Consider the following 142,306-nt stretch of genomic DNA (forward strand, 5'->3'; position numbering starts at 1 on the left):
GACTTCATCTTGGGATGTCAGTATTTTTCCAAAGACCAGTCTGGGAACCAAGCTTTGAAACAAAGGGTTCCTGCCATATACTAAAGCTATATAAGGCAGGGAGTGATATTATCGATTCTTCTTCACTCCCCACACAAGGAGACTCCTGGAAAGACCCGAGGAACAAAGACTGAACCGGGGGATGTTCTGAACCCAGGCTAAAGGAATTTCTAGCCTGTGTATGGAACACCTGGGACTCCAAGCTGTAAAGCAAGTGCAGTTTGCCCCTTAAGAATCTGCTGCCTGCTTGTATCATCTCTAGAGTGAGAATCTGCAAATTCATATCCAATCTATTTAGTATATTAAACTTAGTTTGCGTTTTTTGTTTATTTGCTTGGTAATCTGCTTTGATCTGTTTGCTATCCCTTATTATCACTTAAAATCTATCTTTTGTAGTTAATAAACTTATTTTTGTTTCAATCTAAACCAGTGAGCTTTGACTGGAGTGCTTGGGGAGAATCTCTGCTTAGTTACCACAAGTGTGCATTGTTCTCTTCACATTGAGGGAGAGGCGGACTGGGTACTAAACCTGTGTGGTGGCCAGATTTGACCAGGGCAGGCCGGTACTGTTCTGGGGTCGTAGGCTGGGAAGCTGGTGGTTAGAGAGCCTGTGTGTAACTGCAGCTGGGTGTGTCCCAACCTGTGTGAATGCTGGTGAAAGTGCAGGCTGGAGGGCTTTGCAGCTTGTCACAGCAGCACAGTGTGAGAGGGAGCCCAGGCTGGTAGATCAGGGGGCTCAGTGATTATCCATAACCAATATTATCAACACTGTTATACAACTGCAACAAATCTTATACCAAGTATATCATGTAAGGTGTCAATGGAAAAGTTACAATCTGTCAACTATGATTATCCTGGTCAAATCCATGTATCATCATTGTATCTGAAGTTATGGATATTGGCCATGTATTTGTACCTCAAATATGTTTGTTCTTGGGGTGACACCCATAAGGTAGTTTTACAGACACTCTTGCCAGCCCCGTGTTGATGAACCATTTAAGTGTTGATAGGCCATGCAGAAGAATCAACTCTTCAGATAGCCTTTATTGAAGATACCCCAGGCAGCAAGGAGCCAATGGCTACCTCTGTGATTCAGCAAAACATATAAGGACAATGTGATGTGGACATGTGACCTCAGACTCCATCTTTGTCAGTACCTTTCCATGCACAGGGGCCATGGGTTTTGCTTGGGACAGTACATTTCCATGCACATGGCAAAGGATATAAAAGAACCTGAGACATCTCCACTTTGCCTCTTCCCTGCTCCACTTCTCTGGACTGTGGATTTACATCTAAAAGGAGTACTTTGAACAATGGACTGAGGACCTTCCAATCTTTTGGAAGTTCCCAGAAAGACATTTTCCAACCAGCAGTTTATTCCATCACTGCTACAAACCTGATATAAGGACTTTGCAACCATTTCATAGAATCATAGAATCATAGAATAACAGAGTTGGAAGGGACCTCTGGAGGCCATCTAGTCCAACCCCCTTCCCAGAGCAGGACCAATCCCAACTAAATCATCCCAGCCAGGGCTTTGTCAAGCCTGACCTTAAAAACTTCTAAGGAAGGGGATTCCACCACCTCCCTAGGTAATGCATTCCAGTGTTTCACTACCCTCCTAGTGAAAAAGTTTTTCCTAATGTAACCCTTCTGCCCGTCAGAGTTGGCAGCAACAAGGGCCGGGTTCAATATCTAGGGGATCCATTCCAATAACACAATGCAAACCGGCTCGAACCCCCACCCAGTGACCTGGGACAAATATATACCACCACCGCTGGGCGCCTCCAAGAGGCAATACTTCCCCTCTCGCAAGCACATAGCCTGAGTGTAGCAAAAGCCTTTTAATAACAGAGAGAAACAATGTGGCATTATGTTGGGGAAACACCACCAACAGGATTCATAACACAACCCATGAGCAAAAAAAACCCACCCCAGGCAAATTGGGGCATGCCCTTTTCCCTTTGGTTCTTGAGTCCAGCAACCCCAAATCACCCAAAGTCCCAAAAGTCCAATGCCCCAAAAGTCTCTGTCCCTGGTCAGGGCAGCCCCAGAGTTCGAAAGTTTATCTGCGGAGCTTTACCTCCCAACCTGGGTGGAAATGGGACGGGGATAAGAGGCACCTTACATGATCTGAAGCTGACCGCCCCATAGCTCCATAGCGGCGCTCCGCTCCGCCAGCCGCCCCACAAACTCCTTCGCTCCGCTGCGCTCCGCCAGCCGCCCCATGAACTCCTTCGCTCAGCTGCGCTCCGCTCCGCCAGCCGCCCCACGAACTCCTTCGCTCCGCTGCGCTCCGCTCCACCAGCTGCCCCACGAACTCCTTCGCTCAGCTCCACGACCCACAAGCAGCTCCTGCCATCCACACACTGCTCCGCGTTGAACTGCTTCACCAGCCGTGCCGCAAACTGCTCCACAATATATCTTCAGGCTCCCCCACTACTTAACACAACACTCAGTGATTTCAGCTCTTAGGTGAATTCAGCTTGTAGTAGGGGAGCCCCAGTGCTGGTGCACTGTCAGCCCAAAGTGAGCTCAGCAGCCTATAACTAGACTTCTAATGAAATCAAAATTAGCTCTGATATTCCACAGTGGAGAGAGGAGGAAGTGCAATTAGCATGGAAGGCCCTCACCAAGGGGCCCATGCCACCAAGTATTAATACTTGTCCCCAGCCTCTCTCTATTCACACAGTTTTGGAACCCATGACCCTTGCCTAGCGAGTGCTACTTAGTTGATGGTGAATCCCTCCATCATAACAAAAGGCCACGTACAGTTCCAAGCACAGTTCCCATAATCAGGGTAATAACAATTTATTCTTCCTGCCCCAATAACAGAGACGCTGGGGATCCCACAGCAGCCAAAGTGACCATTTGAGCAGCTATGGTCTCATTCTAGGCGTGGTGGGTGTGCCTATGCAAATGACATCGGCCCCTGAAGTTCTTTTCCACAACTTGCCACACCTCACCACCAGATGTCAGGGTGGAGCTCATCCTGACACTGCTTACACTAATATCCAACCTAAATCTCCCCCACTGCAACTTGAGACCATTACTCCTTGTCCTGTCATCTGCTAACACTGAGAACAGTCTAGATCCATCCTCTTTGATAGCTGCTTTCAACTACCTGAAAGGGGGTTCCAAAGAGGATGGCTCTAGACTGTTCTCAATGGTAGCAGATGACAGAACGAGGAGTAATGGTCTCAAGTTGCAGTGAGGGAGGTTTAGATTGGATATTAGGAAAAACTTTTTCACTAAGAGGGTGGTGAAACACTGGAATACGTTACCTAGGGAGGTGGTAGAATCTCCTTCCTTAGAGGTTTTTAAGGTCAGGCTTGACAAAGCCCTGGCTGGGATGATTTAACTGGGAATTGGTCCTGCTTCGAGCAGGGGGTTGGACTAGATGACCTTCAGGGGTCCCTTCCAACCCTGATATTCTGTGATTCTGTGATTCTTTGGATCCACCTTTCAGGTAGTTAAAAGCAGCTATCAAATCGCCCCTCATTCTTCTCTTCCGTAGACTAAACAATCCCAGTTCCCTCAGCCTCTCCTCATAAGTCATGTGTTCCAGACCCCTAATCATTTTTGTTCCCCTTCGCTGGACTCTCTCCAATTTATCCACATCCTTCTTGTAGTGTGGACACAGTACTCCAGATGAGGCCTCACCAGTGTCGAATAGAGGGGAACGATCATGTCCCTCGATCTGCTGGCAATGCCCCTACTTATACACCCCAAAATGCCATTGGCCTTCTTGGCAACAAGGGCACACTGTTGACTCATATCCAGCTTCTCGTCCACTGTCACCCCTAGGTCCTTCTCTGCAGAACTGCTGCCGAGCCATTCGGTCCCTAGTCTGTAGCGGTGCATTGGATTCTTCCGTCCTAACTGCAGGACTCTGCACTTGTCCCTGTTGAACCTCATCAGATTTCTTTTGGCCCAATCCTCCAATTTGTCTAGGTCCCTCTGTATCCTATCCCTACCCTCCAGTGTATCTACCGCTCCTCCCAGTTTAGTGTCATCCGCAAACTTGCTGAGGGTGCAATCCACACCATCCTCCAGATCGTTAATGAAGATACTGAACAAAACCGGCCCCAGGACCGACTCTTGGGGCACTCCGCTAGATACCGGCTGCCAACTAGACATGGAGCCATTGATCACTACCCGTTGAGCCTGACAATCTAGCCAACTTTCTACCCACCTTGTAGTGCATCCATCCAGCCCATACTTCTTTAATTTGCTGACAAGAATACTGTGGGAGACCGTATCAAAAGCTTTGCTAAAGTCGAGGAATAACACGTCCACTGCTTTCCCTTCATCCACAGAGCCAGTTATCTCATCATAGAAGATTAGATTAGTCAGGCATGACTTACCCTTGGTGAATCCATGCTGACTGTTCCTGATCACTTTCCTCTCGTCTAAGTGCTTCAGAATTGAGTCCTTGAGGACCTGATCCATGATTTTTCCGGGGACTGAGGTGAGGCTGACTGGCCTGTAGTTCCCAGGATCCTCCTTCTTCCCTTTTTTAAAGATGGGCACTACATTAGCCTTTTTCCAGTCTTCTGGGACTTCCCCCGATCGCCACGAGTTTTCAAAGATAATGGCCAATGGCTCTGCAATCACATCCGCCAACTCCTTTAGCACTCTCGGATGCAACTCGTCCGGCCCCATGGACTTGTGCACGTCCAGCTTTTCTAAATAGTCCTGAACCACTTCTTTCTCCACAGAGGGCTGGCCATCTCCTCCCCATGCTGTGCTGCCCAGTACAGTAGTCTGAGAGCTGACCTTGTTCGTGAAGACAGAGGCAAAAAAAAGCATTTGAGTACATTAGCTTTTTCCACATCCTCTGTCACTAGGTTGCCTCCCTCATTCAGTAAGGGGCCCACACTTTCCTTGGCTTTCTTCTTATTGCCAACATACCTGAAGAAACCTTTCTTGTTACTCTTAACATCCCTCGCTAGCTGCAACTCCAGGTGTGATTTAGCTTTCCTGATTTCATTCTTACATGCCTGAGCAATATTTATATAATCATCTCTGGTCATTTGTCCAATCTTCCACTTCTTGTAAGCCTCTTTTTTGTGTTTAAGATCAGCAAGGATTTCACTGTGAAGCCAAGCTGGTCGCCTGCCATATTTACTATTCTTTCTACACATCGGGATGGTTTGTCCCTGTAACCTCAAGAAGGATTCTTTAAAATACAGCCAGCTCTCCTGGACTCCTTTCCCCCTCATGTTATTCTCCTAGGGGATCTTGCCCATCAGTTCCCTGAGGGAGTCAAAGTCTGCTTTTCTGAAGTCCAGGGTCCGTATTCTGCTGCTTTCCTTTCTTCCTTGTGTCAGGATCCTGAACTCGACCATCTCACGGTCACTGCCTCCCAGGTTCCCATCCACTTTTGCATTTGTATGTATATGACTTTTAACTATTTGGAACTCCATTGTTTTCTTTTATTAATAAATTCTTAGTTAGTTTACTAACAATTGGCTGGCAGTGTGGTATTTGGGTAAGAACTGAAAGATATATTAATCTGGGGATAAGTGTCTGATCCTTTGGGATTAGTAGAACCTTATGTATGATGAACTGGGTTTTCAGTAAACTCTCACTGTAGAAGACCAATTTGTCTGGATGGGAATTAAGGGCTGGAATGCCTAAGGGGGACTGCGTTTGGCTTCCTGTTAACCAGTGTGGTACTGCAGAAGCTCTTTTGTTACCGGTCTGGAGAATCTAATTGTAATAAACCACCAGTTTTGGGGGGGCGTCTGCCCTATTTCTTGCAGTCTGCCTGGAGGTGGCATTGTCAGTGGTGATCCATTCTAGGCACCTGGTCACAACTTGTCTGAACTTTGTTTTAAGAAATTAACTTCTGGCATGTTCCAAGACCATTCACACTCCCTATGGACAGTCTGGATAATTTCTATAACTGTACATATATAAAATCCAGATGGAGAGAGGTGGGATTTTTGTCACCTGTGCTTTGTTGTCAATTCTCTTTTCTTAATCTCCACCCAATCTAAGTCTGAAGAACCTCAAGCCAGGGTGTTCCTTAGAATTTAATAAAGTATCATAGTCTGTTCTAGAGACACCGTCTCTGCTGGAGAGAAGAGGAAACTTCATCTGACAACTGGACTTTGTCTCTGATCCACTTTTCTAGCCAGATCTCAGATAGGCCAAGAACTGCCTGCTGGAGGAAAGAGCCATAATTCTAACCTGAATCTGACAATAATCAACACTTGCTCACTTACCACTGCGTCAGGCAAGGAGCACCTTTCTCACCCACCCACCCACCGTTCCCTTTTTCTATCTTCTCTCTGTTCCTTTAGGCTTGAAGCGTCTCTTGTGGGGGCACCCTATTGAAGGGTGCGTGTGCGGGAATTATTTCCCTGGCTCAGATAGAACCATCTCCTCTCTTACTAAATCCTCTCTCCCACATCTGACTTGTCACTAGGGCTTATAAAATGCTTGTAAAGAGCCCCTGCAAGCGTGTGGCACCTCACCCCTGCAGCGCCTCCTGCTGGTCATTGGGAATTAGCTCTTTTCCAGCATGGACCACTCTCTGCAGACCAGTGATCCGCCACAGCTCTGGCCCCGTGTCCCTCACAGACCCCGGTGCCCCTTTCTCTGGGGTGCTGCCCCCTGGCAGTACCCCCACACTCTGCCTCTGGGTCTCCCCTTCCTGGGGAACCCCCAACCCACTATCTCCACCTTGCTACTGCCAGTCATCACCAAGCCCCCGCGCCCTGGGGCAGACTGCCGTGTAAAGGCCACTCATCATAAGCAAGGGGGCTCGGACCTGTTGCCTTCCTCTGCCTCCTAGTACCTCTATGGGCCTTGGACCAGGCCCTACAGCCTGGGGAGTTGCCAGCCTAGAGCGCCCCCGCTCAACCTGCTCCTTCCCCAGCACAGCACCACCCTCAGTACCCAGCCAGCCAGCCAGCCAGGCCCTACTCTCTCCCAGCCTTTTTATACAGGCCAGCTGGGGCCTGATTGAGACGTGGCCCAGCTGCGGCTGCTTCCCCAATCAGCCCTCCCCAGCCACAGCCCTCTCCAGGGCTATTTTAGGAGTGGGGTAGCCACCCTGCTACAGCCCCTCCCCCCCACCTTTTTGAATGACTTGTTTGCTCCAGCTAACAGGTATTTTCAAGCCCCTTCCTGGGGGAAGGTGTCCCCTGCTCCCCCTTTCACAGAGCTGCATGTGAACACTGTGCTAGCAACATAATCAGCGTGTTTTTCAGGAACAAGCTATAACCGTCTCCAACAAAAGTGCAGCTTAACAGAATTCTTGTCTAGTGTGCAGCCTGTGACTTTGGTTGCAGTGGGGAGAGAGGATTATTGTTTAAATATGAAAACAAACAAATAGATTCCCCAGCCGCTCACTCCTCTTCTCTTTTGCTTTATCTGCATTCAGAGCCGGCTCCAGGATTTTTGCAGCCCCAAGCAAAAAACCAAACCAAACCTCCTGGAATGCTGCCCCAAGCATGTGCTTGGTTTGCTGGTGCCTAGAGCCGGTCCTGTCTGCATTCAAGAGTTTAGGCTTTGCGGCCGCTGTCACACACCCAGCAAGTCACAGCTCCCCCATGTCCTCACAGGGCCGTGCTACCCCCGCTGCAGAGGTGTTCACACTGGCAGAAATCAGGGCCTGCAGGAAAGCTAGTCTCCTGGCAACCTAAGGAGCACAGCTGGGCTGTAGTAGGCTGCCTGATGGGCTACCCCACCTGGTTGGCTGGAAGAGGCAGCAGACTGGCTCTTCAGCCCAGCAGCAGTGTGGGAGCGGTTCCTGCTCGTTCCCAGACTTATCCTGCCTTACTTCACTGTGGGCAGCCTAGTCCTGACCCTAGGCCCTGATATCTGACTGACCAGTAGCCATGACCACCCAGAAGTGACCCGTACGGGGGGCATGTGGGCTCAAGTGCCCTTCCAGCTTACTGCTCAGCCTGTCGAGGGAGAGGGAGAGGGGCTCTGTCCTTCTCCGGCTGTGCCTGCCCCCCAGCATGCTCTGCCCCTGTCCCTAGCAGCCAGCCAGGGCAGGGAGCAGAAGGGGTGGGACCAGCCACTTCTCATGCCTAGGGTGACCAGACAGCAAGTGAGAAAAATCGGGATGGGGGTGGGGGGTGATAGGAGCCTATATAAGAGAGAGCCCCAAATATTGGCACTGTCCCTGCAAAATGGGGACATCTGGTCACCCTGCTCACGCAGGACGCTCCATGTCGCTGCTCTGTGCAGCGCGGCAGCTGCCTGAGAGAGCCCGGCGGGAGAGGCTGCGACGGCGGCCCCCCCAACCGGGTCTGGCTGCCTGGGACAGGGGCCGAGCGAGCTGGGCTCCCCCGGGCATGCTCAGCCCATCCCTGGCAGCCACGCCTGGGCAGGGAGTGGGCCGCCACAGCAGCCTCTCCCGCCGGGCTCTCTCGGCAGCTGCCGCGCTGCACAGAGCAGCGACATGGAGCGTCCGGCTTCAGCCGAACGAGAAGCGGCTCCGCCCCACTCCGAGCCAGGGACCGGGGCTGAACATGCCCTCCGCCCGCCTTGCTCCTGGGCTGATGCTGTCTCCTGCTCCGTCACATGCTGTCTTTACAGGGACTGATGCTCACAGACCTCCTGTCTGAGTGCGGCCCAAACCAGGACCTCTGTAGTCCCCTCCCTTATGAGTGCTGTGCTGCGAGAAGGCAGCTGGGAGGGGCAGCGCCATCATGTGCCTGAAATTGGAACATTCACAAGCCGCCTTTTAAAATATTTTTAATTTTTAAGGTTTCAGAGTAACAGCCGTGTAGTCTGTATTCGCAAAAAGAAAAGGAGGACTTGTGGCACCCCTTAGAGAAATTGGTTAGTCTCTAAGGTGCCACAAGTACTCCTTTTAATTTTTAAAGCCACAGGAGCATAAAACAGGGCCGGAGGTTGCGAGCATTACTCTGTGTATTGATGTCATGGTTCTATGCTGCTGCCCGTCACCGCTGTATCTGAGCACCTTCCACACACGATCAATAGCAAAGTCCCTGGTGGGTTTCATGGCGTCTCTGACATTTCTCCCTTTTTGGGGTAAAACCTCTGGGCGGGGGTGTTAGATTTTATTAATTTCCTTTTCTGGGTGGGGGCTGGGGGCAGCATGCGGGGCCAGTGCTGTGAGTGCTGGTCTTACGGTGCAAGGGGCTTTCTGAAGGAGAAGATTTTACAGCGTTAGCTGAAGCTGGTCAGACTCGGGATTCTCCGGGGCTCCTCTCCGAGCGTGTGCCACAGCCGGGTCCCCGCCGCTGAGACGCTTTATCCCCAGCGCTCACAGGCCTGGCCATCTGCCTTGTCCCCGGGGAGCGCAGCTCTCATGGGGGAGCCTTGATTAGGCTCAAAACCTTAGACTGCTCTTGGGAGCTCACTGGGTGCCGGTGAAGGGATTTGCGCGTGAGCCTTCTACGCTCCTGGGGGCCGAGAGCAGAGCTGGTGGGCGCCACGTTCTGCCCAGCTGGAGCAGGAGCCCAGCAAGCCAGCCTGCAGGGCGCGGCAGCAGGGTCACTGTAGCCGCCCCACACCGGAGAGGAAGGGAGGGAAAAAAGTTTCCTAGTGAGCTAGAGAGGAAAGACGGCATTGTGAGAGACTGATGATAACCTCTGTCTTCACGAACAAGGTCAGCTCCCAGACTGCTGCGCTGGGCAGCACAGCATGGGGAGGAGGTGGCCAGCCCTCTGTGGAGATAGAGGTGGTTAGGGACTATTTAGAAAAGCTGGACGTGCACAAGTCCATGGGGCCGGACGAGTTGCATCCGAGAGTGCTGAAGGAATTGGCGGCTGTGATTGCAGAGCCATTGGCCATGATCTTTGAAAACTCGTGGCGAACGGGGGAAGTCCCGGATGACTGGAAAAAGGCTAATGTAGTGCCAATCTTTAAAAAAGGGAAGAAGGAGGATCCTGGGAACTACAGGCCAGTCAGCCTCACCTCAGTCCCCGGAAAAATCATGGAGCAGGTCCTCAAAGAATCAATCCTGAAGCACTTACATGAGAGGAAAGTGATCAGGAACAGCCAGCATGGATTCACCAAGGGAAGGTCATGCCTGACTAATCTAATCGCCTTCTATGATGAGATTACTGGTTCTGTGGATGAAGGGAAAGCAGTGGACGTATTGTTTCTTGACTTTAGCAAAGCTTTTGACACGGTCTCCCACAGTATTCTTGTCAGCAAGTTAAAGAAGTATGGGCTGGATGAATGCACTATAAGGTGGGTAGAAAGTTGGCTAGATTGTCGGGCTCAACGGGTAGTGATCAATGGCTCCATGTCTAGTTGGCAGCCGGTGTCAAGTGGAGTGCCCCAGGGGTCGGTCCTGGGGCCGGTTTTGTTCAATATCTTCATTAACGATCTGGAGGATGGTGTGGATTGCACTCTCAGCAAGTTTGCAGATGATACTAAACTGGGAGGAGTGGTAGATACGCTGGAGGGCAGGGATAGGATACAGAGGGACCTAGACAAATTGGAGGATTGGGCCAAAAGAAATCTGATGAGGTTCAACAAGGATAAGTGCAGGGTCCTACACTTAGGACGGAAGAATCCCATGCACGGCTACAGACTAGGGACCGAATGGCTCGGCAGCAGTTCTGCAGAAAAGGACCTAGGGGTTACAGTGGACGAGAAGCTGGATATGAGTCAGCAGTGTGCCCTTGTTGCCAAGAAGGCCAATGGCATTTTGGGATGTATAAGTAGGGGCATAGCCAGCAGATCGAGGGATGTGATCATCCCCCTCTATTCGACATTGGTGAGGCCTCATCTGGAGTACTGTGTCCAGTTTTGGGCCCCACACTACAAGAAGGATGTGGATAAATTGGAGAGAGTCCAGCGGAGGGCAACAAAAATTATTAGGGGTCTGGAACATATGACTTATGAGAACAGGCTGAGGGAACTGGGATTGTTTAGTCTGCAGAAGAGAAGAATGAGGGGGGATTTGATAGCTGCTTTCAACTACCTGAGAGGTGGTTCCAGAGAGGATGGTTCTAGACTATTCTCGGTGGTAGAAGAGGACAGGACAAGGAGTAATGGTCTCAAGTTGCAGTGGGGGAGGTTTATGTTGGATATTAGGAAAACTTTTTCACTCGGAGGGTGGTGAAACACTGGAATGCGTTACCTAGGGAGGCGGTGGAACCTCCTTGTTTAGAAGTTTTTAAGGTCAGGCTTGACAAAGCCCTGGCTGGGATGATTTAATTTGGGATTGCTCCTGCTTTGAGCAGAGGGTTGGACTAGATGACCTCCTGAGGTCCCTTCGAACTCTGATATTCTATGATTCTATGATTCTATAACCTGCTATCCAAACATCCTGCATCCATGCCCCCCCATCCCCTCCGCCATCCACACAGGAAAGAGTAGATATCTATATTGGGTCATATTCACCAGTATGTTCCCGGCACGGTTCTGCCAATGCCCAGCAGCTGTGAACCTAGGTTACCAGGCAGGTTGAGCTCATGTTTTGGCTGTTTGTGGCATCACTAGAAGGGTGCAAAGCAGCCAGAGCACACTGCTAACACTGGGCCAGACTGTGTACAAACAACCACGTGTGAAACTATGAAAGAATAAGAGATTCTCGGACAATAACCGGAGAGTGACAGGGTGCTTGTTGCAGAGGGCCAGTGTCTCAACTGCAGAGCCTAACATACACTGCTAATGATACAACAGATCCTCGACTCTTTGTCCTGTGGGTGGAGAGCTGCTGACTTTGTATTTCTCCACTAAGGGGTGTGTAGCCAAGTGCCATCCAAGGGTGCTCCCCACATGGCCAGGGGTGGCCCCCCAGGCACCCTGCCTCAATTTCCCTCTGTGTCCCAAAATAATGCACGTACACCCAGAGTCTTTAAAATAATACCACTGAGCTCCCCTTTTCCCAGTCCCAGGCCTTTGCAGGAACTGTGGTCTGGGTTTTTCTGTACCTTGATCTCCCAGACACAGATTTTTCCCCAGGACCAGCGGCCTCTCTCCCAGTGGCTGCTTCCAGGCCTCCTTCCGCTTTTCCCTGGACACATGGAATGAGTAACTCCGTCCTCTAGCCTTAAAGGGCCAGACCCCCATTACAGGCTGCATTGCTGGAGAGTTTTTGTGGGGCAGGAGAAAGCTGATCCAGTGGTCAGTGCAAATTCCCTTCTCTGGCTTCAGCGTCCTCAATATTGGCTGTTTGTCAAAATCTGAACATACCTCCAGTAACCCCACCCCCCACTATTAGCTACGGAGTGTTTGACAGCCGCTAAAAACCGATGCCGAGCAAAGGCTTGAGTTGAGACCAAGTATTAGGATCTAGATATTCAGGCCTGTCTGCAAAGGCCTGTACTCTAAGCATTTAGGTATCTTCTTATCACTTGGCTAGTTCTAGAGGTATAAAAGAAAGAATCAAAATCACTGTCGGCCGGTGTAAGGGCCTTCTCTCACTGTGACAGTCTGAGGCCCTGTGCTTAGGCTAAGGCCTCTGGCTAAGCAACAGAGGCAGCCATAAGCTGGGAAGCGACGGGTCACATCCTCACATCCCAAACTAGTCCCATTGAAATCAGGTGCTATTGGGCTGTTAGGATACAATCCTGTCCTGATCGTGCCTATCACCTCCAGAGAAAGGGAAGTGCCTAGAAGATGTAAAAGGAAACTTAGTTTGGTAGCATCCTGTCTGGCAAGAACTCACTTATCCATAGCTGGGATGGGAAATCCTCACTTCTGTATTGTTTTCTCATTATAGTTCCCACTTTGCTATTGTTTGTCTGTGTAATCTCTGTCTATTTCTGGGATTGTTTCTGTCTGCTGTGTAATTAATTTTGCTGGGTGTAAACTAATTAAGGTGGTGGGATCTAATTGGTTAAATAATCATGTTACAATTGGTTAGTTAAATTTCAGGGAAATGATTGGTTAAGGTATAGCAAAGCAGAACTCAAGTTTTACTATGTAGTCCGCAGTCAATCAGGAAGGGGGGGGGGAATGGGAATCATGTTTGGCTAAAGGGGGAAATGGGAACAGGGACACAGGTAAGGCTCTGTGGGGTCAGAGCTGGGAACGGGGACACTAAGGAAGGAATCTGGACTCATGCTTGCTGGAAATTAACCCCAATAAACATTGGATTGTTTGCACCTTTGGACTTCAGGGATTGCTGCTCTCCATTCATGCGAGAAGGACCAGGGAAGTGAGAGGGTGAAGGAATAAGCCTCCTAAAACCAAGGATTCTGGAACCTTTGTAGAAGTGGTGGGGGTGGGGGGCCCACCAGTGCCAGCCGGGGAGGCTGGGGGTCATGCCCCCCACTTTTTAGAAAGGGTGTAATTTGGGGGATAGGGGAGAATGTTGCCCCCCCCAAACTGCAAGCCTTGGGCAGGAGCAGGGCAGCACCTCCGCTGTGGAGTGTAGGCCCTACCGGTGCCACTTCGCACCTGCCCAAGGCTTGCAGTTTGGGGGGCAACATGGCCCCCGGGTTCCGGCACGATTGGTTGAGACCCTTTTGGTTTCTATCTCTCTAGCTTTGTGAGGTGTCAGACAAACTTGCTGCCATGCTGTGGGATACGTCACAAACCTGAAACCCCAGGGGCGTGTCTCTGCACTGAGCACGGTCAGTGCAAAGGAGGAGATGGGGTGCTGCTTACGGACAACAGCCTGGCCTCATCTCATCTATCGATCTTACTTGCTTGAAAACTCCTGGCTGCAGTCCCAGGACTCTATGTCCTGCGAAAGGCAAGCTGTTTGCAGGTCTCTGATGTGGAAAGAGCAGAGAAAACATGTGCATTGTTTGGGGTGGGTTTCTGGCTCAGGACTGGAGCCAGGCCTTTTGGTTTCTTGATCAGGGGTCAGGGAAAACGATCTTTGCTCCTTTCTGCAGAGGGCGATGCTGTACGAGTGTCTGGCAGAAGCTCTGCCTGGGTCTGCCTGGGTGATGCTGTTCCCCTGTTCACACCACAGAACGTGTCGTGTAGTCAGCAGAGCTGGAGTGAGCAGATGCAATTTTTATTTGGCGGTGTCCCTCCGTAGAGCAGATTGCCCCCCGCAGAGGTAGCTGCTGTCCCCTTGCCACGGGGCTGGCGGAGGAGGCGTCCCGAAGCTCCTTGTGTCAAAGCACCAGAGAGGTAATAGACAGAGGAGTCCTGCACTGTGGGTTCACCTCTCTTTTATATCACTGATCTGAGCTGAGGTGCTGAGGGGAGAAGGAGCTGGGAGCCCGTTCAGATCCAGAGTGGGGAGCTGTGAGGACCAAGAATGGTTTCTGGCCCCAGCAACAGATGAAGAAAATGGGTAAGGGGAGTGGGCCAGATAACGGGGTTTCCCCAGCCTATGGGAATGCTGGGTTCAGGAGTGGTATCTCTTGAGCAGCGGGCAGATTGTGGCTGCCTGCAGCAGCAGAAGCCATGCACCATCCAAGATGATACAGTAATGTTGCAACCAGCTTTAGCTTGGAAAATGTGTTAGGCCTAAAAATTCCCAGATGTGGGCAAATTCAATGGGCTATTCAGTTGTATCAGAGGTTGCATGACAAGATCCTTTGCATTGGAAAAATCTCCAGTGCGGGAGAAGACAGCATGGAGTCCACTCCTGGCAGCACAGCATCCACACCCAGCAGGGAGAAGGACCTGTATCTGGAGCTACGTTTCAGAACAATATATTGCCAAGGTAGAGTGGACTATAAAGAGAAGTGGAGCAAACCCCTAAGTGATCCTTCACCAGAGGAGACAAGGAAAACCAGCACCTTGGATTCTGTGAGCATCCTGACAAAAAGCTAGTCAGCCATTGCTGGGAAAGGAATACTGGAGAGGAAAGTGCCTCGAACAATGTCTGTAGCTTGTTAAGTTAGGTCTTAGCTATTAGAAAGCGTATTATTACTTCTGTTTGTTCATCACCCTTCCTATCTTTACACCTTACACTTGATATCACTTAAATCTATGACTTTTGTTTACTAAACTTGTTTTACCTTTATTATAAACCAGGTCAGTGCTGTGATTAAAGTGAGTGTTTGTCAAACCCCAGTGAAATTAATGAGCTGCGTGTATTGACTCTTTAAAAGAGCAATGAACTTAATAACTTGTGTGTGTTCCGGGAGAGGACTGGACACTACAGAGAGACAGTTCAGAGGCCCGTCTAGTAAAGGGTGCCTACTATAGGAATAATGGACTGAGTGGATTATTCCGATAGCTCTTCTAACGCTAGCCGCTGAAGATCCTCCACAAGGATGTGGGATCAGCAGGAGAGAGAGATGTAACGTCACTGTAGTTTGAACAGCGCTACAATAAATCCCACAAGGATTCACACTCTGAACCCCAAAACTATGAGATCCATATTGAATCTGCAATAATCAGAACTTCTATCAGTTAACTGGGTGGGCACCCTGAAAACTATCGTGATGGAGTCAACGAAAAAAGAAAACACTTATCGTTTAATGAATATTCAATGTAGTACAAAATACAACATATGTGGTGGTCTCTCGTGTCCTTCCAGGACATCAGGTTCAGCAAAACTCAGACCTCTGAAAACCAGGAAATACAGATAAATCCCATGCAACCATAACTCTGCCCCTTGGTGCTGGCAATAGCCATGGGAACGATCTGCCTGCTACTCCTGGTGAAGGAATTTGTTTGTTTTCTGAAATGTCAAATTTTGATTAGCTCTGGCATAAAGCAACACATTTCATTGTAAGATATACCTAACACACAATCTGACAATGGTCTGAAAGCATAAAGTAGGATTTTATTTCATAATTTCTGCTGCTAAAAGACTTTGCATTCCTTACTGCAAGAGAATGACATGTTTACAGTAGGATAGAAACACCTCTGAGCAACTCAGAGAGAAGATGTGAGTAATCATTTTAGCACAATGGTAGGGGCTGATCCTGGGGCAGGGTTCTGCCTTTGCCCCCTCAGACTGTGCAAAGGGCCCATGCTGCGAGTGGAGCAATTGTCAGTGGCTCAGCTGGAAGCCCCCTGATGAGGACCTGGAGACAGTGCAGTGAGCTGCCAGCCTTGGGCCCTGACAGGAAGAGGAGGTGGAGATGCCGGGCGAGAGCCCTGGTTTTACTTTGCCCCTTTCAGACAGTGAGCACCACGGGGGATTCTGGCCAAGACCGGCACAGGGCTCAAAGGGAGGAGCTCCTGGTGCCCATTCTGACCCTGTTCACGGATATAATCCTACAGAACCATACAGCATGAGAACAAGCAGACTGGGCAGTCACTGCAGGACCGTGAGATGGGTCTAGCCTGCTCTGTATGGTACTGACAGGGCCCCGGGCTACCCTGAGTCTCAGGGATGGATACTCAGCTGGAATCCTCTACCCCAGACCCAGAAGAAAGGGAAGATTTTCTCCCCATTGAAAGAAGCCTGTGGGAAAGTGAAGATCGGGGCCAGATCATCAGCATAATTAAATGCCACCAACCCCCCTTCATAGTCCAGAGAGACCCGGATCCTGCTGGGTTCTCTACTCAAGGACAGGTGGGTGACAGGGGAGGTTTGAGCCCGATAGTCTCTGGCATTGCCCCATTTCTGCATCACCCAGACCCCATTCTCGGGGGTAAAGCCAACCTCTTCCTTCCTCAGCACAGACTGTCTAGCTACCCCCACAGCCCAGTCTCCGGCTACTCCTCCCTCCACCTTCACCTGCCAGGAATGTTTCCCCCAGGTGAAGCCCTCAGAGCCCAGCACACTCAGCAAATAATCAAATCTCTCCGGTTTGTAAGGCAACATCTGGCTCTCGGGGCCCCGGCTCATGGTTCTTCGATCATCAGACAGGACGAGCTCAGGATGTGCCGTGTCTGGATCCAGAGTCACATTCGCTGGGGAGAGACAGAATCAGAGCGTTATCGGCACACATGGGTCAATGACAGAGCGAAAGGATCGGCTGGGCCAGACCTGAGCCTCAGAATCTTCCCCCCTGCACTCACCTACTTCGGAACAATACTGTGTAACATATATGTATGCCAGTCGGTGCTGCTCTTTATACAGCTAACTATCGACACAGAGAGAGAGATAACATGGCAAAAATACTTCACTAACGCAGCGTTAAGATGCCTGGTGAGACCTTGCACCCCTCAAGAAAGTCAGTTCAGCAAAACTGAATCTTGTGAATGCCGGGAGATAGCGAGTTCAGGTAAACACCTTCGCAACCTTAACTCTGCCCTCTGGAGCTGGCAATGGCCTCTGGGAATTATCTGCATGCACTGCAGCTGTAATCCCTGTGGTAGGTGTTGCTGTACTGAAGGGTGGAGGAATAAATTGAACCATCTTGGAAGATCTGTGAGTGGGATAGGAGGTGATCTGGGCGTCTGTGGCCCTCTGCGCGTTTGTGTGTGTGTGTCCCCCTCTCTCCCCGGCCCCTGTGTGGGGTTTTAAGGCTGCACAGCTCCCTGCCTCACCCCGGGATATCCCCAGCAAGCCAGACTGTCTAAACAGGCCAGGGCCTGCGCTTTGCTTTCTCTCTGAAGACAACGAGCAGTGTATTGCCCACAGCTATATGTTTCCACACAGCTCCTTCTAAGCAACCACGTTTCTTCTTTTAGGTAAAAGCATGACAGAGAATAAATATTAAAACAATAAAGCTCGAAAGCTGACCTGAGATTTCCCCGTCCCCCCAAATCCAATCTACAGCTCTAGAAGGTTTTAGTCCTTCAAACCCCACATCTGGGTATTCTCCGGGGTTAGAAGTTTAGATCCAGAACCAGAGCAATGGCTGGGCAGATCAGCCATATGTTTATCCAACTCTGGCCTTTGATCTTTGCCTTCTGTAACAGGTAATCAACAGAAAAAACCCTCCCCTCAGAGCTTAACTTCAAAAAGCTGGGTTTTTGCATTGACCAGAGGTAAGTAATTTGCATTAACCTCACCCTAGGGACTCCCCAGGAAATCCACTTAATATTTATTGTCCCAAAAGTCCATACTTGTCTGGCACATTTTCAATACAGCCTTTTGAACCGCCACGTCTTACATCCATCACATCTCCTCACTAGAGAGGTTATACACAATCCTGGCCCACAGCAGTACATACAGTTAGTACAATAAGATCTTTCAGTGATATTGCAGGAAATTGCCCTATCTACAGAGCCCTATCCAGCTACAGTGGAAGCTCTCCACCTCCAGAGTCTCTTGGCTCCTCTGTCCACACGTGCTCAGTATAATCCCCTTAGTTTATGAGCAATACTATCTGTCCAATAATGTTCTGAATGTTGCTCCCCCCAGAGGCCTAGTGGGTGCCGTTCACTCTCTGCGTGTTATCCTCCAGTCAGTGAGACCCTTGTGGCAGGATCAGAGCCAGGGCTTGATCCCCAGGTCTGGGCAAAACCACGGTGGTAGAATATGTCAACTTTTAAAAACTATGGTTTTTTTAGGGAGTTGGGGGGTTGAGAGGAGATTGTATCCCAGGAACCCCTTAGTCAAATGATCTCAGATTTGGATCACTGACCCTAGCCAGTGCCCCCTGAGGCACATCAAATTTCAAGGCAATCCATGTAACCATGACAATTTTAGAGCACTTAAAAGAATGAAGCTTTTCACAGAAAGCTGGTTGGTACCTTAACTTGACCAGACCTGGCAGCTCAGTATCATTTGTACAGTCCCCAGCAGATCCCGGTGGTTGGGTTGGGCCCTGTATGCATTACTCCAGTTCAGATATTAAATTGCAAGAAATAGTTTGATTCTGAAGTCACGCCTACATTATACACTTGGGACATCTCAATTTTTCTTGAAAAGATAAATATAGTTTTACCTGAATGAACTACTCCAGAGTCCTGTGTTTGGGGTGGGAAGAAATATGCAAATATATTTAAATGTTACCTTTCTTTAGGGTTGAGATACAAGTCTCTTCGCTTGGGTCACTCACAGCCCCATCCGCACACACAGCCGAAACCCGGACTCTGTAGGGTGTCTCAGGACTCAGTCCATCAATGCTATAGAATTCGGTTCTCTTTTCTGTCCTTCGTTGCAGCCATTTGTCTTTCCCCTCCTGACTTGTATCTCCTGCCTCCTCTTTATATTCCACCTTATACTCCCTTATTCTGACTCCATCTCCAATGACACTTGGACTCTCCCAGGTGAGGGCGATGGCAGATGAATCTACAATAACTGTTACGTGCTTCCCAGGCGGGCTGGTAGGAGGGAGAGTCTTCACAGGATTACTCACATCGCTGCTCTCGCTGAGCCCTGGTTTGCTCACTGCAGCGTATCGGAACTGGTACTCGGTGTTTGCACGTAGCCCTGTTACTGTGAATGTCTCTTGCGTGTTATTTACATTCACAGTCGTCCAGTTCTCCTGTCCTACAATTCTGTACTCTGCCCGATAGCCGCATATCTCAGCCCTTCCATAGGCTGCTGGGTTAAACTTGAGCTGCACACGGTCATGTTTGATTCCATCAATCAGGGGAGGAAGAGGCTTTGATGGAGCCTCAAAGTTGGTGCTGATCAGCTCTCCCTCCTCATACAGGTAAATGGAAGTGCCTGGATTGTCCTTGTCTGGAACAGAGGACACAATGAACTGAATCTTCCCGTTAGATTTGTTGACACTGACAAAACGTGAAAGGGACTTTGCAGATTTTCGAGCTTTTCTATTAATTTCTTGTTCCTCAAACCACATTTTGGATTTTGGTTTCTCAGCGACAGAACTGGCTGCTGCAGGATCATGAGTTTCCTTTATATACTGGGTCTGAAGCCACTGTTTTAAATCTGATAAATATGGCTCCTCTTCATGCAGTGAGGTGAATGTAAAGGAGACAATGAAGTCAAGCTCAGGGTTGAGTACTATTTCATCTAGTTCACTCTGAGAGGACACCACTTTTACATTGCTTAGGATCCTAAGGTAGGAATTCACATAATTCATCTCTTTCTCCTTTGTATCCAGAAATTCACTGAGGCTCTGGGTATTGAACGGTGACTGGTTTTTACATGACAAAATATCCACCAGGCCCCCTTCCTCTTTTCCACCTCCACGGATTAATGGTAAGAGTCCTGCTAGCTGTTTCTGGAAAGTCTGTCTGTGTTGCTTACACAGATCTCTGAACTGCTGGATTTTCAGCTTGATTTCGGGGAAGCTTGTGGCGATCGGACTCTTCACCATGTCATTGCATCGCATGTTTACTTCTGCCAGTTCCTCCAGAGCAGTCTGAGCATCAGAAATCAGTGAAAAGCTGATCTCACGCACCAGCCGAGCAGCTCTGGAATCCAGCTTGGTCAGCGGGTACAGCCAGACTCTCACTGGTACGGCCTTCTCCCCCTGGGCACCCAGCAGCTTGGGGAGGGTGGAATATGTTTGCATGGCATCTTCGAAATTAGTTGGATTTCTCTCAAGAGCAAAATCACCATGGAACTTGCAGTTAAATTTTGCAGCGTTTAATTTTTCACTTTCATCCATTTTGACAGCTCCTTCCCCTTCTATGGAAAACATGGGTATCTTTTTAATTGCAATCTGGAGCTTTCCCTCTATCTCACGTACATTCTCAGAAGAAGAAACTTCCCGATCAAACACGAAGAAAGCCTGAGCCCCGTACAGCACAGCCGTGACCACATGGGTGGCCGTGCCTTGGTCAAATACAGCAGGATAAGAGACATTCTCTGGTCCTAAATGGTTCATAGTTAGTTGCTCAAAGTTTGTTGTGGCAGAGTACTGGAGAGTAATTCGGGCCTGTTGTTTGGATTTTTTGGTGTCATTTAAGTATTTGGCAGATCCACTTACTTCAACCAGCCCCCCCAGGAAACTGGCCTTCAGCGAGGCTGTGACATTGAGGGCATTGGCCTTCTCTTCAATGGTGTCGGATGCGATGATCTCAAATTCAGTCTTGGGTTGTGGTTTTGTGTTTACATCCTTGCGAAGCTGTTCCAGGCCCCACAGCGTGATCCCTGGAATAGTAGAGACAGACACATGGTAACGTAACTGATAGATGCACAGGACACAGAATCTATCCATCCTTTAATTGTGTCTCATTTCTGAGATTGAAAAATAACGAGTGAAGGACATCAAGTAAACTGACCTGGTAACATACAAACGTGCCAAGTCAAGGCTGAACTACACGGCTAACAAACTTCCCTTGCCCCCGGCTTCTTACAGGACTTTGGAAGATGTGATCTTTTCTGTTTTTTTTTCATATATCCCTCTCCAGAATGACTGAGTTCACTCCCCCCTCAGGAGTACACTGTCCCAGGAAGCAAGTGCTATATTTATGATTGAAATGTCACTTCTATTAGAAAAGGAGGACTTGTGGCACCTTAGAGACTAACCAATTTATTTAAGCATAAGCTTTCATGAGCTACAGGGATGCATCTGATGAAGTGAGCTGTAGCTCACGAAAGCTTATGCTCAAATAAATTGGTTAGTCTCTAAGGTGCCACAAGTCCTCCTTTTCTTTTTGCGGATACAGACTAACACGGCTGCTACTCTGACTTCTATTAGAAATGATCTGATCAATTGGATAATTGGTCTGAAATCAACAAGATGAAATTCAATAAAGACAAGTGCAAAGTACTACACTTAGGAAGGAAAAATCAAGTGCACCGCTACAAAATGGGGAATAACTGGCTAGGCAGTAGTACTGCGGAAAAGGACCTGGGGATTATAGCGGATCACAAATTGAATATGAGACAACCATGGGATGCAGTTGTGCAAAAGGCTAATATAATTCTGGGGTGGGAGGTAGTTGTCCTGCTCTTCTCAGCACTGGAAAGGCCTGAGCTGGAGTACTGTGTCCAGTTTGGGGCGCCACACTGCAAGAAAAATCTGGACAAACTAGAAGGGTGAGGGAAGAGCAACAAAACTGATAAAGGGTTTAGAAAACCTGCCCTATAGAAGATAGATTAGAAACAGTGGGTATGTTTACTCTTAAGAGAAGAAGACTGAGAGCAGAGCTGATAACGGTTTTCAAATCTGTTAAGGGCTGTTGACAGTGAGGACAGTGATCAATTGTTCTCCATGTCCGCTGAAGGGAGGCCAAAAAGTAATTGGCTTTATCTGCAGCAAGGGAGGTTTAAGTTAGATATTAGGAAAACTTTCTAATTGTAAGGATAATTAAGCACTGGAATAGACTTCCAAGGGAGGTTGTGGAATCCCCATCTGTGATAAATAAAGTGGGGGTAGCTCCCTTTGATGGACACCCAGCCAGTCAGTTAGCTGTAAAATCCCTCTTGATAGCTGTTCTTTACTTGCTTTACCTGTAAAGGGTTAAAAGTCCCCCAAATAAAGAAAAAAAAAGTGGGCACCTGACTGTTGCCGGCACCCAGTGCCGAGAGGCTGAACAACAGCTTGAGTTGGTTCGTTACCCGGTGTGCTACACCCAATAATCACAACGGGGTGGAGAAACAGAAAAGTTTATTTGCAGCTGCAAAAAGGTACAGGGAGAATAAAATCTCAAATCCTGCACAACAGAGCAGGAAGTTACACAGGCTTTTATACATCCTTTTTCCCAGCACACTTATCCAATAGCAAGCTGCCCCAAGTATCCATATAGCCAGCCAATCCAGTTCCCAGCTAGTTCCCTGATTCTCTGTATCATTTGTTAAACTATACATAAAGCTGCTTTATTCAGCATTGTTCTTCCATATCTCCCCTGTGTGGCCTTGCTTAGTTTCAGGCAGTCTGACTCTGCAACATACTGTTGCAGATTCTCAGCATAACTGCTGTGTGTGCCTCCAGGCAGGGGGGCCAAGGACACTTGGGCCTAGTACGCAGAGCTGCTGCGAGTGCCTCCAGGCAGGAGTGGGGGCCAAGGACACCTGGGCCTAGTGCGAGGGGGCTTCATCGACACTCGTGGTCTTCCATCCCCTCGAGTTACCTAGTGGCCATGCCCCAGTGTTCCCAACAACTCCCCCCTTTGAGAACACTCAACAGCCTTGGCTCTGAGTTTTCTCACTTGGGCTACTTATTTCTTTACAATATGACTTTGCATAAGCACTTTGTGATAGCCCTGAAGAGAATGACTTATTAACTTTTGCAAAAGGGCCCTGACACATGATACTGCACAGCATAATACCAGTAATACAAGCAATACAGGAAAGAGAATTTTCAATAGCAGGCTAAATAAACCACCAAGCCAAGACGACAAACCCCAGCCTGAAAACAAGGTTTGCAACCAATCGTTTTCTGGGGCAGTATAGGCAACCTGTGCTCCGGCTCGGGCATGGGCCTCAGCCTGTACCACCTTTTTATAGATTTCATAACTGCTATCATTTACATATACACAACATCGGGGCCTGACGAGGGCACAAACCCCTCCTTGGGATGCCAAGAGATAGTCCAAAGCCAGCCTGTTTTGGAGGGAAAACGTCCTGAGCTGCTGAACCTCTTTATTTAATGTTTTTACTGCTGACCCTAAATCACTAACCGAGTCCTCTAACTCTAAGGCCACTTTCTCAAATACCATCTGTAGCCTTACAGTATAGCGGCCTATGCCTGCCATGGCTGGCCCGGTAAACAGTGGCGCTATTCCCAGTACAGAGCACCCTACCAGCTTCTCGGTTGTGAGGGGATTCTTCATATTGCCCTCTAATGCCGTAGTCAGTCGCCGCAGGGTCTTTTCTCGTGACTCAACAGAGGTGTCTCGGGCATTTTTAATCTTTCCTTTGGGCAGTATGGCAGTTATGGAAAGATGAGGAACTCCATGAGCTATATAACAGCTACCTGTCCAGTTGGCTGGCAGCACCTTGTAAGCCTTTCGGCCACATACAAAATAGTGACTTTGTAGGGCCCAGTAAGGACTGTTTCTTAAGGGGATTCCTGGGATATTTAAGGCTGCTTTGGCTGCTTTTTTAAACAATTTGGGAAGGCTAGAACTTTTTAAAATTGGGAAAGAAAGTTTGCCTTTGTCTGTTGTTCTCTGGGCTGGAGGGACAGAGCAGCCATTCTGTAAGCAGCTAAGCCAGGTATGATTATAAGCAGTGATGAGCTGCCAAAATCTTAACAACCTGTTCCCTGAGGGATGTGCCTCAGTATGTATTTTTTGTACCAACAGGGTTATCATAGGTCTGTATTTTCCTGGGAGGAATTTTTAAATTTTAAAAATTCCTCCCGGATGGCGATTTAAGAACAAAAAGGCCTGACCTGTCTGGGAAAATAGGGATGTATGTTAACCCTGCCGAAAGTTCTTTTTTAAAAAGATGGGCCTGACCTAGAAATTACCTCCGTTTCACACGTGTGGGTCCTCGCCACGCCCTGGGCATGTGCTAGGGTGACCAGATGTCCCAATTTTATAGGGACAGTCCTGGTTTTGGGGTCTTTTTCTTATATAGGCTCCTATTACCCCCCAACCCCTGTCCTGATTTTTCACACTTGCTGTCTGGTCACCCTAGGGTGTGCACAAGTGTGGGTCCCAGCTGCTCCCTTCCCCACTCATTGAAGCAGGTGTGCAGGGTTACTGCCCTGGGAACTGCAGGGCACCAGTGGACATGGGGACAGCTGCAGACAGGGGCGTGGGGCAGGGCTAGCTGGAGGCAGGGGGGCCAGGCTGGCTGTGGGCAGGGCAGGGGCAGGGGGTACAGAGCTGGCTGGAGACAGGAGGGTGCGGGGCTGGCTGTGGGCAGGGCAGGCGGTGCGGAGCTGGCTGGAGACAGGAGGGTGCAGGGTTGTCTGGAGGCAAGGGGGTGCAGGGCTGGCTGGAGACAGGGACAGGCTGCGGGCAGGGCAGGGGGTGCAGGTAGCAGGGCCTGGCTGCGGGCAGGGCAGGGGGTGTGGGGGTGGCTGGAGACAGGGGCTGGCTGCAGGCAGGGGGTACAGCAGGGCTGGCTGGAGACAGGGGCTGGCTGCAGGCAGGGCAGGGGGTGCGTGCGGCAGGGGTTGGCTGGATACAGGGCAGAGGGTGCGGCAGGGGCTGGCTGCAGGCAGGGCAGGGGGTGTGGGGGTGGCTGGAGACGGGCTGGCTGTGGGCAGGGGGTGCGGCAGGGACTGGCTGGGGACAGGGGCTGGCTGCGGGCAGGGCAGGGGGTGCGGGGGTGGCTGGAGGCAGGGCGGGGCTGGCTGCAGGCAGGGCAGGGCGTGCAGGGGTGGCTGGAGACGGGCTGGCTGCGAGCAGGGCAGGGGCTGGCTGCAGGCAGGGGGTGGCTGCAGGCAGGGACAGGCTGTGGGCAGGGCAGGGGGTGCAGGTGGCAGGGGCTGGCTGCGGGCAGGGCAGGGGGTGTGGGGGTGGCTGGAGACAGGGGCTGGCTGCAGGCAGGGGGTACGGCAGGGACTGACTGGAGGTAGGGGCTGGCTGCAGGCAGGGTAGGGGGGTGCAGGGACTGACTGGAGACAGGGGCTGGCTGCGGGCAGGGCAGGGAGTGCAGGGGTGGCTGGAGACGGGCTGGCTGCGGGCAGGGCAGGCGGTGCGGGCGGCGGGGCTGGCTGGAGGCAGGGGGTGCAGGGGTGGCTGCAGGCAGGGCAGGGGCTGGCTGCGGGAGTGTGGGGGTGGCTGGAGACAGGGGCTGGCTGCAGGCAGGGGGTACGGCAGGGACTGACTGGAGGTAGGGACTGGCTGGAGACAGGGGCAGGCTGCAGGCAGGGGGTGCGGGGGTGGCTGGAGACAGGGGCTGGCTGCAGGCAGGGCAGGGGATGGCTGGAGAGGCTGGAGACGGGCTGGCTGCAGGCTGGAGACGGGCTGGCTGCAGGCAGGGGGTATGGCAGGGACTGACTGGAGGTAGGGACTGGCTGCAGGCAGGGCGGGGGGTGCAGGGGTGGCGGGAGATGGGCTGGCTGCGGGCAGGGCAGGGGGTGCATGTGGCAGGGGCTGGCTGCAGGCAGGGTAGGGGGGTGGCTGGAGGCAGGGCAGGGGCTGGCTGCAGGCAGGGGGTGCGGGGCTGGCTGCAGGCAGGGCGGGGGCCGGCTGCGGGCAGGGTGGTGGGGGCTCGCGGGGAGAGCAGCAGGACGCAGCCCAGGCCCAGCAGAGCAGCCGGGGACCCCCCACGCAGCAGCGGGAGCCCCAGGGCCGGGGGAGCAGCAGCACCAGGGCTCGTGCCCAGGGCCAGGGGGCAGCCCACGTGGCTCCCGCAGCAGCGCCCCCGGTGGCCGGAGGAGGAATCACATCACTTCCCGGCCGGAGCCCAGCAAAGCCCCCTGCAGGGAAGCGGGTTAACAGCCGGTTCTAAAACTGCTTCAGAATTTAACACCCGGTTTGCGCGAACCGGCGCGAATTCAGCTCACCCCAGATTATAAGTCATCGGATCATGCCTAGAATGACTTATCTGAACTCCAATGTGTAAACAGATCAGAGTGTTTAGCCAGATGCGATTAGGGTTATTTATTTTATTTCTTATTGGCTTGTGGACTCCTCTGTCATAACCCCAGATGCTTTTGTTTGCTTGTAACCTTTAAGCTAAACCCACAAGAAAGCTATTTTGGGTGCTTGATTTTTGGAATTGCTCTTTTAAAATCTAGCAGAAGCCTAAATTCCAGATGAATTTTCTTTCTTTTTATTTTTAATAAAATTTCCTTTTTTAAGAACAGAATTGGAGTTTTGGTGTGCTAAGAGGTTTATGCATGTTGTTTGATTAGCTGGTAGCCACAGCTAATTTCCTTTGTTTTCTTTCTCAGCTGTTCCCAGACTGTTTCTCAGCTGGGGTGAAAGGGCTTGAGGGCACCCCATAGGGAGGAATTCCCAAGTGTTCCTTCCTAGGTTCAAAGGGCTTGGGTGTTTTTTGCATTTGGTTGGTGGCAGCATTTACCAAGCCAAGGTCAGAGAGAAGCTGTAACCTTGGGAGTTTAAAACAAGCCTGGAGTGGCCAGTATTAATTTTTAAAATCCTTGCGTGCCCCACTCTGCACTCGGAGTGACAGAGTTGGGATTCAGCCTTGAGAAACTAAATGAATTCTTTGCATCGGTCTGCACTGTTGAGGATGTGAGGGAGATTCCCAAACCTCAGCCATTCTTTTTAGGTGACAGATCTGAAGAACTGTCCCAAATTGAGGTGTCATTAGAGGAGGTTTTGGAACAAATTGATAAACTAAACAGTAATAAATCTCCAGGACCTGATGGTATTCACCCAAGAGTTCTGAAGGAACTCAAATGTGAAATTGCAGGACTACTAACTGTAGTCTGTAACCTATCATTTAAATCAGCTTCTGTACCAAATGACTGGAGGAGAGCTAATGTGTTGCCAGTTTTTAAAAAGGGCTCCAGAGGTGACCCTGGTAACTACAGGCCAATAAATGTCACTTCAGTATTGGGCAAATTGGTTGGAACTATCGTAAAGAACAAAATTGTCAGACGCATAGATGAACATAATTTGTTGGGAAATAGTTAACATGGTTTTTGTAAAGAGAAATCATGCCTCACCAATCTACTAGAATTCTCTGAGGGGGTCAACAAGCATGTGGACAGGGGGATCCAGTGGATATAGTGTACTTAGATTTTCAGAAAGCCTTTGACAAGATCCCTCACCAAAGGCTCTTAAGCAAAATAAGCAGTTATGGGATAAGAGGGAAGGTTCTCTCATGGATTGGTAACTGGTTAAAAGATAGGAAACAAAGGGTAGGAATAAATGGTCAGTTTTCCGAATGGAGAGAGGTAAATAGTGGTGTCCCCCAGGGATCTGTACTGGGCCCAGTCCTATTTAACATATTCATAAACAATCTGAAAAAAGGGGTAAACAGTGTGGTGGCAAAATTTGCAGATGATACAAAACTACTCAAGATAGTTAAGTCCCAGGCAGACTGCGAAGAGCTACAAAAGGATCTCTCAAAACAGGGTGACTGGGCAACAAAACGGCAGATGAAATTTAAAGTTGATAAATGCAAAATAATGCACATTGGAAAACATAATCCCAACTCTACGTATGAAATGAAGGGGTCTAAATTAGCTGTTACCACTCAAGAAAGAGATCTTGGAGTCAGTGTGGATAGTTCTCTGAAAACATCCACTTAATGTGCAGCGGCAGTCAAAAAAGCTAACAGAATGCTGGGAAGAATTAAGAAAGGGATAGATAATAAGACAGAAAATATCCTATTGCCTCTATATAAATCTATGGTTCGCCCACACCTTGAATACTGCGTGCAGATGCGGTCACCCTATCTCAAAAAGATATATTGGAATTGGAAAAGGTTCAGAAAAGGGCAACAAAAATGATTAGGGGTATAGAATGGCTTCCGTATGAGAGAGATTAATAAGACTGGGACTTTTCAGCTTGGAAAAGAGGCAACTAAGGGGGAATATGACAGAAGTCTATAAAATCATGAGAGGTATAGAGAAAGTAAATAAAGAAGTGTTATTTACTCCTTCTCATAATACAAGAACAAGGGGTCATCAAATGAAATTAATAGGTAGCAGGTGTAAAACAAACACAAGAAAGAATTTTTTCACGCAATGCATTGTCAACCTCTGGAACTCCTTGCCAGAGGGTGTTGTGAAGGCCAATCCTATGATGGGGTTCAAAAGGGAGCTAGATAGATTCATGGAAGATAGGTCCATCAGTGACTATTAGCCAGGATGTGCAGAAAATGGTGTCCCTAGCCTCTGTTTGCCAGAAGTTGGGATTGGGGGACAGGGGATGGATCACTCGATGATAACCTGTCTGTTCATTCCCTTTGGGGGACCTGCCGTTGGCCACTGTCAGAGGACAGGATACTGGGCTTGATGGACCTTTGGTCTGACCCAGTATGGCCGGTCTTATGTTCTTGATACCATCATTGTAGGTTTTAAAGAACAGGTTAGACAAATACCTCTCAGAGATGGCCTTGGTGCACTTATTCCTGCCTCAATGCAGGTAGCTGGACTAGGTGTCCCCTTAAGGGCCCTTCCAGCCCTAAATTTCTATGATTCAGTGATGTCTGGTGGCGTGAGTTCCTCATGCTAATTATGTTGCTTTAAAATGTATTTCCTTTATTGAGTTTAAACTAGTTGTATTTTAATTTTGAGTATCCCCTTGTTATTTTTCTATGAGAGAGTAAATAGGTACTTCTTATTTACCTTCTCTAGCCCATTCCTATTTACCTTCTCTAGCCCATTCATTCTTCTGTATCCCTGTTTCACCTCCACCTTATTCTTGTCTCTATATGAAATATTTTGTTTTGTCTTTTCCTGTGAAATTCTCCCCAGGTTTCTAGTCATTTTTATCATCACTGTCCGAACTGCCTCGATTTCTGTGATACCCTCTTTGTGATGGGATGGCCAGCACGGAGCACACATTCCAGGGGAGCGTGGCCCGTTGATTTATATAATGCCATTGGAATAGGTCTGGTGGCATTTTCCATGCCGTTTCTCGGGCACCCGAGCACCCTGTTCACGGCTTGGCCTGCCACTGGACACAGAGTGGGTGTTTTCACTGAGCTGTCCACAGCGATGCCAGGCCTTTTCCGGGGTGGGGACAGTTCATATGGGTCACAGTGATGCGTGTGAATAGCTGAAGTGTTTCCTTCTAATGAGTCCCCTCATCCCCCGAAGATCTGTGTGTAGAGAGGACCCTTCTCACCGGGACCTCACCCCTCCCATTGGAAATGCGGGGATGAGCCAGCTCGGGGGCACTGTCCCCCTTTCCTAGGCCGACTGCCGTGCGGGTGGGGCTGCAGAGATATCGCAGTGGCAGGGGAGCGGATGGGAAGTTTCTCCTAGTGCAGCCAGTGCTGTAAGGAGGGTCAGCAGGACAGTACCCGGGCAGGTTTGGATGCCCTTTGTTTTTTCCCCAACTCAAATCCCAAACCCAAATGTTCCTAAAAGAAACAGGTGCCAAATGCTTCTTTTTTCTGAAACACTAAGTTGGGCTCCGGGCTCCCCCCTGGGTGACAATTACCTGGGATGAGGGAGTCACTGCGGCAGTCGTACAGCATCCCCAGCTGGAAAGGGCGGCCCAGAGCCGGCATCGCAATGGTGTCATCTGATCCGGCCATTGTTGCACACCCAGACGCTCTCTCCTCTGTCTGACCTGCAAGAAAGAACTGGGGTTACACTTAAGTTTCTGGGGAGCAGATTTAGAATCGAGTCACTGGCTTCAGTCTTCAAAGCTTTTTCCGAACATTGCCTTGGTTGTAAAAGAAAGATGGATCTTCTAGTCTCCACAGGGGACAGGAGAGGAAGAAAGTCACTCAGAGATTTACCTCTCCCTTTTCTTGCCTCAGATTATGAATTCTAAATTTTACATTTCAAAGGAATTGTTCCTATTAGGAAGAATGGGAAATAGTTATAATTTGATGCAATTTAGAGAGATGTAAGCCACAAAGCAAAACAACTGTTGTATTTTGCTGCTCTCATGAAAGATCCCAGACGTATTGAAAGAACGCTGTGACATGCCAGCGAGCTGGATATCTTGATAGGGGGCTAAATTGCAGCCAGGGAGCCATAAATACCTGCTGCCCAATGGTTAAGAAGAGAGGCGACAGCTCTTACTTAACGCAAGCCAGAGCATGCCTCTGAAGCAGGGGTGAGCAAACTATGGCCCGCAGGTCAAGCCGTTTTAAGCTGGCCCATGAGCTCCCGCTGGGGAGCAGGGTCTGGGGCTTGCTCTGCTCTGGCGCTCCAGCCGGGGTGCTGGGTTGGGGCTGCTCGAGCTCCCGGAAGCAGCCACATGGCCCCGCTCCGACAGCCGGGGGCCGCTCCACGCATATGAGCCAGAGAAGGGACATCCCCTTCCCTCACCACAACCCCAATTTTGTGTGCATTCATGGCCCGCTATAGAATTTGTATTCCCCGATGTGGCCCTCAGGCCAAAAAGTTTGCCCACTCCTGCTTTAAAGTCTAAATAAAACCGTACACCTTGCAGGCCTTGCACCTTGGAATAGAGCGGGAACATCTGCCAATAGATATAGCATAAGGAAATCTCCCTCTCCGAGACCATTCCCAGAAGAGAGTTAAAGGGAACGGCTCCATTTCATGTCTCTTACCGACACTTACAGAACCGCAAGCCACCCACCAACTGTCTTCCTGTTACACGTTTATCCCAGAATCCATCACACCAGCCTCCTCTTGATATGTGCCCACAGAGGGTTGTTTTAAAGTTTAAACTCAGCGAATGTATGAACTCAGGCCTTGTCCACATGGGGGTACGTTGGCACTGAGTTGACGCACACTAGTAGCTGTGCACTACGTAAGCCATACTCCTAGCATGCGCATGGGACAGCTGTGCCCTCTTTCCAAAATGCCGTACCCCACAATTGTAGCTGAGAGATTTCAAATGATTTAGGAAATTATTTGTCTAGTATTAGGAATTGTCAACTGATATTTATTGAGCAGGATGAAAATGTGATTGTTAGCTTATATATGAGTAAGTCTGTGAGTCTTTCATGGAGGTCCTGGAAGTCACAGAGTCCATGACTTTCCAGGACCTCCATGACTTCTGCAGCTGCGGCGGCTGGTGCAGCTGACCCTAGGGCTGCCCCAGCACCTGGGTGAGCCCGGGGCCAGCCACTCCGGCCACTGCTTCGGCGGCCCCAGACAACTGATCCCGGGCCCTGCCACGGAGCAGCAGTCCAGGAGCAGCAGCGGTGGGGCCCCGGGCCACCCCCCGCCTGGAGGAGCAGCAGCGGCGGTGGGGCTACTGGCCGCCACCCCCCAGGAGCAGCAGTGACTGCCGGAGCACCCCCCCAGCAGCAGCCTCCCCTGGAGCACCCGTCCTCCCCCAGCACCTAAGATTTAGTGAGGGGCATTTTTAGTAAAGTCACGGACAGATCACAGGCTGTGACTTTTTTTTATTGCCCTTGACTGGTCTGTGGCCTTTACCATGACGAAATCATAGCCTTATATATGAGCATTCAGGGAAGTATAATTAGTTGGTATTATTAAGCTGTGGTTTGTTTCGGGAACAATAGGACATAGGGCTGGAAGGAACCTCCTGGGTTGAGTCCAGTCCTCTGATACCGTAGGCAGCCCCGTCATATCGTCCCGTTCCTAAACTTACCAAGCTCCTTCTTAAAACTAGTCCGTCTGCCCCCACTATTCCTATTGGACGTCTGTTCCACAGCCTCAACCTCACTTCCACTTCGTTTCGGGGGCCGTTCATAGCGCTGATTTTGACAAATAAATCTCTGTTTTAGTTTGCGTCCTGGTTCCCTCAGGGATGCTCCTCTGGTTGAGGTCTATCCTGACAGGTGTCATCAGCTGAGACTGATGACGTTAAGTACCCCCACTCCCCACCTATGTGCAAAAAATTGTTGGTATCACAGCAATTTTCAAGGCAGTTGAGTGTGAAGGGGGATTTTAGACTGCTACACAGGAGGAGAGTTTCAACCTTAACTGTCGTGGAGCTACTGCCCCACTAAAATCTAGGTTCAAATGCTGCCCCCTTTGCCATGTGTTACGGGGTCCAGACACCCCAAGGGCAGAACAGGGGGTCCGAACCCCTAAGAACAGGCAATGGACTCAAAGGATTGTGTACAATGCTATTGTGTATAATAATGTTGAGTGAGCTCTTTTCTGAAAGCCTGTGATGTTCTCAACTTACTGATCACTGTGCGAGATGGATCCAGACTGTGGTTAGGGATTTATGTATCGTGTATGTAGAGTCTGGAGCTGGGTTCCTAAAGCTTCACCTCCCGCTCCCAGCAGGGTGGTGGCCAGCCAGGCAGGGAGGAGCTGCCTCCCCAGCCAGACAAGACTAACTCCCAGCACCTTGCATTGTACAACCCAGGAGAGACAAATGATGGGTCTCTAGTGTGCAAACGGTGTGGAGTGTGTCCCAAAGTGAACTGGGGGGCTGGTTTCAAGCCTTTGGGGTGAGGAACTAGAGGGGAAAAGGTCTGGCAGTGAAGAACTCGGGGTAGGTGGATTTGGGGACGCTTGGGACTGGAAAGGCTGGTGGGGTCACCCTGCAGGGATAACGAGGCTGCTGGAAGCCAGGGTGAGACCTTTCTGCCTGTGGGCTGGATGCTGGTGCCAGGGCTCCGAGCCAGAGCCACACAGGATTAAGGGACCCACGGTCACAGGGCAGGTGGTGACAGACCCCCTCACTGCTCTGGGGGATCCCCAGAATGTCACACTGCGATATCAGAATGCTTCACATCTCGGCGCGCGCTGTGTCTTGTCACTATTCCCTGTATAACATCAATACAGATTAACCCTCTCTTTGCCACCCTCTCAGCTGCAGCCCGTGGCCAGACTCATCCCACACTGGCACTGCGGCTGGTGCAGCGGGGTGGCTCGTACGCTCAGGGGTGCCTTAACTTGTGTCCTGCCTCAGTGATTCCTCTGGGCCATTGCAGAGATGTAAGAATGCCCCTGCCATGTCTCCTCCAGCCCCTGGCGCACCCCAGAACACCCCGATACCCCTCTGTGCTGGGGTCTTGGAGAGGGGGCCTAGGGGCTCTCTGAGGTGGGGGTTGTCATAAATATAAAGGGAAGGGTAAACCCCTTTAAAATCCCTCCTGGCCAGAGGAAAAATCCTCTTACCTGTAAAGGGTTAAGAAGCTAAAGGTAACCTCGCTGGCACCTGACCAAAATGACCAATGAGGAGACAAGATACTTTCAAAAGCTGGGAGGAGGGAGAGAAACAAGGGGTCTGTGTCTGTGGGTAGGCTGCTTTGGCCAGGGATAGACCAGGAATGGAGTCTTAGAACGTTTAGTAAGTAATCTAGCTAGGTACATGTTAGATTATGATTTCTTTAAATGGCTGAGAAAAGAATTGTGCTGAATAGAATAACTATTTCTGTCGGTGTATCTTTTTTGTAACTTAAGGTTTTGCCTAGAGGGATTCTCTATGTTTTGAATCTAATTATCCTGTAAGGTATCTATCATCCTGATTTTACAGAGGTGATTCCTTTACTTCTATTTCCTTCTATTTCTATTAAAAGTCTTCTTGTAAGAAAACTGAATGCTTTTTCATTGTTCTCAGATCCAAGGGTTTGGGTCTGTGGTCACCTAAGCAAATTGGTGAGGATTTTTACCAAACCTTTCCCAGGAAGTGGGGTGCAAGGGTTGGGAGGATTTTGGGGGGAAAGACGTGTCCAAACTACGTTTCCCAGTAAACCCAGTTAGAATTTGGTGCTGGCAGTGGATATTCCAAGGACAAAGGATAAAATTAATTTGTACCTTGGGGAAGTTTTAACCTAAGCTGGTAAAAGTAAGCTTAGGAGGTTTTCATGCAGGTCCCCACATCTGTACCCTAGAGTTCAGAGTGGGGGAGGAACCTTGACAGGGCTATTATCCAAGGGGCTGTATCAATATCTTCTACTGTATCAAAATCTCCAACTTCCCTGCTTTCACCTCATTCCCCTCCTGTCTATCACAAATGCTGCTGCTAAAGTCACTCCCTCTCCAAGCGCATTCTGTCCTCCTCACTTCCCCTCACTGACTTCTGGCCTGTTACCACGTTCAATCCAACTTCTGTGGGCCTGAGCCCCATTGCCCTGCACCTTGTCACCTACGCCAGCGCAAAATGGATGTAAAGCATTGCCCAGCAGGAACGAAAGTGCTTCACACCCCAAAGTACACTGGTGTAATTCACTTCACAAGGGGCCCGGTGACAGGAAATCAGAGTCACTGAGCAGAGTCCAGCCTGTTACATGCGTCATCTCCCTGTATCCTGCTTCCTTGGTTTCATCTCTCGCTCTCTCTCTGTGGCTCTGGCTCTTTGGGACCTCTCACTGCCCAGTCCTACGTTTCAGCTTCTCCCCAGACAGCTCCTCTGGATCTCATCCCCAGACCATGGACAAATCCTGCTGCTCCTGCCTCCACAATGTCTGTAAGAGCCAACCTTTCCTCTCCAGCCTGACCGCTAAACCTCTTGTCCTCCTGGATCATCTCCAACGTGAATTACTGCAACCTCCCCCTCTCTGGCCTCCCGGATACCCACATCACAGCTCCCCAATGCAAGACGCTGCTGCGAAAATAATCTTCCCAGCCTGTCATTCTGACCAGACGACTCCCTCTTTCGATCTCCCCACTGGCTCTTCCCTACTTCACTGCACGTGGTTCAAACTTCTTGTCCTCACCTCCACAGCCCTGCATAATGCCAGCCCTGTCCGCATCCCTGACTTAGTCCTTTATCACATCACCCACCATCCCCTCTGCAGCACCAGGAATGCCATGCTCAGTGCCCATTCATCTGCTTCTGCCAAACCAGCTTTGTGCCTGGTGATACCCTCCACTCTGGGAATGCCCTGTCCAGCGAGCTCACCGAGTCCTCACCCGGTCCCCACGTTTCCCTCCAGGATTCCCACCAGGAGCCAGTGAACAACATCGATCATTATTAAATCTTTTAAAAAATAAAACTAAGCTGCTTGTGGCAGGGACTCTGTGTGTGTGCGTACATACACAGATGTCTTATGTGTTTGTGCAGCACCTAAAACAGTGAGGCCTCGATTCTGATAAAAGATAAATAATAAAAAGTTCAGAGTAAGTCCCCAGGATGTGCAGGTGTCTGTGCGGCTGTAACCTTCCCCCTCCCTCCCCACGGTTGGGTACCCGTATTCCTCACGTCATTCTCAGCTCAGCCTGGATCTATCTGAGGTGGGACCATGTTGTTCTATTTCTAGCCCAAGATTTCCAGAAGGGATCAGTCACTGTGGGTGCCTCAGTTTTCAGGTGCCCAACTGGAGACCCTTCAAGGGGCCTGATTTCCAGGGGTGGGTGCTCAGCACATTCTGAGAGTCAGGCGCCTCTGAGCTGTGTCAAGCCAGGCCCCCGACTCCACGAGTCACTTTTGACAACCTTGGCCATAGTGTGAAGTGCCCAGAATGTTGGGGCTGTAAAAACACCCACTGCTGTTAACAAACCACGGAGGAGAATTTTCAATGCTTTCACAACTGTTACAAGCCCCTCTTTCAAACTCACACACAACACGGTACCTTGGTGCTGTTAATTCAGCTCGGAGACCCAACGTGTATTCTTCCTTCACGGGCTGCTGGTCCCTGCGGCCTGCATGCCGTCCACCGGAGCTGTGGGGCTTTCACAGAAAAGTGGAACTTTTACATGGTTTCCTCTATTTATAATCCAGTTTCGGATTCTATCTTACACAATTAAACTGTTTTCCATTGCACTTTCTATATGGGGTCAAGCCCAGGGCCTTTAGGAATTGCTTGGTCAGTGAACTCCATTTACAGGAAAACAGCTTGGAGCTTTGCATGGTGACAGGTTTCAGAGTGGTAGCCGTGTTAGTCTCTATCAGCAAAAACAACGAGGAGTCCTTGTGGCACCTTCGAGACTAACAAATTTATTTAGGCATCAGCTTTTTAGCTCACGAAAGCTTATGCCCAAATAAATTGGTTAGTCTCGAAGGTGCCACAAGGACTCCTCGTTGTTTTAGCTTGGAGCTGGTTTACCAGAGTTGTCTTCTCAGATCAGTTCTCAGAAAACAAGAACCCAGGAGACAACCTGGCAAGCGCAGCTCTGTTCCTGGTTACTCAGGGTGGCGAGTTGTATGGGCCCCTGGTGCCTGAGCTCCAGCAAATTCAGGGCCCGGGAGTCCGGCTCCACCAATGTTCGGGACCACGCCTCTTCCCTGGCTCGGCCTGCAGCCCCTGCACCCCCTCCCCAGAGCATCCCCCAGCCCTGTCTACTGCCCCAGTGCCTCCCCCACCCCCACCTGCCGTCCCTGCGCCCCACCTGCACCCCAACCCCCTGTCCCAGCCCGGAGCCAGCACCCAGCACCCAAACTCCCTCCCAGAGTCTGCACCCCAAACCCCCTCCTGCACCCAAACTCCCTCCCAGAGCCTGCACCCCACACCCGCTCCTGCACCCCAACCCCCTGCCCCAGCCCAGAGCCTGCAACCAGCACCCAAACTCCCTCCCAGAGCTTTAAGCTGGTTTGGGGGGCGGGACTTGGATCCATTCTGGGCACCACCAAAAATTATACAAACCGGCCGCTCCTATGGGCCCTCTGAGCACCCAGCTTCACCTATCCCTCAAGGTGACCCTCTGGGCATTGCCTTGTCAGAGCCTGACTCTTACGTCTGCTGTACATGGTGGAGAGGTGTGCTCGGTACACAGTGACGTGAGAGTGTCTGAGGCTATGGAGACCCACAGCGATGTTGCATTTGAAGCTTATTCTCTTCTTCATGGGCCACATTGCCTCCTTTGTTCTCTTTTCGGGTGTATGAGACAAGTACAGGGGCTGGGCCTGTTGAATGGACACCCATCTGTCAGCTTCTCGCAGTCACCTCCAAGTCAGCTACCGAATGCATGATACAACCTCCCGGAGCTCATCTGCAAAGACCCGAGCTTGTCAACATTTAAGGACTTTTAAAAACTCCATTCCTGCTGTGCTACTTACAGTGAATTGAGGGGATTGCATGTAAGTCGCCCACTGCTGTTCCTCTTCTCCCGGCCTCACTCTGCTTGTCTGTCCTTAGACTGGGAGCACCTTGGAACAAGGACCATCCGCGTCACAGCACATCCTACCTCTGATCCAGTGCTTCTATCAGGAGATCTCGAAGCGCCCTACCAAGGAGAGGAGTATCCCTGAGGCCTGGAGGGGTGAGGTGGCTTGCCCAGGGTCATCCACCAGCAAACCGGGGAACGGAATCCAGGCCTCCTGAGTCCCAGTCTAGTGCTTTATCCACTAGGCCATGTTGCCTCCCACTAATTCTTGAGTGATTGGAGGCACCCAGCCCCGCAGTGGGTGCCACTGTCAATGAGTTGTAATGAACCTTATCCCTATATAATTAACTTCAACCTCCTCACTGAAAGAATCCTACCAAACCCTGTAACTAACCGTTAGAAAGGGGAATTGGGGGTGTGGGGTGAGGAGAAGTGAGGAAGTTGGTTAAAAAAGCTTCATTGCTTAATAAACGGCCTTTATGCTGAGCCTGAGGATTTGAACGTCGATATCAAACAGCAGGGAAATTAAAACCCTTAGACTCCCCGCAGCAGCGCTGTGTGACGCCTCAGTACTTCAGGCCTCTCCAGGAGCCTCCAACCCCAAGGGTGCGAAGCCGGATTCTTCCCCCTGCCCGAGTGGGACCCACCATAGGTCCCTGGATCCTTCCTGCCCCTTGGGCGGATGGTAAATCTCCGGCCTTAGCGTGCGGGTCTCCTGGGACTGTTCCCCGCACACCCCAGGCACCCGCCTTTCCCCTTCCCTGGCCTCCGGGCCTCACCCGCTTCACTTAACCCCCCGTCCTGACCCGATTGCTCGGGCTCGGGGCCAAAGGCACCTGCCCTCACCCAGCTCCTCGGGCTGAGGGAGCTGGGATTGTTTAGCCTGCAGAAGAGAAGAATGAGGGGGGATTTGATGGCTGCTTTCAACTACCTGAAAGGGGGTTCAAAGAGGATGGCTCTAGACTGTTCTCAATGGTAGCAGATGACAGAACGAGGAGTAATGGTCTCAAGTTGCAGTGGGGGAGGTTTAGGTTGGATATTAGGAAAAACTTTTTCACTAAGAGGGTGGTGAAACACTGGAATGCGTTGCCTAGGGAGGTGGTGGAATCTCCTTCCTTGGAAGTTTTTAAGGTCAGGCTTGACAAAGCCCTGGGTGGGATGATTTAACTGGGATTTAACTGGGAATTGGTCCTGAGAGCAGAGCTGGTGGGCGCCACATTCTGCCCAGCTGGAGCAGGAGCCCAGCAAGCCAGCCTGCAGGGCGCGGCAGCAGGGTCACTGTAGCCGCCCCACACCGGAGAGGAAGGGAGGGAAAAAAGTTTCCTAGTGAGCTAGAGAGGAAAGACGGCATTGTGAGAGACTGATGATAACCTCTGTCTTCACGAACAAGGTCAGCTCCCAGACTGCTGCGCTGGGCAGCACAGCATGGGGAGGAGGTGGCCAGCCCTCTGTGGAGAAAGAGGTGGTTCGGGACTATTTAGAAAAGCTGGACGTGCACAAGTCCATGGGGCCGGACACATTGCATCCGAGAGTGCTAAAGGAATTGGCGGTTGTGATTGCAGAGCCATTGCCCATGATCTTTGAAAACTCGTGGCGAACAGGGGACATCCCGGAAGACTGGAAAAAGGCTAATGTAGTGCCCATCTTTAAAAAAGGGAAGAAGGAGGATCCTGGGAACTACAGGCCAGTCAGCCTCACCTCAGTCCCCGGAAAAATCATGGAGCAGGTCCTCAAGGAATCAATCCTGAAGCACTTACATGAGAGGAAAGTAATTAGGAACAGTCAGCATGGATTCACCAAGGGAAGATCATGCCTGACTAATCTAATCGCCTTCTATGATGAGATTACTGGTTCTGTGGATGAAGGGAAACCAGTGGATGTATTGTTTCTTGACTTGAGCAAAGCTTTTGATACGGTCTCCCACAGTATTCTTGTCAGCAAGTTAAAGAAGTACGGGCTGGATGAATGCACTATAAGGTGGGTAGAAAGTTGGCTAGATTGTCGGGCTCAACGGGTAGTGATCAATGGCTCCATGTCTAGTTGGCAGCCGGTGTCAAGTGGAGTGCCCCAGGGGTCAGTCCTGGGGCCGGTTTTGTTCAAGATCTTCATAAATGATCTGGAGGATGGTGTGGATTGCACTCTCAGCAAATTTGCAGATGATACTAAACTGGGAGGAGTGGTAAATACGCTGGAGGGCAGGGATAGGATACAGAGGGACCTAGACAAATTGGAGGATTGGGCCAAAAGAAATCTGATGAGGTTCAACAAGGATAAGTGCAGGGTCCTACACTTAGGACGGAAGAATCCCATGCACTGCTACAGACTAGGGACCGAATGGCTTGGCAGCAGTTCTGCAGAAAAGGACCTAGGGGTTACAGTGGACGAGAAGCTGGATATGAGTCAGCAGTGTGCCCTTGTTGCCAAAAAGGCCAATGGCATTTTGGGATGTATAAGTAGGGGCATAGCCAGCAGATCGAGGGACGTGATCGTTCCCCTCTATTTGACATTGGTGAGGCCTCATCTGGAGTACTGTGTCCAGTTTTGGGCCCCACACTACAAGAAGGATGTGGATAAATTGGAGAGAGTCCAGCGGAGGGCAACAAAAATTATTAGGGGTCTGGAACACATGACTTATGAGAAGAGGCTGAGGGAACTGGGATTGTTTAGTCTGCAGAAGAGAAGAATGAGGGGGGATTTGATAGCTGCTTTCAACTACCTGAGAGGTGGTTCCAGAGAGGATGGTTCTAGACTATTCTCAGTGGTAGAAGAGGACAGGACAAGGAGTAATGGTCTCAAGTTGCAGTGGGGGAGGTTTAGGTTGGATATTAGGAAAAACTTTTTCACTCGGAGGGTGGTGAAACACTGGAATGCGTTACCTAGGGAGGTGGTAGAATCTCCTTGTTTAGAAGTTTTTAAGGTCAGGCTTGACAAAGCCCTGGCTGGGATGATTTAATTGGGGATTGGTCCTGCTTTGAGCAGAGGGTTGGACTAGATGACCTCCTGAGGTCCCTTCCAACCCTGATATTCTATGATTCTATGATTCTATAACCTGGTATCCAAACATCCTGCATCCATGCCCCCCCATCCCCTCCGCCATCCACACAGGAAAGAGTAGATGTCTATATTGGGTCATATTCGCCAGTATGTTCCCGGCACGGTTCTGCCAATGCCCAGCAGCTGTGAACCTAGGTTACCGGGCAGGTTGAGCTCATGTTTTGGCTGTTTGTGGCATCACTAGAAGGGTGCAGAGCAGCCAGAGCACACTGCTAACACTGGGCCAGACTGTGTACAAACAACCACGTGTGAAACTATGAAAGAATAAGAGATTCTCGGACAATAACCGGAGAGTGACAGGGTGCTTGTTGCAGAGGGCCAGTGTCTCAACTGCAGAGCCTAACATACACTGCTAATGATACAACAGATCCTCGACTCTTTGTCCTGTGGGTGGAGAGCTGCTGATTTTGTATTTCTCCACTAAGGGGTGTGTAGCCAAGTGCCATCCAAGGGTGCTCCCCACATGGCCAGGGGTGGCCCCCCAGGCACCCTGCCTCAATTTCCCTCTGTGTCCCAAAATAATTCACGTACACCCAGAGTCTTTAAAACAATACCACTGAGCTCCCCTTTTCATTTCAGAGATTGCACAGCCCCTGCTCCCACCCCAACGTGGGGCACGTGTGTTCCCAGTCCAGGCCCCCCCAGCTTCTAGACTCTCCCCTCCGGCTCAGGTGTTTCACAGCTCTCCTTGCTGGGGCCTTGTGTTCTGCATTCAGTCCTGGCCTCCCCAGCCTTTGCTCACCCCTCACGTCGAGGATCTCAGCCCTCCCTGGGACTGTGGCTTTAAGTTCTTGCCTCCCCGGCCCATAACTCGCTCCTCAAGTATAGGGGTTGCCCAGTGCTCCTTGCTGAGGCTCTGTGCTGGGTGACTTCTCTCCCCCAGCAGCTGGCTCGGCAGCTCTCTCTGACTGCGCTTGGAGCTAAGCAGGCCATTGCTCCGGTTATAAACTGGCCAGTTCTGCTTTTCTGAGGTTTGTCCCCCGTGCGGTACAGAGACAAAGCCAGAGGTGGTTTTGTCTGGGACCAGACAGGGGATGCCATTGTGAAGATCACACCGCCCCACCCCTGCTGCCATGACCTTACCTGCTCAGTGCGGGCGAGGTCACACCGGCTGGGGTGGGGCAGCGAGCTCTTCAAAATGGTGCCCCCATGCGGTGTGATGGTGAGTGCGAGGTCATGCCAGCGGGGGCGGGGTCACCCAGGCGGGGGTGGGCACACACCGTTCCCAGAACTACTGGAATGTCGGGTATTCCCAGAATGTGAGAGGCCCCCCCACTTGGAGCTTCCTTTTGAGTCTCCCGCCCCAATCACCTGACCACTCCTTGACCCTTCCCAGCTGTGTCCAATTACCCCAAACACCTGTCTGGGGCAGCTGGGAGAGGGGGAGCTTTGCCCCACCCACTCTACAGGGTTCGTGGTCCCAGGCCTTTGCAGGAACTGTGCTCTGGGTTTTTCTGTACCTTGATCTCCCAGACACAGATTTTTCCCCAGGACCAGCGGCCTCTCTCCCAGTGGCTGCTTCCAGGCCTCCTTCCGCTTTTCCCTGGACACATGGAATGAGTAACTCCGTCCTCTAGCCTTAAAGGGCCAGACCCCCATTACAGGCTGCATTGCTGGAGAGTCTTTGTGGGGCAGGAGAAAGCTGATCCAGTGGTCAGTGCAAATTCCCTTCTCTGGCTTCAGCGTCCTCAATATTGGCTGTTTGTCAAAATCTGAACATACCTCTAGTAACCCCACCCCCACTATTAGCTACGGAGTGTTTGACAGCCGCTAAAAACCGATGCCGAGCAAAGGCTTGAGTTGAGACCAAGTATTAGGATCTAGATATTCAGGCCTGTCTGCAAAGGCCTGTACTCTAAGCATTTAGGTGTCTTCTTATCACTTGGCTAGTTCTAGAGGTATAAAAGAAAGAATCAAAATCACTGTCGGCCGGTGTAAGGGCCTTCTCTCACTGTGACAGTCTGAGGCCCTGTGCTTAGGCTAAGGCCTTTGGCTAAGCAGCAGAGGCAGCCATAAGCTGGGAAGCGACCGGTCACATCCTCACATCCCAAACTAGTCCCATTGAAATCAGGTGCTATTGGGCTGTTAGGATACAATCCTGTCCTGATAGTGCCTATCACCTCCAGAGAAAGGGAAGTGCCTAGAAGATGTAAAAGGAAACTTAGTTTGGTAGCATCCTGTCTGGCAAGAACTCACTTATCCATAGCTGGGATGGGAAATCCTCACTTCTGTATTGTTTTCTCATTATAGTTCCCACTTTGCTATTGTTTGTCTGTGTAATCTCTGTCTATTTCTGGGATTGTTCCTGTCTGCTGTGTAATTAATTTTGCTGGGTGTAAACTAATTAAGGTGGTGGGATCTAATTGGTTAAATAATCATGTTACAATTGGTTAGTTAAATTTCAGGGAAATGATTGGTTAAGGTATAGCAAAGCAGAACTCAAGTTTTACTATATAGTCCGCAGTCAATCAGGAAGGGGGGGGGCGGAATGGGAATCATGTTTGGCTAAAGCGGGAAATGGGAACAGGGACACAGGTAAGGCTCTGTGGGGTCAGAGCTGGGAACGGGGACACTAAGGAAGGAAACTGGACTCATGCTTGCTGGAAATTCACCCCAATAAACATTGGATTGTTTGCACCTTTGGACTTCAGGGATTGCTGCTCTCCATTCATGCGAGAAGGACCAGGGAAGTGAGAGGGTGAAGGAATAAGCCTCCTAAAACCAAGGATTCTGGAACCTTTGTAGAAGTGGTGGGGGTGGGGGGCCCACCAGTGCCAGCCGGGGAGGCTGGGGGTCATGCCCCCCACTTTTTAGAAAGGGTGTAATTTGGGGGATAGGGGAGAATGTTGCCCCCCCCAAACTGCAAGCCTTGGGCAGGAGCAGGGCAGCACCTCCGCTGTGGAGTGTAGGCCCTACCGGTGCCACTTCGCACCTGCCCAAGGCTTGCAGTTTGGGGGGCAACATGGCCCCCCGGGTTCCGGCACGATTGGTTGAGACCCTTTTGGTTTCTATCTCTCTAGCTTTGTGAGGTGTCAGACAAACTTGCTGCCATGCTGTGGGATACGTCACAAACCTGAAACCCCAGGGGCGTGTCTCTGCACTGAGCACGGTCAGTGCAAAGGAGGAGATGGGGTGCTGCTTATGGACAACAGCCTGGCCTCATCTCATCTATCGATCTTACTTGCTTGAAAACTCCTGGCTGCAGTCCCAGGACTCTATGTCCTGCGAAAGGCAAGCTGTTTGCAGGTCTCTGATGTGGAAAGAGCAGAGAAAACATGTGCATTGTTTGGGGTGGGTTTCTGGCTCAGGACTGGAGCCAGGCCTTTTAGTTTCTTGATCAGGGGTCAGGGAAAACGATCTTTGCTCCTTTCTGCAGAGGGCGATGCTGTACGAGTGTCTGGCAGAAGCTCTGCTTGGGTCTGCCTGGGTGATGCTGTTCCCCTGTTCACACCACAGAACGTGTCGTGTAGTCAGCAGAGCTGGAGTGAGCAGATGCAATTTTTATTTGGCGGTGTCCCTCCGTAGAGCAGATTGCCCCCCGCAGAGGTAGCTGCTGTCCCCTTGCCACGGGGCTGGCGGAGGAGGCGTCCCGAAGCTCCTTGTGTCAAAGCACCAGAGAGGTAATAGACAGAGGAGTCCTGCACTGTGGGTTCACCTCTCTTTTATATCACTGATCTGAGCTGAGGTGCTGAGGGGAGAAGGAGCTGGGAGCCCGTTCAGATCCAGAGTGGGGAGCTGTGAGGACCAAGAATGGTTTCTGGCCCCAGCAACAGATGAAGAAAATGGGCAAGGGGAGTGGGCCAGATAACGGGGTTTCCCCAGCCTATGGGAATGCTGGGTTCAGGAGTGGTATCTCTTGAGCAGCGGGCAGATTGTGGCTGCCTGCAGCAGCAGAAGCCATGCACCATCCAAGATGATACAGTAATGTTGCAACCAGCTTTAGCTTGGAAAATGTGTTAGGCCTAAAAATTCCCAGATGTGGGCAAATTCAATGGGCTATTCAGTTGTATCAGAGGTTGCATGACAAGATCCTTTGCATTGGAAAAATCTCCAGTGCGGGAGAAGACAGCATGGAGTCCACTCCTGGCAGCACAGCATCCACACCCAGCAGGGAGAAGGACCTGTATCTGGAGCTACGTTTCAGAACAATATATTGCCAAGGTAGAGTGGACTATAAAGAGAAGTGGAGCAAACCCCTAAGTAACCCTTCACCAGAGGAGACAAGGAAAACCAGCACCTTGGATTCTGTGAGCATCCTGACAAAAAGCTAGTCAGCCATTGCTGGGAAAGGAATACTGGAGAGGAAAGTGCCTCGAACAATGTCTGTAGCTTGTTAAGTTAGGTCTTAGCTATTAGAAAGCGTATTATTACTTCTGTTTGTTCATCACCCTTCCTATCTTTACACCTTACACTTGATATCACTTAAATCTATGACTTTTGTTTACTAAACTTGTTTTACCTTTATTATAAACCAGGTCAGTGCTGTGATTAAAGTGAGTGTTTGTCAAACCCCAGTGAAATTAATGAGCTGCGTGTATTGACTCTTTAAAAGAGCAATGAACTTAATTACTTGTGTGTGTTCCGGGAGAGGACTGGACACTACAGAGAGACAGTTCAGAGGCCCGTCTAGTAAAGGGTGCCTACTATAGGAATAATGGACTGAGTGGATTATTCCGATAGCTCTTCTAACGCTAGCCGCTGAAGATCCTCCACAAGGATGTGGGATCAGCAGGAGAGAGAGATGTAACGTCACTGTAGTTTGAACAGCGCTACAATAAATCCCACAAGGATTCACACTCTGACCCCCAAAACTATGAGATCCATATTGAATCTGCAATAATCAGAACTTCTATCAGTTAACTGGGTGGGCACCCTGAAAACTATCATGATGGAGTCAACGAAAAAAGAAAACACTTATCGTTTAATGAATATTCAATGTAGTACAAAATACAACATATGTGGTGGTCTCTCGTGTCCTTCCAGGACATCAGGTTCAGCAAACCTCAGACCTCTGAAAACCAGGAAATACAGATAAAGCCCATGCAACCATAACTCTGCCCCTTGGTGCTGGCAATAGCCATGGGAACGATCTGCCTGCTACTCCTGGTGAAGGAATTTGTTTGTTTTCTGAAATGTCAAATTTTGATTAGCTCTGGCATAAAGCAACACATTTCATTGTAAGATATACCTAACACACAATCTGACAATGGTCTGAAAGCATAAAGTAGGATTTTATTTCATAATTTCTGCTGCTAAAAGACTTTGCATTCCTTACTGCAAGAGAATGACATGTTTACAGTAGGATAGAAACACCTCTGAGCAACTCAGAGAGAAGATGTGAGTAATCATTTTAGCACAATGGTAGGGGCTGATCCTGGGGCAGGGTTCTGCCTTTGCCCCCTCAGACTGTGCAAAGGGCCCATGCTGCGAGTGGAGCAATTGTCCATGGCTCAGTTGGAAGCCCCCTGATGAGGACCTGGAGACAGTGCAGTGAGCTGCCAGCCTTGGGCCCTGACAGGAAGAGGGGGTGGAGATGCCGGGCGAGAGCCCTGGTTTTACTTTGCCCCTTTCAGACGGTGAGCACCACGGGGGATTCTGGCCAAGACCGGCACAGGGCTCAAAGGGAGGAGCTCCTGGTGCCCATTCTGACCCTGTTCACGGATATAATCCTACAGAACCATACAGCATGAGAACAAGCAGACTGGGCAGTCACTGCAGGACCGTGAGATGGGTCTAGCCTGCTCTGTATGGTACTGACAGGGCCCCGGGCTACCCTGAGTCTCAGGGATGGATACTCAGCTGGAATCCTCTACCCCAGACCCAGAAGAAAGGGAAGATTTTCTCCCCATTGAAAGAAGCCTGTGGGAAAGTGAAGATCGGGGCCAGATCATCAGCATAATTAAATGCCACCAACCCCCCTTCATAGTCCAGAGAGACCCTGATCCTGCTGGGTTCTCTACTCAAGGACAGGCGGGTGACAGGGGAGGTTTGAGCCCGATAGTCTCTGGCATTGCCCCATTTCTGCACCACCCAGACCCCATTCTCGGGGGTAAAGCCAACCTCTTCCTTCCTCAGCACAGACTGTCTAGCTACCCCCACAGCCCAGTCTCCGGCTACTCCTCCCTCCACCTTCACCTGCCAGGAATGTTTCCCCCAGGTGAAGCCCTCAGAGCCCAGCACACTCAGCAAATAATCAAATCTCTCCGGTTTGTAAGGCAACATCTGGCTCTCGGGGCCCCGGCTCATGGTTCTTCGATCATCAGACAGGACGAGCTCAGGATGTGCCGTGTCTGGATCCAGAGTCACATTCGCTGGGGAGAGACAGAATCAGAGCGTTATCGGCACACATGGGTCAATGACAGAGCGAAAGGATCGGCTGGGCCAGACCTGAGCCTCAGAATCTTCCCCCCTGCACTCACCTACTTCGGAACAATACTGTGTAACATATATGTATGCCAGTCGGTGCTGCTCTTTATACAGCTAACTATCGACACAGAGAGAGAGATAACATGGCAAAAATACTTCACTAACGCAGCGTTAAGATGCCTGGTGAGACCTTGCACCCCTCAAGAAAGTCAGTTCAGCAAAACTGAATCTTGTGAATGCCGGGAGATAGCTAGTTCAGGTAAACACCTTTGCAACCTTAACTCTGCCCTCTGGAGCTGGCAATGGCCTCTGGGAATTATCTGCATGCACTGCAGCTGTAATCCCTGTGGTAGGTGTTGCTGTACTGAAGGGTGGAGGAATAAATTGAACCATCTTGGAAGATCTGTGAGTGGGATAGGAGGTGATCTGGGCGACTGTGGCCCTCTGCACGTGTGTGTGTGTGTGTGTCCCCCTCTCTCCCCGGCCCCTGTGTGGGGTTTTAAGGCTGCACAGCTCCCTGCCTCACCCCGGGATATCCCCAGCAAGCCAGACTGTCTAAACAGGCCAGGGCCTGCGCTTTGCTTTCTCTCTGAAGACAACGAGCAGTGTATTGCCCACAGCTATATGTTTCCACACAGCTCCTTCTAAGCAACCATGTTTCTTCTTTTAGGTAAAAGCATGACAGAGAATAAATATTAAAACAATAAAGCTCGAAAGCTGACCTGAGATTTCCCCGTCCCCCCAAATCCAACCTACAGCTCTAGAAGGTTTTAGTCCTTCAAACCCCACATCTGGGTATTCTCCGGGGTTAGAAGTTTAGATCCAGAACCAGAGCAATGGCTGGGCAGATCAGCCATATCTTTATCCAACTCTGGCCTTTGATCTTTGCCTTCTGTAACAGGTAATCAACAGAAAAAACCCTCCCCTCAGAGCTTAACTTCAAAAAGCTGGGTTTTTGCATTGACCAGAGGTAAGTAATTTGCATTAACCTCACCCTAGGGACTCCCCAGGAAATCCACTTAATATTTATTGTCCCAAAAGTCCATACTTGTCTGGCACATTTTCAATACAGCCTTTTGAACCGCCACGTCTTACATCCATCACATCTCCTCACTAGAGAGGTTATACACAATCCTGGCCCACAGCAGTACATACAGTTAGTACAATAAGATCTTTCAGTGATATTGCAGGAAATTGCCCTATCTACAGAGCCCTATCCAGCTACAGCGGAAGCTCTCCACCTCCAGAGTCTCTTGGCTCCTCTGTCCACACGTGCTCAGTATAATCCCCTTAGTTCATGAGCAATACTATCTGTCCAATAATGTTCTGAATGTTGCTCCCCCCAGAGGCCTAGTGGGTGCCGTTCACTCTCTGCGTGTTATCCTCCAGTCAGTGAGACCCTTGTGGCAGGATCAGAGCCAGGGCTTGATCCCCAGGTCTGGGCAAAACCACGGTGGTAGAATATGTCAACTTTTAAAAACTATGGTTTTTTTAGGGAGTTGGGGGGTGGAGAGGAGATTGTATCCCAGGAACCCCTTGGTCAAATGATCTCAGATTTGGATCACTGACCCTAGCCAGTGCCCCCTGAGGCACATCAAATTTCAAGGCAATCCATGTAACCATGACAATTTTAGAGCACTTAAAAGAATGAAGCTTTTCACAGAAAGCTGGTTGGTACCTTAACTTGACCAGACCTGGCAGCCCAGTATCATTTGTACAGTCCCCAGCAGATCCCGGTGGTTGGGTTGGGCCCTGTATGCATTACTCCAGTTCAGATATTAAATTGCAAGAAATAGTTTGATTCTGAAGTCACGCCTACATTATACACTTGGGACATCTCAATTTTTCTTCCAAAGATAAATATAGTTTTACCTGAATGAACTACTCCAGAGTCCTGTGTTTGGGGTGGGAAGAAATATGCAAATATATTTAAATGTTACCTTTCTTTAGGGTTGAGATGCAAGTCTCTTCGCTTGGGTCACTCACAGCCCCATCCGCACACACAGCCGAAACCCGGACTCTGTAGGGTGTCTCAGGACTCAGTCCATCAATGCTATAGAATTCGGTTCTCTTTTCTGTCCTTCGTTGCAGCCATTTGTCTTTCCCCTCCTGACTTGTATCTCCTGCCTCCTCTTTATATTCCACCTTATACTCCCTTATTCTGACTCCATCTCCAATGACACTTGGACTCTCCCAGGTGAGGGCGATGGCAGATGAATCTACAATAACTGTTACGGGCTTCCCAGGCGGGCTGGTAGGAGGGAGAGTCTTCACAGGATTACTCACATCGCTGCTCTCGCTGAGCCCTGGTTTGCTCACTGCAGCGTATCGGAACTGGTACTCGGTGTTTGCACGTAGCCCTGTTACTGTGAATGTCTCTTGCGTGTTATTTACATTCACAGTCGTCCAGTTCTCCTGTCCTACAATTCTGTACTCTGCCCGATAGCCGCATATCTCAGCCCTTCCATAGGCTGCTGGGTTAAACTTGAGCTGCACACGGTCATGTTTGATTCCATCAATCAGGGGAGGAAGAGGCTTTGATGGAGCCTCAAAGTTGGTGCTGATCAGCTCTCCCTCCTCATACAGGTAAATGGAAGTGCCTGGATTGTCCTTGTCTGGAACAGAGGACACAATGAACCGAATCTTCCCGTTAGATTTGTTGACACTGACAAAACGTGAAAGGGACTTTGCAGATTTTCGAGCTTTTCTATTAATTTCTTGTTCCTCAAACCACATTTTAGATTTTGGTTTCTCAGCGACAGAACTGGCTGCTGCAGGATCATGAGTTTCCTTTATATACTGGGTCTGAAGCCACTGTTTTAAATCTGATAAATATGGCTCCTCTTCATGCAGTGAGGTGAATGTAAAGGAGACAATGAAGTCAAGCTCAGGGTTGAGTACTATTTCATCTAGTTCACTCTGAGAGGACACCACTTTTACATTGCTTAGGATCCTAAGGTAGGAATTCACATAATTCATCTCTTTCTCCTTTGTATCCAGAAATTCACTGAGGCTCTGGGTATTGAACGGTGACTGGTTTTTACATGACAAAATATCCACCAGGCCCCCTTCCTCTTTTCCACCTCCACGGATTAATGGTAAGAGTCCTGCTAGCTGTTTCTGGAAAGTCTGTCTGTGTTGCTTACACAGATCTCTGAACTGCTGGATTTTCAGCTTGATTTCGGGGAAGCTTGTGGCGATCGGACTCTTCACCATGTCATTGCATCGCATGTTTACTTCTGCCAGTTCCTCCAGAGCAGTCTGAGCATCAGAAATCAGTGAAAAGCTGATCTCACGCACCAGCCGAGCAGCTCTGGAATCCAGCTTGGTCAGCGGGTACAGCCAGACTCTCACTGGTACGGCCTTCTCCCCCTGGGCACCCAGCAGCTTGGGGAGGGTGGAATATGTTTGCATGGCATCTTCGAAATTAGTTGGATTTCTCTCAAGAGCAAAATCACCATGGAACTTGCAGTTAAATTTTGCAGCGTTTAATTTTTCACTTTCATCCATTTTGACAGCTCCTTCCCCTTCTATGGAAAACATGGGTATCTTTTTAATTGCAATCTGGAGCTTTCCCTCTATCTCACGTACATTCTCAGAAGAAGAAACTTCCCGATCAAACACGAAGAAAGCCTGAGCCCCGTACAGCACAGCCGTGACCACATGGGTGGCCGTGCCTTGGTCAAATACAGCAGGATAAGAGACATTCTCTGGTCCTAAATGGTTCATAGTTAGTTGCTCAAAGTTTGTTGTGGCAGAGTACTGGAGAGTAATTCGGGCCTGTTGTTTGGATTTTTTGGTGTCATTTAAGTATTTGGCAGATCCACTTACTTCAACCAGCCCCCCCAGGAAACTGGCCTTCAGCGAGGCTGTGACATTGAGGGCATTGGCCTTCTCTTCAATGGTGTCAGATGCGATGATCTCAAATTCAGTCTTGGGTTGTGGTTTTGTGTTTACATCCTTGTGAAGCTGTTCCAGGCCCCACAGCGTGATCCCTGGAATAGTAGAGACAGACACATGGTAACGTAACTGATAGATGCACAGGACACAGAATCTATCCATCCTTTAATTGTGTCTCATTTCTGAGATTGAAAAATAACGAGTGAAGGACATCAAGTAAACTGACCTGGTAACATACAAACATGCCAAGTCAAGGCTGAACTACACGGCTAAAAAACTTCCCTTGCCCCCGGCTTCTTACAGGACTTTGGAAGATGTGATCTTTTCTGTTTTTTTTTCATATATCCCTCTCCAGAATGACTGAGTTCACTCCCCCCTCAGGAGTACACTGTCCCAGGAAGCAAGTGCTATATTTATGATTGAAATGTCACTTCTATTAGAGAAGGAGGACTTGTGGCACCTTAGGGACTAACCAATTTATTTGAGCATAAGCTTTCATGAGCTACAGGGATGCATCTGATGAAGTGAGCTGTAGCTCACGAAAGCTTATGCTCAAATAAATTGGTTAGTCTCTAAGATGCCACAAGTCCTCCTTTTCTTTTTGCGGATACAGACTAACACGGCTGCTACTCTGACTTCTATTAGAAATGATCTGATCAATTGGATAATTGGTCTGAAATCAACAAGATGAAATTCAATAAAGACAAGTGCAAAGTACTACACTTAGGAAGGAAAAATCAAGTGCACCGCTACAAAATGGGGAATAACTGGCTAGGCAGTAGTACTGCGGAAAAGGACCTGGGGATTATAGCGGATCACAAATTGAATATGAGACAACCATGGGATGCAGTTGTGCAAAAGGCTAATATAATTCTGGGGTGGGAGGTAGTTGTCCTGCTCTTCTCAGCACTGGAAAGGCCTGAGCTGGAGTATTGTGTCCAGTTTGGGGCGCCACACTGCAAGAAAAATCTGGACAAACTAGAAGGGTGAGGGAAGAGCAACAAAACTGATAAAGGGTTTAGAAAACCTGCCCTATAGAAGATAGATTAGAAACAGTGGGTATGTTTACTCTTAAGAGAAGAAGACTGAGAGCAGAGCTGATAACGGTTTTCAAATCTGTTAAGGGCTGTTGACAGTGAGGACAGTGATCAATTGTTCTCCATGTCCGCTGAAGGGAGGCCAAAAAGTAATTGGCTTTATCTGCAGCAAGGGAGGTTTAAGTTAGATATTAGGAAATCTTTCTAATTGTAAGGATAATTAAGCACTGGAATAGACTTCCAAGGGAGGTTGTGGAATCCCCATCTGTGATAAATAAAGTGGGGGTAGCTCCCTTTGATGGACACCCAGCCAGTCAGTTAGCTGTAAAATCCCTCTTGATAGCTGTTCTTTACTTGCTTTACCTGTAAAGGGTTAAAAGTCCCCCAAATAAAGAAAAAAAAAGTGGGCACCTGACTGTTGCCGGCACCCAGTGCCGAGAGGCTGAACAACAGCTTGAGTTGGTTCGTTACCCGGTGTGCTACACCCAATAATCACAACGGGGTGGAGAAGCAGAAAAGTTTATTTGCAGCTGCAAAAAGGTACAGGGAGAATAAAATCTCAAATCCTGCACAACAGAGCAGGAAGTTACACAGGCTTTTATACATCCTTTTTCCCAGCACACTTATCCAATAGCAAGCTGCCCCAAGTATCCATATAGCCAGCCAATCCAGTTCCCAGCTAGTTCCCTGATTCTCTGTATCATTTGTTAAACTATACATAAAGCTGCTTTATTCAGCATTGTTCTTCCATATCTCCCCTGTGTGGCCTTGCTTAGTTTCAGGCAGTCTGACTCTGCAACATACTGTTGCAGATTCTCAGCATAACTGCTGTGTGTGCCTCCAGGCAGGGGGGCCAAGGACACTTGGGCCTAGTACGCAGAGCTGCTGCGAGTGCCTCCAGGCAGGAGGGGGGGCCAAGGACACCTGGGCCTAGCGTGAGGGGGCTTCATCGACACTCGTGGTCTTCCATCCCCTCGAGTTACCTAGTGGCCATGCCCCAGTGTTCCCAACAACTCCCCCCTTTGAGAACACTCAACAGCCTTGGCTCTGAGTTTTCTCACTTGGGCTACTTATTTCTTTACAATATGACTTTGCATAAGCACTTTGTGATAGCCCTGAAGAGAATGACTTATTAACTTTTGCAAAAGGGCCCTGACACATGATACTGCACAGCATAATACCAGTAATACAAGCAATACAGGAAAGAGAATTTTCAATAGCAGGCTAAATAAACCACCAAGCCAAGACGACAAACCCCAGCCTGAAAACAAGGTTTGCAACCAATCGTTTTCTGGGGCAGTATAGGCAACCTGTGCTCCGGCTCGGGCATGGGCCTCAGCCTGTACCACCTTTTTATAGATTTCATAACTGCTATCATTTACATATACACAACATCGGGGCCTGACGAGGGCACAAACCCCTCCTTGGGATGCCAAGAGATAGTCCAAAGCCAGCCTGTTTTGGAGGGAAAACGTCCTGAGCTGCTGAACCTCTTTATTTAATGTTTTTACTGCTGACCCTAAATCACTAACCGAGTCCTCTAACTCTAAGGCCACTTTCTCAAATACCATCTGTAGCCTTACAGTATAGCGGCCTATGCCTGCCATGGCTGGCCCGGTAAACAGTGGCGCTATTCCCAGTACAGAGCACCCTACCAGCTTCTCGGTTGTGAGGGGATTCTTCATATTGCCCTCTAATGCCGTAGTCAGTCGCCGCAGGGTCTTTTCTCGTGACTCAACAGAGGTGTCTCGGGCATTTTTAATCTTTCCTTTGGGCAGTATGGCAGTTATGGAAAGATGAGGAACTCCATGAGCTATATAACAGCTACCTGTCCAGTTGGCTGGCAGCACCTTGTAAGCCTTTCGGCCACATACAAAATAGTGACTTTGTAGGGCCCAGTAAGGACTGTTTCTTAAGGGGATTCCTGGGATATTTAAGGCTGCTTTGGCTGCTTTTTTAAACAATTTGGGAAGGCTAGAACTTTTTAAAATTGGGAAAGAAAGTTTGCCTTTGTCTGTTGTTCTCTGGGCTGGAGGGACAGAGCAGCCATTCTGTAAGCAGCTAAGCCAGGTATGATTATAAGCAGTGATGAGCTGCCAAAATCTTAACAACCTGTTCCCTGAGGGATGTGCCTCAGTATGTATTTTTTGTACCAACAGGGTTACCATAGGTCTGTATTTTCCTGGGAGGAATTTTTAAATTTTAAAAATTCCTCCCGGATGGCGATTTAAGAACAAAAAGGCCTGACCTGTCTGGGAAAATAGGGATGTATGTTAACCCTGCCGAAAGTTCTTTTTTAAAAAGATGGGCCTGACCTAGAAATTACCTCCGTTTCACACGTGTGGGTCCTCGCCACGCCCTGGGCATGTGCTAGGGTGACCAGATGTCCCAATTTTATAGGGACAGTCCTGGTTTTGGGGTCTTTTTCTTATATAGGCTCCTATTACCCCCCAACCCCTGTCCTGATTTTTCACACTTGCTGTCTGGTCACCCTAGGGTGTGCACAAGTGTGGGTCCCAGCTGCTCCCTTCCCCACTCATTGAAGCAGGTGTGCAGGGTTACTGCCCTGGGAACTGCAGGGCACCAGTGGACATGGGGACAGCTGCAGACAGGGGCGTGGGGCAGGGCTAGCTGGAGGCAGGGGGGCCAGGCTGGCTGTGGGCAGGGCAGGGGCAGGGGGTACAGAGCTGGCTGGAGACAGGAGGGTGCGGGGCTGGCTGTGGGCAGGGCAGGCGGTGCGGAGCTGGCTGGAGACAGGAGGGTGCAGGGTTGTCTGGAGGCAAGGGGGTGCAGGGCTGGCTGGAGACAGGGACAGGCTGCGGGCAGGGCAGGGGGTGCAGGTAGCAGGGCCTGGCTGCGGGCAGGGCAGGGGGTGTGGGGGTGGCTGGAGACAGGGGCTGGCTGCAGGCAGGGGGTACGGCAGGGCTGGCTGGAGACAGGGGCTGGCTGCAGGCAGGGCAGGGGGTGCGTGCGGCAGGGGTTGGCTGGATACAGGGCAGAGGGTGCGGCAGGGGCTGGCTGCAGGCAGGGCAGGGGGTGTGGGGGTGGCTGGAGACGGGCTGGCTGTGGGCAGGGGGTGCGGCAGGGACTGGCTGGGGACAGGGGCTGGCTGCGGGCAGGGCAGGGGGTGCGGGGGTGGCTGGAGGCAGGGCGGGGCTGGCTGCAGGCAGGGCAGGGCGTGCAGGGGTGGCTGGAGACGGGCTGGCTGCGAGCAGGGCAGGGGCTGGCTGCAGGCAGGGGGTGGCTGCAGGCAGGGACAGGCTGTGGGCAGGGCAGGGGGTGCAGGTGGCAGGGGCTGGCTGCGGGCAGGGCAGGGGGTGTGGGGGTGGCTGGAGACAGGGGCTGGCTGCAGGCAGGGGGTACGGCAGGGACTGACTGGAGGTAGGGGCTGGCTGCAGGCAGGGTAGGGGGGTGCAGGGACTGACTGGAGACAGGGGCTGGCTGCGGGCAGGGCAGGGAGTGCAGGGGTGGCTGGAGACGGGCTGGCTGCGGGCAGGGCAGGCGGTGCGTGCGGCGGGGCTGGCTGGAGGCAGGGGGTGCAGGGGTGGCTGCAGGCAGGGCAGGGGCTGGCTGCGGGAGTGTGGGGGTGGCTGCAGACAGGGGCTGGCTGCAGGCAGGGGGTACGGCAGGGACTGACTGGAGGTAGGGACTGGCTGGAGACAGGGGCAGGCTGCAGGCAGGGGGTGCGGGGGTGGCTGGAGACAGGGGCTGGCTGCAGGCAGGGCAGGGGATGGCTGGAGAGGCTGGAGACGGGGGCTGGCTGCAGGCTGGAGACGGGCTGGCTGCAGGCAGGGGGTATGGCAGGGACTGACTGGAGGTAGGGACTGGCTGCAGGCAGGGCGGGGGGTGCAGGGGTGGCGGGAGATGGGCTGGCTGCGGGCAGGGCAGGGGGTGCATGTGGCAGGGGCTGGCTGGAGGCAGGGTAGGGGGGTGGCTGGAGGCAGGGCAGGGGCTGGCTGCAGGCAGGGGGTGCGGGGCTGGCTGCAGGCAGGGCGGGGGCCGGCTGCGGGCAGGGTGGTGGGGGCTCGCGGGGAGAGCAGCAGGACGCAGCCCAGGCCCAGCAGAGCAGCCGGGGACCCCCCACGCAGCAGCGGGAGCCCCAGGGCCGGGGGAGCAGCAGCACCAGGGCTCGTGCCCAGGGCCAGGGGGCAGCCCACGTGGCTCCCGCAGCAGCGCCCCCGGTGGCCGGAGGAGGAATCACATCACTTCCCGGCCGGAGCCCAGCAAAGCCCCCTGCAGGGAAGCGGGTTAACAGCCGGTTCTAAAACTGCTTCAGAATTTAACACCCGGTTTGCGCGAACCGGCGCGAATTCAGCTCACCCCAGATTATAAGTCATCGGATCATGCCTAGAATGACTTATCTGAACTCCAATGTGTAAACAGATCAGAGTGTTTAGCCAGATGCGATTAGGGTTATTTATTTTATTTCTTATTGGCTTGTGGACTCCTCTGTCATAACCCCAGATGCTTTTGTTTGCTTGTAACCTTTAAGCTAAACCCACAAGAAAGCTATTTTGGGTGCTTGATTTTTGGAATTGCTCTTTTAAAATCTAGCAGAAGCCTAAATTCCAGATGAATTTTCTTTCTTTTTATTTTTAATAAAATTTCCTTTTTTAAGAACAGAATTGGAGTTTTGGTGTGCTAAGAGGTTTATGCATGTTGTTTGATTAGCTGGTAGCCACAGCTAATTTCCTTTGTTTTCTTTCTCAGCTGTTCCCAGACTGTTTCTCAGCTGGGGTTAAAGGGCTTGAGGGCACCACATAGGGAGGAATTCCCAAGTGTTCCTTCCTAGGTTCAAAGGGCTTGGGTGTTTTTTGCATTTGGTTGGTGGCAGCATTTACCAAGCCAAGGTCAGAGAGAAGCTGTAACCTTGGGAGTTTAAAACAAGCCTGGAGTGGCCAGTATTAATTTTTAAAATCCTTGCGTGCCCCACTCTGCACTCGGAGTGACAGAGTTGGGATTCAGCCTTGAGAAACTAAATGAATTCTTTGCATCGGTCTGCACTGTTGAGGATGTGAGGGAGATTCCCAAACCTCAGCCATTCTTTTTAGGTGACAGATCTGAAGAACTGTCCCAAATTGAGGTGTCATTAGAGGAGGTTTTGGAACAAATTGATAAACTAAACAGTAATAAATCTCCAGGACCTGATGGTATTCACCCAAGAGTTCTGAAGGAACTCAAATGTGAAATTGCAGGACTACTAACTGTAGTCTGTAACCTATCATTTAAATCAGCTTCTGTACCAAATGACTGGAGGAGAGCTAATGTGATGCCAGTTTTTAAAAAGGGCTCCAGAGGTGACCCTGGTAACTACAGGCCAATAAATGTCACTTCAGTACTGGGCAAATTGGTTGGAACTATCGTAAAGAACAAAATTGTCAGACGCATAGATGAACATAATTTGTTGGGAAATAGTTAACATGGTTTTTGTAAAGAGAAATCATGCCTCACCAATCTACTAGCATTCTCTGAGGGGGTCAACAAGCATGTGGACAGGGGGATCCAGTGGATATAGTGTACTTAGATTTTCAGAAAGCCTTTGACAAGATCCCTCACCAAAGGCTCTTAAGCAAAATAAGCAGTTACGGGATAAGAGGGAAGGTTCTCTCATGGATTGGTAACTGGTTAAAAGATAGGAAACAAAGGGTAGGAATAAATGGTCAGTTTTCCGAATGGAGAGAGGTAAATAGTGGTGTCCCCCAGGGATCTGTGCTGGGCCCAGTCCTATTTAACATATTCATAAACAATCTGAAAAAAGGGGTAAACAGTGTGGTGGCAAAATTTGCAGATGATACAAAACTACTCAAGATAGTTAAGTCCCAGGCAGACTGCGAAGAGCTACAAAAGGATCTCTCAAAACAGGGTGACTGGGCAACAAAATGGCAGATGAAATTTAAAGTTGATAAATGCAAAATAATGCACATTGGAAAACATAATCCCAACTCTACGTATGAAATGAAGGGGGCTAAATTAGCTGTTACCACTCAAGAAAGAGATCTTGGAGTCAGTGTGGATAGTTCTCTGAAAACATCCACTTAATGTGCAGCGGCAGTCAAAAAAGCTAACAGAATGCTGGGAAGAATTAAGAAAGGGATAGATAATAAGACAGAAAATATCCTATTGCCTCTATATAAATCTATGGTTCGCCCACACCTTGAATACTGCGTGCAGATGCGGTCACCCTATCTCAAAAAGATATATTGGAATTGGAAAAGGTTCAGAAAAGGGCAACAAAAATGATTAGGGGTATAGAATGGCTTCCGTATGAGAGAGATTAATAAGACTGGGACTTTTCAGCTTGGAAAAGAGGCAACTAAGGGGGAATATGACAGAAGTCTATAAAATCATGAGAGGTATAGAGAAAGTAAATAAAGAAGTGTTATTTACTCCTTCTCATAATACAAGAACAAGGGGTCATCAAATGAAATTAATAGGTAGCAGGTGTAAAACAAACACAAGAAAGAATTTTTTCACGCAACGCATTGTCAACCTCTGGAACTCCTTGCCAGAGGGTGTTGTGAAGGCCAATCCTATGATGGGGTTCAAAAGGGAGCTAGATAGATTCATGGAAGATAGGTCCATCAGTGACTATTAGCCAGGATGTGCAGAAAATGGTGTCCCTAGCCTCTGTTTGCCAGAAGTTGGGATTGGGGGACAGGGGATGGATCACTTGATGATAACCTGTCTGTTCATTCCCTTTGGGGGACCTGCCGTTGGCCACTGTCAGAGGACAGGATACTGGGCTTGATGGACCTTTGGTCTGACCCAGTATGGCCGGTCTTATGTTCTTGATACCATCATTGTAGGTTTTAAAGAACAGGTTAGACAAATACCTCTCAGAGATGGCCTTGGTGCACTTACTCCTGCCTCAATGCAGGTAGCTGGACTAGGTGTCCCCTTAAGGGCCCTTCCAGCCCTAAATTTCTATGATTCAGTGATGTCTGGTGGCGTGAGTTCCTCATGAGAATTATGTTGCTTTAAAATGTATTTCCTTTATCGAGTTTAAACTAGTTGTATTTTAATTTTGAGTATCCCCTTGTTATTTTTCTATGAGAGAGTAAATAGGTACTTCTTATTTACCTTCTCTAGCCCATTCCTATTTACCTTCTCTAGCCCATTCATTCTTCTGTATCCCTGTTTCACCTCCACCTTATTCTTGTCTCTATATGAAATATTTTGTTTTGTCTTTTCCTGTGAAATTCTCCCCAGGTTTCTAGTCATTTTTATCATCACTGTCCGAACTGCCTCGATTTCTGTGATACCCTCTTTGTGATGGGACGGCCAGCACGGAGCACACATTCCAGGGGAGCGTGGCCCGTTGATTTATATAATGCCATTGGAATAGGTCTGGTGGCATTTTCCATGCCGTTTCTCGGGCACCCGAGCACCCTGTTCACGGCTTGGCCTGCCACTGGACACAGAGTGGGTGTTTTCACTGAGCTGTCCACAGCGATGCCAGGCCTTTTCCGGGGTGGGGACAGTTCATATGGGTCACAGTGATGCGTGTGAATAGCTGAAGTGTTTCCTTCTAATGGGTCCCCTCATGCCCCGAAGATCTGTGTGTAGAGAGGACCCTTCTCACCGGGACCTCACCCCTCCCATTGGAAATGCGGGGATGAGCCAGCTCGGGGGCACTGTCCCCCTTTCCTAGACCGACTGCCGTGCGGGTGGGGCTGCAGAGATATCGCAGTGGCAGGGGAGCGGATGGGAAGTTTCTCCTAGTGCAGCCAGTGCTGTAAGGAGGGTCAGCAGGACAGCACCCGGGCAGGTTTGGATGCCCTTTGTTTTTTCCCCAACTCAAATCCCAAACCCAAATGTTCCTAAAAGAAACAGGTGCCAAATGCTTCTTTTTTCTGAAACACTAAGTTGGGCTCCGGGCTCCCCCCTGGGTGACAATTACCTGGGATGAGGGAGTCACTGCGGCAGTCGTACAGCATCCCCAGCTGGAAAGGGCGGCCCAGAGCCGGCATCGCAATGGTGTCATCTGATCCGGCCATTGTTGCACACCCAGACGCTCTCTCCTCTGTCTGACCTGCAAGAAAGAACTGGGGTTACACTTAAGTTTCTGGGGAGCAGATTTAGAATCGAGTCACTGGCTTCAGTCTTCAAAGCTTTTTCCGAACATTGCCTTGGTTGTAAAAGAAAGATGGATCTTCTAGTCTCCACAGGGGACAGGAGAGGAAGAAAGTCACTCAGAGATTTACCTCTCCCTTTTCTTGCCTCAGATTATGAATTCTAAATTTTACATTTCAAAGGAATTGTTCCTATTAGGAAGAATGGGAAATAGTTATAATTTGATGCAATTTAGAGAGATGTAAGCCACAAAGCAAAACAACTGTTGTATTTTGCTGCTCTCATGAAAGATCCCAGACGTATTGAAAGAACGCTGTGACATGCCAGCGAGCTGGATATCTTGATAGGGGGCTAAATTGCAGCCAGGGAGCCATAAATACCTGCTGCCCAATGGTTAAGAAGAGAGGCGACAGCTCTTACTTAATGCAAGCCAGAGCATGCCTCTGAAGCAGGGGTGAGCAAACTATGGCCCGCAGGTCGAGCCGTTTTAAGCTGGCCCATGAGCTCCCACTGGGGAGCAGGGTCTGGGGCTTGCTCTGCTCTGGCGCTCCAGCCGGGGTGCTGGGTTGGGGCTGCTCGAGCTCCCGGAAGCAGCCACATGGCCCCGCTCCGACAGCCGGGGGCCGCTCCACGCATATGAGCCAGAGAAGGGACATCCCCTTCCCTCACCACAACCCCAATTTTGTGTGCATTCATGGCCCGCTATAGAATTTGTATTCCCCGATGTGGCCCTCAGGCCAAAAAGTTTGCCCACTCCTGCTTTAAAGTCTAAATAAAACCGTACACCTTGCAGGCCTTGCACCTTGGAATAGAGCAGGAACATCTGCCAATAGATATAGCATAAGGAAATCTCCCTCTCCGAGACCATTCCCAGAAGAGAGTTAAAGGGAACAGCTCCATTTCATGTCTCTTACCGACACTTACAGAACCGCAAGCCACCCACCAACTGTCTTCCTGTTACACGTTTATCCCAGAATCCATCACACCAGCCTCCTCTTGATATGTGCCCACAGAGGGTTGTTTTAAAGTTTAAACTCAGCGAATGTATGAACTCAGGCCTTGTCCACATGGGGGTACGTTGGCACTGAGTTGACGCACACTAGTAGCTGTGCACTACGTAAGCCATACTCCTAGCATGCGCATGGGACAGCTGTGCCCTCTTTCCAAAATGCCGTACCCCACAATTGTAGCTGAGAGATTTCAAATGATTTAGGAAATTATTTGTCTAGTATTAGGAATTGTCAACTGATATTTATTGAGCAGGATGAAAATGTGATTGTTAGCTTATATATGAGTAAGTCTGTGAGTCTTTCATGGAGGTCCTGGAAGTCACAGAGTCCATGACTTTCCAGGACCTCCATGACTTCTGCAGCTGCGGCGGCTGGTGCAGCTGACCCTAGGGCTGCCCCAGCACCTGGGTGAGCCCGGGGCCAGCCACTCCGGCCACTGCTTCGGCGGCCCCAGACAACTGATCCCGGGCCCTGCCACGGAGCAGCAGTCCAGGAGCAGCAGCGGTGGGGTCCCGGGCCACCCCCCGCCTGGAGGAGCAGCAGCGGCGGTGGGGCTACTGGCCGCCACCCCCCAGGAGCAGCAGTGACTGCCGGAGCACCCCCCCAGCAGCAGCCTCCCCTGGAGCACCCGTCCTCCCCCAGCACCTAAGATTTAGTGAGGGGCATTTTTAGTAAAGTCACGGACAGATCACAGGCTGTGACTTTTTTTTATTGCCCTTGACTGGTCTGTGGCCTTTACCATGACGAAATCATAGCCTTATATATGAGCATTCAGGGAAGTATAATTAGTTGGTATTATTAAGCTGTGGTTTGTTTCGGGAACAATAGGACATAGGGCTGGAAGGAACCTCCTGGGTTGAGTCCAGTCCTCTGATACCGTAGGCAGCCCCGTCATATCGTCCCGTTCCTAAACTTACCAAGCTCCTTCTTAAAACTAGTCCGTCTGCCCCCACTATTCCTATTGGACGTCTGTTCCACAGCCTCAACCTCACTTCCACTTCGTTTCGGGGGCCGTTCATAGCGCTGATTTTGACAAATAAATCTCTGTTTTAGTTTGCGTCCTGGTTCCCTCAGGGATGCTCCTCTGGTTGAGGTCTATCCTGACAGGTGTCATCAGCTGAGACTGATGACGTTAAGTACCCCCACTCCCCACCTATGTGCAAAAAATTGTTGGTATCACAGCAATTTTCAAGGCAGTTGAGTGTGAAGGGGGATTTTAGACTGCTACACAGGAGGAGAGTTTCAACCTTAACTGTCGTGGAGCTACTGCCCCACTAAAATCTAGGTTCAAATGCTGCCCCCTTTGCCATGTGTCACGGGGTCCAGACACCCCAAGGGCAGAACAGGGGGTCCGAACCCCTAAGAACAGGCAATGGACTCAAAGGATTGTGTACAATGCTATTGTGTATAATAATGTTGAGTGAGCTCTTTTCTGAAAGCCTGTGATGTTCTCAACTTACTGATCACTGTGCGAGATGGATCCAGACTGTGGTTAGGGATTTATGTATCGTGTATGTAGAGTCTGGAGCTGGGTTCCTAAAGCTTCACCTCCCGCTCCCAGCAGGGTGGTGGCCAGCCAGGCAGGGAGGAGCTGCCTCCCCAGCCAGACAAGACTAACTCCCAGCACCTTGCATTGTACAACCCAGGAGAGACAAATGATGGGTCTCTAGTGTGCAAACGGTGTGGAGTGTGTCCCAAAGTGAACTGGGGGGCTGGTTTCAAGCCTTTGGGGTGAGGAACTAGAGGGGAAAAGGTCTGGCAGTGAAGAACTCGGGGTAGGTGGATTTGGGGACGCTTGGGACTGGAAAGGCTGGTGGGGTCACCCTGCAGGGATAACGAGGCTGCTGGAAGCCAGGGTGAGACCTTTCTGCCTGTGGGCTGGATGCTGGTGCCAGGGCTCCGAGCCAGAGCCACACAGGATTAAGGGACCCACGGTCACAGGGCAGGTGGTGACAGACCCCCTGACTGCTCTGGGGGATCCCCAGAATGTCACACTGCGATATCAGAATGCTTCACATCTCGGCGCGCGCTGTGTCTTGTCACTATTCCCTGTATAACATCAATACAGATTAACCCTCTCTTTGCCACCCTCTCAGCTGCAGCCCGTGGCCAGACTCATCCCACACTGGCACTGCGGCTGGTGCAGGGGGGTGGCTCGTACGCTCAGGGGTGCCTTAACTTGTGTCCTGCCTCAGTGATTCCTCTGGGCCATTGCAGAGATGTAAGAATGCCCCTGCCATGTCTCCTCCAGCCCCTGGCGCACCCCAGAACACCCCGATACCCCTCTGTGCTGGGGTCTTGGAGAGGGGGCCTAGGGGCTCTCTGAGGTGGGGGTTGTCATAAATATAAAGGGAAGGGTAAACCCCTTTAAAATCCCTCCTGGCCAGAGGAAAAATCCTCTTACCTGTAAAGGGTTAAGAAGCTAAAGGTAACCTCGCTGGCACCTGACCAAAATGACCAATGAGGAGACAAGATACTTTCAAAAGCTGGGAGGAGGGAGAGAAACAAGGGGTCTGTGTCTGTGGGTAGGCTGCTTTGGCCAGGGATAGATCAGGAATGGAGTCTTAGAACGTTTAGTAAGTAATCTAGCTAGGTACATGTTAGATTATGATTTCTTTAAATGGCTGAGAAAAGAATTGTGCTGTATAGAATAACTATTTCTGTCGGTGTATCTTTTTTGTAACTTAAGGTTTTGCCTAGAGGGATTCTCTATGTTTTGAATCTAATTACCCTGTAAGGTATCTACCATCCTGATTTTACAGAGGTGATTCCTTTACTTCTATTTACTCCTATTTCTATTAAAAGTCTTCTTGTAAGAAGACTGAATGCTTCTTCATTGTTCTCAGATCCAAGGGTTTGGGTCTGTGGTCACCTATGCAAATTGGTGAGGATTTTTACCAAACCTTGTCCAGGAAGTGGGGTGCAAGGGTTGGGAGGATTTTGGGGGGAAAGACGTGTCCAAACTACGTTTCCCAGTAAACCCAGTTAGAATTTGGTGCTGGCAGTGGATATTCCAAGGACAAAGGATAAAATTAATTTGTACCTTGGGGAAGTTTTAACCTAAGCTGGTAAAAGTAAGCTTAGGAGGTTTTCATGCAGGTCCCCACATCTGTACCCTAGAGTTCAGAGTGAGGGAGGAACCTTGACAGGGCTATTATCCAAGGGGCTGTATCAATATCTTCTACTGTATCAAAATCTCCAACTTCCCTGCTTTCACCTCATTCCCCTCCTGTCTATCACAAATGCTGCTGCTAAAGTCACTCCCTCTCCAAGCGCATTCTGTCCTCCTCACTTCCCCTCACTGACTTCTGGCCTGTTACCACGTTCAATCCAACTTCTGTGGGCCTGAGCCCCATTGCCCTGCACCTTGTCACCTACGCCAGCGCAAAATGGATGTAAAGCATTGCCCAGCAGGAACGAAAGTACTTCACACCCCAAAGTACACTGGTGTAATTCACTTCACAAGGGTCCCGGTGACAGGAAATCAGAGTCACTGAGCAGAGTCCAGCCTGTTACATGCGTCATCTCCCTGTATCCTGCTTCCTTGGTTTCATCTCTCGCTCTCTCTCTGTGGCTCTGGCTCTTTAGGACCTCTCACTGCCCAGTCCTACGTTTCAGCTTCTCCCCAGACAGCTCCTCTGGATCTCATCCCCAGACCATGGACAAATCCTGCTGCTCCTGCCTCCACAATGTCTGTAAGAGCCAACCTTTCCTCTCCAGCCTGACCGCTAAACCTCTTGTCCTCCTGGATCATCTCCAACGTGAATTACTGCAACCTCCCCCTCTCTGGCCTCCCGGATACCCACATCACAGCTCCCCAATGCAAGACGCTGCTGCGAAAATAATCTTCCCAGCCTGTCATTCTGACCAGACGACTCCCTCTTTCGATCTCCCCACTGGCTCTTCCCTACTTCACTGCACGTGGTTCAAACTTCTTGTCCTCACCTCCACAGCCCTGCATAATGCCAGCCCTGTCCGCATCCCTGACTTAGTCCTTTATCACGTCACCCGCCATCCCCTCTGCAGCACCAGGAATGCCATGCTCAGTGCCCATTCATCTGCTTCTGCCAAACCAGCTTTGTGCCTGGTGATACCCTCCACTCTGGGAATGCCCTGTCCAGCGAGCTCACCGAGTCCTCACCCGGTCCCCACGTTTCCCTCCAGGATTCCCACCAGGAGCCAGTGAACAACATCGATTATTATTAAATCTTTTAAAAAATAAAACTAAGCTGCTTGTGGCAGGGACTCTGTGTGTGTGCGTACATACACAGATGTCTTATGTGTTTGTGCAGCACCTAAAACAGTGAGGCCTCGATTCTGATAAAAGATAAATAATAAAAAGTTCAGAGTAAGTCCCCAGGATGTGCAGGTGTCTGTGTGGCTGTAACCTTCCCCCTCCCTCCCCACGGTTGGGTACCCGTATTCCTCACGTCATTCTCTGCTCAGCCTGGATCTATCTGAGGTGGGACCATGTTGTTCTATTTCTAGCCCAAGATTTCCAGAAGGGATCAGTCACTGTGGGTGCCTCAGTTTTCAGGTGCCCAACTGGAGACCCTTCAAGGGGCCTGATTTCCAGGGGTGGGTGCTCAGCACATTCTGAGAGTCAGGCGCCTCTGAGCTGTGTCAAGCCAGGCCCCCGACTCCACGAGTCACTTTTGACAACCTTGGCCATAGTGTGAAGTGCCCAGAATGTTGGGGCTGTAAAAACACCCACTGCTGTTAACAAACCACGGAGGAGAATTTTCAATGCTTTCACAACTGTTACAAGCCCCTCTTTCAAACTCACACACAACACGGTACCTTGGTGCTGTTAATTCAGCTCGGAGACCCAACGTGTATTCTTCCTTCACGGGCTGCTGGTCCCTGCGGCCTGCACGCCGTCCACCGGAGCTGTGGGGCTTTCACAGAAAAGTGGAACTTTTACATGGTTTCCTCTATTTATAATCCAGTTTCGGATTCTATCTTACACAATTAAACTGTTTTCCATTGCACTTTCTATATGGGGTCAAGCCCAGGGCCTTTAGGAATTGCTTGGTCAGTGAACTCCATTTACAGGAAAACAGCTTGGAGCTTTGCATGGTGACAGGTTTCAGAGTGGTAGCCGTGTTAGTCTCTATCAGCAAAAACAACGAGGAGTCCTTGTGGCACCTTCGAGACTAACAAATTTATTTAGGCATCAGCTTTTTAGCTCACGAAAGCTTATGCCCAAATAAATTGGTTAGTCTCGAAGGTGCCACAAGGACTCCTCGTTGTTTTAGCTTGGAGCTGGTTTACCAGAGTTGTCTTCTCAGATCAGTTCTCAGAAAACAAGAACCCAGGAGACAACCTGGCAAGCGCAGCTCTGTTCCTGGTTACTCAGGGTGGCGAGTTGTATGGGCCCCTGGTGCCTGAGCTCCAGCAAATTCAGGGCCTGGGAGTCCGGCTCCACCAATGTTCGGGACCACGCCTCTTCCCTGGCTCGGCCTGCAGCCCCTGCACCCCCTCCCCAGAGCATCCCCCAGCCCTGTCTACTGCCCCAGTGCCTCCCCCACCCCCACCTGCCGTCCCTGCGCCCCACCTGCACCCCAACCCCCTGTCCCAGCCCGGAGCCAGCACCCAGCACCCAAACTCCCTCCCAGAGTCTGCACCCCAAACCCCCTCCTGCACCCAAACTCCCTCCCAGAGCCTGCACCCCACACCCGCTCCTGCACCCCAACCCCCTGCCCCAGCCCAGAGCCTGCAACCAGCACCCAAACTCCCTCCCAGAGCTTTAAGCTGGTTTGGGGGGCGGGACTTGGATCCATTCTGGGCACCACCAAAAATTATACAAACCGGCCGCTCCTATGGGCCCTCTGAGCACCCAGCTTCACCTATCCCTCAAGGTGACCCTCTGGGCATTGCCTTGTCAGAGCCTGACTCTTACGTCTGCTGTACATGGTGGAGAGGTGTGCTCGGTACACAGTGACGTGAGAGTGTCTGAGGCTATGGAGACCCACAGCGATGTTGCATTTGAAGCTTATTCTCTTCTTCATGGGCCACATTGCCTCCTTTGTTCTCTTTTCGGGTGTATGAGACAAGTACAGGGGCTGGGCCTGTTGAATGGACACCCATCTGTCAGCTTCTCGCAGTCACCTCCAAGTCAGCTACCGAATGCATGATACAACCTCCCGGAGCTCATCTGCAAAGACCCGAGCTTGTCAACATTTAAGGACTTTTAAAAACTCCATTCCTGCTGTGCTACTTACAGTGAATTGAGGGGATTGCATGTAAGTCGCCCACTGCTGTTCCTCTTCTCCCGGCCTCACTCTGCTTGTCTGTCCTTAGACTGGGAGCACCTTGGAACAAGGACCATCCGCGTCACAGCACATCCTACCTCTGATCCAGTGCTTCTATCAGGAGATCTCGAAGCGCCCTACCAAGGAGAGGAGTATCCCTGAGGCCTGGAGGGGTGAGGTGGCTTGCCCAGGGTCATCCACCAGCAAACCGGGGAACGGAATCCAGGCCTCCTGAGTCCCAGTCTAGTGCTTTATCCACTAGGCCATGTTGCCTCCCACTAATTCTTGAGTGATTGGAGGCACCCAGCCCCGCAGTGGGTGCCACTGTCAATGAGTTGTAATGAAACTTATCCCTATATAATTAACTTCAACCTCCTCACTGAAAGAATACTACCAAACCCTGTAACTAACCGTTAGAAAGGGGAACTGGGGGTGTGGGGTGAGGAGAAGTGAGGAAGTTGGTTAAAAAAGCTTCATTGCTTAATAAACGGCCTTTATGCTGAGCCTGAGGATTTGAACGTCGATATCAAACAGCAGGGAAATTAAAACCCTTAGACTCCCCGCAGCAGCGCTGTGTGACGCCTCAGTACTTCAGGCCTCTCCAGGAGCCTCCAACCCCAAGGGTGCGAAGCCGGATTCTTCCCCCTGCCCGAGTGGGACCCACCATAGGTCCCTGGATCCTTCCTGCCCCTTGGGCGGATGGTAAATCTCCGGCCTTAGCGTGCGGGTCTCCTGGGACTGTTCCCCGCACACCCCAGGCACCCGCCTTTCCCCTTCCCTGGCCTCCGGGCCTCACCCGCTTCACTTAACCCCCCGTCCTGACCCGATTGCTCGGGCTCGGGGCCAAAGGCACCTGCCCTCACCCAGCTCCTCGGGCTGAGGGAGCTGGGATTGTTTAGCCTGCAGAAGAGAAGAATGAGGGGGGATTTGATGGCTGCTTTCAACTACCTGAAAGGGGGTTCCAAAGAGGATGGCTCTAGACTGTTCTCAATGGTAGCAGATGACAGAACGAGGAGTAATGGTCTCAAGTTGCAGTGGGGGAGGTTTAGATTGGATATTAGGAAAAACTTTTTCACTAAGAGGGTGGTGAAACACTGGAATGCGTTGCCTAGGGAGGTGGTGGAATCTCCTTCCTTGGAAGTTTTTAAGGTCAGGCTTGACAAAGCCCTGGGTGGGATGATTTAACTGGGATTTAACTGGGAATTGGTCCTGAGAGCAGAGCTGGTGGGCGCCACATTCTGCCCAGCTGGAGCAGGAGCCCAGCAAGCCAGCCTGCAGGGCGCGGCAGCAGGGTCACTGTAGCCGCCCCACACCGGAGAGGAAGGGAGGGAAAAAAGTTTCCTAGTGAGCTAGAGAGGAAAGACGGCATTGTGAGAGACTGATGATAACCTCTGTCTTCACGAACAAGGTCAGCTCCCAGACTGCTGCGCTGGGCAGCACAGCATGGGGAGGAGGTGGCCAGCCCTCTGTGGAGAAAGAGGTGGTTCGGGACTATTTAGAAAAGCTGGACGTGCACAAGTCCATGGGGCCGGACACATTGCATCCGAGAGTGCTAAAGGAATTGGCGGTTGTGATTGCAGAGCCATTGGCCATGATCTTTGAAAACTCGTGGCGAACAGGGGACATCCCGGAAGACTGGAAAAAGGCTAATGTAGTGCCCATCTTTAAAAAAGGGAAGAAGGAGGATCCTGGGAACTACAGGCCAGTCAGCCTCACCTCAGTCCCCGGAAAAATCATGGAGCAGGTCCTCAAGGAATCAATCCTGAAGCACTTACATGAGAGGAAAGTAATTAGGAACAGTCAGCATGGATTCACCAAGGGAAGATCATGCCTGACTAATCTAATCGCCTTCTATGATGAGATTACTGGTTCTGTGGATGAAGGGAAACCAGTGGATGTATTGTTTCTTGACTTGAGCAAAGCTTTTGATACTGTCTCCCACAGTATTCTTGTCAGCAAGTTAAAGAAGTACGGGCTGGATGAATGCACTATAAGGTGGGTAGAAAGTTGGCTAGATTGTCGGGCTCAACGGGTAGTGATCAATGGCTCCATGTCTAGTTGGCAGCCGGTGTCAAGTGGAGTGCCCCAGGGGTCGGTCCTGGGGCCGGTTTTGTTCAAGATCTTCATAAATGATCTGGAGGATGGTGTGGATTGCACTCTCAGAAAATTTGCAGATGATACTAAACTGGGAGGAGTGGTAAATACGCTGGAGGGCAGGGATAGGATACAGAGGGACCTAGACAAATTGGAGGATTGGGCCAAAAGAAATCTGATGAGGTTCAACAAGGATAAGTGCAGGGTCCTACACTTAGGACGGAAGAATCCCATGCACTGCTACAGACTAGGGACCGAATGGCTTGGCAGCAGTTCTGCAGAAAAGGACCTAGGGGTTACAGTGGACGAGAAGCTGGATATGAGTCAGCAGTGTGCCCTTGTTGCCAAAAAGGCCAATGGCATTTTGGGATGTATAAGTAGGGGCATAGCCAGCAGATCGAGGGACGTGATCGTTCCCCTCTATTTGACATTGGTGAGGCCTCATCTGGAGTACTGTGTCCAGTTTTGGGCCCCACACTACAAGAAGGATGTGGATAAATTGGAGAGAGTCCAGCGGAGGGCAACAAAAATTATTAGGGGTCTGGAACACATGACTTATGAGAAGAGGCTGAGGGAACTGGGATTGTTTAGTCTGCAGAAGAGAAGAATGAGGGGGGATTTGATAGCTGCTTTCAACTACCTGAGAGGTGGTTCCAGAGAGGATGGTTCTAGACTATTCTCAGTGGTAGAAGAGGACAGGACAAGGAGTAATGGTCTCAAGTTGCAGTGGGGGAGGTTTAGGTTGGATATTAGGAAAAACTTTTTCACTCGGAGGGTGGTGAAACACTGGAATGCGTTACCTAGGGAGGTGGTAGAATCTCCTTGTTTAGAAGTTTTTAAGGTCAGGCTTGACAAAGCCCTGGCTGGGATGATTTAATTGGGGATTGGTCCTGCTTTGAGCAGAGGGTTGGACTAGATGACCTCCTGAGGTCCCTTCCAACCCTGATATTCTATGATTCTATGATTCTATAACCTGGTATCCAAACATCCTGCATCCATGCCCCCCCATCCCCTCCGCCATCCACACAGGAAAGAGTAGATGTCTATATTGGGTCATATTCGCCAGTATGTTCCCGGCACGGTTCTGCCAATGCCCAGCAGCTGTGAACCTAGGTTACCGGGCAGGTTGAGCTCATGTTTTGGCTGTTTGTGGCATCACTAGAAGGGTGCAGAGCAGCCAGAGCACACTGCTAACACTGGGCCAGACTGTGTACAAACAACCACGTGTGAAACTATGAAAGAATAAGAGATTCTCGGACAATAACCGGAGAGTGACAGGGTGCTTGTTGCAGAGGGCCAGTGTCTCAACTGCAGAGCCTAACATACACTGCTAATGATACAACAGATCCTCGACTCTTTGTCCTGTGGGTGGAGAGCTGCTGATTTTGTATTTCTCCACTAAGGGGTGTGTAGCCAAGTGCCATCCAAGGGTGCTCCCCACATGGCCAGGGGTGGCCCCCCAGGCACCCTGCCTCAATTTCCCTCTGTGTCCCAAAATAATTCACGTACACCCAGAGTCTTTAAAACAATACCACTGAGCTCCCCTTTTCATTTCAGAGATTGCACAGCCCCTGCTCCCACCCCAACGTGGGGCACGTGTGTTCCCAGTCCAGGCCCCCCCAGCTTCTAGACTCTCCCCTCCGGCTCAGGTGTTTCACAGCTCTCCTTGCTGGGGCCTTGTGTTCTGCATTCAGTCCTGGCCTCCCCAGCCTTTGCTCACCCCTCACGTCGAGGATCTCAGCCCTCCCTGGGACTGTGGCTTTAAGTTCTTGCCTCCCCGGCCCATAACTCGCTCCTCAAGTATAGGGGTTGCCCAGTGCTCCTTGCCGAGGCTCTGTGCTGGGTGACTTCTCTCCCCCAGCAGCTGGCTCGGCAGCTCTCTCTGACTGCGCTTGGAGCTAAGCAGGCCATTGCTCCGGTTATAAACTGGCCAGTTCTGCTTTTCTGAGGTTTGTCCCCCGTGCGGTACAGAGACAAAGCCAGAGGTGGTTTTGTCTGGGACCAGACAGGGGATGCCATTGTGAAGATCACACCGCCCCACCCCTGCTGCCATGACCTTACCTGCTCAGTGCGGGCGAGGTCACACCGGCTGGGGTGGGGCAGCGAGCTCTTCAAAATGGTGCCCCCATGCGGTGTGATGGTGAGTGCGAGGTCATGCCAGCGGGGGCGGGGTCACCCAGGCGGGGGTGGGCACACACCGTTCCCAGAACTACTGGAATGTCGGGTATTCCCAGAATGTGAGAGGCCCCCCACTTGGAGCTTCCTTTTGAGTCTCCCGCCCCAATCACCTGACCACTCCTTGACCCTTCCCAGCTGTGTCCAATTACCCCAAACACCTGTCTGGGGCAGCTGGGAGAGGGGGAGCTTTGCCCCACCCACTCTACAGGGTTCGTGGTCCCAGGCCTTTGCAGGAACTGTGCTCTGGGTTTTTCTGTACCTTGATCTCCCAGACACAGACTTTTCCCCAGGACCAGCGGCCTCTCTCCCAGTGGCTGCTTCCAGGCCTCCTTCCGCTTTTCCCTGGACACATGGAATGAGTAACTCCGTCCTCTAGCCTTAAAGGGCCAGACCCCCATTACAGGCTGCATTGCTGGAGAGTCTTTGTGGGGCAGGAGAAAGCTGATCCAGTGGTCAGTGCAAATTCCCTTCTCTGGCTTCAGCGTCCTCAATATTGGCTGTTTGTCAAAATCTGAACATACCTCTAGTAACCCCACCCCCCCTATTAGCTACGGAGTGTTTGACAGCCGCTAAAAACCGATGCCGAGCAAAGGCTTGAGTTGAGACCAAGTATTAGGATCTAGATATTCAGGCCTGTCTGCAAAGGCCTGTACTCTAAGCATTTAGGTGTCTTCTTATCACTTGGCTAGTTCTAGAGGTATAAAAGAAAGAATCAAAATCACTGTCGGCCGGTGTAAGGGCCTTCTCTCACTGTGACAGTCTGAGGCCCTGTTCTTAGGCTAAGGCCTTTGGCTAAGCAGCAGAGGCAGCCATAAGCTGGGAAGCGACCGGTCACATCCTCACATCCCAAACTAGTCCCATTGAAATCAGGTGCTATTGGGCTGTTAGGATACAATCCTGTCCTGATAGTGCCTATCACCTCCAGAGAAAGGGAAGTGCCTAGAAGATGTAAAAGGAAACTTAGTTTGGTAGCATCCTGTCTGGCAAGAACTCACTTATCCATAGCTGGGATGGGAAATCCTCACTTCTGTATTGTTTTCTCATTATAGTTCCCACTTTGCTATTGTTTGTCTGTGTAATCTCTGTCTATTTCTGGGATTGTTCCTGTCTGCTGTGTAATTAATTTTGCTGGGTGTAAACTAATTAAGGTGGTGGGATCTAATTGGTTAAATAATCATGTTACAATTGGTTAGTTAAATTTCAGGGAAATGATTGGTTAAGGTATAGCAAAGCAGAACTCAAGTTTTACTATATAGTCCGCAGTCAATCAGGAAGGGGGGGGGGCGGAATGGGAATCATGTTTGGCTAAAGCGGGAAATGGGAACAGGGACACAGGTAAGGCTCTGTGGGGTCAGAGCTGGGAACGGGGACACTAAGGAAGGAAACTGGACTCATGCTTGCTGGAAATTCACCCCAATAAACATTGGATTGTTTGCACCTTTGGACTTCAGGGATTGCTGCTCTCCATTCATGCGAGAAGGACCAGGGAAGTGAGAGGGTGAAGGAATAAGCCTCCTAAAACCAAGGATTCTGGAACCTTTGTAGAAGTGGTGGGGGTGGGGGGCCCACCAGTGCCAGCCGGGGAGGCTGGGGGTCATGCCCCCCACTTTTTAGAAAGGGTGTAATTTGGGGGATAGGGGAGAATGTTGCCCCCCCCAAACTGCAAGCCTTGGGCAGGAGCAGGGCAGCACCTCCGCTGTGGAGTGTAGGCCCTACCGGTGCCACTTCGCACCTGCCCAAGGCTTGCAGTTTGGGGGGCAACATGGCCCCCCGGGTTCCGGCACGATTGGTTGAGACCCTTTTGGTTTCTATCTCTCTAGCTTTGTGAGGTGTCAGACAAACTTGCTGCCATGCTGTGGGATACGTCACAAACCTGAAACCCCAGGGGCGTGTCTCTGCACTGAGCACGGTCAGTGCAAAGGAGGAGATGGGGTGCTGCTTATGGACAACAGCCTGGCCTCATCTCATCTATCGATCTTACTTGCTTGAAAACTCCTGGCTGCAGTCCCAGGACTCTATGTCCTGCGAAAGGCAAGCTGTTTGCAGGTCTCTGATGTGGAAAGAGCAGAGAAAACATGTGCATTGTTTGGGGTGGGTTTCTGGCTCAGGACTGGAGCCAGGCCTTTTGGTTTCTTGATCAGGGGTCAGGGAAAACGATCTTTGCTCCTTTCTGCAGAGGGCGATGCTGTACGAGTGTCTGGCAGAAGCTCTGCCTGGGTCTGCCTGGGTGATGCTGTTCCCCTGTTCACACCACAGAACGTGTCGTGTAGTCAGCAGAGCTGGAGTGAGCAGATGCAATTTTTATTTGGCGGTGTCCCTCCGTAGAGCAGATTGCCCCCCGCAGAGGTAGCTGCTGTCCCCTTGCCACGGGGCTGGCGGAGGAGGCGTCCCGAAGCTCCTTGTGTCAAAGCACCAGAGAGGTAATAGACAGAGGAGTCCTGCACTGTGGGTTCACCTCTCTTTTATATCACTGATCTGAGCTGAGGTGCTGAGGGGAGAAGGAGCTGGGAGCCCGTTCAGATCCAGAGTGGGGAGCTGTGAGGACCAAGAATGGTTTCTGGCCCCAGCAACAGATGAAGAAAATGGGCAAGGGGAGTGGGCCAGATAACGGGGTTTCCCCAGCCTATGGGAATGCTGCGTTCAGGAGTGGTATCTCTTGAGCAGCGGGCAGATTGTGGCTGCCTGCAGCAGCAGAAGCCATGCACCATCCAAGATGATACAGTAATGTTGCAACCAGCTTTAGCTTGGAAAATGTGTTAGGCCTAAAAATTCCCAGATGTGGGCAAATTCAATGGGCTATTCAGTTGTATCAGAGGTTGCATGACAAGATCCTTTGCATTGGAAAAATCTCCAGTGCGGGAGAAGACAGCATGGAGTCCACTCCTGGCAGCACAGCATCCACACCCAGCAGGGAGAAGGACCTGTATCTGGAGCTACGTTTCAGAACAATATATTGCCAAGGTAGAGTGGACTATAAAGAGAAGTGGAGCAAACCCCTAAGTGACCCTTCACCAGAGGAGACAAGGAAAACCAGCACCTTGGATTCTGTGAGCATCCTGACATAAAGCTAGTCAGCCATTGCTGGGAAAGGAATACTGGAGAGGAAAGTGCCTCGAACAATGTCTGTAGCTTGTTAAGTTAGGTCTTAGCTATTAGAAAGCGTATTATTACTTCTGTTTGTTCATCACCCTTCCTATCTTTACACCTTACACTTGATATCACTTAAATCTATGACTTTTGTTTACTAAACTTGTTTTACCTTTATTATAAACCAGGTCAGTGCTGTGATTAAAGTGAGTGTTTGTCAAACCCCAGTGAAATTAATGAGCTGCGTGTATTGACTCTTTAAAAGAGCAATGAACTTAATAACTTGTGTGTCTTCCGGGAGAGGACTGGACACTACAGAGAGACAGTTCAGAGGCCCGTCTAGTAAAGGGTGCCTACTATAGGAATAATGGACTGAGTGGATTATTCCGATAGCTCTTCTAACGCTAGCCGCTGAAGATCCTCCACAAGGATGTGGGATCAGCAGGAGAGAGAGATGTAACGTCACTGTAGTTTGAACAGCGCTACAATAAATCCCACAAGGATTCACACTCTGAACCCCAAAACTATGAGATCCATATTGAATCTGCAATAATCAGAACTTCTATCAGTTAACTGGGTGGGCACCCTGAAAACTATCGTGATGGAGTCAACGAAAAAAGAAAACACTTATCGTTTAATGAATATTCAATGTAGTACAAAATACAACATATGTGGTGGTCTCTCGTGTCCTTCCAGGACATCAGGTTCAGCAAAACTCAGACCTCTGAAAACCAGGAAATACAGATAAATCCCATGCAACCATAACTCTGCCCCTTGGTGCTGGCAATAGCCATGGGAACGATCTGCCTGCTACTCCTGGTGAAGGAATTTGTTTGTTTTCTGAAATGTCAAATTTTGATTAGCTCTGGCATAAAGCAACACATTTCATTGTAAGATATACCTAACACACAATCTGACAATGGTCTGAAAGCATAAAGTAGGATTTTATTTCATAATTTCTGCTGCTAAAAGACTTTGCATTCCTTACTGCAAGAGAATGACATGTTTACAGTAGGATAGAAACACCTCTGAGCAACTCAGAGAGAAGATGTGAGTAATCATTTTAGCACAATGGTAGGGGCTGATCCTGGGGCAGGATTCTGCCTTTGCCCCCTCAGACTGTGCAAAGGGCCCATGCTGCGAGTGGAGCAATTGTCCATGGCTCAGCTGGAAGCCCCCTGATGAGGACCTGGAGACAGTGCAGTGAGCTGCCAGCCTTGGGCCCTGACAGGAAGAGGGGGTGGAGATGCCGGGCGAGAGCCCTGGTTTTACTTTGCCCCTTTCAGACAGTGAGCACCACGGGGGATTCTGGCCAAGACCGGCACAGGGCTCAAAGGGAGGAGCTCCTGGTGCCCATTCTGACCCTGTTCACGGATATAATCCTACAGAACCATACAGCATGAGAACAAGCAGACTGGGCAGTCCCTGCAGGACCGTGAGATGGGTCTAGCCTGCTCTGTATGGTACTGACAGGGCCCCGGGCTACCCTGAGTCTCAGGGATGGATACTCAGCTGGAATCCTCTACCCCAGACCCAGAAGAAAGGGAAGATTTTCTCCCCATTGAAAGAAGCCTGTGGAAAAGTGAAGATCGGGGCCAGATCATCAGCATAATTAAATGCCACCAACCCCCCTTCATAGTCCAGAGAGACCCGGATCCTGCTGGGTTCTCTACTCAAGGACAGGCGGGTGACAGGGGAGGTTTGAGCCCGATAGTCTCTGGCATTGCCCCATTTCTGCACCACCCAGACCCCATTCTCGGGGGTAAAGCCAACCTCTTCCTTCCTCAGCACAGACTGTCTAGCTACCCCCACAGCCCAGTCTCCGGCTACTCCTCCCTCCACCTTCACCTGCCAGGAATGTTTCCCCGAGGTGAAGCCCTCAGAGCCCAGCACACTCAGCAAATAATCAAATCTCTCCGGTTTGTAAGGCAACATCTGGCTCTCGGGGCCCCGGCTCATGGTTCTTCGATCATCAGACAGGACGAGCTCAGGATGTGCCGTGTCTGGATCCAGAGTCACATTCGCTGGGGAGAGACAGAATCAGAGCATTATCGGCACACATGGGTCAATGACAGAGCGAAAGGATCGGCTGGGCCAGACCTGAGCCTCAGAATCTTCCCCCCTGTACTCACCTACTTCGGAACAATACTGTGTAACATATATGTATGCCAGTCGGTGCTGCTCTTTATACAGCTAACTATCGACACAGAGAGAGAGATAACATGGCAAAAATACTTCACTAACGCAGCGTTAAGATGCCCGGTGAGACCTTGCACCCCTCAAGAAAGTCAGTTCAGCAAAACTGAATCTTGTGAATGCCGGGAGATAGCGAGTTCAGGTAAACACCTTCGCAACCTTAACTCTGCCCTCTGGAGCTGGCAATGGCCTCTGGGAATTATCTGCATGCACTGCAGCTGTAATCCCTGTGGTAGGTGTTGCTGTACTGAAGGGTGGAGGAATAAATTGAACCATCTTGGAAGATCTGTGAGTGGGATAGGAGGTGATCTGGGCGACTGTGGCCCTCTGCGCGTGTGTGTGTGTGTGTGTCCCCCTCTCTCCCCGGCCCCTGTGTGGGCTTTTAAGGCTGCACAGCTCCCTGCCTCACCCCGGGATATCCCCAGCAAGCCAGACTGTCTAAACAGGCCAGGGCCTGCGCTTTGCTTTCTCTCTGAAGACAACGAGCAGTGTATTGCCCACAGCTATATGTTTCCACACAGCTCCTTCTAAGCAACCACGTTTCTTCTTTTAGGTAAAAGCATGACAGAGAATAAATATTAAAACAATAAAGCTCGAAAGCTGACCTGAGATTTCCCCGTCCCCCCAAATCCAACCTACAGCTCTAGAAGGTTTTAGTCCTTCAAACCCCACATCTGGGTATTCTCCGGGGTTAGAAGTTTAGATCCAGAACCAGAGCAATGGCTGGGCAGATCAGCCATATCTTTATCCAACTCTGGCCTTTGATCTTTGCCTTCTGTAACAGGTAATCAACAGAAAAAACCCTCCCCTCAGAGCTTAACTTCAAAAAGCTGGGTTTTTGCATTGACCAGAGGTAAGTAATTTGCATTAACCTCACCCTAGGGACTCCCCAGGAAATCCACTTAATATTTATTGTCCCAAAAGTCCATACTTGTCTGGCACATTTTCAATACAGCCTTTTGAACCGCCACGTCTTACATCCATCACATCTCCTCACTAGAGAGGTTATACACAATCCTGGCCCACAGCAGTACATACAGTTAGTACAATAAGATCTTTCAGTGATATTGCAGGAAATTGCCCTATCTACAGAGCCCTATCCAGCTACAGCGGAAGCTCTCCACCTCCAGAGTCTCTTGGCTCCTCTGTCCACACGTGCTCAGTATAATCCCCTTAGTTCATGAGCAATACTATCTGTCCAATAATGTTCTGAATGTTGCTCCCCCCAGAGGCCTAGTGGGTGCCGTTCACTCTCTGCGTGTTATCCTCCAGTCAGTGAGACCCTTGTGGCAGGATCAGAGCCAGGGCTTGATCCCCAGGTCTGGGCAAAACCACGGTGGTAGAATATGTCAACTTTTAAAAACTATGGTTTTTTTAGGGAGTTGGGGGGTGGAGAGGAGATTGTATCCCAGGAACCCCTTAGTCAAATGATCTCAGATTTGGATCACTGACCCTAGCCAGTGCCCCCTGAGGCACATCAAATTTCAAGGCAATCCATGTAACCATGACAATTTTAGAGCACTTAAAAGAATGAAGCTTTTCACAGAAAGCTGGTTGGTACCTTAACTTGACCAGACCTGGCAGCTCAGTATCATTTGTACAGTCCCCAGCAGATCCCGGTGGTTGGGTTGGGCCCTGTATGCATTACTCCAGTTCAGATATTAAATTGCAAGAAATAGTTTGATTCTGAAGTCACGCCTACATTATACACTTGGGACATCTCAATTTTTCTTCCAAAGATAAATATAGTTTTACCTGAATGAACTACTCCAGAGTCCTGTGTTTGGGGTGGGAAGAAATATGCAAATATATTTAAATGTTACCTTTCTTTAGGGTTGAGATACAAGTCTCTTCGCTTGGGTCACTCACAGCCCCATCCGCACACACAGCCGAAACCCGGACTCTGTAGGGTGTCTCAGGACTCAGTCCATCAATGCTATAGAATTCGGTTCTCTTTTCTGTCCTTCGTTGCAGCCATTTGTCTTTCCCCTCCTGACTTGTATCTCCTGCCTCCTCTTTATATTCCACCTTATACTCCCTTATTCTGACTCCATCTCCAATGACACTTGGACTCTCCCAGGTGAGGGCGATGGCAGATGAATCTACAATAACTGTTACGGGCTTCCCAGGCGGGCTGGTAGGAGGGAGAGTCTTCACAGGATTACTCACATCGCTGCTCTCGCTGAGCCCTGGTTTGCTCACTGCAGCGTATCGGAACTGGTACTCGGTGTTTGCACGTAGCCCTGTTACTGTGAATGTCTCTTGCGTGTTATTTACATTCACAGTCGTCCAGTTCTCCTGTCCTACAATTCTGTACTCTGCCCGATAGCCGCATATCTCAGCCCTTCCATAGGCTGCTGGGTTAAACTTGAGCTGCACACGGTCATGTTTGATTCCATCAATCAGGGGAGGAAGAGGCTTTGATGGAGCCTCAAAGTTGGTGCTGATCAGCTCTCCCTCCTCATACAGGTAAATGGAAGTGCCTGGATTGTCCTTGTCTGGAACAGAGGACACAATGAACCGAATCTTCCCGTTAGATTTGTTGACACTGACAAAACGTGAAAGGGACTTTGCAGATTTTCGAGCTTTTCTATTAATTTCTTGTTCCTCAAACCACATTTTGGATTTTGGTTTCTCAGCGACAGAACTGGCTGCTGCAGGATCATGAGTTTCCTTTATATACTGGGTCTGAAGCCACTGTTTTAAATCTGATAAATATGGCTCCTCTTCATGCAGTGAGGTGAATGTAAAGGAGACAATGAAGTCAAGCTCAGGGTTGAGTACTATTTCATCTAGTTCACTCTGAGAGGACACCACTTTTACATTGCTTAGGATCCTAAGGTAGGAATTCACATAATTCATCTCTTTCTCCTTTGTATCCAGAAATTCACTGAGGCTCTGGGTATTGAACGGTGACTGGTTTTTACATGACAAAATATCCACCAGGCCCCCTTCCTCTTTTCCACCTCCACGGATTAATGGTAAGAGTCCTGCTAGCTGTTTCTGGAAAGTCTGTCTGTGTTGCTTACACAGATCTCTGAACTGCTGGATTTTCAGCTTGATTTCGGGGAAGCTTGTGGCGATCGGACTCTTCACCATGTCATTGCATCGCATGTTTACTTCTGCCAGTTCCTCCAGAGCAGTCTGAGCATCAGAAATCAGTGAAAAGCTGATCTCACGCACCAGCCGAGCAGCTCTGGAATCCAGCTTGGTCAGCGGGTACAGCCAGACTCTCACTGGTACGGCCTTCTCCCCCTGGGCACCCAGCAGCTTGGGGAGGGTGGAATATGTTTGCATGGCATCTTCGAAATTAGTTGGATTTCTCTCAAGAGCAAAATCACCATGGAACTTGCAGTTAAATTTTGCAGCGTTTAATTTTTCACTTTCATCCATTTTGACAGCTCCTTCCCCTTCTATGGAAAACATGGGTATCTTTTTAATTGCAATCTGGAGCTTTCCCTCTATCTCACGTACATTCTCAGAAGAAGAAACTTCCCGATCAAACACGAAGAAAGCCTGAGCCCCGTACAGCACAGCCGTGACCACATGGGTGGCCGTGCCTTGGTCAAATACAGCAGGATAAGAGACATTCTCTGGTCCTAAATGGTTCATAGTTAGTTGCTCAAAGTTTGTTGTGGCAGAGTACTGGAGAGTAATTCGGGCCTGTTGTTTGGATTTTTTGGTGTCATTTAAGTATTTGGCAGATCCACTTACTTCAACCAGCCCCCCCAGGAAACTGGCCTTCAGCGAGGCTGTGACATTGAGGGCATTGGCCTTCTCTTCAATGGTGTCGGATGCGATGATCTCAAATTCAGTCTTGGGTTGTGGTTTTGTGTTTACATCCTTGCGAAGCTGTTCCAGGCCCCACAGCGTGATCCCTGGAATAGTAGAGACAGACACATGGTAACGTAACTGATAGATGCACAGGACACAGAATCTATCCATCCTTTAATTGTGTCTCATTTCTGAGATTGAAAAATAACGAGTGAAGGACATCAAGTAAACTGACCTGGTAACATACAAATGTGCCAAGTCAAGGCTGAACTACACGGCTAACAAACTTCCCTTGCCCCCGGCTTCTTACAGGACTTTGGAAGATGTGATCTTTTTTTTTTTTTTTCATATATCCCTCTCCAGAATGACTGAGTTCACTCCCCCCTCAGGAGTACACTGTCCCAGGAAGCAAGTGCTATATTTATGATTGAAATGTCACTTCTATTAGAAAAGGAGGACTTGTGGCACCTTAGGGACTAACCAATTTATTTAAGCATAAGCTTTCATGAGCTACAGGGATGCATCTGATGAAGTGAGCTGTAGCTCACGAAAGCTTATGCTCAAATAAATTGGTTAGTCTCTAAGGTGCCACAAGTCCTCCTTTTCTTTTTGCGGATACAGACTAACACGGCTGCTACTCTGACTTCTATTAGAAATGATCTGATCAATTGGATAATTGGTCTGAAATCAACAAGATGAAATTCAATAAAGACAAGTGCAAAGTACTACACTTAGGAAGGAAAAATCAAGTGCACCGCTACAAAATGGGGAATAACTGGCTAGGCAGTAGTACTGCGGAAAAGGACCTGGGGATTATAGCGGATCACAAATTGAATATGAGACAACCATGGGATGCAGTTGTGCAAAAGGCTAATATAATTCTGGGGTGGGAGGTAGTTGTCCTGCTCTTCTCAGCACTGGAAAGGCCTGAGCTGGAGTATTGTGTCCAGTTTGGGGCGCCACACTGCAAGAAAAATCTGGACAAACTAGAAGGGTGAGGGAAGAGCAACAAAACTGATAAAGGGTTTAGAAAACCTGCCCTATAGAAGATAGATTAGAAACAGTGGGTATGTTTACTCTTAAGAGAAGAAGACTGAGAGCAGAGCTGATAACGGTTTTCAAATCTGTTAAGGGCTGTTGACAGTGAGGACAGTGATCAATTGTTCTCCATGTCGGCTGAAGGGAGGCCAAAAAGTAATTGGCTTTATCTGCAGCAAGGGAGGTTTAAGTTAGATATTAGGAAAACTTTCTAATTGTAAGGATAATTAAGCACTGGAATAGACTTCCAAGGGAGGTTGTGGAATCCCCATCTGTGATAAATAAAGTGGGGGTAGCTCCCTTTGATGGACACCCAGCCAGTCAGTTAGCTGTAAAATCCCTCTTGATAGCTGTTCTTTACTTGCTTTACCTGTAAAGGGTTAAAAGTCCCCCAGGTAAAGAAAAAAAAAGTGGGCACCTGACCAAAAGAGCCAATGGGAAGGCTAGAACTTTTTAAAATTGGAAAAGAAAGTTTGCCTTTGTCTGTTGTTCTCTGGGCTGGAGGGACAGAGCAGCCATTCTGTAAGCAGCTAAGCCAGGTATGATTATAAGCTGTGATGAGCTGCCAAAATCTTAACAACCTGTTCCCTGAGGGATGTGCCTCAGTATGTATTTTTTGTACCAACAGGGTTACCATAGGTCCGTATTGCCCGGATGGCAATTTAAGAACAAAAAGGCCTGATCTGTCTGGGAAAATAGAGATGTATGTTAACCCTGCCGAAAGTCCTTTTTTAAAAAGATGGGCCTGATCTAGAAATTACCTCCGTTTCACACGTGTGGGTCCCCGCCATGCCCTGGGCATGTGCTAGGGTGACCAGATGTCCCAATTTTATAGGGACAGTCCTGGTTTTGGGGTCTTTTTCTTATATAGGCTCCTATTACCCCCCAACCCCTGTCCTGATTTTTCACACTTGCTGTCTGGTCACCCTAGGGTGTGCACAAGTGTGGGTCCCAGCTGCTCCCTTCCCCACTCATTGAAGCAGGTGTGCAGGGTTACTGCCCTGGGAACTGCAGGGCACCAGTGGACATGGGGACAGCTGCAGACAGGGGCGTGGGGCAGGGCTAGCTGGAGGCAGGGGGGCCAGGCTGGCTGCGGGCAGGGCGGGGGCAGCAGAGCTGGCTGGAGACAGGAGGGTGCGGGGCTGGCTGTGGGCAGGGCAGGCGGTGCGGAGCTGGCTGGAGACAGGAGGGTGCAGGGTTGTCTGGAGGCAAGGGGGTGCGGGGCTGGCTGTGGGCAGGGCAGGCGGTGCGGAGCTGGCTGGAGACAGGAGGGTGCAGGGTTGGCTGGAGGCAAGGGGGTGTGGGGCTGGCTGGAGACAGAGACAGGCTGCGGGCAGGGCAGGGGGTGCAGGTAGCAGGGCCTGGCTGCGGGCAGGGCAGGGGGTGTGGGGGTCGCTGGAGACAGGGGCTGGCTGCAGGCAGGGGGTACGGCAGGGCTGGCTGGAGACAGGGGCTGGCTGCAGGCAGGGCAGGGGGTGCGTGCGGCAGGGGTTGGCTGGATACAGAGCAGAGGGTGCGGCAGGGGCTGGCTGCAGGCAGGGCACGGGGTGTGGGGGTGGCTGGAGACGGGCTGGCTGTGGGCAGGGGGTGCGGCAGGGACTGGCTGGGGACAGGGGCTGGCTGCGGGCAGGGCAGGGGGTGCGGGGCTGGCTGGAGGCAGGGCGGGGCTGGCTGCAGGCAGGGCAGGGCGTGCAGGGGTGGCTGGAGACGGGCTGGCTGCGAGCAGGGCAGGGGCTGGCTGCAGGCAGGGGGTGGCTGCAGGCAGGGACAGGCTGTGGGCAGGGCAGGGGGTGCAGGTGGCAGGGGCTGGCTGCGGGCAGGGCAGGGGGTGTGGGGGTGGCTGGAGACAGGGGCTGGCTGCAGGCAGGGGGTACGGCAGGGACTGACTGGAGGTAGGGGCTGGCTGCAGGCAGGGTAGGGGGGTGCAGGGACTGACTGGAGACAGGGGCTGGCTGCGGGCAGGGCAGGGAGTGCAGGGGTGGCTGGAGACGGGCTGGCTGCGGGCAGGGCAGGGGGTGCGTGCGGCGGGGCTGGCTGGAGGCAGGGGGTGCAGGGGTGGCTGCAGGCAGGGCAGGGGCTGGCTGCGGGAGTGTGGGGGTGGCTGCAGACAGGGGCTGGCTGCAGGCAGGGGGTACGGCAGGGACTGACTGGAGGTAGGGACTGGCTGGAGACAGGGGCAGGCTGCAGGCAGGGGGTGCGGGGGTGGCTGGAGACAGGGGCTGGCTGCAGGCAGGGCAGGGGATGGCTGGAGAGGCTGGAGACGGGGGCTGGCTGCAGGCTGGAGACGGGCTGGCTGCAGGCAGGGGGTATGGCAGGGACTGACTGGAGGTAGGGACTGGCTGCAGGCAGGGCGGGGGGTGCAGGGGTGGCGGGAGATGGGCTGGCTGCGGGCAGGGCAGGGGGTGCATGTGGCAGGGGCTGGCTGGAGGCAGGGTAGGGGGGTGGCTGGAGGCAGGGCAGGGGCTGGCTGCAGGCAGGGGGTGCGGGGCTGGCTGCAGGCAGGGCGGGGGCCGGCTGCGGGCAGGGTGGTGGGGGCTCGCGGGGAGAGCAGCAGGACGCAGCCCAGGCCCAGCAGAGCAGCCGGGGACCCCCCAGGCAGCAGCGGGAGCCCCAGGGCCGGGGGAGCAGCAGCACCAGGGCTCGTGCCCAGGGCCAGGGGGCAGCCCACGTGGCTCCCGCAGCAGCGCCCCCGGTGGCCGGAGGAGGAATCACATCACTTCCCGGCCGGAGCCCAGCAAAGCCCCCTGCAGGGAAGCGGGTTAACAGCCGGTTCTAAAACTGCTTCAGAATTTAACACCCGGTTTGCGCGAACCGGCGCAAATTCAGCTCACCCCAGATTATAAGTCATCGGATCATGCCTAGAATGACTTATCTGAACTCCAATGTGTAAACAGATCAGAGTGTTTAGCCAGATGCGATTAGGGTTATTTATTTTATTTCTTATTGGCTTGTGGACTCCTCTGTCATAACCCCAGATGCTTTTGTTTGCTTGTAACCTTTAAGCTAAACCCACAAGAAAGCTATTTTGGGTGCTTGATTTTTGGAATTGCTCTTTTAAAATCTAGCAGAAGCCTAAATTCCAGATGAATTTTCTTTCTTTTTATTTTTAATAAAATTTCCTTTTTTAAGAACAGAATTGGAGTTTTGGTGTGCTAAGAGGTTTATGCATGTTGTTTGATTAGCTGGTAGCCACAGCTAATTTCCTTTGTTTTCTTTCTCAGCTGTTCCCAGACTGTTTCTCAGCTGGGGTGAAAGGGCTTGAGGGCACCCCATAGGGAGGACTCCCAAGTGTTCCTTCCTAGGTTCAAAGGGCTTGGGTGTTTTTTGCATTTGGTTGGTGGCAGCATTTACCAAGCCAAGGTCAGAGAGAAGCTGTAACCTTGGGAGTTTAAAACAAGCCTGGAGTGGCCAGTATTAATTTTTAAAATCCTTGCGTGCCCCACTCTGCATTCGGAGTGACAGAGTTGGGATTCAGCCTTGAGAAACTAAATGAATTCTTTGCATCGGTCTGCACTGTTGAGGATGTGAGGGAGATTCCCAAACCTCAGCCATTCTTTTTAGGTGACAGATCTGAAGAACTGTCCCAAATTGAGGTGTCATTAGAGGAGGTTTTGGAACAAATTGATAAACTAAACAGTAATAAATCTCCAGGACCTGATGGTATTCACCCAAGAGTTCTGAAGGAACTCAAATGTGAAATTGCAGGACTACTAACTGTAGTCTGTAACCTATCATTTAAATCAGCTTCTGTACCAAATGACTGGAGGAGAGCTAATGTGATGCCAGTTTTTAAAAAGGGCTCCAGAGGTGACCCTGGTAACTACAGGCCAATAAATGTCACTTCAGTACTGGGCAAATTGGTTGGAACTATCGTAAAGAACAAAATTGTCAGACGCATAGATGAACATAATTTGTTGGGAAATAGCTAACATGGTTTTTGTAAAGAGAAATCATGCCTCACCAATCTACTAGAATTCTCTGAGGGGGTCAACAAGCATGTGGACAGGGGGATCCAGTGGATATAGTGTACTTAGATTTTCAGAAAGCCTTTGACAAGATCCCTCACCAAAGGCTCTTAAGCAAAATAAGCAGTTATGGGATAAGAGGGAAGGTTCTCTCATGGATTGGTAACTGGTTAAAAGATAGGAAACAAAGGGTAGGAATAAATGGTCAGTTTTCCGAATGGAGAGAGATAAATAGTGGTGTCCCCCAGGGATCTGTACTGGGCCCAGTCCTATTTAACATATTCATAAACAATCTGAAAAAAGGGGTAAACAGTGTGGTGGCAAAATTTGCAGATGATACAAAACTACTTAAGATAGTTAAGTCCCAGGCAGACTGCGAAGAGCTACAAAAGGATCTCTCAAAACAGGGTGACTGAGCAACAAAATGGCAGATGAAATTTCATGTTGATAAATGCAAAATAATGCACATTGGAAAACATAATCCCAACTCTACGTATGAAATGAAGGGGTCTAAATTAGCTGTTACCACTCAAGAAAGAGATCTTGGAGTCAGTGTGGATAGTTCTCTGAAAACATCCACTTAATGTGCAGCGGCAGTCAAAAAAGCTAACAGAATGCTGGGAAGAATTAAGAAAGGGATAGATAATAAGACAGAAAATATCCTATTGCCTCTATATAAATCTATGGTTCGCCCACACCTTGAATACTGCGTGCAGATGCGGTCACCCTATCTCAAAAAGATATATTGGAATTGGAAAAGGTTCAGAAAAGGGCAACAAAAATGATTAGGGGTATAGAATGGCTTCCGTATGAGAGAGATTAATAAGACTGGGACTTTTCAGCTTGGAAAAGAGGCAACTAAGGGGGAATATGACAGAAGTCTATAAAATCATGAGAGGTATAGAGAAAGTAAATAAAGAAGTGTTATTTACTCCTTCTCATAATACAAGAACAAGGGGTCATCAAATGAAATTAATAGGTAGCAGGTGTAAAACAAACACAAGAAAGTATTTTTTCACGCAGCGCATTGTCAACCTCTGGAACTCCTTGCCAGAGGGTGTTGTGAAGGCCAATCCTATGATGGGGTTCAAAAGGGAGCTAGATAGATTCATGGAAGATAGGTCCATCAGTGACTATTTGCCAGAATGTGCAGAAAATGGTGTCCCTAGCCTCTGTTTGCCAGAAGTTGGGATTGGGTGACAGAGGATGGATCACCTGATGATAACCTGTCTGTTCATTCCCTTTGGGGGACCTGCCATTGGCCACTGTCAGAGGACAAGATACTGGGCTTGATGGACCTTTGGTCTGACCCAGTATGGCCGTTCTTATGTTCTTGATACCATCATTGTAGGTTTTTAAGAACAGGTTAGACAAATACCTCTCAGAGATGGCCCTGGTGCACTTATTCCTGCCTCAATGCAGGTTGCTGGACTAGGTGTCCCCTTAAGGGCCCTTCCAGCCCGAAATTTCTATGATTCAGTGATGTCTGGTGGCGTGAGTTCCTCATGCTAATTATGTTGCTTTAAAATGTATTTCCTTTATTGAGTTTAAACTAGTTGTATTTTAATTTTATTGAGTGTCCCCTTGTTATTTTTCTATGAGAGAGTAAATAGGTACTTCATATTTACCTTCTCTAGCCCATTCCTATTTACCTTCTCTAGCCCATTCATTCTTCTGTATCCCTGTTTCACCTCCAGCTTATTCTTGTCTCTATATGAAATATTTTGTTTTGTCTTTTCCTGTGAAATTCTCCCCAGGTTTCTAGTCATTTTTATCATCACTGTCCGAACTGCCTCGATTTCTGTGATACCCTCTTTGTGATGGGACGGCCAGCACGGAGCACACATTCCAGGGGAGCGTGGCCCGTTGATTTATATAATGCCATTGGAATAGGTCTGGTGGCATTTTCCATGCCGTTCCTCAGGCACCTGAGCACCCTGTTCACGGCTTGGCCTGCCACTGGACACAGAGTGGGTGTTTTCACTGAGCTGTCCACAGCGATGCCAGGCCTTTTCCAGGGGCGGGGGACAGTTCATATGGGTCACAGTGATGCGTGTGAATAGCTGAAGTGTTTCCTTCTAATGGGTCCCCTCATGCCCTGAAGATCTGTGTGTAGAGAGGACCCTTCTCACCAGGACCTCACCCCTCCCATGTGGAAATGGGGGGATGAGCCAGCTCGGGGGCACTGTCCACCTTTCCTAGGCCGACTGCCGTGCGGGTGGGGCTGCAGAGATATCGCAGTGGCAGGGGAGCGGATGGGAAGTTTCTCCTAGTGCAGCCAGTGCTGTAAGGAGGTTCAGCAGGACAGCACCCGGGCAGGTTTGGATGCCCTTTGTTTTTTCCCCAACTCAAATCCCAAATCCAAATGTTCCTAAAAGAAACAGGTGCCAAATGCTTCTTTTTTCGGAAACACTAAATTGGGCCCCGTGCTCCCCCCGGGTGACAATTACCTGGGATGAGGGCGTCACTGCGGCAGTCGTACAGCATCCCCAGCTGGAAAGGGCGGCCCAGAGCCGGCATCGCAATGGTGTCATCTGATCCGGCCATTGTTCCACACCCAGACGCTCTCTCCTCTGTCTGACCTGCAAGAAAGAACTGGGGTTACACTTAAGTTTCTGGGGAGCAGATTTAGAATCGAGTCACTGGCTTCAGTCTTCAGAGCTTTTTCTGAACGTTGCCCTGGAAAGGAAATTTCTGAGCGTGAGCCGGTATCATCTCAGTAACACGTGCACAGGTGCAACATATTTGGGGCTCAGCACCTGCTTCTGGATGTTGGGGTCAACTCATGAATATGCAATTTGTAATAAGACGTTAACATGAAATGTTGGGTCAGAAATTGAATAGTAAAACTGAACCAAAGGCCTTGAGTTTTCAACCTGGCCGAAGTAACCTCTCTGAACTTTCTCCTAGCAAGAAAACCAAGTCCTGTGCCTACAAAACCGTGCCTTGTGTCTGTCTGTTATTCGGTCCTTTGGAAAAGACAGAGCTGTGAAAGAAAGACGGATCTTCTAGTCTCCACAGGGGACAGGAGAGGAAGAAAGTCACTCAGAGATTTACCTCTCCCTTTTCTCGCCTCAGATTATGAATTCTCAGTTTTACATTTCAAATGAATTGTTCCTTTTAGCAAGAATGGGAAATAATTATAATTTGATGCAATTTATGTCCTGATAGGGGGCTAAGCTGCAGCCCAGGAAGCCATAAATTCCTGCTGCCCAATGGCTAAGACAACACTGGCAACAGCTCTTACTGAACACAAGCCAGAGCTTCCCTCTAAATAAAACCATACACCTTGCAGGCAGTGATGAGCTGCCAAAATTTTAACAACGGGTTCCCTCCTCACCCCACAAGGGGGTCGTTGCCCACCCCCGCCTCCCGGGACTCCTGCCCCATCCAACCCCCCCCCCCACGTTCCTTGACGCCCCGCCCCCCAGGACCCCTGCCCCATCCATCCCCCTCCCCCGTTCCCTGACTGCCCCTAGAACCGGGCAGGAGGGTCTTGTGGGCCACCGTAGTGGGTGCCCACCCCGCCCCTAAGAGCCAGAGGCACCTGCCGGGGGGCAAGGTGGGGAGTCCCGCCGGTGTTTACCTGGGGCAGCTCCCAGGAAGCATCCAGCAGGTCCCTCTGGCTCCTAGGGGTGGGGGAGCATAGCTGGGGGGGAGCGGCTGCTCCCCCCACTGATCACATCAAAAGTGGTGCCTTAGGCACCGACTCCCTGGGTGCTCCGGGGCTGGAGCACCCACGGGGAGAATTTGGTGGGTGCAGAGCACCCACCAGGAGCTCCCCACCCCACGCCCGGCCCCAGCTCACCTCTGTTCCGCCTCCTCCCCCGAACCCACCGCCCCGCTCTGCTTCTCCGCACCCCAGCCCCGGCTTCCCATGAATCAGCTCTTCGGCGGGAAGCTGGGGAAGGCTGAGAAGCAGGCGGTGGCTTCCCGCTCAGGCCGAGGGTGGCGGAGGTGAGCTGGGGCGGGGAGCGGTTCCCCTGCGCCCCCCCCACCCCGGGTTACCTGCTGCGGTGTGGGTGGCCCTCCTCACACACCCCCCAGCTTCCCGCGCGAACGGCTGATTCCTGGGAAGCCGGGGCTGGGGGGGGAGAAGCAGAGCAGGGCGGCGCGTTCAGGGGCGGAGGTGGAGCGGAGGGGAGCTGGGGTTGGGGGGGGGGGGCGGGGAGCTGCCGGTGGGTGCTCTGCACCCACCAAATTTTCCCTGTGGATGCTCCAGGGCTGGAGCACCCATGGAGTCGGCGCCTAAGGTGCCACTCTTGGCCGGTTAAATTTAGAAGCCCTGTTAGAACCAGTTCTCCCCAGCGGAACAACCGGTTCTAAAAGGGCTTCTAAATTTAACAACCGGTTCTAGCGAACCGGTGTGAACCGGCTCCAACTCACCACTGCTTGCAGGCCTTGCACCTTGGAATAGAGCAGGAACATCTGCCAATAGATATAGCATAAGGAAATCTCCCTCTCCGAGACCATTCCCAGAAGAGAGTTAAAGGGAACGGCTCCATTTCATGTCTCTTACCTACACTTACAGAACCGCAAGCCACCCACCAACTGTCTTCCTGTTACACGTTTATCCCAGAATCCATCACACCAGCCTCCTCTTGATATGTGCCCTACAGAGGGTTGTTTTAAAGTTTAAACTCAGCGAATGTGTGAACTCAGGCCTTGTCCACATGGGGGTACGCTGGCACTGAGTTGACGCACACTAGTAGCTGTGCACTACGTAAGCCATACTCCTAGCATGCGCATGGGACAGCTGTGCCCTCTTTCCAAAATGCCGTGCCCCACAATTGTAGCTGAGAGATTTCAAATGATTTAGGAAATTATTTGTCTAGTATTAGGAATTGTCACTGATTTATGTTTAGCAGGATGGAAATATAATTGTCCTATTGTTCCTAGAACAAACCATAGCTTAATGGTATCAACTAATTGTACTTCTTAATACTTGTATATAAGCTAACATAGGACTGGAAGGGACCTCCTGGGTTGAGTCCAGTCCTCTGATACAGTAGGCAGCCTGTCATATTCTCCTGTTCATAAATTTACCAAGCTCCTTCTTAAAACTAGCTCATTTCTCCCATTACTCCTAATGGGAGGCTGTTCTACAACCTCACTCCTCTGGTGGTTAGCAACCTCCTTCTAATTTCCAGCATGAATATACTCATGGCCATTTGTTCTTGTACCAACATTGTCATTTAGTTTAAATAGTTCTGCTCCCTCCCTGGTGCTTACCCTGCTGATGTATTTCTAGAGAGCAATCCTAACCCCACTCAGCCTTCATTACCCGAGGCGAAACAAGCAAAGCGCTTTTAGTCTTCTCTAGTAAGATAGGCCCTCTTTTCCTGTGATGATCCTAGCAGCCATTCTCTGCACCTGTCCCAGTTTGAATTCATATTTTTTAAGCATGGGTGTCCAGACTTGCACACAGGATTCCAGATGAGGTCTCACCTGTGCCTTGTACAATGGCATTAATACTTCTCTTTCTCTACAGGAAATACCTTGCCTGATACATCCTAGGATCACATTTGCCTCTTTCACGGCCACATCACATTGGTGACTCCTGGTCATCCTGGGATTTACGAATACAGACGGGACTTTACCTTCATCATTTCCAGCTGATGGGCCCCCAGCTTATAGCAGAAATTCTTATTAGTAACCCCTAAATGCACAGCCTTGCACTTTGTACTATTGAATTTCATCCCATTTCTGTTACTCCAGTCCTCCAGGTTATCTGATTTTTCCTGTATGATATTTTTATCTTCCTCTGTAGCAATGAGGCATTCCAAATTGTATCATCCACACATTTCATTAGCAAACTCCTTCTTTTTGGGCCAGGGTCATTAATGAGAGTTCTAAATAAACATTTTCCCAGTACTGATCCTTGAGGAACTCCGCTAGTAACCTGCCTCCAGCCCAACAGTTCCCCTTTCAGCACAACTTGCTGTTGTCTCCACTTTAGCCAGATGATATTTTTCCCCTCAACAAACCCATAGGCAAGCTCTGGGCTCTGAAGGGAGACCAGAAGTTCCATGGGGAGAGAACTATAATGATTTCCTATGTAATTAACCACTTGGACCAAATTCCTGAGTTCTGTAATGCCAGGCTCTAGTACTGGTGGAATCCTTTTGAGGCAAACAGAAGTCTAACTTAACTTCCATGGGAATATTGCCAAATATTCTGTTCCAAATAACTGAAAGACAAACTGTGAATAAGGCCAAGGAACCAGAAAACTTACTGCTGTAAGTATCTTAGAAATCTAAAATCCTTTCCATGCTAGCAAACAAGAACAGGTTCTTAGAACTGCGAGATATCGGTTTTGCAGTAGCATCTAAAATGCTGTTAGAATCCTAGAATATCCAGGTTGGAAGGGCCCTCAGGAGGTCATCTAGTCCAACCCCCTGCTCAAAGCAGGACCAGTCCCCAACTAAATCATCCCAGGCAGGGCTTTGTCAAGCCTGACCTTACAAACCTCTAAGGAAGGAGATTCCACCCCCTCCCTAGGGAACCCATTCCAGTGCGTCACTTCTGTAACTAGCACTGTATTTCTGCACCAATACTGTTGTATGCTTATGCTTTAAGGCTGATTTAACCATTCCTCAAGCCTACTAGTTAAAATTAGTTGTTATCCAAATGCTTATAATTTCACCTTTTTATGTGCTATCTGCTTTAAACTGCGCCTTGTGTTATTTTACCTGCAGGGGACAGAAGGGTGTTAGAGCATTACTAGACTTCTGCCTTTCATTCTGCCTTTCAAATGAACTCAGGTTTAAACTGCATTAAAGGCCTACTTTCTGTACCTCCATTTCCCCCTCACACCTTCTTTGCCACTGCTCTTGCCTGTGTGTGTGAGTGAGAGTGAACGAGTGACAGGTAATCTCCATTTCACCTTCCTGTTCACAACCTGCTGCTCATGCTGTGAGTGACGAGAGAGACAAGAATAACCTCTCATAATTTTCACATCACTTCAACATTAGATTACCTGTGTATGTGTTCCAGTCTTGAAACGCCTCTTTCTAGATTTATCCTGATTACCCCTGTTCCACACTAGCAGAACTAATTCCAAAGAGACAGAGTGAAATTTTACCAATCAAATGCTGTTTGCCTTCTATTTCAAGAGGAACCTCAGGCTCTGACTGAAATTTATTTGTCTAACCCAAGCTCTGAGAGCGAGTTGCATCTGTAATGTGTATTAAACATTAGCATTGAGCTTATGGTGGTCACGATTTGAAAATGTGTTATCTTGAGTCTCGCAATCAGTTTTGAAAGCATTCCAAATGAGTTACCACTTGGCCTTAAAGCTTGGTTGGTTTAATGGAGCCAAGATTGGTTTGCCTTCCTGTTTTATGGACTTCCTCTGCTCAGTTTAAAGATTTTAGTATAACTCAACTATATATATAACTGTATTCGCAAAATGAAAAGGAGTACTTGTGGCACCTTAGAGACTAACCAATTTATTTGAGCATAAACTTTCGTGAGCTACAGCTCACTTCATCGGATGCATTTCTGTGTTGTTCTGTCAGTGTAGTCCCCATTTCCCCATTGTTTGTCTGTATAATCTCTGTCTGGTTCTGGGATTGTTTCTGTCTGCTGTATAATTAATTTTGCTGGGTGTAAACTAATTAAGGTGGTGGGATCTAATTGGTTACATAATCATGTTTCAATATGTTAGGATTGGTTAGTTAAATATCAGTAAAATGACTGGTTAAGGTATAGCTAAGCAGAAGTCAAGTTTTACTATATAGTCTGCAGTCAGTCAGGAAGTAAGGGGGCGGAAATGGGAACAGGGAATGGGGTTGGGGGAATTGGAATCATGTTTTGCGAAGGGTAGGAATGGGAACAGGGACACAGGTGTAAGGCTCTGTGGTGTCAGAGCTGGGAAGGGGGACACTGAGGAAGGAAACTGGAATCATGCTTGCTGGAAGTTCACGCCAATAAACATCAAATTGTTTGCACCTTTCAACTTTGGGTATTGCTGCTCTCTGTTCATACAAGAAGGACCAGGGAAGTGAGTGGGTGAAGGAATAAGCCTCCTAACAGGCGCCCCCAAGGGCCCCAGCCAATTGGGGTGCCCCAGAAAAATGGGTGTCCCTACCTGCTCTGCCCTACCCCCTCCATCACCGCCCAGTGCTGCAGCCAGGGAGCAGGGTCAGGATGGGGGGAATTGCAAGCCCCCGCACCCTGACCGAGGTCCCTGTTGGGAGTGCCGGGCAGGGGGAGCAGGGTAAGCTCCCACGCCCTCACCCAGCTCCCCAACAGAAGCAGCGGGCAGGCAGAATGGGACAAGCCCCCATGCCCTGACCCCATTCCCTGGCTGGAGGGCCAGGCAGGCAGACAGAGCTGGGAAAGCCCCCAACCACGCTGTGCAGCTGGAGTGCCAGGTGGGCAGGCAGAGTGGGGCAAGCTGGGGCCGGAGCAGAGCTGGGGATGGGGCTGGATGCTAAGCGGGTGGGCTGCGGCCCACCCGTGGCTACGTCCCTGCTTTGTGTGTTTTGGGGTGCTGGGTATAGGGGGTGTGGTGGGGGGTGCTGGTAGTGGGGGAGGTCTATGTGTGTCAGGTCACTGGGCGGGGGGCTCTGTGTGGGGCGCTGTGCAGTTGTGGTAGTGGGGCTCTGCAGGGGAGCTGGGCAGTGGGGGAGCTGTGGGGGGCACTGGGCACAGGGGTCTGTGGGTGAAAGGTGCTGGGCAGGGGGTGGTGTGCAGGGCACTGGGCAGTTGTGGTGGGGAATCTGTGAGGGGTTTCTGTGATGGGTTCTTCGGGGTGCAATCTGGAACTGGGGTGTCACTGAGCCCTCTGTCCCACCAGTCTGGGCTCCCTCGCACTGTGTGATGCTGTGACAAGCTACAACCCTTTGGCAGGTCTTGCACTTATAGGACATTCAGAGGCAGGGACACACCCCACTGAGTTACATGAATGCTTTGGCCAGCCACTCATGAACCAACAATAGAGAGACTCCAGCCAATTCCACCCAGGACCCCAGCCTTGCATCCCAGAGCTGTACCATCTTGCCCTGGGCAGAAGCCTGAGCAGTGTAAGTTTATTACCCAATCTGCCACTCTGAGCAGATTTCCCAAGCACTCAACCAAAACACACTGGTTTAGGTAAAGTATAAACCAGATTTATTACCTACAGAAAGATTTTAAGTGATTATAAGTAATAAGCATCCAGATCATTGGTTACCTAAGCCCTGGTCTACACTAGGAATTTAGGTCGAATTTAGCAGCATTAAATTGATGTAAACCCGCACCCGTCCACATGATGAAGCCCTTTTTTTTGACATAAAGGGCTCTTAAAATCTATTTCCTTCAATCAGGGTTAGGGTTAGGGATTTCCTTCAAATTTGCAATCTGAGTTCTATAAACAAGACAGGATTTGAATCGAGCAGTTTCTCACCTTGATAAATGGAACAAACAGGTTACAGATCTTCAGTACACAGGTTGGAATCCTCCTTTCTAGCCTGGGATCCCGGTCCAAAGCCTTTATTCACCAGACGTCCTTCCAGGTGTTGAGCTGTGGGGGAGTGAGGCTAAGTCACAATGTCACTTCTCCTCTTTTATAGCTTCTTCCAGCTTGCTGGATATGTCTATGCTGGTGACGTGGCTCAAGCAGTCGCCATTGGCTACATGCTCCCTCTGAGAAGTCTTCACTGTATACCAATTCTGTGCCAGTCCTTGTGGGTGTGGATTCCCTTTAATGAGCCATGAGCGTGTCTGACTTCCTTCTTGTTGCACCTGTGTAGCCAGACAGCCAGCCCCCCCACCCCCCCTCAGACCAGCATTGCTGGAAACACAGGAGGAAGCCGGAACAGGGCACTTAACATATATTCCAGCACAGCCTTTGAAGCTGTGAAAGCACAGGTGTGCTGCTACAATGTGCCTCTGGGAGCAGATACAACGATTAAGCTCACAGCAGGCAGAGGCCCTGTGACAGACATGGCTCTTAGCCCCTACTAACTAGCGTGATGCACACACACCAACATCCTAGTTGGGAAAATATTTACCCTGATAAAAGAAATGTCCAGTAGTCGACACTTATTGTTTCTCTCCCTTGCAAGTGTAAACTACTCTTGCGAAAGCTGGCGTCACCCAGACAGACCAGCCTCAAGTTGGCATAAGAAAGGAGAAAGAGAATAAAGGAGTACAGAGGTATAAGTAGGGGACCTACAGCACCATGATTTTGGAGTGCTTTTCACTATCTATCTGCTGGTCAGATAAGTGACAGCCTCCCAAGGCTTCTGCAGCTAAGAGGGTCCCTACGCCTTGTCCCTTATTCGTCTTTCCGCGGAATTGAGTGACCGATCCTGGCTTGGCACCGCTGGAATCGAGAGATGCAAGGAGGGTAAGAAGCACCCACACCTGATCTCCTATCTTTAGTGTACACATATTTTGAAATAGAGCTCTATACTTTGTTTTCTTTCTTTGGGATTGTGGCTTCAGTTTTGTAACTTGTTTGTGTGTGTAACATCTCTACATTTAAATAAGTAGGCACTAGCAATTTTGTAACCACATGATTAGAATCTAGCTTAATAAATTTTGGTAACCGTTTGTGCATAAGCCTGACTTGTTTTCTCTGGTTTACTGTAAAGCAGCCAACACAATGAAAGAACCTCAGCCGTTTTGGCTCTAAAGCCTGGCCATTAGGTGAGAGTACTAAGAGCCTAGCGTTGAGTTGTGCCGCCTCCACAGGGCAAACTCTTGGGGCACCTGTCAGTCAATCCTGGCTGCCCGCTGCGAAGGAGCTCTGAGCTCTAGCAGTTAAAGTCACGGGTGTGGAGAGGCTCTTAGTGCTGCCATTGGGGCACCTGTCAGTCAGTATTGACTGCCCGCTGCGAAGGAGCTCTGAGCTCCAGCAGTTAAAGTCACGGGTGGTTAGGACCTTGGGGCATCCGTCAGCCTAGCCCGGGCTGCCCGCCGCGAAGGGACAGTGCGTCCTAGCGGTTAAAGTCACGGATGGTATAAACGGGCATAGCTGACACCTCACCAAACATCCTTGGCCGTCGGCTAACAACCTGAAAGGCTGGTTGTAGGTGTGTCTAACTGCACAACACATTTCAGTAACATACACACACAGCAAAACTTCATAACTTCCCGAACAATGATAGCACATACCGTCCAACGGGATACTAATGTTCAACATATCAAGACGTTTAGCATGATACCTCACAAGGCATGCTTTGCACAAAACAGATCCTAATTAGATGACAGTGGGGAATATGGGGGTTCCACGGTGCTGCTTTCAGGCAGAGAGTGCCACAGTCTCTGGGTGGAGGGGTGCTGGGCATAGCAGGGCTGGGGGGCACTGGGCAGGGTTCTCAGTGGGGGTGGCGCCGTGCCCAGCGTCCTGTGGGCGGGGGGTGCTGGGCAGGGGTGGTGCTGTGCAGAGCCCTGTGCAGTTGTGGTGGGGGGATCTGTGGGGGTCTCTGGGTGGAGGGCTGCTGGGCATGGGAGCAGGGGTGCTGGATGGGGGTGTGGGGAAGGTGGCACAGGCCCACCCCCGGAGGGAAAGAGTGCGCTGTCAGTGCAGGGCCGGACGTGCCAGTATGCACCTGGCGGCTGCCAGTCTGTAAACGCTGCCCTTGCACTGGGCTGGGCATCGTGTGCCGGCGATGCCCCTCCGCCATGTACATTGGTCACACCGGACAGTCTCTACGCAAAAGACTAAATGGACACAAATCTGACATCAGGAATCATAACATTCAAAAACCAGTGGGAGAACACTTCCATCTCTTTGGTCACTCGATTACAGACCTAAAAGTGACAATTCTTCAATAAAAAAAAACTTCAAAAACGGACTCCAGCGAGAGACTGCTGAATTGGAATTAATTTGCAAACTGGATACAATTAACTTAGGTTTGAATAAAGACTGGGAGCGGATGGGTCACTACACAAAGTAAAACTATTCCCCCCTCCCCCCACACTGTTCCTCACACATTCTTGTCAACTGTTGGAAATGGCCCACCTTGATTATCACTACAAAAGGTTTCCTTCCCCCCCACTCTCCTGCTGGTAATAGCTCATCTTAAGTGATCACTCTTGTTACAGTGTGTATGCAAAAAGAAAAGGAGGACTTGTGGCACCTTAGAGACTAACACATTTATTTGAGCATAAGCTTTCGTGAGCTACAGCTCACTTCATCGGATGCATTTTCCACGGTATGCATCCAATGAAGTGAGCTGTAGCTCACGAAAGCTTATGCTCAAATAAATTGCTTAGTCTCTAAGGTGCCACAAGTCCTCCTTTTCTTTTTCCCAAATTATATGTGCTCCCAATCCCATTGCAGCTCAGGTGGTAACCAATCAACACAAAGCACCACTCAATTCCAGATAATCCCTCAAGATGCAGTAACACAATACAAAGAACCGAATAATTATGTGGCCTGCAGTTACAACAAAGTTGTATCAGGTACTAGAATACTCCCACGCAACTATTTGTCCCAGACAGTCAATCACTGATCTGAGTTTATGTGATGCGGTCTTTAATCATTATCCTATCAAGGTGGTGGTGGGAGGGGGAGGGGGACTTGTAGCCTATAGGTGTAGGTATTTGCTAGGTAAGGTCTAGTGATAAGTTAAGGCACTAATGCAATGAGCCTACCAGCCTCAAGGGCTGGAAGACAATAGTTTAGCTAAGCTAATCAAGGCATAGGGCCCCAAAAGCCTTAGCATAAGCAACTAACCAGTAAGTGACCCTATATCATAAGTTATCATAAGGTAGCAATGGCCCAAGATAGCCCAAGACAGAACGCTGTAATCGCCAAGTCTGACTAAACTGCTGCCAGGTTACCACAAGATGCCAGCTGAAATCAGCGTTATATATTTTAGGTTAGGAACACCAGCAGATGTCCAACCACAAGAATGTCACAGTAACTAATTGACATAAATAAGCTTGAGGTAAAAGGCCTAATAAGCTATGGGAGAAGGGCATCCCAACATCAGTAGGGTGCGGAAATACAGCTAAGGAAAAGGGGCTGCAACCCCTACAGACTATGCACTAAGCATAGCGAGCATCAGCGTAACCCTTTACAAAAGTTGTCTCCTGGCCTGCATGCCTCGGGAGGTGCCAACCACTGGTGGTGATGACGATGGTGAGGATACTGACTAACACTCTCTCTGCCTCCTTTGCTGGGCGGGAGGGTTTGGATTTTTATTGATTGTTCCAGTAAAACTATTGCAGAGTCCAAAGGTTTTTCTGAAGTGTGCACATCAGGGTTCCGAAATCAATAGTAATGCCAACAGCTCTGGACCTGGTTGTGGGACTAGACCCAGTCAAAGCACAGTGTTAAATGAGAATTCTTTAGTAATTAATATAATTAAAACACAATCAGTAGATCAGGCACCCAAACGGGGACCCCAAGGCATGCAAGGGGAGATCCCCTTCCTGTGGCCAAAAGCCCAGGATGGATTCAGCTCCCCTTAGAAAAATCGGAGATAAAAACAATTTGGACTTCTCAGTTGGAGACCAGGTACAGTGATAACCCTGCAGCTTTTTGGAATATGAGAATTCCTCTTTTGCTTTGCTTTTGTTCCTCTTTTTTGTTTCTCGCCTGTTTACTATATTCCTTCTGATTTGATCTTGCTGGACCAACTCTGTGATTAATTCTTGTGGGGCAATAGTAATCTATTATTGACGGGTTGTTTTGCTATTTGTAATTCCACAAGAAGGAAATTAGCCTTGGTTAAGATATACATGCGTTAAAAGGAGATTTGTGATTTGAATTATGACTTATAGGTATTAAATGTAGTAACGGTACCCTCTTTAGGTCCAGTTTGGAGAGGGAAAGACTGCCGTTCCCCTCCTCTGCAGGGGGGACCAAAAGTCAATTCTTTTGGAGACTATAAGGAATTGTATGAAGCACATAAAACCAGGTAATAGGTAAGGGGTTACCAGCCCGGCAGGTAGTTTGACAGGATCTATTTCACAGGAACCCTGGTTGATTTGCATGAATTACATCACCCTTCTCTAATCCATCACATAGTGTGCCAAAGTCTAAAAGGCAATGAGTTGCTAGCTGTCAAGACAAGGAACAGACGTCTTTCCTAGGAAAGATCATAAAGATTCAATAAATAAAGAACTAGAGACGGGTGATGTAATTCATGCAAATCAACCTGGGTTCATGGGAAACAGATCCTGTCAAACTAATTTGATATCTTTTTTTTTTGAGATTACAAGTTTGGTTGATAAAGGTAATAGTACAGATGCAATATACTTAGACTTCTGTGAAGTGTTTTACTTGGTACCGTACACCAGCTTGATTAAAAAACTAGACTGATATAAAATGAACATGACACAGTAAATAGATTAAAAAATGGCTAATTGATAAATTTCACAATGAAAGTGTAAGTGGGGAATTGTCATCAAGCAGGCCTCTTACAGTGGGATCCCGCACAGGTCGTTCTTGGCCCTACATTATTTAACTTCTTTATTAATGCCCCAGAAGAAAACCTGGAAGAGAAATGGATCTGGCCAAATTCCCAGCAGACCATGCCAGGGTTAGTTTGAATATGGCTCTAGCGTTTTTTGTGTTCAAGTATATTAAGGGGCATGAAGCAGGTTTCATACAAATAGAACAAAGCTGAGCTATTTTTGATCATCCTAACCCATGGGCCTTGATGTTAAATGTAGAAGTGGTAAAGAAAAAGGCCACCCAGGAACGGAGAGACCAGATGCATTCCTTAACTGAGACACATCTGGCCCTCACCCATGAAAGATGGGACTTGGAGAGAAAATTGGAAAAAAGTAAGCTGGAGATGAGGCTTCTGGTGTGGAGCAGCCAAAGCTACACCCCAACTCACCTAGCTCTAAGGACAAGTCCAAGTTCAGCTGAAGCAGTGTGTTCTGCGTCCATGGGGCTCAAGTTTCAGAGTAACAGCCGTGTTAGTCTGTATTCGCAAAAAGAAAAGGAGGACTTGTGGCACCTTAGAGACTAACCAATTTATTTGAGCATGAGCTTTCGTGAGCTACAGCTCACTTCATCAGATGCATACCGTGGAAACTGCAGCAGACTTTATATATACACAGAGAATATGAAACAATACCTCCTCCCACCCCACTGTCCTGCTGGTAAAAGCTATTACCAGCAGGACAGTGGGGTGGGAGGAGGTATTGTTTCATATTCTCTGTGTGTATATAAAGTCTGCTGCAGTTTCCACGGTATGCATCTGATGAAGTGAGCTGTAGCTCACGAAAGCTCATGCTCAAATAAATTGGTTAGTCTCTAAGGTGCCACAAGTCCTCCTTTTCTTCATGGGGCTCAAGTCCACGGTAACACAAAGTAATGGTCAAATGAGTAATTATCAAAGGTCCAAAAGAAGGAACCTCAGTTTATCAGAAGTTAATGGGAGTTTAGTTACCCATTGGTCCTAGAGGCCTTGTAACTATGTAGTTTATAACCCATAATAGGAGATATCCTGGAACCTACTAGGCCAGTGATCACTCCTGGGTCATCTTTGGTGAGGTCTCATCTGAAGTACTGTGTCCAGTTTTGGACCCCCACACTACAAGAAGGATGTGGAAAAATTGGAAAACGTCCAGCGGAGGACAACAAAAATTATTAGGGGACTGGAACACATGAGTTATGAGGAGAGGCTGAGGGAACTGGGATTGTTTAGTTTGCGGAACAGAAGAATGAGGTGGGATTTGATAGCTGCTTTCAACTACCTGAGAGGTGGTTCCAGAGAAGATGGTTCTAGACTCTTCTCAGTGGTAGCAGATGACAGAACAAGGAGTAATGGTCTCAAGTTGCAGTGTGTGAGGTTTAGATTGGATATTAGGAAAAACTTTTTCACTAGGGGGGTGATGAAACACTGGAATGCGTTACCTAGGGAGGTGGTGGAATCTCCTTCCTTAGAAGTTTTTAAGGTCAGGCTTGACAAAGCCCTGGCTGGGATGATTTAGTTGGGGATTGGTCCTGCTTTGAGCAGGGGGATGGACTAGATGACCTCCTGAGGTCCCTCCCAACCCTGATATTCTATGATTCTATCTTACCTACCTGTCATGGAGGCAGAAGGATTTATGTAAAATACATGTATGAGATAAGCTACCTTTTGAAAGGATTCCACTAAAAATCTCTACCTTTAATTTGTAATTCCTGGATAATCTTCAGCAACAAAAAGATGGCAGAAACCAGTCAACAGTTAAAGCTTTTTGGCCAAGAGCCAACATGTTACTGTGCACAAAAATGGAAGTGTTTTGTAAAGGGAAATCATGCCTCATAAAGAACTACAAAAGGATCTCTCAAAACTGGGTGACTGGGCAACAAAATGGCAGATGAAATTCAATGTTGATAAATGCAAAGTAATGCACATTGGAAAACATAATCCCAACTCTACATGTAAAATGATGGGGTCTAAATTAGCTGTTACCACTCAAGAAAGAGACCTTGGAGTCATTGTGGATAGTTCCCTGAAATCATCCACTCAATGCGCAGCGGCAGCCAAACAAGTGAACACAACGTTGGGAAGCATTAAGAAAGGGACAGATAATGAGACAGAAAATATCATCTTGCCTCTATATAAATCCATGGTACGCCCACATCTTGAAGACTGCATGCAGATGAGGTCACCGTATGTCAAAAAAGATATATTGGAATTGGAAAAGGTTCAGAAAAGGGCAACAAAAATTATTAGGGGTATGGAACAGCTTCCGTATGAGGAGAGGTTAATAAGACTGGGACTTTTCAGTGTGGAGAAGAGATGACTGAGGGGGGATATGACAGAGGTCCTGTCAAGGTTCCTTCCCCACTCTGAACTCTAGGGTACAGATGTGGGGACCTGCATGAAAACCTCCTAAGCTTACTTTCACCAGCTTAGGTTAAAACTTCCCCAAGGTACAAATTAATTTTATCCTTTACCCCTGGATCCACTGCCACCACCAAACTTTAACTGGATTTACTGGGAAATGTAGTTTGGACATGTCTTTCCCCCCAAAATCCTCCCAACCCTTGCACCCCACTTCCTGGGGAAGGTTTGGTAAAACTCCTCGCCAATTTACATAGGTGACCACAGACCCAAACCCTTGGATCTTAGAACAATGAAAAAACATTCAGTTTTCTTACAAGAAGACTTTTAATAGAAGTAAAGGAATCACCTCTGTAAAATCAGGATGGTAGATACCTTACAGGGTAATTAGATTCAAAACATAGAGAATCCCTCTAGGCAAAACCTTAAGTTACAAAAAAGACACACAGACAGGAATAGTCATTCTATTCAGCACAGTTCTTTTCTCAGCCATTTAAAGAAATCATAATCTAACACATACCTAGCTAGATTACTTAGTAAAGTTCTAAGACTCCATTCCTGTTCTATCCCCGGCTAAAGCAGTATAAAGACAGACACAGACCCTTTGTTTCTCTCCCTCCTCCCAGCTTTTGAAAGTATCTTGTCTCCTCATTGGTCATTTTGGTCAGGTGCCAGCGAGGTTACCTTTAGCTTCTTAACTCTTTACATGTGAGAGGATATTTCCTCTGGCCAGGAGGGATTTTAAAGGGGTTTACCCTTTCCTTTATATTTATGACAGGTCCATAAAATCATGACTGGTGTGGAGAAAGTAAATAAGGAAGTGTTATTTACTCCATCTCATAACACAAGAACTAGGGGTGACCAAATGAAATTAATAGGTAGCAGATTTAAAACAAAGAAAAAGAAGTATTTCTTCACACAACACACAGTCAACCTGTGGAACTCCTTGCTAGAGGATGTTGTGAGGGCCAAGACTATAACAGGGTTCAAAAAAGAACTAGATAAGTTCATGGAGGATAGGTCCATCAATGGCTATTAGCCAGGATGGGCAGGGATGCTGTCCCTAGCCTCTGTTTGCCAGAAGCTGGGAATGGGTGCCAGGGGATGGATCACTTGGTGATTCCCTGTTCTGTTCACTCCTTCATTCCCTGGCATTGGCCACTGTCAGAAGACAGGATATTGGGCAAGATGGACCTTTGGTCTGATCTAGTATGGCCGTTCTTATTTTCTTCTGTTCTTCTCTGGCCTGTGTCTGTGAAAGAAGGGAACAGACCAAGCACGTAACTTTAAATTTAAATTTGGCTTAAATGAAATTAAAACTGAGGTCCCATAAACCCACGTTAAAGTGATAAGGTTGAGAATTTTTTTGACGAGGCATGTCTGATATAAATGTAAAAGGTAAAGCAAACCTGCCCCTCTAACCTGTAATATATGGTGGGGGGAAGGAGTAGAGAAAGGAGAAAAGATAAAACCTTTAGGTAAACTTAAAGTATTATATATTTATATTGTTCTGTTGCTTGGATGTCTTCACTGGATCCCCTTTGAGGACCATAGGAACTGTGACGGGATTATTTGGAACTGGAACGCCAATGTGGAATCGGGTGGATGTTGAAAAACTTAGAAGACACGTTAGTTGTGTGTTAAGGAGAAGGCCAACAAAGTCTCTACAAGCCTCTGTTTTCTTTCCTGCCCTTCGTTCCAGCCATTTGTCTTTCCTTTCATGACTTGGATCTCCTGCCTCCTCTTTATATTCCACCTAGGGCTGTCAAGCGATTTAAAAAATTAACCACAGTTAATCGCACTGTTAATAATAGAATACCATTTATTTAAATATTTTTGATGTTTTCTACATTTTCAAATATATTGATTTCAATTGCAGCACAGAATGCAAAGTGTACAGTGCTCACTTTATATTTATTTTTAGTACAAGTATTTGCACTGAAAAAAACAAAAGAAATAGTATATTTTAATTCACCTAATACAAGTACTGTCGTGGAATGTCTTTATCACGAAAGTTGAATTTACAACTGTAGAATTATGTAAAAAAAAACTGCATTCAAAGATAAAAGAATATTTAGAATGTCAAGGTTCCTGCCCCACTCTGAACTCTAGGGTACAGATGTGGGGACCTGCATGAAAAACCCCCTAAGCTTATTCTTACCAGTTTGGTTAAAAACTTCCCCAAGGTACAAACTTTGCCTTGTCCTTGAACCGTATGCTGCCACCACCAAGCATCTTAAACAAAGACCAGGGAAAGAGCCCACTTGGAGACGTCTTCCCCCAAAATATCCCCCCAAGCCCTACACCCCCTTTCCTGGGGAAGGCTTGATAAGAATCCTCACCAATTGGTACAGGTGAACACAGACCCAAACCCTTGGATCTTAAGAACAATGAAAAAGCAAGCAGGTTCTTAAAAGAAGAATGTTAATTAAAGAAAAGGGAAAAGAATCACCTCTGTAAAATCAGGATGGTAAATACCTTACAGGGTAATCCGATTCAAAACATAGAGAATCCCTCTTGGCAACACCTTAAGTTACCAAAAGACACACAGACAGGAATATCCATTCCTTTCAGCACAGCTTCTTTTCTCAGCCATTTAAAGAAATCATAATCTAACGCATCTCTAGCTAGATTACTTACTAAATTCTAAGACTCCATTCCTGTTCTGTCCCCGGCAAAAGCATCACCCAGACAGACCCAGACCCTTTGTTTCCCCCCCCCCACCCCCCCGCTCCAGCTTTGAAAGTATCTTGTCTCCTCATTGGTCATTGTGGTCAGGTGCCAGTGAGGTTATCCTAGCTTCTTAACCCTTTACAGATAAAAGGGTTTTTCCTCTGGCCAGGAGGGATTTTAAAGGTGTGTACCCTTCCCTTTGTATTTATGACAGCAGCATAGAATCAAACTGGCTGCGGTCATAGAATCATAGAATATCAGGGTTGGAAGGGACCTCAGGAGGTCATCTAGTCCAACCCCCTGCTCAAAGCAGGACCAATCTCCAATTAAATCATCCCAGCCAGGGCTTTGTACAGCCTTTCCCTTTCATACACCGTGATGGGGTGTACCTACCCCATGACAGAGCACCTCCAGAGCAGGGGTGTCCTGCCCCTCCTCTTCCCACTGCTCCGCGGCTGTCTGCAGCTGCTGCTGCTTCTGCCCCTTCCCCCTGGCTTGGAGCCACCCCTGGCCAAGCTGCTCCCAGGAGCCTCCTATTTGCTGTACAAGGACATGGTTGTAATTTGGAGGGGAGTGCAGCAGTGGGGTGTTGTCCCCTCAGACAGAGGCAAGGCATTGGGAATGCCATGTGGGATCACATGCCACTTCCTCCCGATTTCTGCAAGCACCAAGCTGCCCTGTAGCACATGCTCTGCTTGGCCTGCCCGGGAGGGCAGGGGAGACTTTGGTGCCTCCCCCTGGCACATTTCAGCTAGCAGAGAGTGGAAGCAGTGGCAGGACAGAGCAGCTGTTTCTTCTTCGAGAGATGTCCCTGTGGGTGCTCCACTCCAGGTGTTGGGGTGTCCCTGCGCCTTCACTTGGAGAATTTTACAGCAGTGCCCATGCATGTCACGCACGTGCTGGGCCTGCCTTGCTGTTGGCTGTTGAAGTATCCCATGTGGCCCGGACTCCTCAGTTCCTTCTCAACCGTCCTCGGCCTGAGACGGAGCTCCACAGTCCCGTTAAAAACCTGTCGTTTAATTCAGATTAGTTAGTGGGTTTAGTAGTCTTTTCCTGTGGTTAGGTTTCATTTATTAGCTTACTTCCCCATTTAATTTTTTTTTCTGTTTTACCCTGAGGTATAGTTACTTACAGTCTGTGGTAATGCCGGGTTCACCGGGTTTTAAGCAATGCACTACATGCAGAGAGGTGATGCCGATGTCAGATAGACACTCTCAATGTGTTCACTGTCTGGGTGAATCTCATGTTCCCCAGAAACATGCCCATAGTCGCAAACTGAAGGCTAGGGCACGAAGGGACAGGGACCTCAGGCTTAAACTCATATTAATGGAGAAGGCCTTGAGACCAACTTCTGACCCAGGACAACACCCCCCTTCTCAGCACGGGCCACCGGTTCCCTCCCTGCCAAGGTCTCCAAAATCTAAAAGACCAACAAAAAAAACGGCCGTCTTCTTCATCCCGCAGAGAGCCGGCCAGTGAAAACCAGTCGCCAGTGAGATCGCTCTCATCAGTGCCAATGGCAGTGCCAGCTGAGCACCTATGATGCCCCAGGCACCTCCGGCACCACCCGCAAGATGGCCACTGCCAGACTCCGGTGCCAAGGCTAACGGGTCTCAGTTGCCGGCCTCCACCACGTCACTGCTGCTGAGGAGTCAGCACCGACAGCTGCTTCTCTTCGGTGCTGCAGACTAAGGCCTCCAGCACCCCGGCGCTGCCGCTAGCTACACCGGCACCTATCCAGCACACCACACGGCCGGTGCAATCACCACCCCGCCCGTGGCACTGACGCAATCGGCGCCGTGTCACTTCCGGCACCACGAGGACTTTTCAGCTCAGCAGCCCCCTTTATTCGGCACCGATGTCTCACCGAGGCCAATGGTAACGCACCAATATCTATCTCCGATTCCATCACAGTTCTCCAGTGAGGAAGATGACGAGGTAGAAGGGGTATTCTCCCCTCACTGTTCTTCCCTGATCAGAACACTAGTCGCTACTGGACCATTGAGATCATGGTCCCCATATGGGCATGACATGCCTCCTTGGTATGGTCACCCATGGATGGGACTGCCCCTGCCCTACCTGGGTCACTGGCCACAGTGGAGTCCTCGGGGGTCATACAGACAACACCATAGTAGGCATCCTAGCCCACACAGGGACATAGCCAGATCTCCACCGCCACCCTCACAGACAGCAGCGGGGGACACACATGAGGACCCCATGGCAGAGCAGAAAGAGGACACTGCTTTTGACACCTCACCACCCAACAATAATTCTTCCTCTTCACCAGACAAGACCATTATGCTTTCACCACCAACCATGGTGGACTTTTCTCAATTCCAAGATCTGTTCAAAAGAGTGGCTAATGAACTAAAGATTGCCCTTGAGGAAGTGTCAGAAACTCAGTATGAGCTGACAGACATTCTACAACCTTCTTCCTCCTCCAAGATAGCATTACCAATCAATGTGGCTCTCATGGAACCCGTGAAAACAGTGTGGCAAACTCCAGCCACAATTCTGCCAACTTGCAAAAGGGCAGACAGCAAATACTACGTTCCCTCCAAGGGATCCGAATTTCTATTCACACACCCAGCTCCCAACTCGCTGGTAGTGAAGGTGGCCAACCAAAGGGGCAAACAATAGCATTTTCGCTCTACCCACTCTGATAAAGAAAGTAAGAGGCTAGACCACTTTGGCCGCAAAGTATACACATCTTCCACACTTCAATTCAGAGTGTCGAACTATGCAGCATTACTGGCCAAATATGAGCATAAGAACTCTAGAAAATTTATGGACATTATTAATGACATTCCTGAGGATAAGAGACAACAATTTAAATCCTTGGTCTCTGAAGGACAAACTATTGCACGTACGGCTCTACAGGCCTCATTGGACGTGGCTGACACTACTGCTAGATCGACTGCCTGGCTGTGGTCATGAGACGGGCCTCGTGATTCAACTCCTCAACATTTCCATGTGAGATCCAAAATACAGTTGAGGACCTCCCTTTCGATGGAGAGAAATTGTTTGCAGCCAAAACCAACTAGTTGCTGCACACGATGAAGGATTCGCGAGCCACGCTCTGGTCCCTTGGCATCCATACACCTGCCACAAGAAGGAGAAAGTACAGGTATCAACATCCTAGATATCCCACATATACACAGCAACACAACAGTGTTGGATCATATTAAAGAAGTTCTGTATTAAAATCACAAATGAGTTTGATTCCCCAGAGTTTAAATTCCAGGGTATTACTAATTAAGAGGTCTCTTGGTTTTTGGTACTGTTTCTCTCCCTATGTGTGAAACTTGCAAGCTGCTAATTGTGTTAGTACATTCTAAGACAGAGTCTATTCTCAAAGCAATTCACAGAGAGAGAGACTCAAAGCAATACTCTAACAACAGAAACAGCACCCAGAGACTCCCCACCCTTTTGTTGTATTAACAATTGTGATTAAAATAGAGATAGAGGATGTATGTGGATGGATGCTTGGTGTGGATAATAACTGAATGATCAGGGAGGTGCCAGCCTAAGAATCCAGTGTCCATCGGCTGAAGAAGGCGTCAAGTGGAAATAACCAGAGGACCCCCCGGAGGGCAGACTGGAATCCACCCAACAGCCTCAAGAATGGGAGAACCAAAGAACAAGATAACATCTTGGAGCCGTCAGGAATGTGCTATCTGCTGATTGATTCAGCAACAGCATGAAGCAGCAATTCCCATAGACTGGCATAGGAAGAAATTCCTATAAAAATAGACTCTAAAAAATGAGAACTTTGGGGGGTCTGATTCTGCAAACCAACTTCCAGGAGCATCAGATGAGCATCTGACAAGGCCCTGCTCCCTCCTCATGTCCAGGCCACCTGGCCAGTGGCTTGGCATGAGCAACTCTAAGGCTGGTAACTATGATAACAACCTTGCAGAACCTGTGTGTGTGTGTGTGTGTGTGTTTGTATGAATGAATGTGTGAATAAATATGAGATTGAATGGAATGTTATAACTAGAACTAACTGCTTACTATGATTCTTTCTGTATTCACAATAAATGTGGTATTTTGCCTTTTTCCCTTTAATAAGATCCTGCTGGTTTTTATTTTATTGGTATAACAACAGACCATATGAGCAGCAACAACAGAGACAAAGACCATAATGACGACGCCCTCCACCACCAGTGGCATCTCAACCTCCTTCCTCCAATAAGCAAATTTGAAGTTGTCATAAAAATAACATTATAACATTCATAAACCAGTCGGAGAACACTTCAATCTCTCTGGTCACTCGATTACAGACCTAAAAGTCGCAATATTACAATAAAAAGACTTCAAAAACAGACTCCAATGAGAGACTGCTGAATTGGAATTAATTTGCAAACTGGATACAATTAACTTAGGCTTGAATAGAGACTGGGAGTGGATGGGTCATTACACAAAGTAAAACTATTTCCCCATGTTTATTCCCCCCTCCCCCCACTGTTCCTCAGATGTTCTTGTCAACTGCTGGAAATGGCCCACCTTGATTATCACTACAAAAGGTTTTCTTCTTTCCCCCCCGCCCCGGCTTTCCTGCTGGTATTAGCTCATCTTAAGTGATCACTCTCCTTACAGTGTGTATGATAACACCCATTGTTTCATGTTCTCTGTGTATATAAATCTCCCCGCTGTGTTTTCCACAGTATGCATCCAATGAAGTGAGCTGTAGCTCATGAAAGCTTAAGCTCAAATAAATTTGTTAGTCTCTAAGGTGCCACAAGTCCTCCTTTTCTTTTTGCAAATACAGACTAACACGGCTGCTACTCTGAAACATAAAAATAAAGGGAAGGGTAACCACCTTTCTGTATACAGTGCTATAAAATCCCTCCTGGCCAGAGGCAAAACCCTTTCACCTGGAAAGGGTTAAGAAGCTAAGATAACCTCGCTAGCACCTGTCCAAAATGACCAATGAGGAGACAAGATACTTTCAAATCTGGAGGGGGGGAAACAAAGGGTCTGTCTGTCTGTGTGATGCTTTTGCTGGGAACAGATCAGGAATGCAGCCTTACAACTGAGAGTTAGTAAGTAATCTAGCTAGAAATGCGTTAGATTTCCTTTTGTTTAATGGCTGGTAAAATAAGCTGTGCTGGAGGGAATGTATAGTCCTGTTTTTGTGTCTTTTTGTAACTTAAGGTTTTGCCTAGAGGGATTCTCTATGTTTTGAATCGGATTACCCTGTAAGGTATTTACCATCCTGATTTTACAGAAGTGATTCTTTTACCTTTTCTTTAATTAAAATTCTTCTTTTAAGAACCTGCTTGCTTTTTCATTGTTCTTAAGATCCAAGGGTTTGGGTCTGTGTTCACCTGTACCAATTGGTGAGGATTCTTATCAAGCCTTCCCCAGGAAAGGGGGTGTAGAGCTTGGGGGGATATTTTGGGGCAAAGACATCTCCAAGTGGGCTATTTCCCTGGTCTTTGTTTAAGACGCTTGGTGGTGGCAGCATACGGTTCAAGGACAAGGCAAAGTTTGTACCTTGGGGAAGTTTTTAACCTAAGCTGGTAAGAATAAGCTTAGGGGGTCTTTCATGCAGGTCCCCACATCTTTACCCTAGAGTTCAGAGTGGGGAAGGAACCTTGACAGAAGTCTTGGTCGAGGGTCTAGATGATCTCTCATCCATTCCAGTGCATATGCTAATCATCCAGCTCTGTGGAGACCATTTGCTCCCTTTCTACATCAACCGGGCAGCTATTACCACAGATAAATGGGCCCTAGAAGTAATTCAATTGAGCTACACCTTCGCTTTCCTGTCTATACCCTCTATCCACTCCACGTCCCCATCCCTCTTCAGGGACCCCCTCACAAACACTTGTTATGCCAAGAGGTGATCCTCCAATTGGGGGCAGTGGAATCTGTCTCTGTACAACATGGGGGAAGGGTTTTTACTCCCACTATTTTTTAACACAAAAGAAAAGCAGGGGATGTCAACCAACAACTAAACAAGTTCGCGAGGAAGCAAAGATTCAGGATGGTCACTTTAACAATAATAGCGGTGCTGGAGGAGGAAGACTGGTTTCAGCCCTCGACCTGCAAGATGTTTATTTTCACTTTATGATACATCCTGCCCACAGGTAGTTTCTGAAATTTACTTTGGTCACAGATCACTATCAGTACAAGGTACCACCTTTTGGCCTGTCAGCAGCACCCCATGTTCTCTCCAGGATCCTCACCGGTCAATGGCACACCTGAGAAAGCAAGGCATCATAATTTTTCCTTACCTGGACACCTGTCTCCTGAAGGCGCACACCCAGTTTGAAGCTGTGCGCTCCGTGCAAATGGCGAAACACAGTTTCCAAAACCTCGGCCTACAAATAAACACAAAGAAATCAACAATAGAACTGACTCAACAATTAGGAGTCATCGGCGCATACCTCAGCTCCAACTCACCCAGTCCTTAAACCAAACTATTCTCTTATCAGAGTTTTTCGTTTCCCTTCAGTCGCTTATACGGATAGCAGGTATGTAACTGCTGACACCTTCTGCTGTGTGGTGTCAGCAGCAACAAGGCCAAGCACAATATTTAGGAGTCACTCTTAACATTGCAGAACAGAACCTGTTCGACCCCCTAACCCACTAATTTGGGAAAACTCTGGATGCCTTTAGGAGATAATACTTCCCCACTCGCAGCCCCTGCGTCTGTGTATAACAAAAGAAAAATTTTATTACAAGGGAGGGGGAACCAGCATTAATATGAATTCAAGAGCATGAAAACATAATTAAAGACCGCCTGAGAGTGCGTCAGGCAGTATCCGTTGACAGTATCCACCTTGCAGTGTGACAGTCTAACAGATAAATGTCCCGATAGTCATTACGGTAGAACAAAGGAACACTCAATGTAATACAAAGCTACAGATTAAAATGATAAAAAATACTTTCTGCATACTGCTCATAATTAATCTGTGGATCTCACTGTCCCAAGTTCAGGCACGCTGACGGGGGGCAGAGGGTCAAAGGGGCCAATTGCCCAGGGGCCCACGTGATTTAAAAGGGCCCGGGGTCCCCCAGCCACCGCCGCTGGCAGCACAGCAGGCTTAGGCAGGCTTCCTGCCCTCCCTCGCTCTGCACTGCTCCCAGAAGCGGCAGACCCTGTCCCTGCGGCCCCGGGGGAGGGGGGAAGAGGTCTCCACATGCTTCCCCCACCCCCAGCACTGACTCCACAGCTCCCATTGGCCAGGAACTGCAGCCAATGCGAACTGCGGGGGTGGTGCCTGTGGGCAGTGGCGTGCAGAGACCCTCTGGCTCCCCCGCCTAGGAGGCGCTGCCTGTGGGGTGTGCCAGTCACTTTCAGGAGCCGCCCGAGGTAAGTGCCACCCACCTCATCCCCTCCTTCAACCCAACCCCCTGCCCCAGCCAAGAACCAGCACCTTGCACCCAAACTCCCACCCAGATCCTGCACCCGCACCCACTTCCTGCACCCCAACCCCCTGCCCCAGCCTAGTGAAAGTGAGTGAGGGTGGGGGAGAGTGAGTGATAGAGAGGGGATAGAGTGAGCAGGGGGTGGGGCCTCGGAGAAAAGGAGGGACGGGGCATGGCCTCAGGGAAGGGGCAGGGCAAGGTCTTTGGGTTTGCATGATTAGAAAGTTGGCAACCCTACCGGGCAGGAATGTCAAAGTCAGGTCTGTGCCAGAAGAGCACACCCAGCAGTGCAGCCGGCAGCTCGCCGGGCACCAACCAGCGCAGGTGCACCGCTGCTCATATGTCAGCCGGACCGCGTCTTCCTGATCCCAAAGGACCTGCCACACAACACAGCTCAATATACAAATTAGATCTTACCAAAAATCACGCTGTTGCCAATATCCTTTAGTATCTAAAATCTAAAGGTTTATTCATAAAAAGAAAGAAACATAGATGAGAGTTAAAATTGGTTAGAGAAATCAAACATATACAACAATTGCAAAGTTCTTGGTTCAGGCTTGTAGCAGTGGTGGAATAAACTGCTCGCTCAAATCTGTACTCTGGATTACATGCCAGCTTGGCTGGGTCATTCAGTCCTTTGTTCAGAGCTTCAGTTTATAGCAAAGTTCCTCCAGAGGTCAGAAGCAGGATTGAAGACATAACGGAGGGATTTCCAGGGCCTTTTATATCCTCTGCCCTGTGGAAGGACACCCCTTTGTTCTGTGGAAAACTACAGCAGCAAGATGGAGCCTGGAGTCACATGGGCAAGACACATGTCCTTGCCTGACTCAGTTCTTTACAGGCAGACACCATTATTCACTTGCTACTTTGAACGTTCCCAGGAAGGCTCATCGGATGTGGTTTGGCATGTCCCAAGGTTCACTGTCAGTTAAATGTTTCTTGATGAGCCACTTAATTTGAATAGCCCCTTCTCAATAAGCTGACCAAATGCTTCACTGGTACTACTCAGAATCGAACGCATTGAAATACAAGTACATAGCCAATACTCACAACTTCAAATACAAAAATGAAACATGCATAAAAATAGCAGAATCATAACGAGCAAATTACAACCTTTTCATAGACACCTTACTTGACAATCTTGCAACTGTACAATAGTGGTGGCTGCAATGATCTATATGGTGATATTTTAATCAGATAACGTCACACAGCATCACTGGTTTTCTGTTAAATTTGATCTTTCGACAGAGAAGATTTTATGTACAGCTGCGAACGGAAAATATCTTCTGTCAGCAAGTGCAGCTCTGTGATACAGCTCCAACCCAAACCACCCAGATTAACCACTGACTAAAACCTAGCAAATTAATACACAAACAACATTCTCAGGAAACAATTAAGGTGGCCACTGCTTAACATACCTGACTCAAATATATAAAAGCAAAGAAATGAAAAGCTAAGCCATTTTCCTTGATAACCGCTGCTCCCACACCCACAGAGAAACACAGGCCTGCTGATGGGGCAGGCAACAGGGGCAATTGCCCAGGGACCTGGGTGGTATAAAAGGCCTGCGGGCTCCTGGCCACCACTGTTGCCGCCGGCAGTGCAGCCAGGCTAAAGCAGGCTTCCTGCCCGCCCTTGCTGTACTCCACTCCCGGAAGCAGCCGGTGGCAGGACATGTCCCTGCAGCCCCGGGGGGGGGGAGTGCCTCTGCGCGCTGCCCCCACCCTGAGTACTGACTCTGCAGCTCCCATTGGCCGGTGCCTATAGGCAGTGTGCGTGGAGACCCCCCTGTCCCCCCCGCCTAGGAACTGCTGTGAGAGGGGTGTGCCAGTCGCTTTCAGGAGCCACCTGAGTTAAGCACTGAGCCCCTGACCCCCTTCGGCACACCTACCCCCTGCCACAGCCCAGAGCCAGCACCAAACCTGCCTCCCAGAGCCTGCACCCTGCCCCCTCTCCTGCACCCCAAGCCCCTGCCCCAGCCTCATGAAAGTGAGTGTGGGGGGGTGAGCAATGGAGGGAGGGAGAATTGAGTGAGTGTGTGGGGGGGGCTTGGAAAAGGGGCAAGAAAGGGGCCTAGCCTCAGGGAAGGGGCGGGGAAAGGGTCTTTGAGTTTGTGCGATTAGACAGTTGGCAACCTTACCAGGTGGGCATGTGGAAGCCCCAGCCATATCAGAAGAGAGTGGAACGGCAGCCGGCAGCTCGCTGGGCACTGGCTAGCACAGGTGCGGCACTGCCCAAATGTCAGGAGGACTGCATCCATGCGGGCGCCTCTTGTGAGTATATGGCAGCCCATAGACTGTTCTGCTGCAGGGCCCGGAGTTGCTGTTGGCAGGTCCTGGAGAAACATCTCCCTCCAATTTATCATATGTCACAGATTACAAACCATAACCTTAGTTCTGACTCCCTAGAAATCCCAGCCTTCCATCTCCTTTAAAAAACTACCCACTGCAGACAACTACAGCAAACATCCCTGACTCAGAGTGTTGGCCGGGCGCAGTTTGGCAAAGGTTTGTGCAGATGAAAGGGGCGAGGAGAACAGAGTTATGGCTGTGGTGTGTGCTCAGGGATCCACAGTGGTTGGTGGAGCAGTAAAGTCTGTGCCTTTGGTGGAAGAGTCGAGGGTATGTCCATTTCGGTGTCGTGAATTTTAATTTCCTTGATTTTTGTGTTTTCTGTCAGGTGAGTTCTGTGTGTGGAGAACGTGACTCTGTGTCCACATCCCCTCACAAGCCAAGGACTGTCTGAATCCCGCCCATGTCCACCTCCATGCCTGGGTGATCTATATCCCTCCCAATATCCTACGCGCTTACCAGGGTCTCTCTGTCTCCCCCACACCACACGTCATCCCACCTATAGCAGGACCCCTCTGTATCCTCCAGCCATGTCTCTCTCCACCAAAGCCAGAGATATAGGGCAGCTGAGGAGTTGTTAGGGAACAGGTAACCTTTGGTCTCATACTGAGCTGGAGCACTGGCCCAAGGACAGGACCCATTCCACAGCAGATTTCTTACCTTTGGACTAGATGAATAGTAAATAATTTCATGAGCTTATCTAAATAATTGTATCTCAATAAATCAGGAGTTTGAACTCCAAATCACAGAGTTCCTGGAAGGGAGTGGAGAAACATTGCCCTGCTGGCAGCTGCAAACAGCAGGCAATGTACAGAATTACTGGCTTTGAAAGACATTATTGTATCTTTTATCTTTAGTTTTATTTTCAGGTTTACCTCTGTACACTTCCTCACTAGGAGTCTCACAGGTGTTGCTCACATCCTTCTCTTTTACATAAGCTGCAGAAAAGGTGCTTAATGATTGACTTGATTTCTATTTCACAGCCATATTCCCAGAAGAGTTTATTGATTTATCTGCAGTTCTGCGGAAAAGGACCTAGGGGTTACAGTGGACGAGAAGCTGGATATGAGTCAACAGTGTGCCCTTGTTGCCAAAAAGGCCAATGGCATTTTGGGATGTATAAGTAGGAGCATAGCCAGCAGATTGAGGGACGTGATCGTTCCCCTCTATTCGACATTGGTGAGGCCTCATCTGGAGTACGGTGTCCAGATTTGGGCCCCACACTACAAGAAGGATGTGGAAAAATTGGAAAGAGTCCAGCGGAGGGCAACAAAAATGATTAGGGGACTGGAACACATGAGTTATGAGGAGAGGCTGAGGGAACTGGGATTGTTCAGTCTGCGGAAGAGAAGAATGAGGGGGGATTTGATAGCTGCTTTCAACTACCTGAAAGGGGGTTCCAAAGAGGATGGATCTAGACTCTTCTCAGTGGTAGCTGATGACAGAACAAGGAGTAATGGTCTCAAGTTGCAGTGGGGGAGGGTTAGGTTGGATATTAGGAAAAACTTTTTCACTAGGAGGGTAGTGAAACACTGGAATGCGTTACCTAGGGAGGTGGTGGAATCTCCTTCCTTAGATATTTTTAAGGTCAGGCTTGACAAAGCCCTGGCTGGGATGATTTAGTTGGGGATTGGTCCTACTTTCGGCAGGGGGTTGGACTAGATGACCTCCTGAGGTCCCTTCGAACTCTGATATTCTATGATTCTATGATTTACCAGTAACATTGTCGGTGAGATTGTGAGTGTTGGTGATGGAACTGACACTGTGTCTAGTGAACCCCTCCTTGTAGGCGGTTGTCTGGCCCTGTCCACCCTCTTGTGTCTGTGGTGATCTGCCCTGGTCTGCCCTTTCTTGTTTCTCTTCCAGGCCCTGTTGCAGAGACTCTGTACACTTGTTTATCCAATCGTCCTCCTTATAGGGGCTGACTTTTTCAGACAATAACTCAGAAGTAAAACCTCAGAGTCCTGAAAATCTGTCCCAAGTCATGGCTCTTACCTCAGAGAGTGGTGAGCCAAAGGGTTCCTTTATCAAGTCCTTTTCTTTCTTTCGTTCTTTCTTTCTTTCTTTTTACAGGCTGTAGCCCATAGACCTAGCTTTCAGGTATTTTATGTAGCAGCAACACAAGTAACCTACAGACCTACATCATGTAAGATATTTAGCTTGAGCAGATATATAAGGCTTTGGGTAGCTGAAGTGAGCTACCCAACAGTGACCCTGAGTTACCAGGGAACTGGGAATATTATGTTTAGGGGAGTTTTGTATAAAATTGTATTAGGCAACTCCAGGAATATGTACTTATACCAGCTTTTGGATAGTTTAGGATAGGAACATCCAGAGATGCATAATCACAATCTTCCATTGGACACAAATTGACATAGATGATCATAAGTTGAGACCATTAATATACTGTCCTGTAGGATAAGGACATCCCAACACCATGAGTGTGAGGAAGTCAGTTATGGACAAAGGAGGCTGCACATGTATATGAATACTCATGGCAGTCGCAAGGCTCTATAATAGGCCAAACCGCCATGGAAGCTTTGAGAAGTTGACCACTGGACACACTTGGCATACCAGAAGCTGGGTAGGACTTTGGTTGCCAGGGGAAAGTCTAGTGCAATGTGGATGAGGCTGATGGGGAATTTAATCCCCTGTTTTCAGGCCCACCACCACACTTCCTTCCTCTCCAAAAAAGCATGTGTCCTCGCTTCCAGCACTAGTTCATATGGAAGTTTTGGGGCCAGCAGGGAGCTCTGTATTTTCGCTGTGGCCTCAGGTATCCCCTTAGCTCTGGTCAGTTATGGGTTCATCTCCCCTCCTCAGGGTTGGTTGTGTGGTGTGGTGACCCCGCCTCATCATAAGACTTTATTCCCTTTGCTAAGGCCACATCTGTATTTTGAAATGCTGTTGGCAAGGGCTGGAACTGGTGTGACACTTAACAGGAGAAGCTCCTGCCCTCATGTGAATTTGGGCCCTCTGATTGGCTTCACCCTCCACTTGTCCACCTCCTGGTATACAGTAACCAATCAGAGCTGCAACAGGCAGAGCTCACTCCCATTTCCCTTCCCTTAGAAACCCAAAGCCATTCTCACTGTAGGGGCTGGGGAAGCAGAGACCCTAGCAGTTCAGGGAGGCTCCTGCTTTTCCCCTCTGGTGAGCATCAGCACAGGACGTTGCATCTGCTTCTTCTTTCTCCACCCCAGAGCAGCACCAGCCGGGGAAACATCCATATTCCCTGCTGCAGAAGTGGACAGGGGCACCATTTCAGATTTTGGTGGTGAGGGGCAACTTTAAGCATAATTCCAGGGGCTATTTAGGCACCTGAAAACTAGTTTTTTGGCAGATAGTGTTGCAATTAGCTGAAAGGAGCACTATCTAATTCCTATATAGAATAAAGAACATTAAAAAAATATTAAACCCACTCAGCTCTACTACTAATATATTCTAACATGTTCTGACATCTTGTGGCCAGTCACTTAAGGGACACTGGTTAGGTTTAAAATTGTAATACATATTCTTACTTTGTTACTAATTCTGTGGAGGTGAGGCCTCATCTGGAGTACTGTGTCCAGTTTTGGGCCCCACACTACAAGAAGGATGTGGAAAAATTGGAGAGAGTCCCGTGAAGGGCAACAAAAATGATTAGGGGGCTGGGGCACATGACTTATGAGGAGAGGCTGAGGGAACTGGGATTGTTTAGTCTGCAGAAGAGAAGAGTGAGGGGGGATTTGATAGCTGCTTTCAACTACCTGAAAGGGGGTTCCAAAGAGGATGGATCTAGACTGTTCTCAGTGGTAGCAGATGACAGGACAAGGAGTAATGGTCTCAAGTTGCAGTGGGGGAGGGTTAGGTTGGATATTAGGAAAAACTTTTTCACTAGGAGGGTGGTGAAACACTGGAATGCGTTACCTAGGGAAGTGGTGGAATCTCCTTCCTTAGAAGTTTTTAAGGTCAGGCTTGACGAAGCACTGGCTGGGATGATTTAATTGGGGATCAGTCCTGCTTTGAGCAGGGGGTTGGACTAGATGACCTCCTGAGGTCCCTTCCAACTCTGATATTCTATGATTCTATGATCTATGAGAGACAGACCATGTGAGGACTCCTGGGTTCCATCCCAGCTCGTAGTGGGGAATGGGGTTGTGATAAATGAAGTGTGTGTGGGGGGGGGAGGTAGCTACCTTTGATGGACACCCAGCCAGCTACAGGTAAAGCAACCAGAGAACAGCTACCAAGAGGGATTTTACAGCTAACTGGCTGTCTGTGTGTCCATCAAAGGGAGCTCCCCCCCACACACACACTTCATTTATCATGGGGGTCTAGTGGGTTACAGTGGGGGACAGACACATCTGGGTTTTGTATAAGAACATCTGAATGGCCATATGGGGTCAGACCAATGGTCAATCTAGCCAAGTACCCTGTCCTCCAACAGTAGCCAATATCAGGTACTTCAGAGGGAATGGACAAAATAGGCAATCTTCAAGTGATTCATCCCCTGGCACCCACTCCCAGCTTCTGACAAACAGAGGTTAGGGATACCCAGAGCATGGGGTTGCATTCCTGCCCATCCTGGCTAATAGCCATTGATGGACCTACCCTCCATGAACTTATCTAGTTCTTCTTTTAACCCTGTTATAGTTTTGGCCTTCACAACATCCCCTGGCAAAGAGGACCACAGGCTGCATGTGAAGAAATACTTTCTTTAGTTTGTTTTAAATCAGCTGCCTATTAATTTCATTGGGTGACCCCTAGTTCTTGTGTTCTGTAAAGGAGTAAATAACACTTCCTTATTCAGTTTTTTCCACACCATCCATGATTGTATAGACCTCCATCATATCCCATTTAGTCATCTCTTTTTGAAGCAGAAAAGTCCTAGTTTTTTAAATCTCTCCTCAAATGGCAGTTGTTCCATAACCATAATCATTTCTGTTGCCCATCTCTTTTTGAAATCCAATATATATACATATACATTTGATGGGGCGACCACATCTGCATGCAGTATTCAGAATGTGGGTGTCCCAGGGTTTATATAGAGGCACTATGATATTTTCTGTCTTATTATCTGTCTTTTTCCTAATGATTCCCAAAACTCCGACAGTTTTTTTTTACTGCTACTGGTAATTGAGCAGATGTTTTCAGAGAACTACCCACAATGACTGCAAGGTCTCTTTCTTGACAGGTAACAGCTAATTTAGACCCCATTATTTTGTATGTAGAGTTGGGATTATATTTTGCTGTGTGCATTACTTTGCATTTATCAATATTGAATTTCATCTTGTTGCCCATTTTGTTGCCCACTCACCCAGTTTTGTGAGATCCCTTTGTAGCTCTTTGCAGTCAGATTTGGACTTAACTATCTTGAGTAATTCTGTATCATCTGCAAATTTTGCCACCTTACTATTTACTCCATTTTCCAGATCATTTATGAATATGTTGAATATGACTGGGCCCAGTACAGACCACTGGGGGACACCTCTATTTACCTCTCTCCAGTCTGAAAATTGACCATTTATTCCTCCCTTTGTTTCCTATCTTTTAACTGGGGGAACGCTTGGCAATACCTTCAGGATCATCTAATGATCCTTTATTAATTCAATGACAAACTTTTGTTATCTTAATCACCCTGCCACTGTTTATAAATAAACTCCCTGCCCCAGGAGCTGAAGCTGGGAGGAGCACAGAACTCATCACACATCACACTCAAGCTGTGTTGCAGTTAGGAGCTCCATCTGTGGCTAGGTCATGGGCTGTGAGCATACCTTCAGTAGGAAACTCAGGGTGGGAGAGCCCCCCCGTACCTTCCCAAATTGGCATCCCTGGAAGTAGGCTTCTCGGAGTAATCTCTGATGTGAATGTTCCACTGCTCAACACCCATCATCCCTCTCTGCCATGTACCTCAGCCCAAGCTGATGGTTGGAATGTGTGAGAAAGTGGGGTGGGTTAGGGTTCGTATGTGTAACATTGTGTTAAAATGAAGTAAATGTTTCCCAAGGAAATGTTTTTCTGTTAGCACGTGTAAAGATCCATGTATCAGAGGTGAGTGTGCCACAGAGAGGAGATTTGAGATACTAGAAAAGTGTACATGTACTTCCCCACAGGTTCTTGTGTGGGAGTTTGTTTTGTTTTTAGAACTAAATATTTGACATTGGGTGCAGTCAAGTCCATTAGGTAAAGGAGAAAAAAAGATGGATTTATTTTTATTAGTATTATTATGTATGACACAAGGATATGTCATTACAGGTAGAGAATTTTAGCAGTATCTAGAGAGGGAGAAACGTTACCAGAGGGCTTGTCTACACACTAACTTCCACTGAAATAACTAAATCTGTTTTCATGTAACCCTTTTGTTATTTCAGTGCAAGTCTATGTGGACACTTATTTCCATTTAGTTTGACAGTATTTAAATAGGCACTTTTATTCTGAAATAGCAGAGCCCACACTGCGTTGGATTGAAATAAGAAAAGATTTTAATTAAACCCAATTTAATTACTTCTGAGCAAGACGGTGTGTGTCAGGACAGCACTTAATTGCATATGATAAAAATAAATCTCTTCTTTCAGTGCAGCCTTGATAGAAGTTGTTTGATTTAATTAGACATCAGGTTCAGGATCATCTCACAGTCAACCTGTTTTATTGAGGAAGTTTCTTGTAAATCAAGAAACCTCTCCTGGGAAGAGCACCTGTACAATATAAGACAAATGAATCATTTACCAAGTTTTCTCAAGAAGAAGGCAGTAGCTAAAGCAGATAAGATTCCTACATTAGAAAAAAGAACAGGAGTACTTGTGGCACCTTAGAGACTAACCGATTTATTGGAGCATAAGGTTTCATGGGCTAAAACCCACTTCATCAGATGCATGCAGTGGAAAATATAGTAGGAAGATATAGATATACACAGAGAACATGAAACAATGGGTGTTACCATACAGACTGTAACGAAGGTGAGCTATTACCAGCAGGAGAGAAAAAAAAAACCTTTTGTAGTGATAATCAAGATGGGCCACTTCCCATGAAACCCATTGTTTCATGTTCTCTGTGTATATATATATCTTCCTACTGTACTTTCCACTGCATGCATCCGATGAAGTGGGTTTTAGCTCACAAAAGCTCATGCTCACATAAATATGTTAGTCTCGAAGGTGCCACAAGTACTCCTGTTCTTTTTGTGGATACAGACTAACACGGCTGCTACTCTGAAAAGTACATTAGAAAGGTTAACACGAAAGTAAAACTAAACATAACAAAATAAATGAGTCATCTCAAGATAACAAACCTTCTTATAATCTGCTATGTGCCGTTAGCAGAGACAATCTCTCCAACACCCTCTAAAAACTCCCTCAGTTATCATTCAAACTTACTGCTAGTTTAGCTTCTTTAGATTTGATCAGTAACCTTGTGCTTATTGAATGTTCGCCTTTCTCCAAATATAAATGCTGGATAAGAGATTCCCCACCCTTAGGCACATGGTACATGCGCATAATTCAGGTTGCAATTATGGCCAGGAGAAAGGTTCAGGAAAAAAAATCTGTTTGAATTGACTTGATGAAATATATAGTACTTGAAAGAGAAGGAAAAACAGTCAAAGAATTTGACATGTAAAGTATTAAATAAGGCTGTCATCTTAACAAAATCCCTTCTTCTCTTTCCCTTTGCAGAAAGTTTTAGAATGAACACCGCCTCTGCCCCAATTTGGAAGTCTTTTAGATGGTATCAAAGATGGTAATTGTTCTTTGGGGGAACAGAGAAGAATTTGGAGATGTGCTGGAGCCGTTGTTATTGTTGCTGGCGTTAAGTCCAATGTGGTTTCATCCCGGGAGGGGTGGTGATGTCATCTGAGCCCCTACCTCTGGCCCAATCTGGTTAGGACATCTCTCAGGCTTAGGATAAAGAAGTTCCAGGGTTCCAAAGGACAATGGGCATGGCAGCCATGATGGCGAAGTTCACTCCAGTAGCCAATCTTTCTCCCCAAAGTTTCGTTAGTTAAGGACCCACAAAGGGAGTGGTGTGTGGACTAGCCCATCCCCTCATTACTAATTTTTTTAACTAGTAGGCCTAGTTTCCAACACTCCAGTTTTGGTTCATTGATTTCTGGCCCCACACTCTTCTTGTTTACCTGGCATGATCTTAGCACAATCTTTTGTTTGGACTACTTCAGTTTGTCTCTCTTTCCTTCTTTTTCCTATCAACATTTGTGAATTTACACTCACTTCTTACAGTTGAGCTCACAATAAGGGTAAATTTGTAGGCACAGTGATCACAAGAGACACCTATTGAGTCCCGTTAGCGTTGTTGTAGTAAAGGAAATTGTAGTAATACTGTTATACAAATTAATGGTACACTCTGCCATTGAAATCTAGATTGTTGTATGCAGTGTAGTTGTGGCCCAAGTCACTCCCAGGATATGAGATACCTTGTCTCTTGAAATTTGGAGTTAGTTATGGTGACTTTATCTCACAAAGGATATAGTAGAGATAGGAAAGGAGCCTAAAAAGGCAACAAAAAAGTTTAAGGTCATGGAGATTACTTCCTATGAGGAGATAATAAAAAGATTAAGATTACATAGTTTAAAAAGCAGATGAATAATAGATGACATATTAGATCTGTATAAAAAAATCAACAGTTTAGAAAAGGTAAATTAGACTCTTCAGTTTACATTTGTCATATGGTAGAACAATGAAATACAAAATAATACGTTCAAATGCTTTATAAAACACACAATTAATCTATGGATCTCACTATCCCAAAATATTATTGAGGCCAACTGGTTAGCGAGATGAAACCAAGGAAGTGATATCAAGGGTAGGAAAGGCATACACAGTATTTACCAAACTCAACAATGTATGGAAATCAAAGACATACAACACCAGACCAAACTGAGAATATTTAGTACAAACATAATCAAACTGCTAATATATGGCTGTGAGAGCAGGAGATCTACTAATATGTCAGAAGAAAACTAGATGCCTTCTAAAATAAGCACCTACAAAAGATTCTGGGCATTGGCTGGAAAAAGGCCATTACTAATGAAGAGATCTGAGAAATCACCAACCAGCAGCTGGTTTCCGCAAGAATTAGAAAGAAGCACTGGATATATCTGGTGCATATACTCCAGATGCCAAACCACAAACTCCCACATGAAGCTGTCAAGTGGAAACCAACTGGTGTGAGAAAACAAGGCCGCCAAGAGAAGAAGAACCCTTAGCAGGGAGGGCAGAACAGTTGATTTCAAATCCCTAGAACTGATGGAAGCAGCAGGCAATGACAGAAAGGACGGGAAGAGACTAGTTTCAGCCCTGAGCAGCAGCACTGGCATGAGAATTATGTAATAATAACTTAATAAAAGCAACAGCCTCTGGCTTTGTCACAAATGTACAATGGGGGATTCTTAATATTTTTCCATGGCCAAAAACCAGTATGGTCTTTCCTTTCCTTGCCAGGATCTTCCAACTCTCTTGTTCCAAGGGTAACATCCACACCTCTTGGAGAGAGACCCTCAACCAATGAATCATAGAATCATAGCATATTAGGGTTGGAAGAGACCTCAGGAGGTCATCTACTACAATCCCCTGTTCAAAGCAGGGCCAATCCCCAACTAAATCATCCCAGCCAGGGCTTTATCAAGCTGGGCTTTAAAAACCTCTAAGGATGGAGATTCCACCACCTCCCTAGGTAATCCATGTAACAATGCTGGTTCTGGTGGGACCCAACGGAGAGTGCCAATTCAGGACAAATTGCTTAAAGCAGGGCAGTTACGGCCCAAGGCTGGGGGTTTTCCACCTCTAAGGCAAACCAAACCAGCCAGACAGAGAGGACTTTGGTTTTACCCCCCTGGCTAACCACAAGTCACACAGGCAAGTCCCTTAGACACCCCAGTTGCCCAGTATCTCCACCAGTGCCCCTCGTTATGGGGACAAATGGTTATGAAAACCAATAACCTTTTTTCTTTTACTGGGGTTTCTCAATCCCAAAGGACCAAGCCCCAGACCCAGGTCAATATACAAATCAGATCTTACCCACAAATCACGCTGTTGCCAATCCTTTAGAATCTAAAATCTAAAGGTTTATTCTTAAAAGGAAAAAGATAGAGATGAGAGCTAGCAGTGGTGAAATGGAATCAATGACATACAGTGATGGCAAAGTTCTTGGTTCAGGATTGTAGCAGAGATAGAATAAACTGCAGGTTTAAATCAAGTCTCTGGAGAACATCCCCAGCTGGGATGGGTCATTCAGTCCTTTGTGTAGAGCTTCCGTTTGTAGCAAAGTCCCTCCAGAGGTAAGAAGCAGGATTGAAGACCAGATGGAGGAGCCGCAGCAGCTGTTTATAGTCTCTTGCCATGTGGTCTCTGCTTCCTTTGTCCCAAAGACAAGCTGCCCATCCCATGGCCTGGAAACACCTCAGAGTTCTGTCCCTAGGCAGGTCCCTGCCTGCCTGGCTGAGTCCCAAGGCGTGTCTGCCTTCTCTCAGTGGGTCAGTTGTGTAGCTGATGGTCCTTAATGGGCCATTCAGCAGGCTGGGCAGAGCTGACACCAACTTGTCTGGGGTGTCACCCAGAAGCACAGCACACGTTTGAACTACAGACAGTACAGAGCCAATATTCATAACTTCAACTACAAAAATGATACATGCAAACAGATCACATAATCAGAACCAGCCAACCATCACCTTGTCTTAGACACCTCATTTGACCCCCTTTATACAAGATTTGGTGCCACTACAGGACTTTGGTCACAACAATGATCTATACGGTCCCAGTTCATGTCAATAACGTCACAACCCATTCCTGTGCTTCACCACCGTCCTAATGAAATACTGTTTCCTAATATCCAACTTAGATCTCCCCCAGTGCAACTTGAGACTATTACTCCTTGTTCTGTCATCTGCTACCACTGAGAAGAGTCTAGATCCACTCTCTTTGGAACCCCCTTTCAGGTAGTTGAAAGCAGCTATCAAATCCCCCTTCATTCTTCTCTTCCGCAGACTAAACAATCCCAGTTCCCTCAGCCTCTCCTCATAAGTCATGTGTTCCAGTCCCCTAATCATTTTTGTTGCCCTCCGCTGGACGTTTTCCAATTTTTCCACATCATTCTTGGGGTGTGGGGCCCAAAACTGGACACAGTACTCCAGATGAGGCCTCACCAGGGTTGAATAGAGGGGAACAATCACATCCCTCGATCTGCTGGCAATGCCCCTACTTATACATCCCAAAATGCCATTGGCCTTCTTGGCAACAAGGGCACACTGTTGACTCATATCCAGCTTCTCGTCCACTGTAACCTCTGGGTCCTTTTCTGCAGAACTGCTGCTTAGCCATGCGGTCCCTAGTCTGTAGCAATGCATTGGGTTCTTCCGTCCTAAGTGCAGGACTCTGCACTTGTCCTTGTTGAACTTCACCAGATTTCTTTTGGCCCAATCCTCTAATTTGTCTAGGGCCCTCTGTGTCCTATTCCTATCCTCCAGCATATCTACCACTCCTCCCAGTTTAGTGTCATCTGCAAACTTGCTGAGGGTGCAATCCACACCATCCTCCAGATCATTTATGAAGATATTGAACAAAACCGGCCCCAGGACCGACCTTTGGGGCACTCTGCTTGATACTGGCTGCCAACTTGACATGGAGCCATTGATCACTACACATTGAGCCCTACGATCTAGCCAGCTTTCTATCCACCTTATAGTCCATTCCTCGAGCCCATACTTCTTTAACTTGCTGGCAAGAATACTGTGGGAGACCGTGTCAAAAGCTTTGCTAAAGTCAAGGAACAACATGTCCACCGCTTTCCCCTCATCCACAGAGCCAGTTATCTCGTCATAGAAGGCAATTAGATTAGTCAGGCATGACTTGCCCTTGGTGAATCCATGCTGACTGTTCCTGATCACTTTCCTCTCCTCTAAGTGCTTCAGAATTGATTCCCTGAGGACCTGCTCCATGATTTTTCCAGGGACTGAGGTGAGGCTGACTGGCCTGTAGTTCCCCGGATCCTCCTCCTTCCCTTTTTTAAAGATGGGCACTAGTTGGTAATAGCAGGGGTTTTACCCCTGCTGCTGTTATGGTCTGTCATGGCTGGTTGCCCCATGTTTCACTCTGCCTCTTTGCAACTGGGAAGATGTAGAGGGGGCTTATTTTTTGGGGGGGACACCATCCCCCATCCCATTAACTCTTCCACCAACTGTAAGTTCCTGTGGGTGTGGGTCACCCTTATGAAGATGTAGCTCTTCTTCCACCCTGTGTGGTCTGCGCATCCACACTCATGGCTCATCCACCTTCACCGTCATGGGGGCACTTGGCCTTTGTCCACTGGCTCTGTTGTTGGCCTTCACTCATTAACTTGAGCAGGTTTTGCTGACCAGGTCAATCAGGCTAGAGGCTCATGTGGGCAGGGAGTACCACTTCATGAAGTAGAGCAGCTCACAGCTGCCCTACACACACTCAAGCTTGGGCTTACTTATAGCCTGATCTATAGATTATGTATTAATTATATTGATTACTTAAGAATCCACAGTTATCACTGTGATGTTGCATTCCATATGCTTTATGAAAATATGCTTAGGAATATGACATATCTGGAATATGCTTTATGCTAAATACCCCTTATAAGGTATCGTTAGAAATCTTATAATCTACTGAATGTGTTCATCCTATTTGTATGCATGTATTATTTCTATGTCTGAAGTTAGAAATATGAGGTATGAACTTATATCACTTATATAATTACGCAAAGCAAGAGTCATTAAGGATACTTCAGAAACTTGATGACTCTTAAGCAAGAAACCAAAAGCTGTAAATGGCTTTGTTTACTGCAAGCCTTCCTGTGTAGGTGTGGGCCAGCCCAGGGAAAATGGAGACTGGAGTCTTACAAAAAGAAAAGGAGTACTTGTGGCACCTTAGAGACTAACCAATTTATTTGAGCATGAGCTTTCGTGAGCTACAGCTCACTTCATCACGAAAGCTCATGCTCAAATAAATTGGTTAATCTCTAAGGTGCCACAAATACTCCTTTTCTTTTGGCAAATACAGACTAACACGGCTGTTACTCTGGAGTCTTACAGAGACATGTGACCATGTCACCTGATACTGGAATCCATCTTAAACCTTGTACTTTTCCATCAGAGGCTGGGGAGGGGGTCAAACTGGGACAAAGGACTCCTGCCTTTGGCCAAATCTATATAAAGGGGTGGAGAAGGACAAAAGACACCCCAAGGGCAGAACAGGGGGTCTGAACCCCTAAGAACAAGCAATGGACTCAAAGGATTGTGTACAATGCTATTGTGTATAATCATGTTGAGTGAGGTCTTTTCTGAAAGCCTGTGATGTTCTCAACTTACTGATCACTGTGCGAGATGGATCCAGACTGTGGTTATGGATTTATGTATCGTGTATGTAGAGTCTGGAGCTGGTTCCTAAAGCTTCACCTCCCGCTCCCAGCAGGGTGGTGGCCAGCCAGGCAGGGAGGAGCTGCCTCCCCAGCCAGACAAGACTAACCCCCAGCACCTCGCATTGTACAACCCAGGAAAGACAAATGATGGGTCTCTAGTGTGCAAACAATGTGGAGTGTGTCCCAAAGTGAACTGAGAACTGGGGGGCTGGTTTCAAGCCTTTGGGGTGAGGAACTAGAGTGGAAAAGTCCCCAGGTCTGGTAGTGAAGAACTCGGGGTAGGCGGATTTGGGGATGCTTGGGACTGGAAAGGCTGGTGGGGTCACCCTGCAGGGATAACGAGGCTGCTGGAAGCCAGGGTGAGACCTTTATGCCTGTGGGCTGGATGCTGGTGCCAGGGCTCCGAGCCAGAGCCACACAGCATTAAGGGACCCACGGTCACAGGGCAGGTGGTGACAGACCCCCTGACTGCTCTGGGGGATCCCCAGAATGTCACACCGCGATATCAGATGCTTCACATCTCGGCGCGCGCTGTGTCTTGTCACTATTCCCTGTATAACATCAATACAGATTAACCCTCTCTTTGCCACCCTCTCAGCTGCAGCCCGTGGCCAGACTCATCCCACACTGGCACTGTGGCTGGTGCAGGGGGGTGGCTCGTACGCTCAGGGGTGCCTTAACTTGTGCCCTGCCTCAGTGCTTCCTCTGGGCCATTGCAGAGATGTAAGAATGCCCCTGCCATGTCTCCTCCAGCCCCTGGCGCACCCCAGAACACCCCGTTACTCCTCTGTGCTGGGGTCTTGGAGAGGGGGCCTAGGGGCTCTCTGAGGTGGGGGTATTATCCAAGGGGCTGTATCAATATCTTCTACTGTATCAAAATCTCCAGCTTCCCTGCTTTAACTTCATTCCCCTCCTGTCTATCACAAATGCTGCTGCTAAAGTCACTCCCTCTCCAAGCGCTTTCTCTCCTCCTCACTTCCCCTCACTGACTTCTGGCCTGTTACCACGTCCAATCCAACCTCTGTGGGCCTGAGCCCCATTGCCCTGCACCTTGTCACCTACGCCAGTGCAAAGTGGATGTAAAGCGTTGCCCAGCAGGAATGAAAGTGCTTCACACCCCAAAGTACACTGGTGTAATTCACTTCACAAGGGGCCGGGTGACAGGAAATCAGAGTCACTGAGCAGAGTCCAGCCTGTTACATGCGTCATCTCCCTGTATCCTGCTTCCTTGGTTTCAAGTCTCGCTCGCTCTCTGTGGCTCAGTCTTACTGCGTTCTCTTTTTATTATATAAGTCCCCAGGACGTGCAGGTGTCTGTTACCGAATCACCAACTGACCCTATGGCTGTAACCTTCCTCCTTCCGTGCCCTTCCTTTCAAGTCCTTCCTTCAAATGGAGCCAAGTTTCAAACTCACATACAACACGGTACCTTGGGGCTGCTAATTCAGCTCGGAGACCCAACGTGTATTCATCCTTCAGGAGCTGCTGGTCCCTGCGGGCTGTACGCCGTCCACCGGAGCTGTGCGGCTTACACAGAAAAGTCAAACTTTCACATGGTTTCGGATTCTGTCTTACGCAGTTAAACTGTTTCCGTTTCACTTTCTATTTGGGGTCACACCCAGGAGCTGTAGGAGGAGTTACTTGGTCAGTGAATTCCATTGACGGGAAAACACCTTGGAGCTGGTTTACCAGGGTTGTTTTCTCAGATTAGTTCTCAGCAAACGAGAACCCAGGAGACAACCTGGCAAGTGCAGCTCTGTTCATGGTTACTCAGGGGGCGAGTTGTACGGGGGGCGCAGAGGAGGCTGAATGCTCCGAGGTCAGACCCAGGAAGGTGAAGCTGGGTGAGCTGTGTGTCCTGAAGACAGGCTGCTCCTAGGAAGGCGACTGCCCCAGAGTCCTGCCTGGCTTCATGGGGAGCAGTTCCAGAGCATCGCCCCGGGACTCCGTGACAGATGGACCTTGGGTCTGACCCAGCAGGGCCGTTCCTATGAATAACATTTCAGTTGTTGCCCTTTTTCTTTCTCTTCCACTATGAGCTTATATTAGTTTGGTTAATGTCCAGGTACTGAACAGACGATTCCAGTGAATTCGGAAATTGAAAGTACTTGCATTGCACTTGTGCTTTTCCTTCTAAATACACAAGTAGGATTTCCACAGGACACTTGTCCTTCTAAGGGCACCTGGAACTTACACCTCAGTCCTGCGGACACAGCAGAGAATACAACGGACTCAGTTCGAGATCATTTCAACTGGCACGGAGCAGGGATGAGGCTGATTCTGATTACTGACATTAGAATAGACCATAGCTGTAAAAGTAATGTATAGAGTACCAGAAAACCCTGCCCACACAACCTGGCTGGGTGTGACATCATAACAGCTCAGACATTGCACCTTCACTCTGCACTATGAAAACAAACACCCACATGGACTGTGTTATGTCCACTTCTGGATCTACCAGTGTGTTTCTGTCTAACGCAATCCCCTGGGGGCAGGGCCTGTGCAGTTATCTCTGTTTTCTGTAGCACCCGGCTCTTAACAAATAGCACTAATTACAACTTAGCACAAACAATGAACAGCTCCCAAGTGCATTCATCCACCTCTTCATACCCTACGGGTGCCTTTGAGGTCAATTCCTCAAGTGTCACAGAGCCACAGAAGTAAGGGTACAACGGAGAGGAAGAGACCTGTTAGGCCCCATCTAGTCCACATCCCAAGGGGCCACGCAGGATCGAGCGCGGTTTGTATGTCTCACCCATCCCCGTGGTAGCTGAGCACCTGCCCTGAACAGTAAATGCAAACACTGCTTTTCCCCAGCCCGGCCAGTAGCAACAAACAGAAACTTCTTGTTTTACAAATATAGAAAACATGAGGGTGAGGCTGCGATTGAGGGCCCTCGTCTTGGCCCTCAGAAGCTGGGGCTGGAGCTCCTGGGAGATGAGCTCTCATCCCACAGCCTGCCGGAGGCCTGCTGGGGAAGGAGACTGTCAAGGTTCCTTCCCCACTCTGAACTCTAGGGTACAGATGTGGGGACCTGCATGAAAGACCCCCTAAGCTTATTCTTACCAGCTTAGGTTAAAAACTTCCCCAAGGTACAAACTTTGCCTTGTCCTTGAACCGTATGCTGCCACCACCAAGCATTTTAAACAAAGAACGGGGAAAGAGACCACTTGGAGACGCCTTCCCGCAAAATATCCCCCCAAGCTCTACACCCCCTTTCCTGGGGAAGGCTTGATAAGAATCCTCACCAATTTATACAGGTGAACACAGACCCAAAGCCTTGGATCTTAAGAACAATAAAAAATTAATTAGGTTCTTAAAAGAAGAATTTTAATTAAAGAAAAAGTAAAAGAATCCCCTCTGTAAAATCAGGATGGTAAATACCTTACAGGGTAATCAGATTAAAACATAGAGAATCCCTCTAGGCAAAGCCTTAAGTTACAAAAAGACACAAAAGCAGGAATATACATTCCCTCCAGCACAGCTTATTTTACCAGCCATTAAACAAAACAAAATCTAATGCATTTTTAGCTAGATTACTTACTAACTTAAGGAGTTATGAGGCTGCATTCCTGATCTGTTTCCAGCAAAAGCATCAGACAGACAGACGAACCCTTTGTTCTCCCCCCCCTCCAGATTTGAAAGTATCTTGTCGCCTCATTCAACATTTTGGTCAGGTGCCAGCGAGGTTATCTTCGCTTCTTAACCCTTTTAGGTGAAAGGGTTTTGCCTCTGGCCAGGAAGGATTTTATAGCACTGTATACAGAAAGGTGGTTACCCTTCCCTTTATATTTATGACAAGCCCCCCAAATTACAGATAGGGTGAAACACTGGCTGTGATTTCTTCCTGGAGCTCTAGAAGAAAACAGAGTTAATAAGACAGATGCACCCCTAAATAGACTACCAACTGTATAAAGACTAACAATATTTTCCACATCTCAAGGACGATTGTAACCCGTTGATTTTGGGAAACTTTCACGGGAGAGTGCATCAGCCCCTTTGTTAGAAGCTCCTGAGATGTGTTGTATGTTGAAATCAAAATCTTGGAGAGCTAAACTCCACCGAATGAGTTTTTTGTTATTTTCCCGTGGCGGTATGAAGCCACTGTAGCGCAGCATGGTGGGTTTGCAGGTGGAAACACCGTCCCCAAACGTATGGGCGTAGCTTTTCCAGGGCATAGACAATGGCGTAACATTCCTTTTCACTGACTGACCAGTGGCTTCCCCTCTCAGACAGCTTCTTGCTGAGAAACACGACAGGATGGAACTTTTGATTCGGTCCTTCCTGCATTAAGACTGCTCCCACACCACTCTCGGACGCATCTGTGGTTACTAAGAATAGTTTGTCAAAGTCGGGGGCCCTTAGCACAGGGTCAGACACGAGTGTCACTTTAAGCTGGTTAAATGCTTTCTGACACTCTTCGATCCACTGAACGGCATTTGGCTGTTTCTTTTTGGTTAGGTCTGTCAGTGGGGCGGCGATTTGGCTGTATTGCGGTACAAATCACCTGTAATATCCGGCCAAACCTAAGAAGGATTGGACCTCATTTTTTTTACTTTGGGACAGGCCATTTTTGGATAGCATCCACTTTGGCCTGTAGGGGGTTCATAGTTCCTTGACCCACCTGGTGTCCAAGGTAAGTCACTCTGTTTAGGCCTATTTGACACTTCTTAGCCTTAACAGTTAGTTCTGCCTCCCTTATGAGCTTGAAGACTTTTTGTAGATGTTTTAGGTGTTCTGCCCAGGAATCCGAAAATATGGCCACATCGTCAAGGTAGGCGACTGCATATTCTCCTAATCCCACTAGGAGACCATCTACAAGTCTTTGGAAGGTGGCGGGTGCATTCCACAGCCCGAAAGGGAGTACATTAAATTCATACAGCCCGAGATGTGTGGTGAAGGCTGACCTTTCCTTGGCGAATTCATCTAGTGGTACCTGCCAGTACCCCTTGGTTAAGTCCAAGGTAGAGATGAACTGGGCCCATCCCATTTTCTCCAATAGTTCATCTGTGCTTGGCATTGGATAGTTGTCTGGGCGAGTTACTGCATTTAGCTTATGGTAGTCCACGCAAAAACGTATCTCCCCATCTGGTTTGGGAACTAGAACCACTGGAGATGCCCATGCACTGCGGGAGGGGCGGATTACACCCATCTGTAACATATCCTGGATCTCCCGTTCTATAGCAGTTTTAGCTTGAGGAGACACCCGGTAAGGTTGGACCCTAATTGGGCGAGCATTACCTGTGTCAATGGAGTGGTATGCCCGTTCAGTCAGTCCTGGGGTGGCTGAGAACGTTGGCACATAGCTAGTGCACAGCTCCTTGATCTGCTGTCGCTGCACACGCCCAAGGGTCATGGAGAGGCTCACCTCTTCCACGCCACCATCACTTTTCCCTTCATAGTAGACACCTTCAGGCCATTCAGCGTCGTCTCCTCCCTGGGCTGTAAACTGACAAACCTTTAATTCTCTAGAATAAAAGGGCTGTAGAGAATTAATATGGTACACCTTCAGCTTTCGGTTGGAGGTGGGGAATGCTATGAGATAATTAACAGCTCCAAGGCGCTCCTGGACCGTGAATGGCCCTTCCCACAACTCTTCCATTTTATGGGCCTGGAGCGCCTTTAAGACCATGACCTCGTCCCCTACTTTGAAGGAACGTTCTCTGGCATGTTTATCGTACCAGGCTTTTTGCTCTTTTTGTGCATCTTTTAGGCTTTCTTTATCAAGGGCTAAAGAGGTTTGGAGGGTGGTTTGTAGGTTGGTTACAAAGTCCAGAATGTTAGTTCCTGGAGAAGGTGTAAACCCCTCCCATTGCTGCTTCACCAGCTGTAGTGGCCCCTTAACCTCATGGCCATATACAAGTTCAAATGGGGAAAACCCTAAACTGGGGTGTGGTACAGCTCTGTAGGCAAAGAGCAACTGCTGCAATACTAGGTCCCAATCACTGGAGTGCTCATTTACGAATTTACGTATCATGGCCCCCAAAGTTTTATTAAACTTCTCCACCAGGCCATTTGTTTGATGGTGGTAAGGGGTGGCAACCAAGTGATTTACCCCTGAGCTTCCTAAAGGCTTTTCATAGTTCCTGCCAGGAAACTAGTTCCTGCATCTGTGAGGATGTTGGAGGGTCAACCTACCCTGGCAAAAATGTCTGCTAGTGCCTGGCACACACTTTTAGCCCTGGTGTTGCTTAGAGCTACTGCTTCCGGCCATCGGGTGGCAAAATCCATGAAAGTCAGTATGTACTGCTTTCCTCCGGGTGTCTTTTTCGGAAAAGGACCCAGAATATCCACAGCTACTCGCTGAAATGGAACCTCAATGATGGGGAGTGACTGGAGAGGGTCTTTGACCTGACCCAAACCCTTGGATCTTACGAACAATAAAAAAAAATTAGGTTCTTAAAAAAAAATAATTATAAAAAAGGTAAAAGAATCACCTCTGTAAAATTAGGATGGTAAATACCTTACAGGGTAATCAGATTTAAACATAAAAAATCCCTCTAGGCAAAACCTTAAGTTGGCCAGTGCAGTGTTTGGAGAATCCACTCCGTGGCTACGCTTTCGAGTACGGCGTATCGCAGCCGGGCCACGCTAGTCACTTCTGGTTCTGGTTTTGACTAGCGAGGGCAGGTAGCTACAAAGGGCGAAGCTGCAGGCTGTGGTGGTGAGTGCAGGGTTACATCAGTGGCCTGTGGAAACGTGTTTTAAGACTATCTACAGCATCTGCGTGATTCAGTCTAGAAGCTCCCAATCCGTTAGCATACAAGAGCCACCCAGCCCCAGTTCAGGGCCTGGCCGTCCCAGCAGTCAGCTGACAGGTTGGCCCAGGGCCAGGGGTTTCGATGTTGAAATGCGCTCAGAGCAATCCTGATTTCCTTGATCTGGTCCTGCTCTGATAAATGACTTACTGTGTCGGCCGCTGCGATTAACAAAATCCCTTTACAAACCCCAGCTAATACCAGTTGCAGCAATCGGCCTGTCAGCCCCAGCATCCTCCCATTCTACACAAGCCACTTCCTGCCCCTATCGAACTCAACGGCCCAGAATCAGGCTGGCCCAGCAGGAAGTCCCACCTCATCTGCACCGTCAATGGTGCGGCAACATTTCTGGCGGCCTGCGACGTCTAGCCAAACGCCAGGGCCTGCTCCCTTCTCTGCGTGTTGTGATTTCTCTCCACAAGCCCTTCTGGGCGCAGACCTAGCCTTGCCCTGCCCAGTGCTGGGTCCGCTTATGGCACTGTGGAAATCACGGGGGAGAGTATATTGGCGTGTGCAGGGCTGGCGGATTCTTCCTAGGAGATGCCCCCTGGAGCCCCAGGCAGCCAGAGCAGGGAGGTCGACTGGTAGGTGGAAGACAGACCCTGTTAGCGTTTGTGGCTGGGGTAACGTCTCTCCTACGGCTTCCAACTCCCAGGAACTGGTCAGCCAGGTAAAGATGGCCGGGCCCTTGACCTGGCATTGCACTCCGGGGGCTGGAGGCCTGAAATGCAGCTGCATTGGGGATGTCCCTTGAAATGAAACGCTCCAGGAAGGCCCCCTGGTGACGCTTTGAGGAAGCTCTCGCCAGTTCTCTCCCCCAACACGCTGCAGCAGGAATCGAAGTGGTTTGCAGAGTGGAAGGGCTGGAGAGCTGCTGAATCCCACCGCAACCAGCCGGTGTCGGGGGGCTGCAGTGGGGCACAGCAGTGTGGTACCAGCGGCCACCTCGATTTTCCAGCCCTGCCACAAAGACAGTCACGTCCAGCAGCAGAGCCACGATCCTGCCATCCCTGCACGCTGGGGGACCCTGGGCCTGCCCCCACGAGCGCGGCGGGGTAGGGAGGCGATGGCAGTGAATTGCAGCCGCTGGTGGAGGATGCTGGGCCCGGGCAGGTGCTGGAACCGTTGCACCTGAAGAAGGCTGTGCGGCTCGAAAGCTGGTCTCTCGCCACTAAAAGCTGTTCCCTCCCCACCCCCGTCTCTGATGCACTGAGACCAGCACTGCACACACCTGAGTACAACAGCCCAGGGCTGCGCTGCCTGGCGGGAGGCCTCTGAGAGGAACGTGCCAAACGTCAGGAATTTGGGGGGTGTTTTTTTTATTTGTGTTACGGTAGCAGGTACAGACCCCAACTGAAGGCAGGGCCCCCTGGGGCTAGGTGCTGCATAACTACACAGTCAGTGACAGCCCCTGCTCCAAAGGGCTTAGGGTCTAAATAGACAAAGGATGGAGGGGAAACTGAGGCACAGAGTGGGGGGAGGAGGGTGACTCAGTAGGTCAGTGGCAGAACCCCGACTAGACCTGGGGTCTCCTGATTCCCCCTCCACTGCCTTCCCTACTGGTTCACGCCGCAGAACGCTGGGCGGCTTGAGGCTCGGGGCCAGAACCCTGGCTAAAGATGCAGGGTCATTCGCACGGATTCGTGCCGGCGGGTGACTCGTGTTAGCTCCAACCAGCCTATGCAGGGAGAGGGACCATGCTGCAGGGCAGCCCTATCCACAGCCAGGCTCAGGCCAGGGCCCCTGCTGGGCGACTCTGCTGAGCTCCTGGCCGAGCCAAGCTCCAGGGAGGAGGGAGTTTGGACATTCGATCCGGGTTGCCACGGGGGGGTAGGATACGAACTCAGCCCCTTTGCAAGGCCGTATTCACTGCCCCAGGCGCCCGCACTCATTCCCCGCTCACACTGGCTGGGGGACAGGCCGGTGGGGTATCCCCTCCCTGCAAGCTATTGCCCCCACCACACATGCTCTGCTTCCTCCTCCCCCTCTGCTGCCTGCCAGCCAGCCAGCCCTGCTGCGTGGGGCTCCCAGCCGGCCGAGAGACCGGGGTCAGAGCTGGGGTCCTGCGGGGGCCTGCGTCCCCAGACCAGGAACACACTACACCAACGTCACAAGTCAGAGGAGATGCTATCAAAGGTGCACGTAAGGAGGAACTTGCTGGGTCCTGTAAGGCAATAAGGTCGTTTCCCACATGCTGAGGGGAAATAAGGGAAAAGAAACAGTCAGGACTGACAGGTTTTCGAGTAGCAGCTGTGTTAGTCTGTATCCACAAAAAGGAAAAGGAGGACTTGGGGCACCTTAGAGACTAACCAATTGATTTGAGCATGAGCTTTCGTGAGCTACAGCTCACTTCATCAGATGCATTCAGTGGAACGTACAGTGGGGAGATTTTATGTACACAGAGAACATGAAACAATGGGTGTGACCACACAGACTGTAAGGAGAGTGATCAGGTAAGGTGAGCTATTACCAGCAGGAGAGAAAAAAAAACTTTTGTAGTGATAATGAAGGTGGGCCATTTCCAGCAGTTGACAAGAACGTGTGAGGAACAGTGTGTGGGGGGAATAAACATGGGGAAATAGTTTTACTTTGTGTAGTGACACATCCACTCCCAGTCTTTATTCAAGCCTAAATTAATTGTATCCGGTTTGCAAATTAATTCCAATTCAGCAGTCTCTCCCTGGAGTCTGTTTTTGAAGTTTTTTTATTGAAGAAGAATTGCCACTTTTAGGTCTGTAATCGAGTGACCAGAGAGACCTAAAAGTGGCAATTCTTCAACAAAAAAACTTCAAAAACAGATTCCAGCGAGAGACTGCTGAATTGGAATTAATTTGCAAACCGGATACAATTAATTTAGGCTTGAATAAAGACTGGGAGTGGATGTGTCACTACACAAAGTAAAACTATTTCCCCATGTTTATTCCCCCCCCACACACACTGTTCCTCACACGTTCTTGTCAACTGCTGGAAATGGCCCACCTTGATTATCACTACAAAAGGTTTTTTTTCTCTCCTGCTGGTAATAGCTCACCTTACCTGATCACTCTCCTTACAGTCTGTATGGTAACACACATTGTTTCATGTTCTCTGTGTATATAAAAATCTCCCCACTGTATGTTCCACTGAATGCATCCGATGAAGTGAGCTGTAGCTCACGAAAGCTTATGCTCAAATCAATTGATTAGTCTCTAAGATGCCACAAGTCCTCCTGTTCTTTAGACAGGACTGAAATACCCTCAGGGCCTCACCTCCCACAGCTGTGCCTGGGTCCCAGGCCTGCCCACCCGCACACTGAATACCACCTTACGCTTCAAGTGACCCACTGGGACTGACCAGGGAGTAAGGTCCTACCCACAGTGACCAAGGGCTCCGGCTGCCGCACTGAGGGGCGCTAGATCAGTACCTAGGTTGAAATTAATGATGACTACTTCCGGAGAGACTGCCTCACTTCTTCCCTTTTGTGCTGCTTTGAAAAGACAAGATATGCAAAACGCTTGGGCAGGGAGGACAACCCTGTAAAAACAGCTGCTATGGGATCACTCCTATAAGTACAATATTCATATTCCAGTTGATTTATTTTATAATGATATGGTAAAAATGAGAAAACCAGCAACATTTCAGTAACAGTGTGGCTGTGACTCTTGTATTTTTATGTCTGATTTTGTGAGCAAGTCGCTTTTAAGTGAGGTGAAACTTGGGGGTGCACAAGACAAACCAGACTCCTGAAAGGGGTGCAGTAGTCTGGGACGGTTGGAGCCACTGGTCTAAAGCAATGGCTCTCAACCTAATTACCACTGTGGGCCGCACGTGCAGCTCTCTCTGTGTTATGTGGGCCACAGCCACACGACATACGCACGACCTGTATGGCCCTGAGGATGTCACATGGGCCGCACCTGTGTGCTGATTGGGCCACAAGCGGCCCGCGGCTTGAGAACCACTGGTCTAAAGCAAGCCTAAGTAACATACAACCTAGCACCACGGCCAACGAATCACTGCAGCAGCGGCAATCCCGTGTTTTTGAAAAATCATTAACAGGAGAGATCTTAAGACTGGATGTGAGAATGAGCCATCCCAGAGCAGGGAGGTCGGGATTTTCAGAACAGCTCGGAAACGGGGTCCTGGGCACTTCGGAAAAATTGTCCCCTTGATTAGGTGCCGAGTGCTTTTGGAAACCTGACCCCAGCGACGGGTGGTGAGCATGTGAAAAATCCAGCCCTAAGGAAGGGCAAACACAACAGGTACTTCCTTCCCAGCCGGGAGAGAGAAAGACGGAGCCAACGGCTACTAGCTGGAAAAAGGGCATTTATGGCTCAGGGGAGTTTGAACTGCCAGCTCCAGAAAGGCATGCTGGGAACAAAGCTTCTATAAAAGGGCTACCGGGTGCTAGGGGGAGTTAACAGGAGCCGAGGCAGGAGACTTGCTTTGGTGGTGAAAGAATGCAAATGAAGCACTAATTGCCCAAAGAGAAACGAGTGAGCCTTGTCAATGTTGCCTCTGTACCTAGTAACACAACAGAACGAGCCCTGGAGGGGGGGGGCGGGGGGATTCCACTCCAGCAATGGAAACACGAGCAACGAGCAGCACCGTGGTCCCAGGACAAACAGCGCCAAACCAGAGAGGTGGCTTGTTTCATTTCTAACCTTTTATTAGTTTCTAGATTAGGAAAAAGAATGAAAATATAAATACACATGGACCTTGCTCTACGGCAATCTAAGGGCGTCTCTGGAGAAATTCTTACACATCCGGTCCCCAGTGAAGAGCAGGCCCCAGGCCACAGCAATAATAATACTTAGTCTTCCGGCCACGTGCTCTACAGTCTCTTCTAAGCACTGTTCAAACAGCCGGTGATTAGCTACCCTCACAACACCCCTGTGAGCTAGGTGCGGTAAGTATTATTATCCCCATTTTACAGATGGAGGAACTGAGAGCGAGAGCTTAAGTCCAGAGCCAGGATTAGACCTCAGGAGCCCTGGATTCCAGGAGTTCCCGAAGGCTAGGCAGCAGTTCTCAAACTATGGGGTGGGCCGCCCAAGGGAGGCACAAGCTGTGAGCTTTTGTTTTGTTTTTTTTAATAAGAGCTGGGGCTGACAGCCCCAGGTGGCTGGGGCTTGTGCAGAAGGGCCGTGCACGCCCGGGAGGTGCGGAGCCACCCAGGCTCGGGCTCTCCCCAATCCCTCCCCAGGAAGCAGCCTGGACTTGGGCTCTCCTTGTCCCCCACCCCCATCCCTCACCTGGAGGTGGCGGGGCTCCATCTGTCAGCCCCAGGGGGGCGGCAGCAGAAGAAAGGATGGCACTGGGACGCTAAGTCTGCTGTGAAAAGTCACTTTCCACATTGCCACCCTTACTTCTGTGCTTCAGAGCTGGGTAGTGATACATGTACCTGGGGGGCGGTGGGGGGGAGGCACAAACAACCACAGACACAAAGAAGGCGGGCCCAATCAAATAAGTTTGAGAACCACTGCTCTAGGCTACACAACCTCTCAGCACAGTGACCCTATTGTCACAATAAGAATCGTCAGAGGGGAAGATTTTTGCATAAGAATAATAAATACCATCAGTGGGCCCTGTCCTGACCCCCACTGGAGCCAAGGGGAATTTTCCCATTTGACACCAGAAAGCCCAGGATTGGAGACCAATAACCAATGGCAGAAGAGTAATTTTACACACAAATACATTTGCAGAATATACACCACACACACCGATTAATTTGCTTTCTATCGCTAGCAAGGTCATGCAGAAGAGGTCAGTGAAGAATTCTGTCCAAACAGCCCAAAAGGAAGTTACAAATAAATGAGTCAATAGGCAACAAAATAACCATATTAGTAAAGAACCAGCCACTCCCTTTATAAATCTGGCAGGTCCAGACCCACAGCTCCTGCCTGGTTTATCGTCATCCAACCTCTCTTCAAACTCTGAGTCACAGATGAGATTCTAGCAGCCAAAACTCCTTTAGCGGTGGCAGCATCTGCAAAGAGGAGTTTCACCCCTTGCTAACTCGTCCTCAGTTTAGCTGGGTGAATAACTTTGAAGGCATTTGTGGGGTACCCTGAGCTGGGACCAGAGGAAATTCCTTTCACAAGGGAGATGGGAACAAGCTGCTTCCTAGCAAATTATTTCAGAGAGTTTAACTATTGGACCCCGGCTCTCAACACCTGCTAGAAAAGAAGGGTCCTGAAAATATGATTCAGTGAGGGGTGAAATTCACCCTGTGCAGAGGAGCCTGTGACGGGGCAGCGGCCCCTCACTGGCTGGCAAAGGGTTAATAGCAGCCCTTGGAGTGGCTGTGCAGAACCCAGCCAACCAGAGGAAGGCTTAGAAGCAGCCAATCAGGGCCAGGCTGGGTCCTATAAGAAGGGCTGCAGGGCAGCGAGGAGCTCAGTCTCTCCTGGAGCTTGAGGGAGGAGGCCTGGCTGCCCGTAGAGAGAAGTGCGTGCGACAGAGCAGTGCTGGGCAGGGTCGGGGGAGCAAGTGGAGCTCCAGCCCGGCTGGCTCCCAGACTGCGTCCTTGACACAGGGGCCGAGTAGGTGCTGGGGCTATGGAGAAGTGGCCCAGGGAAAGCAGGTAGCGGCAGAGGGGAAGGAGAGGCCATGAGCAGCTGCCAGCGAGAGGGTCTGTGGGTTGGGGCCCAGAGTAGTGGGCAGGCCTGGGCCCCCCCCCCTTTTGCCCCACTGGCCGCTGGGGGAAGTGGCCAGCCAAAGGACTGCAGTTTGCCGCTGAGCAAGGGGCTGGACTAGGCGCTCTAGTCCATTGCGGCGAGAAGCTGGGCGAAGGACTGCGGGTTCCCTGGAAGGGGGGAGACAACGGAGTTGGGGCACAGCCGGAGGGCCGTGCCCTGAAGAGGACGCCACAGGCCGGGAGTCCCAGACAGCGGAGACGGTGGAGAAGCAGTGACGGAGAGTGAGACACTACAAGAGGAGGGTGCCCTGCTGGACAGAGCGAATTCCCATAGCAACCAGTAGGAGGCACCGTGGGTGGTGAGCACAACCCAATACAGAGCCAGACCAGGCCTAGACACCACTTCAGCCCTATAGAAATCCCTCTTGTTCTCCTTTCCCCCATGGGGGATTTTGGTCTCCTGGACCAACGCACCAATCATTCCACCCTGACTCCGGCCAGTCCCTTTGGCTGCCATTTTCCCCCAGTCATTCACTTGGCCCAAACCAACGCCCTTCACGCGCTGTCTGTAAATCCCAAGTTGACTTGAAATGGCTGGATCGTGAAATGTTCGCATAGCGCCTGCCCCCCGGGCTCCTTTAACAACAGAGGGATTTGGGTTTGGGGGTGGGGGAAGAGTGGACCCAACAGGGGACTCTGTCTCCACATCCCATCCCCTCCTACTTGTTGTGGTTCTCGGTCAGTTCTTCATCCGGAACCTGGCAGACCAACCCCACGGACGCTCCGTTTTCTCAAGCACTCCAGCCCCGAGCCCGTCTCGGCCACGGTGGGAAAAGCGCAGCACAGGCTGGAGCAGGGAGAGCCAGGGTGTCTTCGTTCCCGCCCCCAGAAGAGGCCTGGGGCAGGGAGCAGCAGAAGGCAGTGCCCGGATTGCTTGTTCGGACAGTTAGCGGGTGGAGGGAAAGCGCGAGATAAGACACACTTGGTTGTGAGCAAAGCACTTGACAGAGCATCTCATCAAAACGTACTGTCCCGGCTGACCCAGCGTCAGCAGAGACCATCCCACAGACTGAATGCTGGCTGCAGATGTGTTAGCCAAGAGTAATAACAACAGGCCACGGGACGGAGCTGGGAGCAGGTGCTCAGCGGGTGCCACGGCTCTGTTACTGGGAGCTCCTGATTTATGCCATTTCTTCACGAATCACCTAGCAGAGGCAGTAAGAGCATGTTATTAGGGAAGCAGCATCTGCCCTGCAGAGAGTCAGTGGGAAGGAAAGAATCCAGGAA

At 49.2% G+C, this 142,306-nt stretch overlaps 4 protein-coding genes and 1 long non-coding RNA gene across 7 annotated transcripts in view; all 5 read right to left on the reverse strand.

Annotated features, from left to right (window-relative positions):
- Positions 1–16,240: 16,240 nt before the first annotated feature.
- LOC144260226 (stonustoxin subunit alpha-like) lies at positions 16,241–35,736 on the reverse strand. Its single transcript, XM_077808781.1, has 4 exons — positions 35,642–35,736; positions 29,659–29,790; positions 18,764–20,818; positions 16,241–16,770 (listed from the first exon to the last, which is right to left on the reverse strand). The coding sequence occupies exons 2-4, from the start codon at positions 29,753–29,755 to the stop codon at positions 16,241–16,243; spliced, it is 2,682 nt and encodes an 893-aa protein (XP_077664907.1). The 5' UTR covers positions 29,756–29,790; positions 35,642–35,736.
- Positions 35,737–45,136: 9,400 nt separating this feature from the next.
- On the reverse strand, positions 45,137–65,447 carry LOC144260046 (stonustoxin subunit alpha-like). The gene is made up of 4 exons (XM_077808547.1): positions 65,353–65,447; positions 59,370–59,501; positions 48,473–50,527; positions 45,137–46,477 (listed from the first exon to the last, which is right to left on the reverse strand). The coding sequence occupies exons 2-4, from the start codon at positions 59,464–59,466 to the stop codon at positions 45,948–45,950; spliced, it is 2,682 nt and encodes an 893-aa protein (XP_077664673.1). The 5' UTR covers positions 59,467–59,501; positions 65,353–65,447; the 3' UTR covers positions 45,137–45,947.
- A 9,401-nt stretch (positions 65,448–74,848) lies between these two features.
- On the reverse strand, positions 74,849–87,685 carry LOC144260227 (stonustoxin subunit alpha-like). Its single transcript, XM_077808782.1, has 3 exons — positions 87,589–87,685; positions 78,185–80,239; positions 74,849–76,189 (listed from the first exon to the last, which is right to left on the reverse strand). The coding sequence occupies exons 1-3, from the start codon at positions 87,683–87,685 to the stop codon at positions 75,660–75,662; spliced, it is 2,682 nt and encodes an 893-aa protein (XP_077664908.1). The 3' UTR covers positions 74,849–75,659.
- Positions 87,686–120,716: 33,031 nt separating this feature from the next.
- Positions 120,717–129,418, reverse strand: LOC144260079 (uncharacterized). Its single transcript, XR_013344995.1, has 2 exons — positions 129,075–129,418; positions 120,717–122,756 (listed from the first exon to the last, which is right to left on the reverse strand). It is a non-coding gene; the product is annotated as an uncharacterized LOC144260079 (long non-coding RNA).
- A 12,814-nt stretch (positions 129,419–142,232) lies between these two features.
- The window catches only part of LOC144260051 (uncharacterized), a 20,000-nt gene continuing 19,926 nt past the window's right edge, over positions 142,233–142,306 (reverse strand). For all 3 annotated transcript variants that reach the window (XM_077808562.1, XM_077808561.1, XM_077808560.1), the window contains one exon: positions 142,233–142,306. This exon is cut by the window's right edge. The gene's annotated coding sequence lies outside the window, so the exon portion shown is untranslated.

This window comes from Eretmochelys imbricata, chromosome 2, assembly GCF_965152235.1.
Source record: "Eretmochelys imbricata isolate rEreImb1 chromosome 2, rEreImb1.hap1, whole genome shotgun sequence".
NCBI lineage: Eukaryota > Metazoa > Chordata > Testudines > Cheloniidae > Eretmochelys > Eretmochelys imbricata.

Bases quoted from the DNA above. Each gene is read 5' to 3' on its own strand.
- LOC144260046 (XM_077808547.1), bottom strand. From the start codon at position 59,466: ATGGCCGGATCAGATGACACCATTGCGATGCCGGCTCTGGGCCGCCCT. The intron at 50,528-59,369 runs GTAATTGTCACC...CTACTATTCCAG, and splicing joins CAGTGACTCCCTCATCCCAG to GGATCACGCTGTGGGGCCTG. The intron at 46,478-48,472 runs GTAACATTTAAA...GTCTCTCCCCAG, and splicing joins CATCTCAACCCTAAAGAAAG to CGAATGTGACTCTGGATCCA.
- LOC144260226 (XM_077808781.1), bottom strand. From the start codon at position 29,755: ATGGCCGGATCAGATGACACCATTGCGATGCCGGCTCTGGGCCGCCCT. The intron at 20,819-29,658 runs GTAATTGTCACC...CTACTATTCCAG, and splicing joins CAGTGACTCCCTCATCCCAG to GGATCACGCTGTGGGGCCTG. The intron at 16,771-18,763 runs GTAACATTTAAA...GTCTCTCCCCAG, and splicing joins TATCTCAACCCTAAAGAAAG to CGAATGTGACTCTGGATCCA.
- LOC144260227 (XM_077808782.1), bottom strand. From the start codon at position 87,685: ATGGCCGGATCAGATGACACCATTGCGATGCCGGCTCTGGGCCGCCCT. The intron at 80,240-87,588 runs GTAATTGTCACC...CTACTATTCCAG, and splicing joins CAGTGACGCCCTCATCCCAG to GGATCACGCTGTGGGGCCTG. The intron at 76,190-78,184 runs GTAACATTTAAA...GTCTCTCCCCAG, and splicing joins TATCTCAACCCTAAAGAAAG to CGAATGTGACTCTGGATCCA.